Source organism: Canis lupus, chromosome 18 (assembly GCF_048164855.1).
Source record: "Canis lupus baileyi chromosome 18, mCanLup2.hap1, whole genome shotgun sequence".
NCBI lineage: Eukaryota > Metazoa > Chordata > Mammalia > Carnivora > Canidae > Canis > Canis lupus.
Window position 1 is genome coordinate 61,285,918 of NC_132855.1, and position 144,179 is coordinate 61,430,096.

The window sequence follows — 144,179 nt, forward strand, 5'->3', positions numbered from 1 at the left end:
TTTACCACGTCCTGCAAAACTCACTCAACCCTCTTCCACTGTGGGTGGGACTGCGGGCTAGTGTAGCCGCCCTGGACAGTGTGGAGGCTCCTCAGGAAGTTACAAATAGAGCCGCCCTGCGACCAGCAGGTGAAAGGCCTGGAGCTCACTCCGAAGATACAGATGCAGTGAGACTCGGGACACCTGCACCCCAATTTCCACTGCAGCCGGGTAAACAATAGCCACACTGTGGGAGGAGCCTTGGTGCCCTCGGGCAGATGATGGATAAAGAGGACGGGAGATAGATGATGGTCATAGAGAGAGGAATGGTACTCAGCTATCAAAGAGAAGGAAATCTTGCCATTTGCAATGATGTGGATAGAACTAGAGAAATCATGTTAAGTGAAATAAATCAGTCGGGAAAGAGAATGACCGTGTGGTGTCATTCATAGGTGGAATTAAAGAAGCAAAGCAGATAACAACTTTAAAGGGAAGGAAAAACAAATATGATAAAAACAGATGCAGGAAATACAGACTCTTAATGATAGGAAACAAACTGAGGGCCGCTGGAGGTTGGGGATAACAGGGGACCAGCATGAAGGAGGGCACATGATGTCATGAGCACTGCTGTTATCTCCAACTGGTGAATCCCTGAATTCTTCCTCTGAAAGTATAATACACTATACATTAATTAATTGGGTTTAAATTAAATTAAGTTAAAAAATCATTTGTATCAGAGCACATTTCCTTCTAGACTCTCAGTTTTGCTCATTCAGCTTATACCGGGACCACCCACCGTGGGTCCTGTTTGTCTAAATAGGCTCCATGCCTCATCCATGGCCCAGCCCAGGGCTAGAACTCATGACCCCTGAGATCAGGACCGGAGGTGAGGTCAGGAGTCGGATGCTTAACCAACAGAGCCAGCTGGGGGCCCGAGAACCACACTGCTTTATCCTGTGTCTCTGTGACATCATTTGAAATAGGAAAGTGCTGCGTTCTGCTCTCTCCTGCTTCTCCAATACTGATTTGCTGTCCGGGGTCATTTGTGGGGGCAGATGGATGTTATGGGTTTTTTTTTTACTATTTCGAAGATCTGCCACCATGATTTTGATAGGAGTGACATTGAATCTGAGGTTGGATTCAGGAACTGCGGACATTTTCACAAGATGAGGCTCTCACCCAACGAGCCCAGGATGGCCTCCCAGAGCCTGGTATGGCTCAGTGCAGAAGTCTTGTGCTCCTTTGGTTCAGTCTCATTATTAATTCTCCTTGATGCTCCTGAGAAGGGAGTCACAACTTCATTTTTTTCCTGACTGCTCATTGTCGGGACACAGCAAGGCTACTCTGCTCTAGGGTCAGTTTGTGTCCGTGACTTTACTGAACTCACTCCTTAGTTCTAACAGGTTTTGGTAGAGGCTCTCGGGTTTCCTTCTTCTAGCACCGCATCTTCAGCATATAGGGACAGTGTACGTCCCCCTTCCAGGTGTGGAACCTTTGCTGTTTACAGTTTAATGACCTAGAAAGCTCCACAATAGAATCAAAACTGAGCCCAGGACAAGGACAGGAAGGCCCTATTAGAATGAGAACAGAACTCAATGCCCTTGAAGGTCCCATATAAAATGTAAACAGAAGTTGAGGAATTGCTCCAGCCCTTCTGGAGGTCCCCAAGACCAGCCCTTAAAACTAAGCAAAAACCCACATCGGGGTCCAAGTCCCTGCTCCACTCTGTCGGGTATACTAGGACACTATCTTGATCTTGTAAATAAACCCTCATGTGTTTGCATTCGTGTCGGCTTCTCAGTGATTTCTCGAATTCGCAATCTTGGGCACAACAGACTGAGATAAAAAACAAAACCAAAAGAAACTCGGATGAGGGCAGAGTGAAAGCAGGATTCTGAGAGAAGCAGCAGAGACCCGGGGGCTTGGCGGCTCTTCTGTGGTGGGCCTGCAGACTGGGGGGCGGGATGCTCAGCCCCAGAGCTAGAGGACCCAGCGTCCCCACCCGCATCCCTCCCATTAGCACGGAGTCTCAGGGAGCAGCACAGTGCCACCCGCTGGAGGCCGAGGCGCTGAAGCCCACCCCACCTCTGACCCCACAGGTGCATCTCCCAGGCAGATGTGCACCTGACAATCAGCGCCATGGGCCATTCCCAGACCACGCACAGACCACTTGCTGCCACCAAGTTGTTGGACCGCAGAGGCTGCAGAGCTTCAGCTCTGCCTGGAAAGTAGGGTCTAGCTTCCTTTGTACTTTGTGCTTTATTTTCATGTATTTTCTTTGATTCTAGTTTATAAATTGCCTTATTTTAAATTTTATGTATGTACCTTATATATTTCTTATGTTTAGTTTCATGGTACTTTAATTGTGTTTCTTATTTTGGGATTTAGAATCTTTTAACAAGCAGGCCAAAATAATCTGGTGTTCTTTTAGGAGGGCAAATTTATTGTTTTTCTTGGTTTTTCTTTTTCTTCCTTCTTTTTTTTTTTTTGGAAAAAATAATGAGATGGAGAAATTCACCTTCATAAAATAACATGAGGTAGTACTCACAGCCAGGAAGTTCATCCATTCACATATATGATGTCTAAATACAGTTTAAAACAATGATTATAAAGACAGCAGCTGGGCCGGAAAAAGAGCACAGAAGAAAACTGGAGAATCCCTTCCTGTAGAAATAAAACAACTAAAATCTAGTCAAGCCAAAGTTAAAAATGCTATAACTGAGATGCAGTCCCAAGTGGAAGCCTTAAAAACAAGGAAGGTTATGGACCACAGAGGCAGACATAGGGAACTCAGCCACTTATTAAAGCAATAACATTCATATCATAGGAGACTCAGAAGATGAAGAGAGAGAAAAGGTGGGCCTTGATCAGCCATTATAAATGGCAAATACCCACCATTTGCTTCAACGTGGATGTAACTGGAAGGCATTATGCTGAGTGAAGTAACTCAATCAGAGAAGGACAAACATTGTATGTTCTCATTCACTTGGGGAATATAAATAATAGTGAGAGGGAATATAAGGGAAGGGAGAAGGAATGTGTGGGAAATATCAGAAAGGGAGACAGAACATAAAGACTCCTAACTCTGGGAAACGAACTAGGGGTGATGGTAGGGGAGGAGGGCTGGGGTGGGGGTGAATGTGTGATGGGCACTGAGGGGGGCACTTGATGGGATGAGCACTGGGTGTTATTCTGTATGTGGGCAAATTGAACACACACAAAAAAATAAATTTATTATTAAGAAAAAAAAAAGAAGGAAGAAAAAGTGGCACCTGGGTGGCTCAGTCAGTTAAGCTTCTGACTTAGGCTCAGATCATGATCCAGGTCCCAAGGAAGACTCCCTATTCAGCAGGGAACCTGCTTCTCCTTCTTCCTCTGCCCCTCTCGCTCATGGTTTTTCTCTCCTCTCTCTCTCAATTAATTAAATAGCGTCTTTGAAAAAGACACAAACCCAGAATGAAGAGAAATCTCCCATGTAGAAGAATTTCAAACAATTTGTGCAGACATTCCACCCTCAAGTTCATGAGCATACCTTCCCACTCTTATGGGTGCAATACACATAGTAACTTCCTTCTATAAAATATATTATGAAAAACCTTAAAAATAATGATAATATAATATTAAGAATAATAATAACAATAACAATAAAGAATCACTTTACTATGGAGAAAGCTGACAAACACTACATCAGCAAGATGATCAGATGGATACCAAGACTGATAAATTATGTTGATAGTATCTATCCTTTATATGATAATAATAAAAAATCAGTATATCTCTGTATATAATCCACAAAAACAGTTCAATCATGAGATAACAGACATGTCCCACTGAGGGAAATTTTACAAAATACTCTACTTCTCAAAGCATTCCAGTTCAAAGACAACAAGGAAAGACTGAAAGACTGTCACAATCCAGAGGAGCCTAAGAAAACATGAGGACAAATGGAGTGTGATATGAGGAATGGTAACTAAGCAAAAACTAAGGAAATCTGAATAAAGCATTGTCCTTGGTTAATGCAAATATTTTAATATTGATTCATTAGCTAATATTTGAACCATACTAATATATCAATAATTGGAAAAATTGAGTGCAAGTGAATGAGAATTCTCTTACTATCTTCTCAATTTCCCTATAAATCTTTGTTTTTATTCCAATAAACAAGATTTATTTTGAAAATTGAGTTAAATAAATCAGGCTCCAAGTGTGAAGACATTTCAAGAATAGTTGAAGTAACTTTTGCCTTATTCTTAGAGAGTTCCTTCATTGGGAACAAAGTAAAAATTTTATATCAGAAGGAAAGAAAAACACTTATGAACACGTACAATGCATTCTCAACCTGAAAAGCAGGAAAGGATAATAAATAGCAAAAATCAGATTAAAAAACTTCTATTATAATAGACACCAATTTGCAAGTGCATTTAAAATTAGCAAGGCATAACATTTATCTCCTTGACATTTGTCTTCCAAAGAGTTCACAGTGTTTCAGTGTCAGTTGAAACAGGGGAAGACAAAAAAAAAAAAAAAAAAGAAACAGGGGAAGAATTTCAGGGAAGAATCCTTCACATAATAATAGGACCATTGGTAATAATGTCTCTCAGTTATTTCCAAATCCATAAAGATGCATTTTCTGATGAGTGACTGAGCTGTGAAGAAATAGTTGAGAAAGCCTCATCCCTCTGAATTACTAGTGTCAGAATATATTAACAATACTACTACGGATAGTACATTATCCATATTAAAAGTCAATACGTCTCAGATTGGAATCTGAGCAATCAGATGGGCAGAGAAAAAATGCTTTGACTTGCTCCTCATCTTTTAAAGGCAAAGGAGAACTTTTCTATGTACAAAGTCAGTTGTCAAGATAGCCTTAGGGAATAAGAGTCTGCAGCATCAAATCACGCTGCATAGCCGATACGCCGATCTCCAGGTCTTCCTGATCGCAAATCCCGGGGCTTGTCCCCCAACACAGGCTGCCACGTTGAGGTCATTTGCAATTGCTCTCTTAGGAGCTCTGGGGAGGGCGGCAGGAGCTAGAGAGTATGGGACGGGACGTGGGGAGGCCGAGAACATTACGGCCATTCCACTTTAAGTTCAGCATTTGCACACAGCCAGCAATCCCAGGCCCCTGTGAAGAAGAGCTGAAATTTACATTACTTCAGATACAGGAAAAAAAAAAAATTTACAGCTTAATGTCCAGAATGCCCCAGAATAGAATAAAAACTGAGCCGAATCCAAGGGCTGGAAGCCCCTATTAGAATGAGAAGAGTGCTCAATGCCCTTGAAGGCCCCATATCAAAAAGTGAACAGAACTTGAGGAATTGCTCCAGCCCTTCTGGAGGTCCCCAAGACCAGGCCCTTAAAACTAAGTTAAAACCGTCCTCGGTGTCAACAACTCTCATTTGTTTGCATCAGTGTCGGCTCCTTAGTGGTTTTTCGGATTCGCCATCTTGTGCACAACACCCCCATGTCCCCTTCCCACCTGGACTGACCTCCTGTCCCCTCCCACCCAGGCTGAACCTCAGTCACCTCCCCGCCCACAACAGCTGGGCACAGGCCCTCACACAGGTCCATGGGCATGCTGGGCACTCCCGCCGTCCCCAACTTCCCAGGGGAAGGAAGGAGGATTCCGCAGGACACAATCCCATGGTGGCCCCTGGGCTCCCTGCCCAGGATGGCACCTGGTGACATGTCAGGGTCTGAGTCCCTGACGCTGGCTCCTCCTCCATGGTATTCACACAGGAAATGAAATAAGAGGCCCTGGTCTCCTCCAGGGACATCAAGCAGGTGGACCTGGACATCAACATGACGTTCAGCAGTCACATCATGTTTTGGGACTACTACGGGGTAGGGTGAGGCTGAGGTGCCAGGGGGAATGGGACCCGGGGGAGGACTGGTGGCTTCTGGGAAGGGAACATGGGGCTTCTGAGGCCGGGGGAAGAACAGCAGCCAACAAAACACAGCGGCATGGTAGGGTGCTGGGGATGACCTCCATGTCTCTACCCCTGGTGTCTCCGGGATGAGGAGGCCACTAGGATGGGGCCTCCAGGGCTTGCCATGTGAGCTGATCCCCAAAGGGGTGACGGACGGCACCCTGAAAACCAGGTGCCTGGGTGGGGGCCATGGGGGCATTAAGGGGACCTGGGGGCAGGTTGCATGGCTGTGACTGGAGGAGGACACACATTGATCCGATGAGGGTCTGAAGGGTCAGAGTGACACCCACCCTCGGTACTTTATATATTTCTAAATTCTATGCATTTAATTTGAGACAACTTGCAATTTGTAAACATACATAGTATGATGACCCCCAGATAATGCGCCCAGTCCAGCCAGGGCCCTGAACTGACCACACGGGGCCCCTGAGGCAGGTGTCACAATAAACCTAAGACAGTGGTCGCCTTTATCTGTAGATGTCTTGGTGTGCATCTTAGAGAAAGGGGATGCCCTGTGTCTGCAGGCCCCCCACGCCATCCCCTTCATTCCCCACCCACACACTATCCCCCTACATCATTATCCCTCATGGCATCCCCCCTACACCATCCCCCTCAAACCCACACACCCCCACACAAACCCCACCCACACTATACCCCAACACCATCCCCCATACACCATCCCCCTCAATAAACCACCATTATACCCCTGCCCACACACCATCCACTCACACACCATCGCCCCTCAGCAAGGACCCGGTGCAGCTGCCCCCTGTGGGACATGGTCAGCCTCCCCATGGTTCTCTGGACAGCCTGCTACCATCAGAAGCCCGGTGTCCCATAGTGTATCCAGGGGTTGCAGGGAGGAGGAAAGACAGGGAGCCCCCGACAGGGTGGGTGCAGGTGCATGGAGCAGAGGAAGCACTGTGCCCTGCCTCCTCCTACTCTTCCTCCTGGAGGGCGGCACAACCTGCACAGGACACCAGCCCCTAACCCAGAGGGACCTGGGCTGACTTGGTCCTAGGCTCTTTGGGGGCTGGGTTGATTTGAGCCCACAACAGTCCCAACTCAAAGACTAATGGAATCAGGCCCCCATGGCCCTGGCCAGCCCTGGATTCTGGCCCTGGGCTGAGTGAGCCCTCTCAGAGCTGGATGTGGCCTCCTGGGCCCTGGGCGTGCCCCACAGATCCAGGTCGCTGATCTAGGGCAGCCCTGGGGATCCCAGGACCCACCAGTGTGGGGAGAGGAAGGGTAAGCCGGTGGGGCCCACCCACACCCACACCAGGAGGCAGACTCCTCCAGGTGCTCCAGCCCCAGAGAGCCTGAAGCCGGGGTCCTGATGCCCTGCAGGGACCCAGAGCAGGAGGCCATGACCGACAGATCCAGGTCAGCTCTGCTATCCTCAGAACCGTCAATCAGGGTGAAACCTCAGGACACTTGCCCCCACCCGGAGTCCACACATTCTCCCAGGTGGGGGACTCCAGCACCCGCCCCCCCACCCCGTGTGATTCTTGCCCCCCCTTAAAGGACAGAAAGGTCTCCTTCCCCAGGGGAAGGCACGAACTCATGGCTCTGAGCCTTTGCTGTAGAAAGCCAATAAAGTGTTGTGGTGTGAAAATTCAGAGCCAACCCATTTCTGTGTCTCCCAGAACTATGTGCACGGGGCATGGAGAGACCCCCAGAAAGGAGGAGGGAGCAACACCTAGGCGCTAACCAGCCCCTGCAAGGGCACCTCCAGGCACACACAGCTGACCTCCCCATGTGCCTTCTAGGGGAGGCCGTACCCACTGCTGTACATGGGAATGTGGCTGAGCCGGAACTTCCAGCTCTGCTGACCTTCCAGCTGAAAGTTCCTGCATGAGTGAGCCCCATCATGGCAACAGAGCCCAGCTAGCTGCCCAGCGCCAGCACCAGAAATGATGTTCTGCCAACAGTTTCGGGGTTTTGGGTGACCCAGCCAGAGGCTCTGATGGCTGCATGGGATAGCTGCATGTGATAGACACACACGCAGCTCAAAACCACAAAAGTCGGAATCCCCCCAATGTTGTCAAACAGCAGCCAGATGGTTACATACACTACAATGTTGTCCCCAATAGGATATTTGGAAAACGCTATAAGTCATGACTGCAGAGGTGTTGGAGGTACGGAGATGTCTTTGCTGTGTTCCAGAAAGGAGGACAGAGGGGCAGGAAGCATCCTCCGGAGGCGGGGGGCCCTCCTAGGAAAGGAAACCAGGTCCCTATGAAGGCTACAGAGGGTGAAATCTTTCCTCCTCTCTTTCAGCTTCTGCTTTTTCAACCTAAATGCCATTTTCCTCAATCATAATAGCAAAAATTTATTTTATGTTTTTAAATTTCTTTTTATTGGAGTCCAATTTGTATTAATTCTTTCTTCAGCAAGGGTGTCATACAGGAGAGAAGGAGGGAGAAAGATTTTCCCAGACAGGCAACATATAAAGGAGTTCATGACCAATTAACCAGTCCAGTACGGAATTTTAAGATGGACTCTTCTAGTGGGGGAAAAAAAGAGACCAAAAGCAACAAAGACGAGAAAGGCCCAGAGAACGTCACCAGAAACACCAACTCTTCCGGTAACACAAATGCACAAAGTTCATATCTTTGAATAATCACTCTGAATGCTGATAGACTAAATGCTCCAATAAAAAGATATATGGTATCAGAGGGGCTTAAAAAACAGGATCCGGGATGTCTGGGTGGCTCAGGGGTTGAGCCTCTGTCTTTGAATCAGGGTGTGATCCTGGAGTCTTGGAACGAGTCCCATATTGGGCTCCTGGTGGGGAGCCTGTTTCTCTCTCTGCCTAATTTTCTGCCTCTCTCTCTCTCTCTCTCTCTCTCGCTCTCTCTCACACTATCATAAATAAAATTATTATTAAAAAAACAACATCCATCTGTACGCTGACTACAAGATGCTCACCTTAGACCTATAGACACCAACAGATTGAAAGTCAGGGGATAGAAAATAATCTATGATGCTAATGGATATCAAAAGAAAGCTGGAGGACCCATACTTATATCAGACAAATGAGATTTGAAACCAAACCCTGGGGGACACCTGGTGGCTCAGTGGTTGAGCATCTGCTTTCGGCTCAGGTGTGATTCTGGGATCCAAGGATCAAGTCCCACATCAGCCTCCCTTTGGGGAGCCTGCCTCTCACTCTATGTTCCTTCCTCTGCTTCTCTGTGTAATTCTCATGAATAAATAAATAAATATTTTAAATTTCAAAAAAGAAAGAACAAATACTGTAAAAGAGATGAAGAAGGGCATTATTTCATAATTAAAAAGACTCTCTATCATGATCAAACAACAAAATATTTATGCTGCCAACATGGGAGTACCTAAATATAGAAACAACTGTTGGTGGGAATGTGAACTGGTGTAGCCACTCTGGAAAACTCTGTGGAGGTTCCTCAATGAGATAAAAATAGAATGGCACAACGACCCAGAAATTGCACTGTTGGGGATTTACCGCAAATATTCACATGCAATGAAACGCCGGGACACCGGCACCTCGATGTTTATATTAGGAATGTCCACAATAACCAAGCTGTGGAAGTAGCCTCGGTGTCCATTGAAAATTGAATGGATAAAGAAGATGTGGTTTATGTATACAATGGAATATTACTCAGCCATTAGAAAAGACAGATACCCACCATTTAATTCAACATGGATGGAACTGGAAGGTATTATGCTGAGTGAAGTAAGTCAATCGGAAAAGGACAAACAGTGTATGTTCTCATTCATTTGGGGAATATAAATAATAGTGAAAGGCAATATAAGGCAATGGAGAAGAATTGTGTAGGAAATATCAGAAAGGGAGACAGAACATAAAGACTCCTACTCTGAGAAATGAACTAGGGGTGCTAGAAGGGGAGGAGGGCGGGAAGTGGGGGTGAATGGGTGATGGGCACTGAGGGGGACACTTGATGGGATGAGCACTGGGTGTTATTCGGTATGTTGGTCAATTCAACACCAATAAAAAAAATTTATTTAAAACAAAGATCCAACAACTAAATATTTATGCTGCCAACATGGGAGTACCTAAATAATAAAAACCAATTAACAACAAACGTACAGGAACTCACTGATAATAATACAATGACAGGGGATTTTAACACCCACTTATTGTAATGGACCGATCGTCTATGCAGAAAATCAACAGGGGAACAATAGCCTTGACACACTGGACCACAGGGACTCAACACATATAGTCTGAATATTTTTTCCTAAAGCAGAATACACATTCCTTTCAAGTGCACATGGGACATTCTCCAGAACAGATCATATCATGGCCCACAAATCAGCCCTCAACAGGTACAAGAAGGTTGATATCACACTCTGTATATTTTCGGACCACGACGCTATAAGACTTGAAGCCAAAAGTAAGAAAAAAAATTGGACAGACCAAAAATACGTGGAGATTATGAACATCCTACTAGAGAATGAATGGATCAACCAGGAAATTAAAGAGGAAATTTAAAACAAATGAAAATGTAAACATGTTTCTCCAAAACTCTGGGATTTAGCAAAGGCAGTCCTAACTGGGAAGTACAAAGCAATACAGGCCTACCTCAAGAAACAAGAAGTCTCCAAAACACAACCTAACCCTATACCTAAAGGAGCTGGTAAAGGAATAGCAAACAAAGCCTAAAGCCTACAGGGAAGGGAAAAAATAAAGATGAGAGCAGAAATAAACAATACAGAAACAACAAAACAGTAGAATGGAATAACGAATCTAAGAGCTGGTTATTCAAAATAATTAATAAAATGGATCAAACCATAGCCAGCCTTATCAATGAGAAAAGAGAAAAGACCTAAATAAATAAAATCACAAATGAGATAAGAGAGATCTCAATCAACAGCAGAAAAATTAGACAATTATAAGGGAATACTATGAAATTATATGCAAACAAATTGGGAGACCTGGAAGAAATGGACAAATCCCTTGAAATGTGCAAATGAGCAAAACTGAAATAGGAAGAAATAGGAAATGTGAACAGACCCATAACTAGCAAAGGAATTGCTAGCTAGGAATTGCACCTAGTCACCTAGGTGCCTCAGTGGTTGAGCATCTTCTTTGGCTCAGGTCATGTTCCCAGAGTCCTAGGGGATCACATCACACATCAGGCTCCCTGCATGGAGCCTCATTTTCCCTCTACATATACCTCTGCCTCTCTGTGTTTCTCATGAATAGATAAATAAAATCTTTAAAAAAGAAAAAAGATAAAAAGATGAGAAAGGACCCAAATAAAATCACAAATGAGAAAAGAGAAATATCAACCAACACTACAGAAAAACAAACGATTATAAGAGAACATTAAGAAAAATTATATGCCAGCAACCTAGAATCTGGAAGAAATAGATCAATTCCTGGAAATATATAACATAGCAAAAATGAAAAAGGAAGAAATAAGAAACTTGAACCGACATATAACCAGCAGAGAAATTGAATTAGCAATCAAGAATCTCCCAACAGGAGACACTTAGATCAATAGAACAGAATGGAAAGCCGAAACAAGATACAAACCTGTAACTCTATGATCCATTAATCGACAACGAGGCAGGAAGGAATATCCAAAGGCACAAAGACAGTCTCTTCAAGAAACCCTAACCCTGACCCCAGGATAAGAACAAATGGTGTTGGGAAAACCAGGCAGCCACATGCAGAAGAATGAAACTGGACCACTTTCTTACACCATATATATAAAAAATGAATTCAAAATGGATGAAAGACCTAAATGTGAGACCTGAAACCATACAAAGAAGAAAAGATAGGCAGCAACGTCTTTGACATTGGCCATTGGATCTTCTTTCTAGATATGCCTGTGAGGTGAGGGAAACAAAGCAAAAATACTATTGGGACTTCATCAAATTGAAAAGCTTCTGCAAAGTGAAGGAAACAAACAAAGCTAAAAGGCAACATACAGGAGGAGGGGCAAAAATGGCGGAAGTGTAGAGTCTCCAAATCACCTGTCCCCACCAAATTACCTAGATAACCTTCAAATCATCCTGAAAATCTACGAATTTGGCCTGAGATTTAAACAGAGCCCAGATCGAATGCTACAGTGAGAAAAGTTCGTGATTCTATCAAGGTAGGAAGACGGAAAAAAGAAATAAAGAAACTAAAGGCATCCAAGTATGAAGGGCCCTGAGAGGAGCCCGGCTAAGGCCGGGGTGAGTGTCCACAGGACAGAAGAGCTCTGTCCTGGGAGAAGGAGGAGCTGCACCAATCTTCCAGGGCGGAATGGCACCTTCAAGGAGTCAGAGAAGAACCCCAGGAGGGCGGGGATGCTATAGGGCTCCCTGGGACACTAACAGAGACCTGCACTCCCAGGAGAGTGCACCGAGCTCCCTAAGGGCTGCAGGGCACATGCATTGACCAGGGAGTAGCACTGAGGGGCTCCGGTGGTGGCTCTGCGTGTAGGAGTTTGAGCGGCCCCGGGAGCACCTTGGCGGTGGCGCCACCTGCAAAGGAAGAGGCGCCGTGTGGAGGGGGCTGCCCAGCTCCAGGAGGAACTCGGAGGGGCTCGGGCGGTGGCTCTGCAGTGAGGCAGCTGTATGGCCAGGAGCGAGAATCCAACAGCGCAGGCCCCGGAGCACAGGGCGCCAGGACACAACCCAGGATTTGGCCTCTGCTGGGACAGGCAGAGGCACGGAGGGCCCAGGATAGCAAGGACGCTCCTGCTCAGAGCTGAGCAGATCAGCGGCCCTGCCCAAGAGCCTCCAGGCCCTGCAGATGGACTGCTCCTGAGTTACTGCGGGGGCTGAATAGAGGTTTCCAGAGCTGACCGCTGCCACTGGGGTTGTTCCTCCTGGGGCCTCACGGGGTAAACTAACTGCACTGAGCCCTGCACCAGGCAGGGGACAGAGCAGCTCCCCCACGTGCTAACACCTGAAAATCAGCACAACAGGACCCTCCCCCAGAAGACCAGCTAGACGGACAAGTCCAAGGGAGGTCAAGGGACTTAAAGTATACAGAATCAGAAGATACTCCCCCATGTTTTTTTTTTTATTTCTGATTGCTTCCCCCACCCTCTTTCTCCACTTTCTTTCTTTTCTTTCTCTTTTTTCCTTCTTTATTCATTTATTCTTTTTCCTTTTTCTCTTTTCTTTCCTTCTTTCTCTCCTCTCTTTTTCTCCTTTTCCCAATTCAATTTGTTTTTGGCCACTCTGCACTCAGCAAAATGACTAGAAGGAAAACCTCACCTCAAAAGAAAGAATCAGAAACAGTCGTCTCTCCCACAGAGTTACAAAATCTGGATTACAATTCAATGTCAGAAAGCAAATTCAGAAACACTATAATACAGCTACTGGTGGCTCTAGAAAAAAGCATAAAGGACTCAAGAGACTTCATGACTGCAGAATTTAGATCCAATCAGGCCGAAATTAAAAATCAATTGAATGATATGCAATCCAAACTGGAAGTCTAAAGGACGAGGGATAACGAGGTGGAAGAACGAGTGAGTGACATAGAAGACAAGTTGATGGCAAAGAAGGAAACAGGAAAAAAGAGACAGACAATTAAAAGACAAGGAAGACAGATTAAGGGAATTAAACGACAGCCTGAGGAAGAAAAACCTACGTGTAATTGGGGTTCCCGAAGGTGCCAAAATGGACAGAGGGCCAGAATATGTATTTGAACAAATCCTAGCTGAAAACATTCCTAATCTGGGAAGGCAAACAGGCATTCAGATCCAGGAAATAGAGAGATCCCCCCCTAAAATCAATAAAAACCGTCCAACACCTCGACATTTAATAGTGAAGCTTGCAAATTCCAAAGATAAAGAGAAGATCCTTAAAGCAGCAAGAGACAAGAAAATCCTGACCTTTATGGGGAGGAGCATTAGGGTAACAGCAGACCTCTCCACAGTGACCTGGCAGTCCAGAAAGGGCTGGCAGGATTATTCAGGGTCCTCCATGAGATGAACATGCAACCAAGAATACTTTATCCAGCAAGGCTCTCATTCAAAATGGAAGGAGAGATAAAGAGCTTCCAAGAAGGGCAGGAACTGAAAGAATATTTGACCTCCAAACCAGCTCTGCAAGAAATTTTAAGGGGGACTCTTAAAATTCCCCTTTAAGAAGTTCAGTGGAACAATCCACAAAACAAGAGCTGAAAAGATATCATGATGACACTAAACTCATATCTGTCGATAGTAACACTGAACGTGAACAGGCTTAATGACCCCATCAAAAGGCGCAGGGTTTCAGACTGGATAAAAAAGCAGGACCCATCTATTTGCTGTCTACAAGAGACTCATATTAGACAGAAGGACACCTACAACCTGAAAATGAAATGTTGGAGAAAAATTTACCATTCAAAGGGTCCTCAAAAGAGAACAGGGGTAGCCATTCTTATATCAGATAAACTAAAATTTACCCCGAGGACTGTAGTGAGAGATGAAGAGGAACACTAAATAATACTTAAGGGATCTATCCAACAAGAGGACTTTACAATCCTCAATATATGCCCAGAATGTAGGAGCTGCCAAATATTTAAACCAATTAATAACCAAAGTGAAGAAATACGTAGATAATAATACACTTATACTTGGTGACTTCAATCTAGCTCTTTCTACCCTCGATAGGTCTCTAAGGACAACATTTCCTAAGAAAGAAGAGCTTTAAATGATACACTGGACCAGATGGATTTCATAGAAATCTACAGAACTTTACATCCAGACTCAACTGAATACACATTCTTCTCAAGTGCACATGGAACTTTCTCCAGAATAGACCACATACTGGGTCACAAATAAGGTCTGAACCAATACCAAGGGATTGGGATAGTCCCCTGCATATTCTCAGACCATAATGCATTGAAATTAGAACTAAATCACAACAAGAAGTTTGGAAGGACCTCAAACATGTGGAGGTGAAGGATCATCCTGTTAAAAGACGAAAGGGTCAACCAGGAAATGAAGGAAGAATTAAAAAGATACATGGAAACTAATGAGAATGAACATACAACCGTTCAAAATCTTTGGATGCAGCAAAAGCGGTCCTAAGGGGGAAATACATCACAATACAAGAATCCATTCAGAAACAGGAAACTACTCAAATACAAAAGCTAACCTTACACATAAAGGGGCTAGAGGAAGAAAAAGCAGATAGATCTTACACCCAACAGAAGAAGAGAGTTAATTAAAATTCGAGCTGAACTCAAGGAAATCGAGACCAGAAGAACTGTGGAACAGATCAACGGAACGAGTAGTTTGTTCTTTGAATGAATTAAGAAGATAGATAAACCATTAGCCAACCTTATTAAAAAGAAGAGAGAGAAGACTCAAATTAATAAAATCATGAATGAGAAAGGAGAGGTCACTACCAACACCAAGGAGATACAAACTATTTTAAAAACATTATGAACAGCCATACGCCAATAAATTAGGCAATCTAGAAGAAATGGACGCATTCCTGGAAAGCCACAAACTACCAAAACTGGAACAGGAAGAAATAGAAAACCTGAACAGGCCAATAACCAAGGAGGAAATTGAAGCAGTCATCCAAAACCTCTCAAGACACAAAAGTCCAGGGCCAGATGGCTTCCCAGGGGAATTCTATCAAACGTCTAAAGAAGAAACCATACCTATCCTACTAAAGCTGTTTGGAAAGATAGAAAGAGATGGAGTCCTTCCAAATTCGTTCTATGAAGCCAGCATCACCTTAATTCTAAAACCAGACAAAGACCCCACCAAAAAGAATTATAGATCAATAGCCCTGATGAACATGGATGCAAAAATTCTCAACAAGATACTAGCCAATAGGATCCAACAATAAATTAAGAAAATTATTCACCATGACCTAGTAGGATTTATCCCCGGGACACAAGGCTGGTTCAACACTCGTAAAACAATCAATGTGATTCATCACATAAGCAAGAGAAAAACCAAGAACAATGTGATCATCTCATTAGATACAGAGAAAGCATTTGAGAAAATAGAGCATCCATTCCTGGTCAAAACACTTCAGAGCATAGGGATAGAGGGAACATTCCTCAACATCTTAAAAGCCATCTATGAAAAGCCCACTACAAATATCATTCTCAATGGGGCAGCACTGGGAGCCTTTCCCCTAAGATCAGGAACAAGACAGGGATGTCCACTCTCACCACTGCTATTCAACGTAGTACTGGAAGTCCTGCCTCAGCAATCAGACAACAAAAAGAAATAAAGGCATTCAAATTGGCAAAGAAGAAGTTAAACTCTCCCTCTTCACCGATGACATGATACTCTACATAGAAAACCCAAAAGCCTCCACCCCAAGGTTGCTAGAACTCATACAGCAATTTAGTAGCATTCAAGGATACAAAATCAATGCCTGGAAATCAATGGCATTTCTATACACTAACAATGAGACTGAAGAAAGAGAAATTAAGGAGTCAATCTCATTTAAAATTGCACCCAAAAGCATAAGATACCTGGGAATAAACCTAACGATGGAGTTAAAGGATCTATACCCTAAAAACTATAGAACACTTCTGAAAGAAATTGAGGAAGACACAAAGAGATGGAAAAATATTCCATACTCATGGATTGGCAGAATTAACATTGTGAAAATGTCAATTTTACCAAGGCAATGTTCACCTTTAATGCAAACCCTATCAAAATACCATGGACTTTCTTCAGAGAGTTAGAACTAATTATTTTAATATTTGTGTGTAATCAGGATCCCTGGGTGGCGCAGCCATTTGGCACTTGCTTTTAGCCCAGGGCACGATCATGGAGACCCGGGATAGAATCCCATGTCAGGCTCCCAGTGCATGGAGCCTGCTTCTCCCTCTCACTGTGTCTCTGCCTCTCTCTCTCTCTCTCTCTGTGTGACTATCATAATAAAAAAAAGACTTGTGTAGAATCAGAAAAGACCCTGAATAGCGAGGCGAATTTTAAAAAAGACAGCCATATCTGGGGCTTCACAATGCCAGATTTCAGGGTGTACGACAAAGCTGTGGTTCAAGACAGTGTGGTACTGGCACAAAAACAGACAAATGGATCAATGGAACAGAAGAGAGAACCCAGAAGTGTACCCTGAACTTTATGGTCAACTAATATTCAATAAAGGTGGAAAGACTATCGATTGGAAGAAAGACAGTCTCTTCAATAAATGGTGCTGGAAAAATGGATATACACATGCAGAAGAATGAAACTAGACCACTCTCTTTCACCATACACAAAGATAATCGCAAAATGGATGAAAGATCTAAATGTGAGACAAGAGTCCATCAAAATCCTAGAGGAGAACACAGGCAACATGTTTTTTGAACTTGGCCACAGTAACTTCTTGGAGATACATCCACAAAGGCAAAAGAAACAAAAGCAAAAATGAACTATTGTGATTTCATCAAGATAAGAAGCTTTTGCATAGCAAAGGATACAGTCAACAAAACTAAAAGACAACCTAAAGAATGGAGAAGATATTTGCAAATGACGTATCAGATAAAGGGCTAGTTTCAAAGATCGATAAAGAACTTCTTAAAATCAACAACAAAGAGACAAAGAATCCAATCATGAAATGGGCAAAAGACATGAGAAATCTCACAGAGGAAGACATTGCCATGGCCAACATGAACATGAAAAAGTGCTCTGCATCACTTGCCATTAGGGAAATACATATCGAAACCACAATGAGAACCACCTCACACCACTGAATGGGGATAATTAACAAGGCAAGAAAAAACAAATCTTGGAGAGGATGCGCAGAAAAGGGAAGACTCTTACACTTTTGGTTGGAATGGGAACTGGTGCAACCACTCTGGAAAACTGTGTGGAGGTTCCTCAAAGAGTTAAAAATAGACCTGCCCTACGACCCAGCAATTGCACTGTTGGGGATTTACCTCAAAGATTCAGATGCACTGAAACGCGGGGACACCTGCACCCTGATGTTTATAGCAGCAATGTCCACAATAGCCAAAATGTGGAAGGAGGCTTGGAGTCCTTTGAAAGATGAATGGATAAGGAACATGTGGTTTATGTATACAATGGAATATTACTGAGCCATTAGAAACGACAAATACCCACCATTTGCTTCAACGTGGATGGAACTGGAAGGTATTACGCTGAGAGATGTAAGTCAATCAGAGAAGGACAAACATATGTTCTCATTCAATTGGTTAATATAAATAATAGTGAAAGGGAATATAAGGGAATGGAGAAGAAATGTGTGGGAAATATCAGAAAGGGAGACAGAACATAAAGACTCCTAACTCTTAGAAAGAAACAAGGGATGCTGGAAGGGGAGGTGGGCAGGGGGTGCGGGTGAGTGGGTGATGGGCACTGAGGGGGGCACTTGCCTAGATGAGCATGGGTGTTACTCTGCTTGTTGGTAAATTGAACACCAATAAAAAATAATTAAAAAAAAAAAGTCCAAACAACTAAATATTTATGCTGCCAACATAGGAGTACCGAAATATAGAAACCAATTAACAACAAACGTAAAGGAACTCACTGATAATAATACAATGACAGGGGATTTTAACACCCATATATGGCAATGGACCGATCGTCTATGCAGAAAATCAACAGGGGAACAAGAGCCTTGACAGACTGGACCAGAGGGACTCAAAGATATAGTCTCAACATTTCATCCTAAAGCAGAATACACATTCCTTTCAAGTGCACATGGGACATTCTCCAGAACAGATCATATCATGGCCCACAAATCAGCCCTCAACAGGTACAACAGGTACAAGAAGGTTCGTATCACATCATATACATTTTTGGACAATGAGGCTATGAAACTCAAAGTCGACAGTAAGAACAAATTTGGACAGACCAAAAATACGTGGAGATTATGAACATCCTACTAGAGAATGAATGGAGCAACCAGGAAATTAAAGAGGAAATTTAAAACAAATGAAAATGAAAACATGTTTCTCCAAACCTCTGGGATGTAGCAAAGGCAGTCCTAAGAGGGAAGTACATAGCAATACAGGCCTACCTCAAGAAACAAGAAGTCTCCAATACACAACCTAACCCTACACCTAAAGGAGCTGGTAAAGGAATAGCAAACAAAGCCTAAAGCCTACAGAAGAAGGGAAAAAATAAAGATGAGAGCAGAAATAAACAATACAGAAACAACAAAACAGTAGAATGGAATAGCGAAACTAAGAGCTGGTTCTTCAAAATAATTAATAAAATGGATCAAGCCCTAGCCAGCCTTATCAACGAGAAAAGAGAAAACCTAAATAAATAAAATCACAAGTGAGAGAAGAGAGATCACAATCAACACCAGAAAAATAAGACAATTATAAGCGAATACTATGCAAGATTATACGCTAACAAACTGGGAGAACTGGAAGAAATGGACAAATCCCTAGAAATGTGCAAACGAGCAAAACTGAAATAGGAAGAAATAGAAAATATAAACAGACCCATAACTAGCAAAGGAATTGAATCAGCAAGGCACCTGGGTGCCTCAGTGGTTCAGTTTGTGCTTTGGCTCAGGTCCTGATCCCGGGGTCCTGGGGAATCAAGTCACACATTAGGCTCCCCGCATGGAGCCTCATTTTCCCTCTGCCTATACCTCTGCCTCTCTGTGTCTCTCATGAATATATAAATAAAATCTTTAAAAAAGACAAAAAGACAAAAAGATGAGAAAGGACCCAAATAAAATCACAAATGAGAAAAGAGAAATAACAACCAACACTAGAGAAATAGAAATGATAATAAGAGAATATGATGAAAAATTATATGCCAACAACTGAGAACCTGGAAGAAATAGATCAATTCCTAGAAATATATAACATAGCAAAAATGAAAAAGGAAGAAACAAGAAACTTGAACAGACAGATAACCAGCAGAGAAACTGAATCAGCAATAAGGGATCTCCCAACAGGAGATGCTTAGATCGATAGAACAGAATGGAAAGCCAAAAAAAGATAAAAACATGTAACTCTATGATCCATTAATGGACAACAAGGCAGGAAGGAATATCCAATGGCACAAAGACAGTCTCTTCAAGAAACCATAAACCTGACCCCAGGATAAGAACAAATGGTGTTGGGAAAACCAGGCAGCCACATGCCCAAGAAGGAAACTGGACCACTTTCTTACACCATCTATATAAAAAATGAATTCAAAATGGATGAAAGACCTAAATGTGAGACCTGAAACCATACAAAGTAGAAAAGATAGGCAGCAACGTCGTTGACATTGGCCATTGGATCATCTTTCTAGATATGCCTCTGAGGTGAGGGAAACAAAAGCAAAAATACTATTGGGACTTCATCAAATTGAAAAGCTTCTGCAAAGTGAAAGAAACAACCAAAGCTAAAAGGTAACATACAGGAGGAGGGGCAAGATGGCGGAAGAGAAGTGTCCCCAAGTCACCTGTCCCCACCAAATTACCTAGATAACCTTCAAATCATCCTGAAAATCTAGGAATTCAGCCTGAGATTTAAACATATACCAGCTGGAATGCTACAGTGAGAAAAGTTTGTGCTTCTATGAAGGTAGGAAGATGGGAAAAAGAAATAAACAAAAGGCATCTAAGGGGGAGAGGCCACCGAGGAGCCGGGCTAAGGCCAGGGCAAGTGTCCCCCGGTCAGGAGAGCTCTGTCCCAGAGAATCAGGAGCTGCACCAATCTTCCAGGGTGGAATGGCGCTCGCAACAATTCAGAGCAGGACCCCAGGAGGGTGGGGAACCCTTGGGGTCCATGGAACACTAACAGACACCTGCACTCCCAGGAGAGTGCACCGAGCTCCCTAAGGGCTGCAGGGCACATGCATTGACCCAGGAGCAGCTCTGAGGGGCTCGGGTGGCGGCTCTGTGAGGAGGGGGCTGTGGGTCCCTGGAAGGAGCTAGGTGGCAGCATCTAGGGCAAAGGAAGAGGCTCTGTGTGGAGGGGGCTGCGCGGCTCCTGGAGCAGCTCAGAGGGGTTGGGGCGGCGGCTCTGTGGAGAGGTGGCTGCACGGCGGGGAGCGAGAATCCAACAGCGCTGGCCCCAGAGCACAGGGCGCCGAGACACAGCCCAGGATTCGGCCTCCCCCGGTACAGGCAGAGGCCCGGAGGGCCCAGGACAGCAAGGACGCTCCTGCCAAGAGCTCAGCAGACCAGCAGCCCCACCCCGGAGCCTCCAGGCCCTGCAGATGGATTTCTCCGGAGTTACTGCAGGGCTGAATACCGGTTTTCAGACCTGGCCACTGCCACTGGGGTCGTTCCTCCTTGGGCTTCACGGGGTAAACAACCTCCACTGAGCGCTTCACCAGGCAGGGGGAGAGGAGCTCCCCCAAGGGCTAACACCTGAAAATCAGCACAACAGGCCCCTCCCCCAGAAGACCAGCTAGACGTACAACTTCCAGGGGAAGTCAAGGGACTTAAAGTATACAGAATCAGAAGATACTCCCCCACGTTTTTTTTTTATTTCTGATTGCTTCCCCCACCCTTTTTCTCCCCTTTTCTTTCTATAATTTCTCCTTTTATTCTTTTTAGCTTTTTTTCTTCCTTTTTACTTTTTTCTTTTTCTCTTCTCTTTCCTTCTTTCTCTCCTCTCTTTTTTTCTTAAGCCCAACAACTTGTTTTTGGCCACTGTGCACCGAGCAAAATGACTAGAAGGAAATGCTCACCTCAAAAGAAAGAAACAGTCCTCTCTCCTAAGAGTTACAAAATCTGGATTACAATTCAATGTCAGAAAACCAATTCAGAAGCACTATTATACAGCTACTGGTGGCTCTAGGAAAAAGCATAAAGGACTCAAGAGACTTCAGGACTGCAGAATTTTGATCCAATCAGGCCGAAATTAAAAATCAATTGAATGAGATGCAATCCAAACTAGAAGTCCTAATGACGAGGGATAAGGAGGTGGAAGAACGAGTGAGTGACATAGAAGACAAGTTGATGGCAAAGAGAGAAACTGAGGAAAAAAGAGACAGACAATTAAAAGACCAGGAAGTCAGATTAAGGGAAATAAACGACAGCCTGAGGAAGAAAAACCTATGTGTAAATGGGTTTCCTGAGGGCGCTGAAAGGGACAGCGGGCCGGAATGTGTATTTGAACAAATCATACCTGAAAACTTTCCTAATCTTGGAAGGGAAACAGGCATTCAGATCCAGGAAATAGAGAGATCCCCCCCTAAAATCAATAAAAACCATCCAACACCTCGACATTTAATAGTGAAGCTTGCAAAATCCAAGGATAAAGAGAAGATCCTTAAAGCAGCAAGAGACAAGAAAATCCTGAACTTTATGGGGAGGAGCATTAGGGTATCAGGAGATGTCTCCAAAGCGACCTGGCAGGGCAGAAAGGGCTGGCAGGATATATTCAGGGTCCTCCATGAGAAGAACATGCAACCAATAATACTTTATCCAGCAAGGCTCTCATTCAAAATGGAAGGAGAGATAAAGAGCTTCCAAAAGGGCAGGAACTGAAAGAATATGTGACCTCCAAACCAGCTCTGCAAGAAATTTTAAGGGGGACTCTTAAAATTCTCCTTTAAGAAGAAGCTCAGTGGAACAATCCACAAAAACAAGAGCTGAAAAGATATCATGATGACACTAAACTCATATCTGTCGATAGTAACTCGAAACGTGAATGGGCTTAATGACCCCTTCAAAGGCGCAGGGTTTCAGACTGGATAAAAAAGTAGGACCCAACTATTTGCTGTCTACAAGAGACTCATATTAGACAGAAGGACACCTACAATCTGAAATTAATGTGTTGGAGAACCATTTACCATTCAAATGGTCCTCAAAAGAGAGCAGGGTTAGCCATCCTTATATCAGGTAAACTAAAATTTACCCCGAAGACTGTAGTGAGGGATCAAGATGGACACTAAATCATACTTAAGGATCTATCCAACAAGAGGACCTACCAATCCTCAATATATACGCCCCGATGTGGGACTGCCAAATATTTAAACCAAATAATAATGAAAGTGAAGAAATATTTAGATAATTATTATCTTATACTTGGTGACTTCAATCTAGGTCTTTCTACCCTCAATACGTCTTCTAAGCACAACATCTCCAAAGAAACGAGATCTTTAAATGATACACTGGAGCAAATAGATTTCACAGATATCTACAGAACTTTACATCCAAACTGAATTGAATAAACATTCTTCTCAAGTGCACATGGAACTTTCTCCAGAATAGACCACATCCTGGGTCACAAATCGCATCTGAACCGATACCAAAAGATTCAGATCGTCCCCTGCATATTCTCAGACCATAATGCCTTAAAATTAGAACTAAATCACAACAAGAAGTTTGGAAGGACTTCACACACTGGAGGTTAAGTACCATCCTGCTTAAAGATGAAAGGGTCAACCAGGAAATTGAGGAAGAATTAAAAAGATTCATGGAAACTAATGAGAATGAAGACACAAACGTTCAAAATCTTTGGCATGCAGCAAAAGCAGTCCTAAGGAGGAAATACATCACAAAACAAGCATCCATTCAAAAACTGGAAAGAACTCAAATACAAAATCTCACCTTACTCATAAAGGAGCTAGAGAAAAAAACAGCAGCTAGATCCTACACCCAACAGAATAAGAGAGTTAATGAAAATTTGAGCAGACCTCAAGGAAATCGAGACCAGAAGAAATGTGGAACAGATCAACAAAACCAGGAGTTGGTACTTTGAAAGAATTAATAACATACATAAACCATTAGCCAGTCTTATTAAAAAGAATAGAGAGAAGACTCAAATTAATAAAATCATGAATGAGAAAGGAGAGATCACTACCAACACCAAGGAAATACAATCGATTTTAAAAACATATTATAAACAGCCATACGCCAATAAATTAGGCAATCTAGAAGAAATGGACGCATTCCTGGAAAGCCCCAAACAACAAAAACTGGAACAGGAAGAAATAGAAAACCTAAACAGGCCAATACCCAGGAAGGAAATTGAAGCAGTCATCAAAAACCTCCCAAGACACAAAAGTCCAGGGCCAGATGGCTTCCCAGGGGTATTCTATCAAATGTTTAAAGAAGAAACCATACCTATCCTACTAAAGCTGTTTGGAAAGATAGAAAGAGATGGAGTCCTTCCAAATTCGTTCTATGAAGCCAGCATCACCTTAATTCCAAAACCAGACAAAGACCCCACCAAAAAGGAGAATTACAGACCAATAGCCCTGATGAACATGGATGCAAAAATTCTCGACAAGATCCTAGCCAATAGGATCCAACAATAAATTAAGAAAATTATTCACCATGACCTAGTAGGATTTATCCCCGGGACACAAGGCTGGCTCAACACTCATAAACAATCAATGTGATTCATCATATCAGCAAGAGAAAAACCAAGAACCATATGATCATCTCATTAGATGCAGAGAAAGCATGTGACAAAATAGAGCATCCATTCCTGATCAAAACACTTCAGAGCGTAGGGTAGAGGGAACAATCCTCGACATCTTAAAAGCCATCTAGGAAAAGCCCACTACAAATATCATTCTCAATGGGGCAGCACTGGGAGCCTTTCCCCTAAGATCAGGAACAAGACAGGGATGTCCACTCTCACCACTGCTATTCAACGTAGTATTGGAAGTCGTAGCCTCAGCAATCAGACAACAAAAGGACATTAAAGGCATTCAAATTGGCAAAGAAGTCAAACTCTCCCTCTTCGCCGATGACATGATACTCTACCTAGAAAACCCGAAGCCCTCCCCCGCAAGATTGCTATAACTCATAGCAATTTGGTAGCTTTGCAGGATACAAAAATCACTGCCCAGAAATCAATGGCATTTCTATACACTAACAATGAGACTGAAGAAAGAGAAATTAAGGAGTCAATCTCATTTACAATTGCACCCAAACCATAAGATACCTAGGAATATACCTAACCAAGGAGGTAAATGATCTATACCCTAAAAACTATAGAAAACTTCTGAAAGAAATTGAGGAAGACACAAAGAGATGGAAAAATATTCCATGCTCATGGATTGGCAGAATTAATATTGTGAAAATATCAATGTTACCCAGGCAATTTACACGTTTAATGCAATCTCTATCAAAATACCATGGACTTTCTTCAGAGAGTTAGAACAAATTATTTTAAGATTTCTGTGGAATCAGAAAGGACCCTGAATATTCAGTGGGATTTTATTTTATTTTTTTAAGATTTATTTATTTATGATAGACATAGAGAGAGAGAGGCAGAGACACAGGAGGAGGGAGAAACAGGCTCCATGCAGGAGCCTGATGTGGGACTCGATCCCAGGTCTCCAGGATCACGCCCTGGGCTGCAGGCAGCACTAAACTGCTGCGCCACTGGGGCTGCCCAGTCAGTGGGTTTTTAAAAAAGAAAACTATATCTGGGGGCATCACAATGCCACATTTCAGGATGTACTACAAAGCTGTGGTCATCAAGACAGTGTGGTACTGGCACAAAAACACACATAGATCAATGGAACAGAATAGAGAACCCAGAAGTGGACCTTGAACTTTATGGTTAACTAATATTCGATAAAGGAGGAAAGACTATCCGTTGGAAGAAAGACAGTCTCTTCAATAGATGGTGCTTAGAAAATTGGACTTCCACCTTCAGAAGAATGAAACTAGACCACTCTCTTTCACCATAAACAAAGATAAACTCAAAATGGATGAAAGATCTAAATGTGAGACAAGTGTCCATCAAAATCCTAGAGGAGAACACAGGCAACACCCGGTTTGAACTTGGCCACAGCAAGTTTATGCAAGGTACATCCATGAAGGCAAAAGAAACAAAAGCAAAAATGAACTATTGTGACTTCATCAAGATAAGAAACTTTTGCACAGCAAAGGATACAGTCACCAAAACTAAAAACAACCTTCAGCATGGGAGAAGATATATGCAAAAGACGTATCAGATAAAGGGCTAGTTTCCAAGATCAATAAAGAACTTCTTAAAATCAACACCAAAGAGACAAACAATCCAATCATGAAATGGGCAAAAGACATGAAGAGAAATCTCACAGAGGAAGACATTGACATGGCCAAAATGCACATGAAAAAATGCTCTGCATCACTTGCCATTAGGGAAATACAAATCAAAACCACAATGAGATAGCACCTCACACCAGTGAGAATGGAGAAAATTAACAAGGCAGGAAACCGCAAATGTTGGAGAGGATGCGGAGAAAAGGGAACCCTCTTACACTGTTGGTGGGAATGTGATCTGGTGCAACCACTCTGGAAAACTGTGTGGAGGTTCCTCAAAGAGTTAAAAATAGACCTGCCCTACGACCCAAAAATTGCAGTGTTGGGGATTTATCCCAAATATTCAGATGCAATGAAACGCGGGGACACCTGCACCCCGATGTTTATAGCAGAATGTCCACAATAGCCAAACTGCGGATGGAGCCATGGTGTCCATTGAAAGATGAATGGATAAAGAAGATGTGGTTTATGTATACAATGGAATATTACTCAGCCATTAGAAACGACAAATACCCACCATTTGCTTCAAAGTGGATGGAACTGGAGGGTAGTATGCTGAGTGCAGTAAGTCAATCAGAGAAGGACAAACTGTATGTTCTCATTAATTTGGGGAATATAAATAATAGTGAAAGGGAATATAAGGGAATGGAGAAGAAACGTGTAGGAAATATCAGAAAGGGAGACAGATCATAAAGACTCCTACCTCTGGGAAATGAACTAGGGGTGCTGGAAAGGGAGGAGGGCGGGGGGTGGGGGTGAATGGGTGATGGACACTGAGGGGGACACTTGACGGGATGAGCACTGGGTGTTATTCTGTATGTTGGTCAATTGAACACCAATAAAAAATAAATTTGGGATCCCTGGGTGGCGCAGCGGTTTGGTGCCTGCCTTTGGCCCAGGGCACAATCCTGGAGACCCGGGATCGAGTCCCACATCGGGCTCTCAGTGCATGGAGCCCGCTTCTCCCTCTCCCTCTGTCTGTGCCTCTGCCTCTCTCTCTCTCTCTCTCTCTCTCTCACTGTGTGCCTATCATAAGTAAATAAAAATAAATAAAAATAAAAAAATTTATTTAAAAAAAAGACCAAACAACTAAATATTTATGCTGCCAACATGGGAGTACCTAAATATACAAACCAATTAACAACAAACGTACAGGAACACACTGATAATAATACAATGATAGGGATTTTTAACACCCACTTATGTCATGGACCGATTGTCTATGCAGAAAATCAACAGGGGAACAACAGCCTTGACACACTGGACCACAGGGACTCAACAGATATAGTCTGAACATTTCTTCCTAAAGCAGAATACACATTCCTTTCAAGTGCACATGGGACATTCTCCAGAACAGATCATATCATGGCCCACAAATCAGCCCTCAACAGGTACAACAGGTACAAGAAGGTTGGTATCACACCATATACATTTTTGGACAATGAGGCTATGAAACTCAAAGTCGACAGTAAGAACAAATTTGGACAGACCAAAAATACGTGGAGATTATGAACATCCTACTAGAGAATGAATGGAGCAACCAGGAATTTAAAGAGGAAATTTAAAACAAATGAAATTGAAAACATGTTTCTCCAAACCTCTGGGATGTAGCAAAGGCAGTCCTAAGAGGGAAGTACATAGCAATACAGGCCTACCTCAAGAAACAAGAAGTCTCCAATACACAACCTAACCCTACACCTAAAGGAGCTGGTAAAGGAATAGCAAACAAAGCCTACAGAAGAAGGGAAAAAATAAAGATGAGAGCAGAAATAAACAATACAGAAACAACAAAACAGTAGAATGGAATAACGAAACTAAGAGCTGGTTCTTCAAAATAATTAATAAAATGGATCAAGCCCTAGCCAGCCTTATCAACGAGAAAAGAGAAATGACATAAATAAATAAAATCACAAATGAGAGAAGAGAGATCTCAATCAACACCAGAAAAATAAGACAATTATAAGGGAATACTATGCAAGATTATACGCTAACAAACTGGGAGAACTGGAAGAAATGGACAAATCCCTAGAAATGTGCAAACGAGCAAAACTGAAATAGGAAGAAATAGAAAATATGAACAGAACCATAACTAGGAAAGAAATTGAATCAGCAAGGCTACTGGGTGCCTCAGTGGTTGAGCATGTGCTTTGGCTCAGGTCATGATCCCGGGGTCCTGGGGGAGCACGTCCCACATCAGGCTCCCTGCATGGAGCCTCATTTATCCCTGCCTATACCTCTGCCTCTCTGTGTCTCTCATGAATACATAAAGGTGAAGCCACTGTGGAAAACAGTCTGGAGGGTCCTCGAGAAGTTAAAAATAGGGGATCCCTGGGTGGCACAGCCGTTTGGCACCTCCCTTTGGCCCAGGGCGTGATTCTGGAGACCCGGGATCGAATCCAACATCGGACACCCAATACATGTAGCCTGCATCTCCCTCTGCCTGTATCTCTGCCTCTCTCTCTGTGACTATCACAAAAAAACTTAAAAAAAAAGAAGTTAAAAATAGAGCTACCCTACGATACCAAAATTGAACAGCTAGGTATTTACCCTGAGGATACAAAAGTAGTTTAGTAGATTTGAAGATGAACACACAGCCTAGTGTTGGTAGCAGCATTATCAACAACAGCGAAACTGTGTATACATCCCAGATGTCCATCGACAGATGAATGGGCAGAGACGATGTGGTAAATATACACACTGCGACATCACTCGGTCATCAGAAGGGATGAAAGGAAGCCATTTACAATGACGTGGGAGAAGTGGAAGGGACCTATGCTAAATGAACTCAGTCAGTCAGAGAAAGACAGATACCAAATACCATACAATTGCATTCACATGTGAATTTTAAGAAACCAAACAAACTGGCAAAGGGGCCAAGGGAGGGATGAGAGATGCAAACCAAGAAACACATTTTAACCACAGTGAATAAACTAATAAATACCAGAGGAAGGAGGGGAGATGGGGAATCAGGGGATGGGGATAGTGGAGGTCACCTCTGACCAGAACCAGGCATTGGATTCAAGGGTTGAATCACTATGTGTAAACCTGAAACTACATCATACTGTGTTTATAAAGAGGAATTCAAATAAATCTTTAAAATAATAATTGGGAGTATAGAGGAAACATGTGCACACAAGAGATAAAGTCAGAAAGGCAACTGAAAATCCAAACAGAGTCTTTAGAGCCACAAATCCCCTCCTTAGCTCAGCTCAGGAGAATCCTGCCATGCCTATTCTCACCCCAGCAGAAGCATGGATTTTGATTCTCTGGGGAGACCACTGACTTGGTGGAGTCAGGCTATCTTTGAACCCAAAACCTAAATAGAGTGCATAAAACTAAACTGCCCAAGATGCTAGGAGTCCCAGTGCAGGCACATGCCAAGGCACAAACTCTAACCATACACAGACATAAGCCTAACCGTCCACTTAAGTCTAATGTTAACATAACCCTTCAACAAGAACTATCACTAATCAAAAACCAAACCCAAACCCCAAGACCGAAACACATTCACTGAACCTCCCTGCCAACCCTCACCCTAACTCCTAAACCTATTCTAAACCCTTAACCCTGACCCTTATCTTAAATCTAACCCTAACCCTAACCTCTAACCCTAACCTTATCTTAATGTACTCAAATCCTATTCCTAACCTTAACCTGTACCCTAACCCTAACCCTCTAATACTAATCCTATCTCATATCCCAAAGTGTACCCTAAACCTATCCTAAAAGTAATCCCTAACCCACTGCCTAACCCTCTCTTACCCTTTTCCAAAACCGTGCCCTGACCCTGACCTAACCCTAACCATAACCCCTAATCAAACACTAACCCTAACCCTAGCCCTAACCCCTATCCTAAAACTAACCCTCGCCCTAACCCTAAACCTAGCCCTAACTTTAACTCTAAACCCTAAACCTAACCCCTAACCCTAACTCACACCCTAACCCCTAACCCCAACTGCAAACCTAGCCTAAACCTAACTCTAACCATAACCCAAACCCCAACTCGTAACCTCCTGCCCTAATCCCTAAAGTCTAAACCCTAACCCTAACTCTAACTCCTGTCCCTAATCCAAACCCCGATCCTAACTCCTAACAACTGAACCTTACCCTTATCCCTCACCCTAACCTTTAATCCATAACCATAAGCATAATCACTAACCCCTAACATCTAACCTAAGACTAACCACCAACTGCCTCCCCTCCCCTGTCTTACCATTCATTCTACCCATTCACTTACCCAGGGTTCTGAGGAGTCCCTTCTGACATGGACATGGCCCCCAACGGCGCCTCCAGAGTCCTCCAGGGGGTCCTGAGGAAGCCGGGCTCCTGTGAGTGGGGACGTGGCCCCACGTGTTCCTGAGTCATAGTCAGCGGGTCCTGAGGACCCGGGTCTCCTGTCAACCTGGATTATGCCTCACATACTCTGGAAGCCTCACAGCAGGTTCTCAGGATGCTGGAGGCTCTTGTCAGCCTGGACACGGACCCACGTCCCCCAGAAAACTCACAGTGGGTCCTGAGGAGGCTGTGGGTTCCTGTCAGCCTAGACGCAGCCTCATGTGTCCCGAAGCCAAAGTGCAGGTCCTGAGGAGGACATGGCCCCACATTTTCCTCAGCCTCACCGTAAGACTTGAGGAGCTTGGGAGCTCCTGTCAGCACGGACGTGGCCCCAAATCATCCCGATCCTTCACAGTGTGTCCTGAGGAGGCTGGAGACTCCTGTCAGTGTGGATTCAGCATCCACATCTTCCTTAGGCCTCACCACAGGCTCTGACAAGGCTGGGGTCTTCTTTCTGCATGGACGCATCCCCATATTTCCTGAAGACTACACTGGGTGTCCTGAGGACATCAGCGTCTGTTGTGTGGACGTGGCCCCACGTCCTCCCAAAGCGACACCGCAGGTTCTGAATGGCTGGGGCTCCTGTCACTTTAGATGCTGCCCCCAGCTTCCAGAAGCCTCAACTTATGTCCTGAGGAGCCAGTTAGCTCCTGCCAGAGTGGACACAGCGCCACATCTTTCAGAAGCCTCCAGGCATGTCCTCAGGTGGCCCAGGGGCTCCTGTCAGCGTGGATGCAGGCCCACATCTTACTGAAGCCTCCCTGCGGGTCCTGAGGCAGCCCAGGGGCTCCTGTCAGGGTGGGTGCGGGCCCACAATTTCCTGAAGCCTCCCCGCAGGGCCGGAAGCGGCCCAGGGTCTCTTGTCAGGGTGGATGTTGTCTCACATCTTCCTGAAGCCTCACCGTGTGTCCTGAAGAGACTGAGGCTCCTGTCATCATGAACGCTGCCCAATATCCCCCTGAAGACTCTGCGTAGTTTCTGAGGAGGCTGTGGCTCATCCACGTGGATGTGTCCCCACGTCTTCCTCAGGCCTCCCCAGCACAGGCTGGCTCCTGTTAGTGCAGGCAAAGGAGGCCTACTGTGCATGCGTGCCCCCTGGGCGGTGCCTGGGCTCGGGCACCCACTGCGGGATGCTCAGTCGCTACAGGAGGCTGTGCAGGAGGCAGCGTGCCCGTCTCTGGGCCAACCTCTGCCTCCTTCCAGGCTCTAGCTGTGGCCTGTTATCTTCAGAAACATCTGCCTGAAAAAGAGCCCAACACCCGGCTTCCCCAAAAATACTTAAGGAGAAAGAATTGGAGCCCAAAGGACGCGAAATGAAATGTGGACCAGACTTTTACCACGTCCTGTAAAACTCACTCAACCCTCTTCCACTGTGGGCGGGACCGTGGGCTGCTGCAGGCACCCTGGAAACAGTGTGGAGGCTCCTCAGGAAGTTGCAAATAGAGCCGCCCTGCGACCAGCAGGTGTACGGCCTGGAGCTCACTCCGAAGATACAGATGCAGTGAGACGTGGGACAACTGCACCCCAATGTCCACAGCAGCGGGGTCCACGTTGCCACACTGTGGGAGGAGCCTCGGTGCCCTGTGGCAGATGAGGGATAAAGAGGATGGGAGATAGATGATGGTCATAGAAAGAGGAATGGTACTCAGCTATCAAAGAGAAGGAAATCTTGCCATTTGCAATGTCATGCATAGAACTAGAGGGATCATCCTAAGTGAAATAGGTCATTCGGAAAACAGAATGACCCTGTGGTGTCATTCATAGGTGGAATTAAAGAAGCAAAGCAGAACATCTGTGAAGGGAAGGAAAAACAAATAAGATGAACACAGATGCAGGAAATACAGACTCTTAATTATAGGAAACAAACTGAGTGTTGCTGCAGGGGAGGGGACGGGGGAGGGGATAACAGGGGACCAGCATGAAGGAGGGCACGTGATGTCACGAGCACTGCGGTTATCTCCAACTGGTGAATCCCTGAATTCTTCCTCTGAAAGTATAATACACTATATGTTAATTAATTTGGTTTAGATTAAATTAATTTTAAAAAATCAGTTGTATCAGAGCACGTTTCCTTCTGGACACTCTTTTCTGCTCCTTCAGCTTATGCTGGGACCAACCCTCGTGGGTCTGGTTTGCTTAAGTAGGTGTCAGGCCTCATCCATGGACCAGCCCAAGGTTAGAACTCACGACCCCGTGATCAGGACCGGAGGTGAGGTCAGGAGCCGAATGCTTAACTTACAGAGCCAGGTGGGATCCCGAGGACAACACTGCTTTATCCTGTGTCTCTGTGACATCGTTTGAAATAGGAAAGTGCTGCGTCGCGCTCTGTCCTGCTTCTCCAATACTGATTTGCTGTCCGGGGTCATTTGTGGGGGCGGATGGATGTCACAGGGTTTTTTTTTTTCCTATTTATAGGATCTGCCACCATGATTTGACAGGAATGACATTGAAATTGAGGGTGGCTTCAGGAACTGCGGACATTTTCACAAGATGAGGCTCCCAACCCAAGAGCCCAGGACGGCCTCCCAGAGCCTGGAATGGCTCAGTGCACAAGTCTTGTGCTCCTTTGGTTCAGTCTCATTATTTATTCTCTGTGATGCTCCTGAGAAGGGAGTCATGTCCGTCATTTCCTTCCTGAGTGCTCATTGTCAGGACACAGCAAGCCCAACAGTAGAATAAATACTGAGCCCAGGCCAAGGGCAGGAAGGCCCTATTAGAACAGCTCTCAATGCCCTTGAAGACCCCATATCAAAATGTAAACAGAACTTTAGTAATTGATCCACCCTTCGGGAGTTCCCCGAGACCAGCTCTTAAAACTAAGCTAAAACCCACCTGGGGGTCCAAGTCCCTGCTCCACTGTGTCGGGTATACTTGGACACAAGCTCGAGCTTGTAAATAAACCCTCGTGTGTTTGCATCAGTGTCAGCTTCTGATGGTTTCTCGGATTCGCAATCTTGGGCTCAACAGTCTGAGATAAAAAACAAAAACAAAAACAAGAGAAGCTCGGACACAAGTCGAGTGAATGCAGGGTTCTGAGAAAAGAGGCGGAGACCCGGGGGCTTGGGGGCTCTTCTGTGGAGGCCCCAGCAGACTGGGGGGCGGGATGCTCAGCCCCAGAGCCAGAGGACCCAGCGTCCCCACCCGCATCCCACCCATCAGGGCCGGGTCTCAGGGAGCAGCACAGCACTGCCCGCTGGAGCCCAGAGACGCTGATGCCCACCACGCCTCTGCCCCCGCAGGTGCAACTCCCAGGGAGATGTGCACCTGACAATCAACACCACGGCCCATCCGCACACCCACACAGACCATTCGCTGCCACTAAGTTGTCGGACCACAGAGGCTGCAGAGCTTCAGCTCTGCCTGGAAAGTAGGGTCTAGATTCCTTTGTACTTTGTGCTCTATTTTCAATCATTTTCTTTGACTTTTTTTATTAATTGCCTTATTTTAATTTTTATGTATGTACCTTAGATATTTCTAATTTTTACTTTCATGGTACTTCATTGTGTTTTTTTTTTATTTTTTTCAATTTATTTATCATAGTCACAAACAGAGAGAAAAAGAGAGAGAGAGAGAGAGAGGCAGAGACACAGGCAGAGGGAGAAGCAGGCTCCATGCACTGGGAGCCCGACGTGGGATTCGATCCAGAGTCTACAGGATCATGCCCTGGGCCAAAGGCAGGCGATAAACCGCTGCGCGACCCACGGACCACCTTAATTGTTTCTATTTTGGGATTTAGAATCTTTTAACAAGCAGGCCAAAATAATCTATTGGTTTTTTTGTGGGGGGGAGGGAAGTTGTTATTGTTTTTCTTGTTTTTTCTTTTTCTTCCTTCTTTCTTTTCTGGAAGAAATAATGAGATGGAGAAATTCACCTCCATAAAATAACATGAGGTTCTACTCACAGCCAGGAAGTTCATCAATACACATATATGATGTCTAACTACAGTTTAAAACAATGATTATAAAGATAGCATCTGGGCTAGAAAAAGAGCACAGAAGAAAACTAGAGAATCCCTTACTGTAGAAGTAAAACAACTAAAATCTAGTCAGGCCAATGTTACAAATGCTATAACTGAGATGCAGTTCCAAGTGGAAGCCTTAAAAACAAGAAAGGTTCTGGACCACAGACACAGAAGTAGGGAAGTCAGTCACTTATTAAAACAGTAACATTCATACCATAGGAGACTCAGAAGATGAAGAGAGAGAAGAGGTGGGCCTTGCTCAGACATTAGAAACGACAAATAACCACCATTTGCTTCAACGTGGATGTAACTGGAAGGTATTATGCTGAGTGAAGTAAGTCAATCAGAGAAGGACAAACATTGTATGTTCTCATTCATTTGGGGAATATAGATAATAGTGAAAGGGAATATAAGGGAATGGAGAAGAAATGTGTGGGAAATATCAGAAAGGGAGACAGAACGTAAAGACTCCTAACTCTGGGAAACAAACTAAGGGTGATGGAAGGGGAGGAGGGCGGGCGGTGGGGGTGAATGTGTGATGGGCACTGAGGGGGGCACTTGACGGGATGAGCACTGGGTGTTTTTCTGTAGGTTGGCAAATTGAACACCAATTCAAGAATAAAATTATTATAAAAAACAAGAAAGAAGAAAGAAAGAAAGAAAGAAAGAAAGAAAGAAAGAAAGAAAGAAAGAAAGAAAGAGTGGCACCTGTGTGGCTCAGTTAGTTAAGCTTCTGCATTAAACTCAGATCATGATCCAGGTCACAAGGCAGGCTCCCTGTTCAGAAAGGAACATGCTTTTCCCTCTCCCTCTGCCCCTCTCACTCATGCTTTTTCTCTCCTCTCTCTCTCAAATAAATAAAAAACATCTTTGCAGAAGAAACAAACCCACAAGGAAGAGAAATCTCCCATGTAGAAGAATTTTAAACAATTTGTGCAGACATTGCACCGTCAAGTTCATGAGCATAGCTTCCCACTCTTAAGTGTGGAATACACATAGTAACTTCCTTCTACAAAATATAATATGAAAAAGTTAAAATAATATTGATAATATAATAATAATAATAAAAATAATAATTAATAATAATAATAAAGAATCAGTTTACTGTGGAGAAAGCTGACAAAGACTACCACAGCAAGGTGACGAGATCGATACCAAGACTGCTAAATCATGTTAGTATCTATCCCTTATATGATATAATAAAAATGGCAGTATATCTCTGTATATAATCCACAAAACAGTTCAATTATGAGATAAATGACAGACATGTCCCAACTGAGGGAAAGTTTACAAAATACTCTACTTCTCAAAGTGTTCCAGTGCAACAACAAGGAAAGGCTGAAAGACTGTCACAATCTAGAGGAGCCTAAGAAAACAGGAGGACAAATGGAATGTGATATGAGGGATGGTAACTTGGCAAAAACTAAGGAAATCTGAATAAACTATGGTCTTTGGTTAATGCGACTATTTTAAATTTGATTCCTTAGCTAATATTTGTACCGTAGTAATATAAGATATCAATAATTGGAGAAATTGAGAGCAAGTGCATGTGAATGCACTGTAGTATCTTCTCAATTTCTCTATAAATCTTTGTTTCTTTCCTAATTAATAAGATTTATTATGAAAATCGACTTAAATGAATCAGGCTCCAAGTGTGAAGACATTTTAAGAATCGTTGAATTAACTTTTGCCTTATTCTTAAAGAGTTCCTTTGATGGAAACAAAGTAAGAATTTTAGATCAGAAGGAAAGAAAGACACTTATGAACACGTATAATGCCTCCTCAACCTGAAAAGCAGGAACAGATAATAAATAGCAAAAATAAGATAAAAATACTTCTAGTATAATAGACACCATATTGCAAGTGCATTTAAAATTATCAATGCATAACATTTATTTCCTTGACATTTGTCTTCAAAAGAGTTCACAGTGTTTCAGTGTCAGTTGAAACAGGGGAAGAATCTCAGGGAAGAATCCTTCACAAAATAATCGGACCATTGGTAATAATGACTCTCAGTTCTTTCCAAATCGATAAAGATGCATTTCCTGAGGAGTGACTGAGCTGTGAAGAAAGAGATGAGAAACCCTCATCCCTCTGAATTACTTGTGTCAGAATATTTTAACCATAGTACTACGGATAGTAAATTATCCTTATTAACAGGAAATATGTCTCAGATTGGAATCTGAGCAATTAGATGGCCAGAGTAAAAACACTTTGACTCGCTCTTCATCTTTTAAAGATAAAGGAGAGCTTTTCTATATACAAACTCAGTTGTCTAGATAGCCTTAGGGAATAAGAGTCTGCAGCATGGAATCCCGCTGCACAGCTGGGACGCCCACGAGCCAGGTCTTCCTGATCCCAAATCCCTGGGCCTGTCCCCCAACACACGCTGCCAAGCTGACGTCATTTGCTCTCTTAGGAGCTCCGGGGAAGGGGGAAAGAGCTAGATAGGATGGGATGGAATGCAAAGAGGCCGAGAAAATGAAGGCCTTTCTACTTTAAGTTCAGTGTTCGTACAAGTCCAGCCATCCCAGGCCCCTGTGAAGAAGAGCTGAAATTTACATTATTTCAGTTACAGGAAAAAAACAAAGTTTACAGCTTAATGTCTTTGAAAGCCCCACAACAGAATGAAACCGAGCCCATGCCAAGGGTTGGAAGTGCCTATTAGAATGAGAGCAGAGCTTAATACCCTTGAAGGCCCCATATCAAAATGTAAACAGAACTTGAGGAATTGCTCCAGCCCTTTTGGAGGACCCCGAGACAAGTCCTTAAAACTAAGTTAAAACCCACCTCGGGGTCCAAGTCCCTGCTCCGCTGTGTTGGGTGTACTTGGTCGCAACCTTGAGTTTGGAAATCAACCCTTGTGTGTTTGCATTGGTGTCAGTTCCTTAGTGGTTTCTCGGATTCGCAATCTTCACACAACACCCCATGTCCCCTCCCACCTTGACTGAAACCCTATCCCCTCCCACCCAGGGTGAAACTCAGTCACCTCCCTGCCTACAACAGCTGGGCACAGGCCGTCACACAGGTCCCACGGGCACGGTGGGCACTCCCGCCTTCCCTGGCCTCCCAGAGGAAGGAAAGAGGTTTCGGCCGGACACACTACCATGTTGGCCCCATGGCTCCCTGCCCAGCATGGCACCTTGTGACAGGTCGGGTCTCTGTTCCTGACGCCTGCTCCTCCTCCCCGGTTTTCCCACAGGAAATGAAGCAGGATGCCCTGGTCTCCTCCAGGGACATCACGCAGGTAGACCTGGACGTTATCAGGAAGTTCAGCAACCACATCATGTTTTAGGACTGCTAGGCGGACGGGTGAGGCTGCTGGGCCAGGGGGCTTCCGGGCCTCGGAGGCTTTTGGGTAAGGTAAACGGGGCCTCTGAGGCCAGGGGGAGCAATAGCAGCCAACAACACATGGCTCCATGGTAGGGTGATGGGGATGACCACACCACCCCCCCGGGGCCTCAGGGATGAGGAAGCCACAAGGATGGGGCCTCCAGAGGTTCCCATGGGAGCTGAACACCAAAGGGGAGAGGGACGGCCCCCTGAGAAGCAGGGGATGGGGTGGCAGACATGGGGGGTAGGAACCGGACCTGGGGGCCGTGCGGCATGTCCGCGGCTGGAGCAGGACACACATTGATCCCATGAGGGTCAGACGGTTCAGAGTGACACCCACTCTCAGTGTTTTATATATTTCTAAATTCTGTGCATTTAATTTGAGACAATTTGCAATTTGAAAACATACATATTATGATGACCCCCAGATAATGCCCCTGGTACAGCCAGGGCCTTGCACTCACCACATGGGTCCACAGGGGCAGGTGTTACAACAAACCCCAGAATGGGGTCACCTTTATTTGTAGACGTCTCTGTGTACATCTTAGAGAAAGAGGATGCCCTTTGTCTGCCGGCCCCCCACGCCATCCCCCCATTCCCCAGACCCACACCATCCCCCTACCTCATCATCCCCCATGGCATCGCCCCTACCCCATCCCCCTCAAACACACACAGCCTCACACAATACCCAACCACAGTATACCCCAACATCCCCCCTACACCATTCCCCACATTCCACTACCATCATACCCATGCCCCCACACCATCCACCACCACACCATCGGCCCCGAGCAAGGACCCAATCTAGCTACCCCCTGTGGGACATGATCAGCCTCCCCGGGGTTCTCTGGATACTCTGCTCCCATCAGAATCCCGGGTGTCCCATAGAGTACCCAGGGGTTGCAGGGAGGAGGGACGGCAGGGAGCCCCTGACAGTGTGTGAACAGGTGAGTGAATCAGAGGAACCACTGTGCCCTGCCTCCACCCACTGTCACTCCTAGAGGGCAGGACACCCTGCACAGGACACCAGGCCCTAAACCAGAGGTACCTGGGCTGATTGGGCCCAGGCTCTGTGGGGGCTGGGTTGACTTGAGCCCCCACCAGTCTCAACACAAAGACTAATGGAATCAGGTCCCCATGGCCCTGGCCAGCCCTGGATTCTGGCCCCAGGCTGAGCAAGCCCTCTCACAGCTGGATGTGGCCTGCAGGGCCCTGGGCGTGCCCCACAGATCCAGGTCGCTGATCTAGGGAAGCCCTGGGGATCCTGGGACACCCCAGTGTGGGGAGAGGAGGGGCAAGCTGGTGGGCCCCACCCACACCCACACCAGGAGGCAGGCTCCTCCAAGTGCTGGGGCCCAAAGAGGCTCCAAGGCCGGGATCCAGCTGCCCTTCAGGGACCCGGCACAGGAGCCCATGAGTTGCAGGTTCAGGTCAGCTCTGATGTCCTCAGTACCATCACTCAGGCTGAAACCTCAGGACACACGCCCCCACCCGGAGTCCACACATGCTCCCAGCTGGGGGACTCCAGCACCTGCCCCCCACCCTGTGTGATTCTTGCCCTCCCCTTAAAGGACAGAAAGGTCTCCCTCCCCAAGGGAAGACACACAACCACGGCTCTGAGCCCGCTGCTGTAGAAAGTCAATAAAGTGTTGTGGTGCGAAAATGCACAGCCAGCCCGTTTCTGTGTCTCCCAGAACTCTGTGCACGGAGCGTGTAGAGACCCCCAGAGAGAGGAGGGGGCACCACCTTGGCCCCAACAAGCCCGTGCAGGGGCGCCACCAGGCACACACAGCTGAAGTCCCCACGTGCCTTCTAGGAGTGGCCAGACTCACTGCCGGACATGGGAATGTGGCCGAGCTGGAACTTCAAGCTCAGCTGACCCTCCAGCTGAAAGTCACTGCACAAGCGAGCCCCGGCACTGCCAGGAGAGCCCAGCTAACTGCCCAGAGACAGGACCAGAAATGATTTTGTGCCAACCATTTCGGGGTTTTTTGGTGACCCAGCCAGAGGATCCGATTGCTGCACAGGAGCTGCATGTGATAGAGACACACACACCTCAAAAGCAACAAAAGTCAGAATCCCCCCAATGTTGTCAGACAGTAGCCAGATGGTTACATACACAACGCTGTGGTCCCCAATAGGATACATGGAAAACGCTATAAACCACGACTGTAGAGGTGCTGGAGCTGTGCCTGCTGTGTTCCAACAAGGAGGGCACAGGGGCAGGAAGCATCATCCTGAGGGGGGGCCACTCCTAGGAAAGGAAACCAGGTCCCTGTGAAGGCTACGGAGGGTGAAATCCATCCTCCTCTCTTTCTGCTTCTGGTTTTCATCCTAAATACATTTTCCTCAATTATATTAGCAGAATTTACTTTATGTTTTTAAATTTCTTTTTATTGCCATCCAATTTGTATGAATTATTTCTTCAGCAAGGGTGTCATTCAGGAGAGATAAAGATTTTCCCAGACAGGCAACATATAAAGGAGTTCATGACCACTTAACCAGTCCAGTAAGGAATTTTAAGAGGGACTCTTCTAGTGGGGGAAAAAAGAGACCAAAAGCAACAAATACTAGAAAGTACCAGAGAACGTCACCAGAAATACCAACTCTTCCGGTAACACAGAGGCACAAAGTTCATATCTTTGAATAGTCACTCTGAATGATGATGGACTAAATGCTCCAATAAAAAGATATAGGGTGGGATCCCTGGGTGGCACAGCGGTTTGGCGCCTGCCATTGGCCCAGGGCGTGATCCTGGAGACCCTGGATTGAGTCCCACATCGGGCTCCTGGTGCATGGAGCCTGCTTCTCCTTCTGCCTGTGTCTCTGCCTCTCTGTCTCCCTCTGTGTGACTATCATGAATAAATAAATAAATAAATCTTTAAAAAAAAGATATAGGGTATGGAGTAGTTAAGAATCAGGATCCGGGATGCCTGGGTGGCTCAGGGGTTGAGCCTCTGCCTTTAACTCAGGGTGTGATCCTGGAGTCTGGGATTGAGTCCCATATTGGGCTCCTGGTGGGGAGCCTGCTTCTTTCTCTGCATAATTTTCTGCCTCTCTCTCTCTGTCTCTCTGATAAATAAAATTATTATTAAAAAAACAACATCCATCTGTACGCTGACTACAAGATGCTCACCTTAGACCTATAGACACCAACAGATTGAAAGTCAGGGGATGGAAAATCATCTATCACGCTAATGGATATCAAAAGAAAGGTGGAGGACCCATACTTATATCAGACAAACGAGATTTGAAACCAAACCCTGGGGGACACGTGTTGGCTCAGTGTTTGAGCATCTGCCTTCGGCTCAGGGTGTGATCCTGGGATCCAGGATCAAGTTGTCATCGGCCTCCCTTAGGGGAGTCTGCCTCTCACTCTGCTATGTTTCTTCCTCTGCTCCTCTGTGTATCTCTCACGAATAAATAAATAAAATATTTAAATTTCTAAAAAGAAAGAACAAATAGTGTAAGAAGAGACGAAGAAGGGCATTATTTCATAATTAAAAAGACTCTCTATCAAGATCAAACAACTAAATATTTATGCTGCCAACATGGCAGTACCTAAATATAGAAAACAATTAACAACAAACGTACAGGAACTCAATGATAATAATACAATGAAAGGGGATTTTTACACCCACTTATTTCAATGGACCAATCGTCTACGCAGAAAATCAACAGGGGAACAATAGCCTTGACAAACTGGACCACAGGGACTCAACAGATATAGTCTGAACATTTCATCCTAAAGCAGAATACACACTCCTTTCAAGTGCACATGGGACATTCTCCAGAACAGATCATATCATGGCCCACAAATCAGCCCTCAACAGGTACAACAGGTACAAGAAGGTTGATATCACATCATGTACATTTTCAGAACACGACGCTATGAAACTTGAAGTCGACAGTTAGAAAAAAAATTGGACAGACCAAAAATACGTGGAGATTATGAACATCCTACTAGAGAATGAATGGAGCAACCAGGAAATTAACAAGGAAATTTAAAACAAATGAAAATGAAAACATGTTTCTCCAAACCTCTGGGATGTAGCAAAGGTGGAGGGGCAAGATGGCGGAAGTGTAGGGTCCCCAAATCACCTGTCCCCACGAAATTACCTAGATAACAATCAAATCATCCTGAAAATCTATGAATTCAGCCTGAGATTTAAACAGAGACCAGTTTGAATGCTACAGTGGAAAAGTTCGTGATTCTATAAAGGTAGGAAGACGGGAAAAAGAAATAAAGAAACAAAAGGCATCCAAGGGTGAGGGGCCCTGTGAGGAGCCTGGCTATGGCCGGGGCGAGTGCTCACAGGGCAGAAGAGCTCTGTCCTGGGAGAAGGAGGAGCTTCACCAATCTTCCAGGGCAGAATGGCCCCTTCAAGGAGTCAGAGCAGGACCCCAGGAAGGCGGGGATGCCCTAGGGCACCCTGGGACACTAATAGAAACATGCACTCCCAGGAGAGTGCAGCGAGCTCCCTAAGGGCTGCAGGGCACATCCATTGACTGGGGAGCAGCTCTGAGGGGCTCAAGTGGTGGCTCTGCACAGAGGTGTTTGCAAGGCCCAGGAGCAGCTTGGCAGCGGTGCCTCCTGCAACGGAAGAGGCTCCATTCAGAGTGGGATGTGGAGCTCTGGGAGCAACTTGGAGGAGCTCAGGCGGTGGCTCCACAGTGAGGTGGCTGTACAGCCGGGAGCGAGAATCCAACAGTGCAGGCCCCGGAGCACAGGGCACCGGGAAACAGCCCAGGATTCGGTCTCCCCCAGGACAGGCAGAGGCCCAGAGGGCCTAGGACACCAAGGACGTTCCTGTCCAGAGCTGAGCAGATCAGCGGCCCAGCCCCAGAGCCTCCAGGGCCTGCAGATGGACTGCTCCTGTGTTACTGCAGGGGCTGAATACAGGATTCCAGAGCTGGTCGCTGACACTGGGGTTGTTCCTCCTGGGGCCTCACGGGGTAAACTACCCCCACCGAGCCCTGCACCAGGCAGGGGACAGAGCAGCTCCCCCACGTGCTAACTCCTGAAAATCAGCACAACAGGCCCCTACCCCAGAAGACCGGCTAGACAGACAAGTTCCAGGGGAAGTCAAGGAACTTAAAGTATACAGAATCAGAAGATAACCCCCATGTTGTTTTTATTTATGATTGCTTCGCCCTCCACTTCCCCCCTTTCTTTCTTTTTCTTTCTCTTTTTATTCTCTTTTTTCCTTCTTTCTTCCTTTATTCTTTTTCGTTTTTCTCTTTTCTTTCCTTCCTTCTCTCCTCTCTTTTTCTCCTTTTCCCAATACAATTTGTTTTCGCCACTCATCACTCAGCAAAATGACTCGAAGGAAAACCTCACCTCAAAAGAAAGAATCAGAAACAGTCGTCTCTCCCACAGACTTACAAAATCTGGATTACAATTCAATGTCAGAAAGCAAATTCAGAAGCACTATTATACAGCTACTGGTGGCTCTAGGAAAAAGCATAAAGGACTCAAGAGACTTCAGGACTGCAGAATTTAGATCCAATCAGGCCGAAATTAAAAATCAATTGAATGAGATGCAATCCAAACTAGAAGTCCTAATGACGAGGGATAACGAGTTGGAAGAACGAATGAGTGACATAGAACACAAGTTAATGGCAAAGAGAGAAACTGAGGAAAAAAGAGACAGACAATTAAAAGACAAGGAAGACAGATTAAGGGAAATAAACGACAGTCTGAGGAAGAAAACCCTACGTGGAATTGGGGTTACCGAGGGTGCCAAAATGGACAGAGGGCCAGAATATGTATTTGAACAAATCATAGCTGAAAACTTTCCTAATCTGGGAAGGGAAACAGGCATTCAGATCCAGGAAATAGAGAGATCCCCTCTAAAATCAATAAAAACTGTCCAACACCTCGACATTTAATCGTGAAGCTTGCAAATTCCAAAGATAAAGAGAAGATCTTTAAACAGCAAGAGACAAGAAAATCCTGACCTTTATGGGGAGGAGCATTAGGGTAACAGCAGACCTCTCCACAGTGACCTGGCAGCCCAGAAAGGGCTGGCGGGATATATTCAGGGTCCTCCATGAGAAGAACATGCAACCAAGAATACTTTATCCAGCAAGGCTCTCATTCAAAATGGAAGGAGAGATAAAGAGCTTCCAAGACAGGCAGGAACTGAAAGAATATGTGACCTCCAAACCAGCTCTGCAAGAAATTTTATGGGGGACTCTTAAAATTCCCCTTTAAGAAGAAGTTCAGTGGAACAATCCACAAAACAAGAGCTGAAAAGATATCATGATGACACTAAACTCATATCTGTCGATAGTAACTCTGAACGTGAACAGGCTTAATGACCCCATCAAAAGGCGTAGGGTTTCAGACTGGATAAAAAAGCAGGACCCATCTATTTGCTGTCTACAAGAGACTCATATTAGACAGAAGGACACCTACAACCTGAAAATGAAATGTTGGAGAAAAATTTACCATTCAAAGGGTCCTCAAAAGAGAGCTGGGGTAGCCATTCTTATACCAGATAATCTAAAATTTACCCCGAAGACTGTAGTGAAAGATGAAGAGGGACACTAAATCATACTTAAACGATCTATCCAATAAGAGGACTTAACAATCCTCAATATAAATGCCCCGAATGTGGGAGCTGCCAAATATTTAAACCAATTAATAGCCAAAGCGAAGAAATACTTAGATAATAATACACTTGCTTACTTCAATCTAGCTCTTTTTTTAAAAGATTTTATTTCTTCATGATAGACACAGAGAGAGAGAGAGGCAGAGACACAGGCAGAGGGAGAAGCAGGCTCCACGCAAGGAGCCCGATGTGGGACTCGACCCTGGGACTCCAGGATCACACCCTGGGTTGAAGGCAGGCGCTAAACCGCTGAGCCACCCAGGGATCCCCTCAATCTAGCTCTTTCTACCCTCGATAGGTCTTCTAAGCAAAACATCTCCAAAGAAACGATACCTTTAAATCATACACTGGACCAGATGGATTTCACAGAAATCTACAGAACTTTACATCCAAACTCAACTGAATACACATTCTTCTCAAGTGCACATGGAACTTTCTCCAGAATCGACCACATACTGGGTCACAAATCGGGTCTGAACCGATACCAAATGATTGGGATTGTCCCCTGCATATTCTCAGACCATAATGCCTTGAAATTAGAACTAAGGTATCCCTGGGTGGGCGCAGCAGTTTGCCGCCTGTCTTTGGCCCAGGGCGCGATCCTGGAGACCCGGGATTGAATCCCACGTCGGGCTCCCAGTGCATGGAGTCTGCTTCCACTCTGCCTATGTCTCTGCCCCCCCCCCCATCTCTCTCTCTCAGTGTGGCTATCATAAATAAATTAAAAAAAGAAAAAAAAAAAGAAAAAAACACACCTTTACTACAATCAAGCAATTGCACTGTTGGGGATTTACCCAAAGATTCAGATGCAATGAAATGCCGGGTCACCTGCACCCCGATGTTTATAGCAGGAATGTCCACAATGGCCAAACTGTGGAAGGAGCCTGGTGTCCATTAAACATGAATGGATAAAGAAGATGTGGTTTATGTATACAATGGAATATTAATCAGCCATTAGAAAAGACAAATACCCACCATTTGCTTCAATGTGGATAGAACTGGAGGGTATTATGCTGAGTGCAGTAAGTCAATCGAAGAAGGACAAACAGTGTATGTTCTCATTCATTTGGGGAATATAAATAATAGTGAAAGGGAATATAAGGGAATGGAGAAGAAACGTGTGGGAAATATCAGAAAGGGAGACAGAACATAAAGACTCCTAACTCTGGGAAATGAACTAGGGGTGCTGGGAGGGGAGGAGGGCGGGAAGAGAGGGTGAATGGCTGATGGCCACTGAGTGGGACACTTGACGGGATGAGCACTGGGTGTTATTCTGTATGTTGGTCAATTAAACACCAATAAAAAATAAATTTATTTTAAAAAAAAAGTTCCAACAAATAAATATTTATGCTGCCAACATGGGAGTACCTAAATATACAAACCAATTAACAACAAACATACAGGAACTCACTGATAATAATACAATGACAGGGGATGTTAACACCCACTTACGTCAATGGACCAATCATCTATGCATTAAATCAACAGGGGAACAATAGCCTTGACACACTGGACCATAGGGACTCAACACATATAGTCTGAACATTTCAACCTAAAGTAGAATACACACTCCTTTCAAGTGCACATGGGACATTCTCCAGAACAGATCATATCATGGGCCACAAATCAGCCCTCAACAGGTACAACAGGTAGAAGAAGGTTGATATCACACCCTGTACATTTTCGACCACGACGCTATGAAACTCGAAGTCAACAGTTAGAAAAAATTTGGACAGACCAAAAATACTTGAAGATTATGAACATCCTACTAGAGAATGAATGGAGCAACCAGGAAATTAAAGAGGAAATTTAAAACAAATTAAAATGAAAACATGTTTCTCCAAACTTCTAGGATGTAGAAAAGGCAGTCCTAAGGGGGAAGTAGAATAGCAATACAGGCCTACCTCAAGAAACAAGAAGTCTCCAATACACTACCTAACACTACACCTAAAGAGTCTGGAAAAGGAATAGCAAAAAAAGCCTAAAGACTACAGAAGAAGGGGAAAAAAAGGTGAGAGCAGAAATAAACAATTCAGAAACAACACAGCAGTAGAATGGAATAATGAAACAAAGAGATGGTTCTTCAAAATAATTAAGAAAATGGATCAAGCCCTAGCCAGACTTATCAACGAGAAAAGAGAAAAGACTTAATAAATAAAATCACAAATGAGAGAAGAGATCACAATCAACACCAGAAAAATTAGACAATTATAAGGGAATACTATGAATGATTATACGCTAACAAACTGGGGGACCTGGAAGAAATGGACAAATCCCTAGAAATGTGCTAATGAGCAAAACTGAAATGGGAAGAAATAGAAAATGTGAGCAGACCATAATTTGCAAAGGAATTGAATCAGCAAGGTACCTTGGTGTATCAGGGGTTGAGCATCTGCTTTGGCTCAGATCATGATCCCGGGGTCATGGGGAATCATGTCCAACATCAGGGCCAGCTGGAGCCTCATTTTCCCTCTGCCTTTACCTCTGCCTTTCTGTGTCTCACATGAATACATAAATAAAATATTTAAAAAAGAAAAAATATAAAAACTGAGAAAGGACCCAAAAAATCACAAATGGGAAAAGAGAAATAACAACCAACACTAGAGAAATACAAACGATTATAAGAGAACATTATGAAAAATCATATGCCAGCAACCTCGAACCTGGAAGAAATAGATCAATTCCTAGAAATATATAACATAGCAAAAATGAAAAAGAAGAAATAAAAAACTTGAACAGGCAGATAACCAGCAAAGAAATTGAATCATCAATCAAGAATCTCCCAACAGGAGATGCTTAGATCAATAGAACAGAATGGAAAGCCGAAACAAGATACAAACCTGTAACTCTATGATGCATTAGTCGACCACAAGGCAGGAAGGAATATCCAATGGCACAAAGACAGTCTCTTCAACAAACCCTAACACTGACCCCAGGATAAGAACAAATGGTGTTGGGAAAACCAGGCAGCCAAATGCAGAAGAATGAAACTGGACCACTTTCTTACACCATATATATAAAAAATAAATTCAAAATGGATGAAAGACCTAAATGTGAGACCTGAAACCATACAAAGAAGAAAAGATAGGCAGCAACTTCTTTGACATTGGCCATTGGATCTTCTTTCCAGATATGCATCTGAGGCGAGCGAAACAAAAGCAAAAATCCTATTGGGAGTTCATCAAATTGAAAAGCTTCTGCAAAGTGAAGGAAACAAGCAATGCTAAAATGCAAAATACAAAATGAGAGGAGATATTTGTAAACAACACATCCAATAAACAGTTAGTATGCAAAATACATAAAGCAAATATAAATCTCAGCATCCTAAATACAAATTATCCAACTACAGATGGGCAGAAGAGATGAATGGACTTTGTCTCTGACAAGACATCCAGTTGGCCACCAGACACACTGAGAGACACTCAGCGTCACCCATCATCAGGGAAATGCAAACCACAATGAGATGTCACCTGACAGCCGTCAGAATGGCTAAAATTAACAGCACAAGAAACAACAGGTGTTGGTGAGGCTATGCAGAAGAGGGAGCCCTGTTACACTCCTGGTGTGCATGCGAACAGGTGCAGCCACTGTGAAAAACAGTGTGGAGGGTCCTCGACAAGTTAAAAGTCGGGGATCCCTGGGTGTCACAGTTGTTTGGCACCTGCCTTTGGCCCATGCACAATCCTGGACACCCAGGTTCGAATCGCACATCGGACTCCTGGTGCATGGAGCCAGCTTCTCCCTCTGCCTGCGTCTCTGCCTCTCTCTCTGTGACGATCATAAATAAAAATAAAATAAAAAGAAATTAAAAATAGAGCTACCCTACGATTCCAAAATTGCACAGCTAGGTATTTACCACGAGGATACAAAAGTAGTTTAGTAGATTGGAAGAGGGACACGCAGCCCAGTGTTTCTAGCAGTGTTATCAACAAAAGCCAATCAGTGGATACAGCCCAGATGTCCATCGACAGAAGAATGGGCAGAGACGATGTGCTAAATATACACACTGTGACATTACTGGGTCATCAGAAGGAATGAAATGAAGCCATTTAAAATGACGTGGGAGAAGTGGAAAGGACTTATGCCAAATGAACTCAGTCAGTCAGAGAAAGACAGATACCAAATACCATACAATGGCATTCACATGTGAATTTTAAAAAAACAAACAAACTGGCAAAAGGGCAGAGGGGGGATGAGAGAAGCAAACCAAGATACACACTCTTAACCACAGAGAATAAGCTAATCAACACCAAAGGAAGGTGGTGGAATGGGGAATCAGGGGATGGGGATACTGGAGGGCACCTGTGACCAGTACCAGGCGTTGCATCCAAGGATTGAATCACTATGTGGTAAATCTGAAACCATATCATACTGTGTTTACAAACAGGAATTCAAGTAAAACTTTAAAATAATAATTGGTAGGATTGATGAAACATGTGCACACAAGAGATAAAATCAGAAAGGCAACTTAAAATCCAAATAGAGTATTTAGAGGCACAAATCCCCTCCTTAGCTCAGCTCGGGAGAAGCCTGCCATGTCTATTCTGACCCCAGCAGAAGGCTGGATTTTGATTCTCTGGGGAGGCCACTGACTTGGTGGAGTCAGGCTATCTTTGAACCCAAAACCTAAATAGAGTGCATAAAACTAAACTGCCCAAGATACTAGGAGTCCCAGGGCAGGCACAGGCCAAGACCCAAACTCTAACCATACACAGACATAACCCTAACCCTACACTTAATCCTAATGTTAACCTAACCCTTAAACAAGAACTATCACTAATTAAAAACCAAACACAAACCCCAAGACCGAAACACATTCACTGAATGTTCCTGCCAACCCTCACCCTAACCCTTAAACCTATCCTAAACCCTTAAGCCTGACCCCTACCTTAAATCTAACCCTAAGCCTACCCTCTAACCGTAACCTTAACTTAATGTACTCAAATCCTATTCCTAACCTTACCCAGTACGCTAACCCTAACACTCTAATACTAATCCTATCTCATAACCCAAACTGTACCCTAACCTGTACCCTAAACCTAACCCCTTTCCCACTCCCTAACCGTATCTCTTACCCTTTTCCAAATCCATACCCTGACCATGACCTGACCCTAAACCTAACCCCTAACCAAACACTAACCCTAACCCTAGCCCTAATCCCTATCCTAACCCTAACCCTAACCCTCGCCCTAACCCTAAACCTAGCCCTTCTTTAACTCTAACCCCTAACCCTTAACCCTAACCCTAACTCACACCCTAACCCCTAACCTTAAATGCAAACCTAAGCCCAACCCTAACTCTAACCATAACCCTAACCCCAACTCCAAACCTCCTGCCCTAATCCCTAGAGCCTAAACCCTAACCCTAACTCTAAATCCTGTCCCTAACCCTAACCCCTATCCTAACTCTTAACTACTGACCCTTACACTTATGCCTCACCTAACCTCTAATCCGTAACCATAAGCATAATCATAACTCCTAACATCTAACCTAAGCCTAACCACCAACTGCCTCCCCTCCCCTGACCCTACCATTTATTCTACCCATTCACTTACCCTATGGTTGTGAGTAGTCCCTTCTGATGTGGACGTGGCCCCCAGTGGCGCCTCCAGAGTCCTCCACGGGGTCCTGAATAATCCAGGCTCATGTGAGTGCGGACGTGGCCCCACATGTTCCTGAGTCATAGTCAGCAGGTCCTGAGGACGCTGATTCTCCTATCACTGTGGACTATGCCTCACATCCTCTGGAACCCTCACAGCAGGTCCTCAGGAGGCCGGGGCTCCTGTCAGCCTGGGCATGGCCCCACGTCCCCCAGAAAACTCACCGCGAATCCTGAGGAGGCTGTAGGCTCCTGTCAGCATAGACGCATCCCCATACCTTCCGAAGCCAAAGTGCAGGTGCTGAGGAGGATGGGGGTCCTGTCACCGTGAATGGGGTACCTAGCTTCCAGAAGCCTCAACTTATATCCTGAGGGGGCTGGGAGCTCCTGCCAGAGTGGAAGCGGTGCCACATCTTCCTGAAGTGTCCCCGTGGGTCTTGGGGCGGCTCAGGGGCTCCTGTCAGCGTAGATGCGGGCCCACAATTTCCTGAAGCCTCCCCACGGGACCTGAGGTGGCCCAGGGCTCCTGGCAGTGTGGGTGCGGGCCCATATCTTCCTGAACTTCAAGGCTGGTCCTAAGGAGACCAGGGCTCCTGTCAGTGTGAAACGCGGCCCAATTTCCCCCTGAGACTTCCCGCAGGTCCTGAGGAGGCTGGGATTCATCAGCGTGGATGCGTCCCCATGTCCTCCTCAGGCCTCCCCAGCACAGGCTGGCTCCTGTTAGTGAAGGCAGAGGAGGACTACTGCGCATGCGCACCCCTGGGTGGGGCCTGGGCTCGGGTGCCCCCTGCGGGACACTCAGGTGCTGCAGGAGGCCATGCAGGAGGAGTTGGGTGCTGCAGAGGCCACACCTGCCTCAACCAGGCTCCAGCTGTGGCCTGTTAGCATCGGAAACATCTCACTGAAACGGAGCCCAACACCCGGTTTCCCCAGAAATACTTAAGGACAAGGAATTGGAGCCCACAGGACACAAAATGAAATGTTGACCAGACTTTTACCACATCCTGCAAAACTCACTCAACCCTCTTCCACTGTGGGTGGGACTGCGGGCTAGTGCAGCCGCCCTGGACAGTGTGGAGGCTCCTCAGGATGTTACAAATAGAGCCGCCCTGCGACCAGCAGGTGTATGGCCTGGAGCTCACTCCGAAGATACAGATGCAGTGAGACGTCGGACAACTGCACCCAATGTCCACAGCAGCCGGGTCCACAGTAGCCACACTGTGGGAGGAGTCTTGGTGCCCTCAGGCAGATGATGGATAAAGAGGATGTGAGATAGATGATGGTCATAGAGAGAGGAATGGTACTCAGCTATCAAAGAGAAGGAAATCTTGCCATTTGCAATGACATGGATAGAACTAGAGGGATCATGTTAAGTGAAATAAATCAGTCGGGAAAGAGAATGACCGTGTGGTGTCATTCATAGGTGGAATTAAAGAAGCAAAGCAGATAACAACTGTAAAGGGAAGGAAAAACAAATATGATAAAAACAGATGCAGGAAATACAGACTCTTAATGAAAGGAAACAAACTGAGGGCCGCTGGAGTTTGGGGATAACAGGGGAGGTGTTGTCACGTGCACTGCTGTTATCTCCAACTGGTGAATCCCTGAATTCTTCCTCTGAAAGTATAACACACTATACATTAATTAATTGGGTTTAAATTAATTTAAGTTAAAAAATCATTTGTATCAGGGCACATTTCCTTCTAGACTCTCAGTTTTGCTCATTCAGCTTATACCGGGACCACCCACCATGGGTCTGGTTTGTTGAAATAGGCGCCATGCCTCGTCCATGGCCCAGCCCAGGGCTAGAACTCATAACCCCTGAGATCAGGACCGGAGGTGAGGTCAGGAGTCGGATGCTTAACCAACGGAGCCAGCTGGGGGCCCGAGAACTACACTGCTTTATCCTGTGTCTGTGTGACATCATTTGAAATAGGAAAGTGCTGCGTCCCGCTCTCTCAGGCTTCTCCAATACTGATTTGCTGTCCGGGGTCATTTGTGGGGGCGGATGGATGTTATGGGTTTTTTTTTCCTATTTATAGGATCTGCCACCATGATTTTGATAGGAATGACATTGAATCTGAGGGTGGATTCAGGAATTGCGGACATTTTCACAAGATGAGGCTCCCACCCCACGAGCCCAGGACGGCCTCCCAGAGCCTGGTATGGCTCAGTGCACAAGTCTTGTGCTCCTTTGGTTCAGTCTCATTATTAATTGAGAATGGTGAAGGGAGTCATATCCTTCATTTCCTTCCTGAGTGCTCATTTTCGGGACACAGCAAGGCTACTCTGTTCTGTAGGGTCAGTTTGTGTCCCGTGACTTTACTGAACGCACTCCTTAGTTCTAACAGGTTTTGGTGGAGGCTCTCGGGTTTCCTGCTTCTAGTACCGCATCTTCAGCATATAGGGAGAGTGTGACGTCCCCCTTCCAGGTGTGGAACCTTTGCTGTTTACAGTTTAATGTCCTAGAAAGCCCCACAATTGAATCAAAACTGAGCCCAGGACAAGGACAGGAAGGCCCTATTAGAATGAGAACAGAGCTCAATGCCCTTGAAGGCCCCATATCAAAATGTAAACAGAACTTGAGGAATTGCTCTAGCCCTTCTGTAGGTCCCCGAGACTAGCCCTTAAAACTAAGCAAAAACCCACCTTGGGGTCCAAGTCCCTGCTCTGCTGTGTCGGGTATACTTGGACACAAGCTCGATCTTGTAAATTAACCCTCGTGTGTTTGCATTCATGTTGACTTCTCGGTGGTTTCTCATATTCGCAATCTTGGGCACAACAGTCTGATATAAAAAAACAAAACCAAAAGAAACTTGGACGAGGGCAGAGTGAAAGCAGGGTTCTAAGAGAAGCGGCAGAGACCCAGGGGCTTCGTGGCTCTTCTGTGGTGGGCCTGCAGACTGGGGGGCAGGATGCTCAGCCCCAGAGCAAGAGGACCCAGCGTCCCCACCCGCATCCCTCCCATCAGCGCTGAGTCTCAGGGATCAGCACAGTGCGACCCGCTGGAGGCCGAGGCGCTAAAGCCCACCCTACCTCTGACCCCGCAGGTGCATATCTCAGGCAGATGTGCACCTGACAATCAGCGCCATGGCCCATTCCCAGACCCCATACAGACCACTCGCTGCCACCAAGCTTTTGGACCACAGAGGCTGCAGAGCTTCAGCTCTGCCTGGAAAGTAGGGTCTAGCTTCCTTTGTACTTTGTGCTTTATTTTCATGTATTTTCTTTGATTCTATATTATAAATTGCCTTATTTTAATTTTTATGTATGTACCTTATATGTTTCTTATTTTTAGTTTCATGGTACTTTAATTGTGTGTCTTATTTTGGGATTTGGAATCTTTTAACAAGCAGGCCAAATAATCTGGTGTTCTTTTAGGAGGGCAGTTTTTATTGTTTTTCTTGGTTTTTCTTTTTATTCCTTCATTCTTTTTTGGAAAAAAATAATGAGATGGAGAAATTCACCTTCATAAAATAACATGAGGTAGTACTCAAAGCCACGAAGTTCATCCATTCACATATATGATGTCTAAATACAGTTTAAAACAATGATTATAAAGATAGCAGCTGGGCTGGAAAAAGAGCACAGAAGAAAACTAGACAATCCCTTCCTGTAGAAATAAAAGAACTAAAATCTAGTCAAGCCAACATTAAAAATGCTATAACTGAGATGCAGTCCCAAGTGGAAGCCTTAAAAACAAGGAAGGTTATGGACCACAGAGGCAGACTTGGGAACTCAGCCACTTATTAAAGCAATAACATTCATATCATAGTAGACTCAGAAGATGAAGAGAGAGAAAAGGTGGGCCTTGCTCAGCCATTATAAATGACAAATACCCACCATTTGCTTCAAGGTTGATGTAACTGTACGGTATTATGCTGAGTGAAGTAACTCAATCAGAGAAGGACAAACATTGTATGTTCTCATTCACTTGGGGAATATAAATAATAGTGAAAGGGAATATAAGGGAAGGGAGAAGGAATGTGTGGGAAATATCAGAAAGGGAGACAGAACATAAAGACTCCTAACTCGGGATCCCTGGGTGACGCAGCGGTTTGGCGCCTGCCTTTGGCCCAGGGCGCGATCCTGGAGACCCGGGATCAAATCCCACGTTGGGCTCCCGGTGCATGGAGCCTGCTTCTCCCTCTCCCTGGTCTCTGCCTCATTCTCTCTCTCTCTCTCTCTGTGACTATCACAAATAAATAAAAATAAAAAAAAATACTCCTAACTCTGGGAAACAAACTAGGGGTGATGGTAGGGGAGGAGGGCTGGGGTGGGGGTGAATGTGTGATGGGCACTGAGGGGGGCACTTGACGGGATGAGCACTGGGTGTTATTCTGTATGTGGGAAAATTGAACACACACACAAAAATAAATTTGTTATTAAGAAAAAAAAAGAAGGAAGAAAAAGTGGCACCTAGGTGGCTCAGTCAGTTAAGCTTCTGACTTAGGCTCAGATCATGATCCAGGTCCAAGGAAGGCTCCCTGTTCAGCAGGGAACCTACTTCTCCCTCTCCCTCTGCCCGTCTTGCTCATGGTTTTTCTCTCCTCCCTCTCTCAATTAATTAAATAACGTCTTTGAAAAAGACACAAACAAACCCGAATGAAGAGAAATCACCCATGTAGAAGAATTTCAAACAATTTGTGCAGACATTCCACCCTCAAGTTCATGAGCATAGCTTCCCACTCTTATGTGTGCAATACACATAGTAACTTCCATCTACAAAATATATTATGAGAAACTTAAAAAAATAATGATAATGTAATAGTAATAATAATAATAATAATAAGAAGAAGAAGAAGAACAATAAAGAATCACTTTACTACGGAGAAAGCTGACAAACACTACATCAGCAAAATGATCAGATCGATACCAAGACTGATAAATTATGTTGATAGTATCTATCCTTTATATGATATAATGAAAATGGCAGTATATCTCTGTATATAATCCACAAAAACAGTTCAATCATGAGATAAACAACAGACATGTCCCAACTGAGAGAAATTTTACAAATTACTCTACTTCTCAAAGCGTTCCAGTTAAACGACAACAAGGAAAGGCTGAAAGACTGTCACAATCCAGAGGAGCCTAAGGAAACAGGAGGACAAATGGAGTGTGATATGAGGAATGGTAACTCAGCAAAAACTATGGAAATCTGAATAAAGTATTGTCCCTGGTTAATGCAAATATTTTAATATTGATTCATTAGCTAATATTTGAACTGTACCAATATAAGATATCCATAATTGGAAATATTGAGTGCGAGTGCATGAGAATTCTCTTAGTATCTTCTCAATTTCCCTACAAATCTTTGGTTTTTTTCTAATAAATAAGATTTATTTTGAAAATTGACTTAAATAAATCAGGTTTAAATGTGAAGACATTTCAAGAATAGTTAACTTTTGCCTTATTCTTAAAGAGTTCCTTCGTTAGGAACAAAGTAAAAATTTTATATCAGAAGGAAAGAAAAACACTTATGAACACGTACAATGCTTCCTCAACCTGAAAAGCAGGAAAGCATAATGAATAGCAAAAATCACTAAAAATACTTCTATTATAATAGACACCATATTGCAAGTGCATTTAAAATTAGCAAGGCATAACATTTATCTCCTTGACATTTGTCTTCCAAAGAGTTCACAGTGTTTCAGTGTAGTTGAAACAGGGGAAGAATCTCAGGGAAGAATCCTTCACATAATAATAGGACCATTGGTAATAATGTCTCTCAGTTATTTCCAAATCCATAAAGATGCATTTTCTGATAAGTGACTGAGCTGCGAAGAAATAGTTGAGAAAGACTCATCCCTCTGAATTACTAGTGTCAAAATATTTTAACAATACTACCACGGATAGTACATTATCCATATTAACAGTCAATACATCTCAGATTGGAGTCTGAGCAATCAGATGTGCAGAGAAAAAACGCTTTGATTGCTCCTCATCTTTTAAAGGCAAAGGAGAACTTTTCTATGTACAAAGTCAGTTGTCAAGATAGCCTTAGGGAATAAGAGTCTGCAGCATCAAATCACGCTGCATAGCCGAGACGCCCGATCTCCAGGTATTCCTGATCCCAAATACCTGGGTTTGTCCCCCAACACAGGCTGCCACGCTAAGGTCATTTGCAATTGCTCTCTTAGGAGCTCTGGGGAGGGCGGCAGGAGCTAGAAAGTATGGGACGGGATGTGGGGAGGCCGAGAACATTACGGCCATTCCACTTTAAGTTCAGCATTTGCACACAGCCAGCAATCCCAGGCCCCTGTGAAGAAGAGCTGAAATTTACATTACTTCAGTTACAGGAAAAAAACAAAAATTTACAGCTTAATGTCCTAGAATGCCCCAGAATAGAATAAAAACTGAGCCGAAGCCAAGGGCTGGAAGCCCCTATTAGAATAAGAGAGCTCAATGCCCTTTAAGGCCCCATATCAAAATATGAACAGAACTTGAGGAATTGCTCCAGCCCTTCTGGAGGTCCCCGAGACCAGCCCTTAAAACTAGGCTAAAACCGTCCTCGGGGTCCAAATCCCTGCTCCACTCTGTGGGGTATACTTGGACCCATGCTCGAGTTTGTAAAACAACCCTCGTTTGTTTGCATCAGTGTCGGCTCCTTAGTGGTTTCTCAGATTCGCCATCTTGTGCACAACACCCCCATGTCCCCTTCCCACCTGGACTGACCTCCTGTCCCCTCCCACCCAGGCTGACCCTCAGTCACTTCCCCGCCCACCACAGCTGGGCACAGGCCCTCACACAGGTCCATGGGCACGCTGGGCACTCCCGCCTCCCAGGGGAAGGAAGGAGGATTCAGCAGGACACACTCCCATGGTGGCCCCTGGGCTCCCTGCCCAGGGTGGCACCTGGTGACATGTCGGGGTCTGAGTCCCTGATGCTGGCTCCTCCTCCCTGGTATTCCCACAGGAAATGAAGTAAGAGGCCCTGGTCTCGTCCAGGGACATCAAGCAGGTGGACATGGACATCAACATGACGTTCAGCAGTCACATAATGTTTTGGGACTACTACCGGGTAGTATGAGGCTGAGGTGCCAGGGGGGATTGGGACCTGGGGGAGGACTGGTGACTTCTGAGTTGGGAACATGGGGCTTTGAGGCCGGGAGAAGAACAGCAGCCAACAAAACACGGCAGCATGAAAGGGTGTTGGGGATGACCTCTGTGCCCCCACACCCAGTGTCTCAGGGATGAGGAGGTCACTAGGATGGGGCCTCCAGGGCTTGCCATGTGAGCTGATCCCCAAAGGGGTGATGGACGGCACCCTGAAAACCAGGTGCCTGGGTGGGGGCCATGGGGGGCATTAAGGGGACCTGGGGGCAGGTTGCATGGCTGTGACTGGAGGAGGACACACATCGATCCGATGAGGGTCGGAAGGGTCAGAGTGACACCCACCCACAGTGCTTTATATATTTTGAAATTCTATGCATTTAATTTGAGACAATTTGCAATTTGTAAAAATACATAGTATGATGACCCCCAGATAATGCGCCCAGTCCAGCCAGGGCCCTGCACTGACCACCCGGGACCCCTGGGGCAGGTGTCACAATAAACCCCAGACTGTGGTCGCCTTTATCTGTAGATGTCTTGGTGTGCATCTTAAAGAAAGGGGATGCCCTGTGTCCGCAGGCCCTCCACACCATTCCCCTCATTCCCTAACCATACACTATCCCCCTACATCATTATCCCTCATGGCATCCCCCCTACACCATCCCCCTCAAACCCACACACCCCCACACAAACCCCACCCACACTATACCCCAACACCATCCCCCATACACCATCCCCCTCAATCCACCACCATCATACCCCTGCCCACACACCATCCACTCACACACCATCACCCCCCAGCAAGGACCCAGTGCAGGTGCACCCTGTGGGACATGTTCAGCCTCCCCGTGGTTCTCTGGACAGCCTGCTACCATCAGAAGCCCAGTGTCCCATAGAGTGTCCAGGGGTTTCAGGGAGGAGGAAAGACAGGGAGCCCCCGACAGGGTGGGTGCAGGTAGGTGGAGCAGAGGAAGCACTGTGCCCTGCCTCCTCCCACTCTTCCTCCAGGAGGGCGGCACAACCTGCACAGGACACCAGCCCCTAACCCAGAGGGACCTGGGCTGACTTGGGCCCAGGCTCTTGGGGGTTGGGTTGATTTGAGTCCCCACCAGTCCCAACTCAAGGACTAATGGAATCAGGCCCCATGGCCCTGGCCAGCCCTGGATTCTGGTCCCGGGCTGAGCAAGACCTCTCACAGCTGGATGTGGCCTCCTGGGCCCTGGGCGTGCCCCACAGATCCAGGTCGCTGATCTAGGGCAGCCCTGGGGATCCCGGGACACACCAGTGTGGGGATTGGAGGGGTAAGCCGGTGGGCCACACCCGCACCCACACCAGGAGGCAGGCTCCTCCAGGTGCTCCAGCCCCAGAGATCCCAGACCGGGGTCTAGCTGCCCTGCGGGGACCCAGAGCAGGAGGCCATGAGCTGCAGGTCCAGGTCAGCTCTGCTGTCCTCAGAACCGTCAATCAGGCTGAAACCTCAGGACACTCACCCCCACCCGGAGTCCACACATGCTCCCAGGTGGGGGACTCCAGAACCCGCCCTCCCACCCCATGTGATTCTTGCCCCCCCTTAAAGGACAGAAAGGTCTCCTTCCCCAGGGGAAGGCACGAACTCATGGCTCTGAGCCCTTTGCTGTAGAAACTCAATAAAGTGTTGTGGTGTGAAAATGCAGAGCCAGCCCATTTCTGTGTCTCTCAGAACTATGTGCTTGGGGCATGGAGAGACCCCCAGAGAGGAGGAGGGGGCACCGCCTAGGCCCCAACCAGCCCCTGCAGGGGCGCCACCAGGCACACACAGCTGATGTCCCCACATGCCTTCCAGTGCAGCCAGACCCCCTGCTGGACATGGGAATGTGGCCGAGCCAAAACTTCCAGCTCAGCTGATCCTCCAGCTGAAAGTTCCTGCATGAGTGAGCCCCGGCGTGGGCAGGAGAGCCTAGCTAGCCGCCCATGGCCAGCACCAGAAATGATGTTCTGCCAACCATTTCGGGGTTTTGCGTGACCCAGCCAGAGGATCTGATAGCTGCATGGGATAGCTGCATGTGATAGACACACACGCATCTCAAAACCAACAAAAGTCGGAATCCTCCCAATGTTGTCAAACAGGAGCCAGATGGTTACATACACTACACTGTGGTCTCCAATAGGATATTTGGAAAAATGCTATAAGCCATGACTGCAGAGGTGTTGGACACATGGAATGTGTTTGCTGTGTTCCAACAGGGAGGGCAGAGGGGCAGGAAGCATCCTCCGGAGTGGGGGGGGGGCCCTCCTAGGAAAGGACACCAGGTCCTTGTGAAGGCTACGGAGGGTGAAATCTCCTCCTCTCTTTCTGCTTCTGGTTTTCATCCTAAATGCCATTTTCCTCAATCATATTAGCAAGAATTTATTTTATGTTTTTAAATTTCTTTTTATTGGAGTCCAATTTGTATGAATTCTTTCTTCAGCAAGGGTGTCATACAGGAGAGGCGTGAGAAAGATTTTCCCAGACAGGCAACATATAAAGGAGTTCATGACCACTTAACCAATCCAGTAAGGAATTTTAAGAGGGACTCTTCTAGTGGGGGAAAAAAAGAGACCAAAAGCAACAAAGACGAGAAAGGCCCAGAGAACGTCACCAGAAACACCAACTCTTCCAGTAACACAAATGCACAAAGTTCATATCTTTGAATAATCACTCTGAATGCTGATAGACTAAATGCTCCAATAAAAAGATATAGGGTATCAGAGTGGCTTAAAAAACAGGATCCGGGATGTCTGGGTGGCTCAGGGGTTGAGCCTCTGCCTTTGACTCAGGGTGTGATCCTGAAGTCTTGGATCGAGTCCCATATTGGGCTCCTGGTGGGGAGCCTGTTTCTCTCTCTGCATAATTTTCTGCCCCCCTCTCTCTCTCACTCTCGCTCTCTCTCACACTATCATAAATAAAATTATTATTAAAAAAAACAACATCCATCTGTACGCTGCCTACAAGATGCTCACCTTAGACCTATAGACACCAACAGATTGAAAGTCAGAGGATGGAAAATCACCTATGACGCTAATGGATATCAAAAGAAAGATGGAGGACCCATACTTATATCAGACAAATTAGATTTGAAAACACACCCTCGGGGACACCTGGTGGCTCAGTGGTTGAGCATCTGCCTTCAGCTCAGGATGTGATTCTGGGATCCCAGGATCGAGTCCCACATCATCCTCCCTTTGGGGAGCCTGCCTCTCACTCTGCTATGTTCCTTCCTCTGCTTCTCTGTGCAATTCTCATGAATAAATAAATAAATATTTTAAATTTCAAAAAAGAAAGAACAAATACTGTAAGAAGAGATGAAGAAGGGCATTATTTCATAATTAAAAAGACTCTCTATCATGATCAAACAACTAAATATTTATGCTGCTAACATGGGAGTACCTAAATATAGAAACCACTGTTGGTGGGAATGTGAACTGATGCAGCCACTCTGGAAATCTCTGTGGAGGTTCCTCAATGAGATAAAAATAGACCTGCACAATGACCCAGAAATTGCACAGTTGGGGATTACCGCAAAGATTCAGATGCAATGAAACGCTGGGACAACTGCACCCCGATGTTTATATTAGGAATGTCCACAATAGCCAAACTGTGGAAGGAGCCTCGATGTCCATCGAAAGTTGAATGGATAAAGAAGATGTGGTTTATGTATACAATGGAATATTACTCAGCCATTAGAAATGGACTGCTCCCGAGTTACTGCGTGGGCTGAATACAGGTTTCCAGAGCTGGCCGTTGCCACTGGGGTTGTTCCTCCTGGGGCCTCATGGGATAAACTAACTGCACTGAGCCCTGCACCAGGCAGGGGACAGAGCAGCTCCCCCAAGTGCTAACACCTGTAAATCCGCACAACAGGCCCTTCCCCTGGAAGACCAGCTAGATGGACAAGTTCCAGGGGAAGTCAAGGAACTTAAAGTATACAGAATCAGAAGATACCCCCCATGTTTTTTTTATTTATGATTGCTTCCCCCACCCTTTTTCCCCATTTTCTTTTTTTCTTTCTTTTTTTATTCTCTTTTTTCCTTCTTTCTTCCTTTATTCTTTGCCTTTTTCTCTTTTCTTTCCTTCTTTCTCTCCTCTCTTTTTCTCCTTTTCCCAATTCAATTTGTTTTTGGCCACTCGGCACTCAGGAAAATGACTAGAAGGAAAACCTAACCTCAAAATAAAGAATCAGAAACAGTCGTCTCTCCCACAGAGTTACAAAATCTGGATTACAATTCAATGTCAGAAAGCAAATTCAGAAGCACTATTATACAGCTACTGGTGGCTCTAGAAAAAAGCATAAAGGACTCAAGAGACTTCATGACTGCAGAATTTTGATCCAATCAGGCCGAAATTAAAAATCAATTGAATGAGATGCAATCCAAACTGGAAGTCCTAACGATGAGGGATAACGAGGTGGAAGAATGAATGAGTGACATAGAACACAAGTTGATGGCAAAGAGAGAAACTGAGGAAAAAAGAGACAGACAATTAAATGACCAGGAAGACAGATTAAGGGAAATAAACGATAGCCTGAGGAAGAAAAACCTACGTGTAATTGGGATTCCCAAGGGCGCCAAAATGGACAGAGGACCAGAATAAGTATTTGAACAAATAATAGCTGAAAACATTCCTAATCTGGGAAGGGAAACAGGCATTCAGATGCAGGAAATAGAGAGATCCTCCCCTTAAATCAATAATAACCATCCAACACCTCGACATATAATAGGGAAGCTTGCAAATTCCAAAGATAAAGAGAAGATCTTTAAACAGCAAGAGACAAGAAAATCCTGACCTTTATGGGGAGGAGAATTAGGGTAACAGCAGACCTCTCCATAGCAACCTGGCAGCCCAGAAAGGGCTGGCAGGATATATTCAGGGTCCTCAATGAGAATAACATGCAACCGAGAATACTTTATCCAGCAAGGCTCTCATTCAAAATGGAACGAGAGATAAAGAGCTTCCAAGACAGGCAGGAACTGAAAGAATATGTGACCTCCAAACCAACTCTGCAAGAAATTTTAAGGAGGACTCTTAAAATTCCCCTTTAAGAAGAAGTTCAGTGGAACAATCCACAAAAACAAGGACTGAATAGATATCATGAAGACGCTACACTCATATCTGTCCATAGTAACTCTGAACGTGAATGGGCTTAATGACCCCATCAAAAGGCGCAGGGTTTCAGACTGGATAAAAAAGCAGGACCCATCTATTTGCTGTCTACAAGAGACTCATATTAGACAGAAGGACACCTACAACCTGAAAATAAAATGTTGGAGAACTATTTACCATTCAAAAGGTCCTCAAAAGAAAGCAGGGGTAGCCATCCTTATATCAGAAAAACTAAAATTCACCCCGAAGACTGTAGTGAGAAATGAAGAGGGACACTAAATCATACTTAAGGGATCTATCCCACAAGAAGACTTAACAATCCTCAACATATGCCCCGAATGTGGGAGCTGCCAAATATTTAAACCAATTAATAACCATAGTGAAGAAATACTTAGATAATAATACACTTATACTTGGTGACTTCAATCTAGCTCTTTCTACCCTCGATAGGTCTCTAAGCACAACATCTCCAAAGAAAAAAAGAGCTTTAAATGATACACTGGACCAGATGGATTTCACAGAAATCTACAGAACTTTACATCCAAACTCAACTGAATACACATTCTTCTCAGGTGCACATGGAACTTTCTCCAGAATAGACCACATACTGGGTCACAAATAGGGCCTGAACCGATAACAAGGGATTGGGATCATCCCCTGCATATTCTCAGACCATAATGCCTTGAAATTAGAACTAAATCACAACAAGAAGTTTGGAAGGACCTCAAACACATGGAGGTGAAGGACCATCCTTCTAAAAGATGAAAGGGTCAACCAGGAAATTAAGGAAGAATTAAAAGCTTTCATGGAAACTAATGAGAATGAACATACAACCGTTCAAAATCTTTGGGATGCAGCAAAAGCAGTCCTAAGGGGGATATACATCGCAATAAAAGCATCCATTCAAAAACTGGAAGTAACTCAAATAAAAAAGCTAACCTTACACATAGAGGAGCTAGAAAAAAACAGCAGATATATCCTACACCCAACAGAAGAAGAGATTAATTAAAATTCGAGCATGGGATCCCTGGGTGGTGCAGCGGTTTAGCGCCTGCTTTGGCCCGGGACGTGATCCTGGAGACCCGGGATCGAATCCCACGTCGGGCTCCCGGTGCATGGAGCCTGCTTCTCCCTCTGCCTATGTCTCTGCTTCTCTCTCTCTCTGTGACTATAATAAATAAATAAATAAATAAATAAATAAATAAATAAATAAATCGAGCAGAACTCAAGGAAATCGAGACCAGAAGAAATGTGGAACAGATCAACAGAACCAGGAGTTGGTTCTTTGAACAAATTAATAAGATAGGTAAACCATTAGCCAACCAGATTTAAAAGAAGATAGAGAAGACTCAAATTAATAAAATCATGAATGAGAAAGGAGAGATCACTACCAACACCAAGGAAATACAAACAATTTTAAAAACATATTATGAACAGCTATACGCCAATAAATTAGGCAATCTAGAGGAAATGGGCGCAATCCTAGATAGCCACAAACTACCAACTGGAACAGGATGAAATAGAAAACCTAAACAGGCCAATAACCAGGGAGGAAATTGAAGCAGTCATCCAAAACCTCCCAAGACACAAAAGTCCAGGGCCAGATGGCTTCCCAGGGGAATTCTATCAAACGTTTAAGGAAGAAACCATACCTATCCTACTAAAGCTGTTTGGAAAGATAGAAAGAGATGGAGTACTTCCAAATTCTTTCTATGAGGCCAGCATCACCTTAATTCCAAAACCAGACAAAGACCCCACCAAAAAGGAGAATACAGACCAATATCCCTGATGAACATGGATGTAAAAATTCTCAACAAGATACTAGCCAATAGGATCCAACAGTACATTAAGAAAATTATTCACCATGACAAAGTAGGATTTATCCCCGGGACACAAGGCTGGTTCAACACTCGTCAAACAATCAATGGGATTCATCGTATCAGCAAAGAAAAACCAAGAACCATATGATCCTCTCATTAGATGCAGAAAAAGCATTTGACAAAATAGAGCATCCATTGCTGATCAAAACACTTCAGAGTGTAGGGATAGAGGGAACATTCCTCGACATCATAAAGGCCATCTACGCAAAACCCACAGCAAATATCATTCTCAATGTGGAAGCACTGGGAGCATTTCCACTAAGATCAGGAACAAGACAGGGATGTCCACTCTCACCACTGCTATTCAACATAGTACTGGAAGTCTGAGCCTCAGCAATAAGACAACAAAAATAAATAAAGGCATTCAAATTGGCAAAGAAGAAGTCAAACTCTCCCTCTTCACCGATGACATGATACTCTAACTAGAAAACCCAATAATCTCCCCCCAAGATTGCTAGAACTCATACAGCAATTTGGTAGCGTGGCAGGATACAAAATTAATGCCCAGAAATCAATGGCATTTCTATACACTAACAATGAGACTGAAGAAAGAGAAATTGAGGAGGCAATCTCATTTACAATTGCACCCAAAAGCATAAGATACCTAGGAATAAACCTAACAAAGGAGGTAAAGGATCTCAACCATAAACATTATAGAATGCCTCTGAAAGAAATTGAGGAAGATACAAAGAGATGGAAAAATATTCCATTCTCATGGATTGGCAGAATTAATATTGTGAAAAAGTCAATGTTACCCAGGGCAATGTACACGTTTAATACAATCCCTATAAAAATACCATGGAATTTCTTCAGGGAGTTAGAACAAACTATTTTAATATTTGTGTGGAATCAGGAAAGACCCCGAATAGCCAGGGGAATTTTAAAAAAGAAAACCATATCTGGGGGCATCACAATGCCAGATTTCAGGTTGTACTACAAAGCTGTGGTCATCAAGACAGTGTGGTACTGGCACAAAAACAGACTCATAGATCAATGGAACAGAATAGAGAACCCAGAAGTGGACCCTGAACTTTATGGTCAACTGATATTCAATAAAGTAGGAAAGACTAATCATTGGAAGAAAGACAGTCTCTACGATATATGGTACTGGGAAAATGGACATCCACACTCAGAAGAATGAAACTAGACCACTCTCTTTCACCATACACAAAGATAAACTCAAAATGGATGAAACATCTAAATGTGAGACAAGAATCCATCAAAATCCAAGAGAACTCAGGCAACACCCTTTTTGAACTCGTCCACAGTAAATTCTTGCAAGGTACATCCATGAAGGCAAAAGAAACAAAAGCAAAAATGAACTATTGTGACTTCTTCAAGATAAGAAGCTTTTGCACAGCCAAGGGTACAGTCAACAAAACTAAAAGACAACCTACAGAATGGGAAAAGATGTTTGCAAAAGACGTATCAGATAAAGGGCTAGTTTCCAAGATCTATAAAGAACTTCTTAAACTCAACACCAAAGAAACAAACAATCCAATCATGAAATGGGCAAAAGACATGGATAGAAATTTCACAGACAAAGACATAGATATTGCCAACATGCACATGAGAAAATGCTCTGCATCACTTGCCTCAGGGAAATACAAATCAAAACTACAATGAGATACCACCTCACACCAGTGAGCATGGGGAAAATTAACAAGGCAGGAAACCACAAATTTTGGAGAGGATGCGGAGAAAAGGGAACCGTCATACACTGTTGGTCGGAATATGAACTGGTGCAGCCACTCTGGAAAACTGTGTGGAAGTTCCTCAAAGAGTTAAAAATAGACCTGCCTTACGACCCAGCAATTGCACTCTTGGGGATTTACCCAAAATATTCAGATGCAATGAAATGCCGGGACATGTGCACCCCGATGTGTTTAACAGGAATGTCCACAATAGCGAAACTGTGGACGGAGCCATGGTGTCCATCGAAAGATGAATGGATAAAGAAGATATGGTTTATGTATACAATGGAATATTACTGAGCCATTAGAAACGACAAATACCCGCCATTTGCCTCGACGTGGATGGAACTGGAGGGTATTATGCTGAGTGAAGTAAGTCAATTGAAGAAGGACAAACATATGTTCTCATTCAATTGGTTAATATAAATAATAGTGAAAGGGAATATAAGGGAATGGAGAAGAAATGTGTGGGAAATATGAGAAAGGGAGACAGAACATAAAGACTCCTAACTCGGGGATCCCTGGGTGGCTTAGCAGTTTAGCCCCTGCCTTTGGCCCAGGGCGCGATCCTGGAGTCCTAGCATCGAGTCCCACATCGGGCTCCCGGCATGGAGCCTACTTCTCCTTCCTCCTGTGTCTCTGCCTCTCTCTCTCTCTCTCTATGTCTATCATAAATAAATAAATATTTAAAAAAAAAGACTCCTAACTCTGAGAAAGGAACTAGGGATGCTTTAAGGGGAGGAGGGCGGTGGGTGAAGGTGAATGGGTGAAGGGCAGTGAGGGGCGCCCTTGCCGGGATGAGCACTGGGTGTTATTCTGTTTGTTGGTAGATTAAACACCAATAAAAAATAAATTCATTTAAAAAAATGTTCAAACAACTAAATATTTATGCTGATACATGGGAGTACCTAAATATAGAAACCAATTAACAACAAACATACAGGAACTCACATAATAATACAATAATACAATGACAGGGGATTTTAACACCGACTTATGGCAATGGACCGATCGTCTATGCAGAAAATCAACAGGGGAACAATAACATTGACACACTGGACCACAGGGACTCAACAGATATAGTCTGAACATTTCTTCCTAAAGCAGAATACACATTCCTTTCAAGTGCATATGGGACATTCTCCAGAACAGATCATATCATGTCCCACAAATCAGCCCTTAACAGGTACAAAAGGTACAAGAAGGTTGATATCACACCCTTTACATATTTGGACCATGACGCTATGAAACTGGAAGTCGACAGTAAGAAACAAAATTGGACAGACCAAAAATACGTGGAGATTATGAACATCCTACTAGAGAACGAATAGAGTAACCAGGAAATTAAAGAGGAAATTTAAAACAAAAAAAAATGAAAATATGTTTCTCCAAACCTCTGGGATGTTGCAAAGGCAGTCCTAAGAGGGAAGTACATAGCAATACAGGCCTATCTCAAGCAACAAGAAGTCTCCAATTCGCAACCTAACCCTACACCCAAAGAGGCTGGAAAAGGAATAGCAAACAAAGCCTAAAGCCTACAGAAAAAGGGAAAAAATAAAGATGAGAGCAGAAATAAACAATGCAGAAAAAACAAAACAGTAGAATGGAATAACGAAACTAAGAGCTGGTTCTCCAAAATAATTAAGAAAATGGATCAAGCCCTAGCCAGTCTTATCAATGAGAAAAGAGAAAACCTAAATAAATAAAATCACAAATGAGAGAAGAGAGATAACAATTAACACCAGAAAAATAAGACAATTATAAGGGAATACTATGAAAGATTATACGCTAACAAACTGGGAGACCTGGAAGAAAAGGACAAATCCCTAGAAATGTGCAAACGAGCACATGTGCAAAACTGAAATAGGAAGAAATGGAAAATATGAACAGACCCATAACTAGCAAAAAAATTGAATCAGCAAGGCACCTGGGTCCATCTGCTTTGGCTCAAGTCATGATCCCAGGGTCCTGGGGGATCACGTCCCACATCAGGCTCCCCGTATGGAGCCTCATTTTCCCTCTGCCTATAACTCTGCCCCTCTCTGTCTCTCATGAATAAATAAGTAAAGGTGCAGCCACTGTGGAACAGTCTGGAGGGTCCTCGAGAAGTTAAAAATAGGGGATCCTTGGGTGGCACAGCGGTTTGGCGCCTGCCTTTGGCCCAGGTCGTGATCCTGGAGACCCGGGATCGAATCCCACGTCGTGCTCCCGGTGCTTGGAGCCTGCTTCTCCCTCTGCCTGTGTCTCTGCCTCTCTCTCTGTGACTATCATAAAAAAATTTTTTTAAAAAGTTAAAAATAGAGCTACCCTATGATTCCAAAATTGCACAGCTAGGTACTTACCCTGAGGATACAAAAGTAGTTGAGTAGATTCGAAGAGGAACACGCAGCCCAGTGTTGGTAGCAGCATTGTCAAAAACAGCGAAACTGTATAGAGCCCAGATGTCCATCGACAGAAGAATGGGCAGAGACGATGTGGTAAATATACACACTGCGACATCACTCGGTCATCAGAAGGGATGAAAGGAAGCCATTTACAATGACGTGGGAGAAGTGGAAGGGACTTATGCTAAATAAACTCAGTCAGAGGAAGACATATACCAAATACCATACAATTGCATTCACATGTGAATTTTAAGAAACCAAACAAACTGGCAAAGGGGCAGAGGGGGGATGAGAGAAGCAAACAAAAAAACACACTCTTAACCACAGAGAATAAACTAATAGATACCAGAGGAAGGTGGGGGGGATGGGGAATCAGGGGATGGGCATAGTGGAGGTCACCTCTGACGAGAACCAGGCATTGTATTCAAGGGTTGAATCACTATGTGGTAAACCTGATACTATATCATACTGTGTTTACAAAGAGGACTTCAAGTAAAAGTTTAAAATAATAATTGGTAGTATTGATGAAACATGTGTGCACAAGAGATAAAATCATAAAAGCAACTGAAAATCCAGAGTCTTTAGAGCCACAAATCCCCTCCTTAGCTCACCTCAGGAGAAGCCTGCCATGCCTATTCTCACCCCAGCAGAAGCATGGATTTTGACTCTCTGTGGAGGCTGCTGACTTAGTGGAGTCAAGCTATCTTTGAACCCAAAATCTAAATAGAGTGCATAAAACTAAACTGCCCAAGATGCTAGGAATCCCAGTGCAGGCACATGCCAAGACACAAACTCTAACCATACAGAGACATAACCCTAACCCTCCACTTAAGCCTAATGGTAACCTAACCCTTAAACAAGAATTATCACTAATCAAAAACCAAACACAAACCCCAAGACCGAAACACATTCACTGAACCTTCCTGCCAACCCTTACCCTAACTCCTAAACCTATTCTAAACCCTTAACCCTGACCCTTACCTTAAATCTAACCCTAACCCTAACCTCTAACCCTAACCTTATCTTAATGTACTCAAATCCTATTCCTAACCTTAACCTGTACCCTAACCGTAACCCTCTAATACTAATCCTATCTCATACCCCAAACTGTACCCTAACATGTACCCTAAAACTAATCCCTAACCCACTGCCTAACCCTCTCTTACCCTTTTCCAAAACCATACCCTGACCCTGACCTGACCCTAACCCTAACCCTAGCCCTAACCCCTATCCTAAACCTAACCCTCGCCCTAACCCTAAACCTAGCCCTAACTTTAACTCTTCCCCCTAACCCTAACGACTAACCCAAACTCACACCCCAACCCCTAACCCTAAAGGCAAACCTATCCCAACCCTAACTCTAACCATAACCCAAACCCTAATTCCTAACCTCCTGCCCTAATTTCTAAAGTCTAAACCCTAAACCTAACTCTAACTCCTGTCCCTAACCCAAACCCCCTTCCTAACTCCTAACCACTGACCCTTACCCTTAACCCTCACCCTAACCTCTAATCCATAACCATAAGCTTAATCACTAACCCCTAACATCTAACCTAAGCCTAACCACCAACCACCTCCCCTCCCCTGACCCTACCATTCATTCTACCCATTCACTTACCCTATGGTTCTGAGGAGTCCCTTCTGACATGGACGTGGCCCCAACGGTGCCTCCAGTGTCCTCCAGGGGGTCTTGAGGAAGCCGGGCTCCTGTGAGTGCGCACGTGGCCCCATGTGTTCCAGAGTCATAGTCAGCAGGTCCTGAGTACGCCGGGTCTCCTGTCACCGTGGAGTATGCCTCACATCCTCTGGAAGCCTCACAGCAGGTTCTCAGGAGGCCGGGGGCTCCTCTCAGCCTGGACATGGCCCCACGTCCCCCAGAAAACTCACCGCGGGTCCTGAGGAGGCTGTGGGTTCCTGTCAGCCTAGACGCAGCCCCATGTGTCCCGAAGCCAAAGTGCAGGTCCTGAGGAGGACGGGGGTCCTCTCAGTCTTGACGTGGCCCCATATTTTCCTCAGCCTCACCATAAGACCCGAGGAGGCTGGGGGCTCCTGTCAGCATGGATGGGGCCCCAAATCATCCCAATCCTTCACAGTGTGTCCTGAGGTGGCTGGAGACTCCTGTCAGTGTGGATTCGGCATCCACATCTTTCTTAGGCCTCACCGCAGACTCTGACAAGGCTGGGGTCTTCTGTCCGCATGGACGCATCCCCATATGACCCGAAGTCTACACCAGGGGTCCTGAGGACATCAGCGTCCAGTTGTGTGGACGTGGCCCCACATCCTCCCGAAGCGTCACCGCTTGTTCTGAGGTGGCCGGGCTCCGGTCACTGTGGATGCAGCCCCCAGCTTCCAGAAGACTCAACTTATGTCCTGAGGGGCCCGTTAGCTCCTGCCAGAGTGGACGCTGCGCCACATTTTTCAGAAGCCTCCCCGCGTGTCCTGAGGCAGCCCAGGGGCTCCTGTCAACGTGGATGCGGGCCCACATCTTACTAAAGCCTCCCCGCGGGGCCTGCAGCAGCCCAGGGGCTCCTGTCAGGGTGGGTGAGGGCCAACAATTTCCTGAAGCCTCACTGTGTATTCTGAGGAGACCAGGGCTCCTGTCAGTGTGAACGTTGCCCAATATCCCCCTGAAGGCTCCACGCAGGTTCTGAAGAGGCTGTGGCTCATCAGCGTGGATGTGTCCCCACGTCTTCCTCAGGCCTCCCCAGGAAAGGCTGGCTCCTGTTAGTGCAGGCAGAGGAGGCCTACTGCGCATGCATACACCCTGGGCGGTGCCTGGGCTCAGGCACCCCCTGTGGGATGCTCAGACGCCGCAGGAGGCTGCAGGAGGCAGCATGCCAGTCCGGGTCCCACCTCTGCCTCCTTCCAGGCTCCAGCTGTGCCCTGTTACCTTCAGAAACGTCTGATTCAAAAGGAGCCCAACACCCGGTTTCCTCAAAAATACTTAAGGAGAAGGAATTGGAGCCCAAAGACGCGAAATGAAATGTGGACCAGACTTTTACCACGTCCTGTAAAACTCACTCAACCCTCTTCCACTGTGGGCGGGACCGCGGGCTGCTGCAGCAGCCTTGGAAACAGTGTGGAGGCTCCTCAGCAAGTTACAAATAGAGTCGCCCTGCGACCAGCAGGTGTACGGCCTGGAGCTCACTCTGAAGATACAGATGCAGTGAGATATGGGACAACTGCACCCCAATGTCCACAGCAGCCGGGTCCACAGTAGCCACACTGTGGGAGGAGCCTTGGTGCCCTGTGGCAGATGATGGATAAAGAGGATGGGAGATAGATGGTGGTCATAGAGAGAGGAATGGTACTCAGCTATCAAAGAGCAGGAAATCTTGCCATTTGCAATGACGTGGGTAGAACTAGAGGGATCATCTTAAGTGAAATAGGTCAGTGGGAAAAGAGAATGACCATGTGGTGTCATTCATAGGTGGAATTAAAGAAGCAAAGCAGATGAACATCTGTGAAGGGAAGGAAAAACAAATAAGATGAACACAGATGCAGGGAATACCGATCTTAACGATAAGAAACGAACTGAGTGTCGCTGCAGGGGAGGGGATGGTGGAGGGAATAACAGGGGACTGGCATGAAGGAGAGCATGTGATGTCACGAGCAATGCGGTTATCTCCAACTGGTGAATCCCTGAATTCTTCCTCTGAAAGTATAATACACTATACATTAATTAATTGGGTTTAAATTAAGTTAAAAAATCAGTTGTATCAGAGCACGTTTCCTTCTAGACTCTCTGTTCTGCTCCTTCAACTTATGCTGGGACCAACCCTCATGGGTCTGGTTTGTTTAAGTAGGCATCAGGCCTCATCCATGGACCAGCCCAGGGCTGGAACTCACAACCCCGAGATCAGGACCGGAGGTGAGGTCAGGAGTCGGAGGCTTAACCGACAGAGCCAGGCGGGGTCCCGAGGACAACACTGCTTTATCCTGTCTCTGTGACATCATTTGAAATAGGAAAGTGCTGCGTCCTGCTCTGTCCTGCTTCTCCAATACTGATTTGCTGTCCAGGGTCATTTGTGGGGGCAGATGGATGTTATGGGGTTTTTTTCCTATTTATAGGATCTGCCACCATGACTTGACAGGAATGACATTGAAATTGAGGGTGGCTTCAGGAACTGCGGACATTTTCACAAGATGAGGCTCCCAACCCATGAGCCCAGGACAGCCTCCCAGAGCCTGGTATGGCTAAGTGCACAAGTCTTGTGCTCCTTTGGTTCAGTCTCATTATTTATTCTCTGTGATGCTCCTGAGAAGGGAGTCACATCCGTCATTTCCTTCCTGAGTGCTCATTGTCAGGACACAGCAAGCCCCACAATAGAATAAAAACTGAGCCCAGGCCAAGGGCAGGAAGCCCCTATTAGAACAGATCTCAATGCCTTTGAAGGCCCCATATCAAAATGTAAACAGAACTTGAGGTATTGCTCCAGCCCTTCGGGAGTACCCCGAGACCAGCCCTTAAAACTAAGGTAAAACCCAACTCGGGGTCCCAGTCCCTGCTCTGCTGTGTCAGGTTTACTTGGACACAAGCTCAAGCTTGTAAATAAACTCTCATGTGTTGCATTGGTGTCGGCTTCTCAGTGGTTTCTCGGATTCGCAATCTTGGGCACAACAATCTGAGATAAAAAAACAAAACCAAAAGAAGCTCGGACACAGGTAGAGTAAACGCAGGGTTTTGAGAGAAGCGGCGGAGACCCAGGGGCTTGGCAGCTCTTCTCTGGAGGCCCCAGCCGACTGGGGCGCGGGATGCTCTGCCCCAGAGCCAGAGGACCCAGAGACCCCACCTGCATCCCGCCCATCAGGGCCGGGTCTCAGGAGCAGCACAGAGCCACCCGCTGAGCCCAGATGTGCTGATGCCCACCCGCCTCTGACCCCCACAGGTGCATCTCCCAGGCAGATGTGCACCTGACAATCAGCGCCACGGCCCATCCCCAGATCCCACACAGAGCATTTGCTGCCACCAAGTTATTGGACCACAGAGCCTGCAGAGCTTTAGCTCTGCCTGGAAAGTAGGGTCTAGATTCCTTGTACTTTGTGCTCCTTTTTCATTTATTTTCTTTGATTCTTTTTTATTAATTGCCTTATTTTAATTTTTATGTATGTACCTTTTATATATTTTATTTTTATTTTCATAGTACTTTAATTGTGTTTATTCTTTTTAATTTTTTTTCAATTTATATATGATAGTCACAAACAGAGAGAAAGAGAGAGAGAGAGAGGCAGAGACACAGGCAGAGGGAGAAGTAGGCTCCATGCACTGGGAGCCCGATGTGGGATTCGATCCAGAGTCTATAGGATAGTGCCCTGGGCCAAAGGCAGGCACTAAACCGCTGCGCCACCCAGGGATCACTTTAATTGTTTCTATTTTGGGATTTAGAATCTTTTAACAAGCAGGCCAAAATAATCGGTTGTTTTTTTTTGTTTTGTTTTTGTTTTTATTTTTGTTTTGGGAGGGCACCTGTTATTGTTTTTCTTGGTTTTTCTTTTTCTTCCTTCTTTCTTTTCTGGAAAATATAATGAGATGGAGAAATTCACCTGCATAAAATAAAATGAGGTCTACTCACATCCAGGAAGTTCATCAATACACATATATGATGTCTAACTACAGTTTAAAACAATGATTATAAAAATAGCAGCTGGGCTGGAAAAAGAGCACAGAAGAAAACTAGAGAAACCTTTACTGTAGAAATAAAAGAACTAAAATCTAGTCAGGCCATCGTTAAAAATGCTATAACTGAGATGCAGTCCCAAGAGGAAGCCTTAAAAACAAGAAAGGTTATGGACCACAGAGACAGACGTAGGGAAGTCAGCCACTTATTAAAACAATAACATTCATACCATAGGAGACTCAGATGAAGAGAGAGAGAAGGTCACCTTGCTGAGACATTAGAAACGACAAATACCCACCATTTGCTTCAACGTGAATGGAACTGGAAGGTATTAAGCTGAGTGAAGTAAGTCAATCGGAGAAGGACAAATATTGTATGTTCTCATTCATTTGGGGAATATAGATAGTAGTGAGGGAATATAAGGGAAGGGAGAAGAAATGTGTGGGAAATATCAGAAAGGGAGACAGAACATAAAGACTCCTAACTCAGGGAAATGAACTAGGGGTGATGGAAGGGGAGGAGGGCGGGCGGTGGGGGTGAATGTGTGATGGGCACTGAGGGGGGCACTTGACAGGATGAGCTCTGGGTGTTATTCTGTATGTTGGGAAATTGAACACCAATAAAAAAATAAAATTATTATTAAAAGAAAAGAAAGAAAGAAAGAAAGAAAGAAAGAAAGAAAGAAAGAAAGAAAGAAAGAAAGAAAGAAAAAAGAAAGAAAGGAAGGAAGGAAGGAAGGAAGGAAGGAAGGAAGGAAGGAAGGAAGGAAGAAAGAAAGAAGAGTGGCACCTGTGTGGCTCAGTTAGTTAAGCTTCTGCCTTAGGCTCAGATCATGATCCAGGTCCCAAGGCACGCTCCCTGTTTTGCAGGAAACCTGCTTCTCCCTCTACCTCTGCCCCTCTCGATCATGGTTTTTATTTCCTCTCTCTCTCAAATAAATAAAAAAAATCTTTGAAAAAGAAACAAACAAACCCAGAATGAAGAGAAATCTCCCATGTAGAAGAATTTCAAACAATTTGTGCAGACATTCCACCGTCAAGTTCATGAGCATACCTTCACACTCATATGTGCGGAATACACATAGTAACTTCCTTCTACAGAATATAATATGAAAAAGTCAAAGTAATATTGATAATATAATAATAATAACATAATTAATAATAATAATAAAGAATCAGTTTACTACGGAGAAAGCTGACAAACATTACCTCAGCAAGATGATCAGATCGATACCAAGACTGATAAATCATGTTGATAGTATCTATCCTTTATATGATATAATGAAAATGGCAGTATATCTCTGTATATAATCCACAAAAACAGTTCAATCATGAGATAAATGAAAGACATGTCCCAACTGAGGGAAATTTTACAAAATACTCTACTTCTCAAAGTGTTCCAGTTCAAGAACAACAAGGAAAGGCTGAAAGACTGTCACAATCCAGAGGAGCCTAAGAAAACAGGAAGACAAATGGAATGTGATATGAGGGATGGTAACTTAGCAAAAACTAAGGAAATCTGAATAAAGTATGGTCTTTGGTTAATGTGACTATTTTAATATTGATTCATTAGCTAATATTTGAACCATACTAATATATCAATAATTGGAGAAATTGAGAGCAAGTGCTTGTGAATGCACTGTACTATCTTCTCAATTTCCCTATAAATCTTTGTTTTTTTCCTAATAAATAAGATTTATTTTTAAAATTGACTTAAATGAATCAGGATCCAAGTGTGAAGACATTTTAAGAATAGTTGAATTAACTTTTGCCTTATTCTTAAAGAGTTCCTTTGATGGAAACAAAGTAAGAATTTTAGATCAGAAGGAAAGAAAAACACTTATGAACACGTATAATGCCTCCTCAACCTGAAAAGCAGGAAAGGATAATAAATAGCAAAAATCAGAAAAAATACTTGTATTATAATAGACACCATATTGCAAGTGCATTTAAAATTAGCAATGCATAACATTTATTTCCTTGACATTTGTCTTCAAAAGAGTTCACAGTGTTTCAGTGTCAGTTGAAACAGGGGAAGAATCTCAGGGAAGAATCCTTTACATAATAATAGGACCATTGGTAATAATGTCTCTCAGTTCTTTCCAAATCAATAAAGATGCATTTCCTGATAAGTGACTGAAATGTGAAGAAAGAGATGAGAAACCCTCATCCCTCTGAACTACTTGTGTCAGAATATTTTAACCATAGTACTACGGATAGTAGTAAATTATCCTTATTAACAGGAAATACGTCTAAGATTGGAATCTGAGCAATCAGATGTACAGAGAAAAAACGCTTTGATTCGCTCCTCATATTTTAAAGACAAAGGAGAGGTTTTCTATGTACAAAGTTAGTTGTCAAGATGGCCTTAGGGAATAAGAGTCTGCAGCTTCGAATCCCGCTGCACAGCTGGGACACCCACGCTCCAGGTCTTCCTGATCCCCATCACTGGGCCTGTCCCCCAACACAGGATGCCACGTGAGGTCATTTGCAATTGCTCTCTTAGGAGCTCTTGGGAAGGGGGAAGGAGCTAGATAGGATGGGAAAGGACGCATGGAGGCCGAGAAAATTAAGGCCATTCCAATTTAAATTCAGCATTCGCACACGCCCAGACATCCCAGGCCCCTGTGAAGAAGAGCTGCAATTTACATTGCTTCAGTTACAGGAAAAAAACAAAAGTTTACAGCTTAATGTCCTAGAAAGCCCCACATAAGAATCAAATCTGAGCCCAGGCCAAGGGCAGGAAGCCCCTATTAGAATGAGAACAGAGCTCAATGCCCTTGAAGGCCCCATATCAAAATTTAAACATAACTTGAGGAATTGCACCATCCCTTCTGGAGGTCCCCGAGACCAGACCTTAAAACTAAGCTAAAACCCTCCTCGGGGTCCAAGTCACTGTTCCTCTGTGTCGGGTATACTTGGATAGAAGCTCGAGCTTGTAAATAAACCCTCGTGTGTTTGCATCAGTGTCGGCTTCTAGGTGGTTTCTCAGATTCGCAATCTTGGGCACAACAGTCTGAGAAAAAAAAAACAAAACCAAAAGAAGCTCGGATGCATGTAGAGTGAATGCAGGGTTCTGAGAGAAGCGGCGGAGATCGGGTACTGGGGGTCTCTTCTCTGGAGGCCCATGCAGACTGGGGAGCGGGATACTCAGCCCCAGAGCCACAGGACCCAGATTCCCCACCCACGGCCCGCCCATCAGGGCCAGGTCTGAGGGAGCAGCACTGCGCTGCCCACTGGAGGCCAGAGGCGCTGACGCCCACCCTGCCTCTGACCCCCGCAGGTACATATCCCAGGCAGATGTGCACCTGACAATCAGCGCCACATCCCATCCCCAGACCCTGCACAGACCACTCGCTGCCACCAAGTTGTCAGACCACAGAGGCTGCAGAGCTTCAGCTCTGACTGGAAAGTAGGGTCTAGATTCCTTTGTACTTTGTGCCCTATTTTCATTCATTTTCTTTGATTCTTTTTTATTAATTGCCTTATTTTAATTTTTATGTATGTACCTTAGATATTTCTAATTTTTACTTCCATGGTACTTTAACAGGAAAAGAAAATAGGAGGTACAGGAGGAAAGATGACAAACACTACCTCAGCAAGATGATCAGATCGATACCAAGACTGATAAATCATGTTGATAGTATCTATCCTTTTATGATATAATAAAAATGGCAGTATATCTCTGTATATAATCCACAAAAACAGTTCAATCATGTGATAAAAAGACATGTCCCAACTGAGGGAAATTTTACAAAATACTCTACTTCTCAAAGTGTTCCAGTTCAACAACAAGGAAAGGCTGAAAGACATAATGCAGAGAGCCTAAGAAAACATGAGTGGTATGGAGTGTGATATGAGGGATGGTAACTTAGCAAAACCTAAGGAAATGTGAATAATGTATGGTCTTTGGTTACTGCATATATTTTAATATTGATTCATTAGCTAATATTCATACCGTCATGATATAAGATATCAATAATTGGAGAAATTGAGAGCAAGTGCATGTGAATTCTCTGTACTTTCTTCTCAATTTCCCTGTAAATCTTTGTTTGCTTTCTAATAAATAAGATTTATTGTGAAAATTGACTTAAATGAATTAGGCTCCAAGGGGGAAGACATTTTAACAATAGTTGAATTAACTTTTGCCTTATTCTTAAAGAGTTCCTTCGATGGGAACAAAGTAAGAATTTCAAATCAGAAGGAAAGAAAAACACTTATGAACACGTATAATGCCTCCTCAACCTGAAAAGCAGGAAAGGATAATAAATGCAAAAATCAGAAAAAATACTTGTATTATAATAGACACCATATTGCAAGTACATTTAAAATTAGCAAGGCATAACATTTATTTCCTTGACATTTGTCTTCCAAAGAGTTCACAGTGTTTCAGTGTCAGTTGAAATAGGGGAAGAATCTCAGGGAAGAATCCTTCACATAATAATAGGACCATTGGTAATAATGTCTCTCAGTTCTTTCCAAATCCATAAAGATGCATTTCCTTTTTTTTTAATTTTTATTTATTCATGATAGTCACAGAGAGAGAGAGAGAGAGAGAGAGAGAAAGAGGCAGAGATACAGGCAGAGGGAGAAGCAGGCTCCAAGCACCGGGAGCCCGACGTGGGATTTGATCCCGGGTCTCCAGGATCGCGTCCTGGGCCAAAGGCAGGCGCTAAACCGCTGCACCACCCAGGGATCCCATATAAAGATGCATTTCCTGATGAGTGACTGAGCTGTGAAGAAAGAGATGAGAAACCCTCATCCCTCTGAATTACTTGTGTCAGAATATTTTAACCATAGTACCACGGATAGTAAATTATCCTTATTAACAAGAAATACATCTCATATTGGAATCTGAGCAATCAGATGGGCAGAGAAAAAACACTTTTACTCACTCTTCATCTTTTAAAGATAAAGGACAGCTTTTCTATGTTCAAAGTCAGATTTCAATATAGCCTTAGGGAATAAAAGTCCGCAGCATGGAATCCCGCTGCACAGCTGGGATGCCCGCGACCCTGGTCTTCCTGATCCCAAATCCCTGGGCCTGTCCCTCAACACCCGATGCCATGCTGAGGTCATTTGCAATTGCTCTCTTAGGAGCTCCTGAGAAGGGAGAAGGAGCTAGATAGGATGGGACAGGATGCAAGGAGGCCCAGAACATTATGGCCATTCCAATTTAAATTCAGCATTAGCACACGCCCAGACATCCCAGGCCCCTGTGAAGAAGAACTGAAATTTACATTATTTCAGTTACAGGAAAAAAACAAAAGTTTACAGCTTAATGTCTTAGAAAGCCCCACAATAGAATAAAAACTGAGCCCAAGCCCCTATTACAATGAGAAGAGAGCGCAATGCTCTTGAAAGCCCCATATCAAAATGTAAACAGAACTTGAGGAATTGTTCCAGCCCTACTGGAGGTCCCCGAGACCAGCCCTTGAAACTAAGCTAAAACCGTCCTCGGGGTCCAAATCCCTGCTCCACTCTGTGGGGTATACTTGGACCCATGCTCAAGTTTGTAATACAACCCTCGTGTGTTTGCATTGGTGTCGGCTCCTTAGTGGTTTCTCAGATTCGCAATCTTGTGCACAACACTCCCATGTCCCCTCCCCACCTGGACTGACCCCTTGTCCCCTCCCACTCAGGCTGACCCCCAGTCACTTCCCCGCTCACAACAGCTAGGCACAGGCCCTTACACAGGTCCCACGGGCACGGTGGACACTCCTGCCATCCCCAGCCTCCCAGGGAAAGGACAGAGTTTTCGGCAGGACACACTCCCATGGTGGGTCCAGGGCTCCCTGCCCAGGACAGACAGGTCGGGATCTGTATCCCTGATGCCAGCTCCTCCTCCCCGGTTTTCCCGCAGGAAATGAAGGAGGAGGCCCTGGTCTCCTCCAGGGACATCACGCTGGGGGACCTGGACGTCACCAGGATGTTCAGCTGTCACGTCATGTTTTGAGACTACTACGGGGTAGGGTGATGCTGAGAGGCCAGGGGGTATTGGGTCCCGGGGAGGACCAGGGGCATCTGGTTAGGGAACACGGGGTTTCGGAGGGACATACTGTGCCCTGCCTCCACCCACTGTCCCTCCTGGAGGGCGGGACACCCTGCACAGGACACCAGCCCCTAACCCAGAGGTACCTGGGCTGATTGGCCCACGCTCTGTGGGTGCTGGGTTGATTTGAGCCCCTACCAGTCCCAACACAAAGACTAATGGAATCAGGCCCCCATGGCCCTGGCCAGCCCTGGATTCTGGCCCCGGGCTGAGCGAGCCCTCTCACAGCTGGATGTGACCTACTGGGCCCTGGGAATGCATGACAGATCCAGGTCGCTGATCTAGGGCAGCCCTGGGTATCCCGGGACACCGCAGTGAGGGGACAGGAGGGGTAAGCCTGTGGGCCCCACCAGGACCCACACCAGGATGCAGGCTCCTCCAGGTGCTGGGGCCCCAGAGGGCCCAAGGCTGCTGTCCTCAGTACCGTCACTCAGGCTGAAACCTCAGGACACACGCCCCCACCCGGAGTCCAAACATGCTCCCAGGTGGGGGACTCCAGCACCCGCCTCCCACCCCGGGTGATTCATGCCCCCCCTTAAAGGACAGAAAGGTCTCCCTCCCCAGGGGAAGGCACGCAACCACCGCTCTGAGCCCGTTTGCTGTAGAAAGTCAATAAAGTGTTGTGGTGCGAAAATGCACAGCCAGCCATCCCGTTTCTGTGTCTCCCAGAACTCTGTGCACAGGGAGTGGAGAGACCCCCAGAGAGGAGGAGGGGGCACTACCTAGGCGCCAACTAGCCCCTGCAGGGGCGCCACCAGGCACACACAGCTGACGGCTCCCCGTGCCTTCCAGGGGTGGCCAGACCCACTGCTGGACATGGGAATGTGGCTGAGCCGGAACTTCAAGCTCAGCTGACCCACCAACCGAAAGTCACTGCATGAGTGAGCCCTGGCGCTGCCAGGAGAGCCCAGCTAACCGCCCGGCGCCAGCACCAGAAATGATGTTCTGCCAACCATTTCGGGGTTTTTTGGTGACCCAGCCAGAGGATCCGATAGCTGCATGTGATAGCTGCATGTGATAGACACACACACACCACAAAACCAAGAAAAGTTGGAATCCCCCCAATGTTGTCAAACAGCAGCCGATGGTTACATACACAACGCTGTGGTCCCCAATAGGATAGATGGAAAATGCTATAAGCCACGACTGCAGAGGTGTTGGAGGCATGGAGCTGTGCCTGCTGTGTTCCAACAAGGAGGGCAGAGGGGCAGGAAGCATCCTCCGGAAGGGGGGCTCCTCCCAGGAAAGGACACCAGGTCCCTGTGAACTCTACGGAGGGTGAAATCTGTCTCTCTTTCTGCTTCTGGTTTTCCTCCTAAATGCCATTTTTCTCAATCATATTAGCAAGAATTTATTTTATGTTTTTAAATTTCTTTTTATTGCAGTCCAATTTGCATGAATATTTTCTTCAGCAAGGGTATCATTCAGGAGAGATAAAGATTTTCCCAGACAGGCAACATATAAAGGAGTTCATGACCAATTAACCAGTCCAGTAAGGAATTTTAAGAGGGACTCTTCTAGTGGGGGAAAAAAAGAGAACAAAAGCAACAAAGACTAGAAAGGCCCAGAGAACGTCACCAGAAACACCAACTCTTCCGTTAACACAAAGGCACAAAGTTCATATCTTTGAATAGTCACTCTGAATGCTGATAGCCTAAATGCTCCAATCAAAAGATATAGGGGATCACAGTAGCTTAAAAAACAGGATCCAGGGCGCCTGGGTGGCTCAGGGGTTGAGCCTCTGCCTTTGACTTAGGGTGTGATCCTGGAGTCTGGGATCAAGTCCCATATTGGGCTCCTGGTGGGGAGCCTGCTTCTCTCTCTGCATAATTTTCTGTCTCTCTCTCTCTCTGATAAATAAAATTATTATTAAAAAAACAACATGCATCTGTACGCTGCCTACAAGATGCTCACCTTAAACCTATAGACAGAAACAGATTGAAAGTCAGGGGATGGATAATCATCTATCACACTAATGGATATCAAAAGAAAGGTGGAGGACCCATACTTATATCAGACAAACGAGATTTGAAACCAAATCCTGGGGGACATCTGGTGGCTCAGTGGTTGAGCATCTGCCTTCGGCTCAGGGTGTGATCCTGGGATCCCAGGATCGTGTCCCACATCGGCCTCCCTTTGGGGAGCCTGTCTCTCACTCTGCTATGTTTCTTCCTCTGCTCCTCTGTGTATCTCTCATGAATACATAAATAAAATATTTAAATTTCAAACAAGAAAGAAGAAATACTATAAGAAGAGATGAAGAAGGGTATTATTTCCTAATTTAAAAACCTCTCTATCAAGATCAAACAACTAAATATTTATGCTGCCAACAAGGGAGTACCTAAATATAGAAACCAATTAACAACAAACATAGAGGAACTCACTGAAAATAATACAATGACAGGGGATTTTAACACCCACTTATGGCAATGGACCGATCGTCTATGCAGAAATAAATAGGGGAAAAATAGCCTTGACACACTGGACCACAGGGACTCAACAGATATAGTCTGAACATTTCATCCGAAAGCAGAATACACATTCCTTTCAAGTGCACATGGGACATTCTCCAGAACAGATCATATCATGGCCCACAAATCAGCCCTCAACAGGTACAACAGGTACAAGAAAATTGATATCACACGCTGTACATTTTCAGAACACTACGCTATGAAACTCGAAGTTGACAGTAAGAAAAAAAATTGGACAGACCAAAAATAAGTGGAGATTATCAACATCCTACTAGAGAATGAATGGAGCAACCAGGAAATTAAAGAGGAAATTTAAAAGAAATGAAAATGAAAACATTTTTCTCCAAACCTCTGGGATGTAGCAAAGGCAGTCCCATGGGAAGTATATAGCAATATAGGCCTACCTCAAGAAACAAGAAGTCTCCAATACACAACCTAACCCTACACCTAAAGGAGCTGTAAAAGGAATAGGAAACAAAGCCTAAAGCCTACAGAAGAAGGGAAAAAATAAAGATGAGAGCAGAAATAAACAATACAGAAACAACAAAACAGTAGAATGGAATAACGAAACTAAGAGCTGTTTCTTCAAAATAATTAATAAAATGGATCAAGCCCTAGCCAGCCTTATCAATGAGAAAAGAGAAATGACATAAATAAATAAAATCACAAATGAGAGAAGAGAGATCACAATAAACACCAGAAAAATAAGACAATGATAAGGGATTACTATGAAATTATACACTAACAAACTGGGAGACCTGGAATAAATGGACAAATCCCTAGAAATGTGCAAACGAGCAAATCTGAAATAGGAAGAAATAGAAAATATGAACAGACCCATGAGTAGCAAAGAAATTGAATCAGCAAGACACCTGGGTGTCTCACTGGTTGAGCATCTGCTTTAGCTCAGGTCATGATCCCGGGGTCCTGGGGGATCAAGTCCCACATCAGGCTTCCCGCATGGAGCCTCATTTTCCCTCTGCCTATACCTCTGCCTCTCTGTGTCTCTCATGAATACATGAATAAAGGTGCAGCCACTGTGGAAAACCGTTTGGAGGGTACTCGAGAAGTTAAAAATAGAGGATCCCTGGGTGGCGCAGTGGTTTGGCACCTGCCTTTGCCCAGGGCATGATCCTTGAGACCCGGGATCTAATACCACGTCGGGATCCCGGTGCATGGAGCCTGCTTCTCCCTCTGCCTGTGTCTCTGCCTCTCTGTGACTATCATAAAAAAATTTTAAAAAAAGAAGTTAAAAATAGAGCTACCCTACGATTCCAAAATTGCAAAGCGAGGTCTTTACCCCGAGGATACAAAAGTAGTTTAGTAGATTCAAAGAGGAACACACAGCCCAGTGTTGGTAGCAGCATTATCAACAACAGCGAAACCGTGTATAGAGCCCGGATGTCCATCGACAGAAGAATGGGCAGAGACGATGTGGTAAATATACACCCTGCAACATCACTGGGTCATCAGAAGGGATGAAATGAAGCCATTTACAATGACGTGGGAGAATTGGAAGGGACTTATGCTAAATGAACTCAGTCAGAGAAAGACAGACCAAATACCATACAATTGCATTCACATGTGAATTTTAAGAAACCAAAGAAACTGGCAAAGGGGCGAAGGGGGGGATGAGAGATGCAAACCAAGAACACACTCTTAACACAGAGAATAAACTAATAAATACCAGAGGAAGGTGGAGGGGATGGGGAATCAGGGGATGGGGATAGTGGAGGTCAACTCTGACCAGTAGCAGGCGTTGTATTCAAGGGTTGAATCACTATGTGGTAAACCAGAAACTATATCATACTGTGTTTACAAACAGGAATTCAAGTAAAACTTTAAAATAATAATTGGTAGTATAGAGGAAACATGTGCTCACAAGAGATAAAATCAGAAAGGCAACTGAAAATCCAAACAAAGAGTCTTTATAGCCACAAATCCCCTCCTTAGCTGAGCTCAGGAGAATGCTGCCATGCCTATTCTCACCCCAGAAAAGCCTGGATTTTGATTCTCTGGGGAGGCTACTGACTTGGTGGAGTCAGGCTATCTTCGAAACCAAAACCTAAATAGAGTGCATAAAACTAAACTGCCAAAGATGCTAGGAGTCCCAGTGCAGGCACATGCCAAGACACAAACTCTAACCATACACAGACATAACCCTAACCCTACACTTAAGCCTAATGTTAACCTAACCCTTAAACAAGAAATATCACTAATCAAAAACCAAACACAAACCCCAAGACCGAAACACATTCACTGAACCTTCCTGCCAACCCTCACCCTAACTCCTAAACCTATTCTAAACCATTAACCCTGACCCTTACCTTAAATCTAACCCTAACCTCTAACCATAACCTTAACTTAATGTACTCACATCCTATTCCTAACCTTAACCTGTACCCTAACCCTAACTCTAAAGCTAAAACCCACCTCTGGGTCCAAGTCCCTGCTCCACTGTGTCGGGCATACATGGACACAAGCTCGAGCTTGTAAATAAACCCTCGTGTGTTTGCATCAGTGTCATCTTCTCGGTGGTTTCTCAGATTCGCAATCTTGGGCACAACAGTCTGAGATAAAAAACAAAACCAAAAGAAGCTCGGACGCAGGTAGAGTGAACGCAGGGTTCTGAGAGAAGCGGCGGAGACCCGGGGGCTTGGGAGCTCTTCTGTGGAGGCCCCAGCAGACTGGGGGGCAGGATGCTCAGCCCCAGAGCCAGAGGACCCAGAGACCCCACCCACATCCCGCCCATCAGGGCCGGGTCTCAGGGAGCAGCACAGCGCCACCCGCTGGAGGCCAGACGCGCTGACGACCACCCAGTCTCTGACCCCCACAAGTGCAACTCCCAGGCAGATGTGCACCTGACAATCAGCGCCAAGGCCCATCCCCAGACCCCACACATATGATTCCCTGCCACCAAGTTGTCAAAACAGAGAGGCTGCAGAGCTTCAGCTCTGCCTCGAAAGTAGAGTCTAGATTCCTTTGTAGTTTGTGCTCTTTTTTCATTTATTTTCTTTGATTCTATTTTATTAATTGCCTTATTTTAACTTTTATGTATGTACCTTATATATTTCTTATTTTTACTTTCATGGTACTTTAATTGTGTTTCATATTTTGGGATTTAGAATCTTTTAATGAGCAGGCCAAAATAATCTGATTTTTATTTTGGGGGGGGAGGACAGTTGTTATTGTTTTTCTTGGTTTTTCTTTTTCTTCCTTCTTTCTTTTCTGGAAAAAATAATGAGATGGAGTAGTTCAACTCCATAAAATAACAGAGGTAGTACTCACAGCCAGCAAGTTCATCAATACACATATATGATGTCTAACTACAGTTCAGAACAATGATTATAAAGATAGCAGCTGGGCTGGAAATAGAGCACAGAAGAAAACTAGAGAATCCCTTCCTGTAGAAATAAAACAACTAAAATCTAGTCAGGCCAATGTTAAAAATGCTATAACTCTGATGCAGTCCCAAGTGGAAGCCTTAAAAACAAGAAACGTTATGGAGCATTGAGGCAGACATAGGGAACTCAGCCACTTATTAAAACAATAACATTCATATCATAGGAGACTCAGAAGATGAAGAGAGAGAAAAGGTGGGCCTTGCTCAGCCATTAGAAACGACAAATACCCACCATTTGCTTCAACGTGGATGGAACTGGAAGGTATTATACTGAGTGACGTAAGTCAATCAGAGAAGGACAAACATTGTATGTTCTCATTCATTTGGTTAATATAGATAATAGTAAAGGGAATATAAGGGAAGGGAGAAGAAATGAGTGGGAAATATCAGAAAGGGAGACAGAACATAAACTCCTAACTCTGGGAAAAGAACTAGGGGTGATTGAAGGGGAAGTGGCCGGTGGGTTGGGGTGAATGGGTGATGGGCACTGAGGGGGGCACTTGACGGGATGAACAATGGGTGTTATTCTGTATGCTGGCAAATAGAACACTAAGAAAAAGTAAATTTATTATTAAAAAAAAAGAAAGAAACAAAGTGTGGCACCTGGGTTGCTCAGTCATTTAAGCTTCTGTCTTAGGCTGGTATCATGATCCAGGTCCCAAGGCAGGCTCCCTGTTCAGCTGGGAACCTGCTTCTCCCTCTCCCTCTGTCCCGCTCCCTCATGCTTTTTCTCTCCTCTCTTTCTCATATAAATAAATAACATCTTTGATAAAAAAACAATCAAACAAACCTACAGGGAAGAGAAATCTCCCATGTAGAAGAATTTCAAACAATTTGTGCAGACATTCCACCGTGAAGTTCATGAGCATAGATACCCACTCTTATGTGTGCAATACACATAGTAACTTCCTTCTACAAAATATATTATGAAAAACTTAAAATAATAATGATAATATAATAATAATAATAATAATAATAATAATAGAATCAGTTTACTACGGAGAAAGCTGACAAACCCTACTTCAGCAAGATGACCAGAACGATGCCAAGACTGATAAATCATGTAGATAGTATCTATCCTTTATATGATATAATGAAAATGGCAGTATATCTCTGTATATAAGCCACAAAAACAGTTCAATCATGAGATAAACAACAGACATGTCCCAACTGAGGGAAATTTTACAAAATACTCTACTTCTCAAAGTGTTCCAGTTCAACAAAAACAAGGAAAGGCTGAAAGACTGTCACAATCCAGAGGAGCCTAAGAAAACAGGAGGACAAATGGAATGTCATATGAGGGGTGGTGACTTAGCAAAAACTAAGGAAATCTGAATAAAGTATGGTCTTTGGTTATTGCGAATATTTTAATATTGATTCATTAGCTAATATTTGTACCGTACTGATATAAGATATCAATAATTGGAGAAATTGAGTGCAAGTGCATGAGAATTCTCTGTACTAGTTTCTCAATTTCCCTATAAATCTTTGTTTTTTTTCCTAATAAATAAGATTTATTTTGAAAATTGACTAAAATGAATCAGGCTCCAAGTGTGAAGACATTTTAAGAATCATTGAGTTAACTTTTGCCTTATTCTTAAAAAGTTCCTTCGATGGGAACAAAGAATTTTATATCAGAAGGAAAGAAAAACATTTATGAACACGTATAATGCCTCCTCAACCTGAAAAGGAGGAACGCATAATAAATAGCAAAAATCAGATAAAAATAATTCTAGTATAATAGACACCATATTGCTAGTGCATTTAAAATTAGCAATGCATAACATTTATTTCCTTGACATTTGTCTTCCAAAGAGTTCACAGTGTTTCAGTGTCAGTTGAAACAGGGGAAGAATCTCAGGGAAGAATCCTTCACATAATAATAGGACCACTGGTAATAATGTCTCTCAGTTCTTTCCAAATCCATAAAGATGCATTTCCTGATGAGTGACTGAGCTGTGAAGAAAGAGAAGACATTCCCTCATCCCTCTGATTTACTTGTGTCAGAATATTTTAACCATAGTACTACGGATAGTAAATTATCCTTATTAACAGGAAATACGTCTCAGATTGGAATCTGAGCAATCAGAAGTGCAGAGAAAAAACACTTTGACTCGCTCTTCATCATATAAAGAGAAAGGACAGCTTTTCTATGTACAAAGTCAGTTGTCAAGATAGCCTCAGGGAGTAAGAGTCTGCAGCATCGAATCCCGCTGCACAGCTGGGATGCCCAGGAGCCAGGTCTTCCTGATTCCAAATCCCTGGGCCTGTCCCCCAACACACGCTGCCAGGCTGAGGTCATTTGCAATTGCTCTCTTAGGAGCTCCGGGGAAGGGTGAAGGAGCTAGATAGGATGGGAATGGATGCAAGGAGGCCGAGAAAATGAAGGCCTTTCCGCTTTAAGTTCAGCATTCGAACACATCAAGCCATCCCAGGACCCTGTGAAGAAGAGCTGAAATTTACATTACTTCAGATACAGGAAAAAAACAGAAGTTTATAGCTTATTGCCCTAGAAAGCCCAACAATAGAATAAGAACTGAGCCCATGCCAAGGGCTGGAAGTGCCTATTAGAATGAGAACAGAGCTCAATGCCAATGAAGGCCCCATATCAAAATGTAAACAGAATTTGAGGAACTCTTCCAGCCCTTCTGGAGGTCCGTGAGACAAGCCCTTAAAACTAAGCTAAAACCCAACTCGGGGTCCAGGTCCCTGCTCTGCTGTGTTGGGTTCGGGTGTACTTGAACGCAAGCTCGAGTTTGGAAATCAACCCTCATGTGTTTGCATTGGTGTCAACTCCGTAGTGGTTTCTCAGATTCGCAATCTTGGGCACAACACCCCATGTCCCCTCCCACCTGGGCTGAACCCCTCTGCCGTCCCACCCAGGCTGACCCTCAGCCACCTCCCCGCCTACAACAGCTGGGGACAGGCCCTCACACAGTTACACGGGCACAGTGGGCACTCCCACCATCCCCAGCCTCCCAGAGGAAGGAAGGAGGATTCTGCAGGACACACTCCCACGGTTGCTCTAGGGCTCCCTGCCCTGCACATCAGCTCGTGACAGGTCAGGGTCTGTATCCCTAATGCCTGCTCCTCCTCCCCGGTTTTCCCACAGGAAATGAAGGAGGAGGCCCTGGTTTCCTCCTAGGACAACACGCAGGTAGACCTGGACTTCAACAGGACATTCAGCAGTCACATCATGTTTTGGTACTACTATAGGGTAGGGTGAGGCTGAGGGGCCAGGGGGGATCGGGCTCCGGGAGAGGACCAGGGGCTTCTGGGTCGGGAACACAAGGCTTCCGAGGCCGGGAAAAGAACAGCAGCCAGCAACACACAGCTGCACGGTAAGGTGCTGGGGATGAACCCCGTGCCCACTCCCCTGGGGGCTCAGGGATGAGGAGGCCACTAGGATGGGGCCTCCAGGGGTTGCCATGTGAGCTGAACCCCAAAGGTGTGAGGGACGGCCCTCTGAAAAGCAGGGGGCGGGGTTGTGGGCCATGGGGGACAGTAAGGGGACCTGGGGGCTGGGTGTATGGCTGTGACTGGAGGAGGACACACATCGATCCGATGAGGGTCGGACGGGTCAGGGTGACACCTCCCCTCGGTGCTTTATATATTTCTAAATTCTATGCATTTCATTTGAGACAATTTGCAATTTGTAAACATACATAGTATGATGACCCGAGATATTGCCCCCAGTCCAGCCAGGGTCCTGCACTGACCACACGGGGCCCCAGGGGCAGGTGTCACAGCAAACCCCAGACTGGGGTCGCCTTAATTGGTAGACGTCTCCCAATGCATCTTAGAGAAAGGGTTTGCCGTGTGTCTGCAAGCCCCCCACCCCATCCCCCCATTTCCCAGAAACACATCATCCCCCTACATCATCATCCCCCATGGCATCGCCCCTACACCATCCCCTTCACACACACAAAACCCCACACAATCCCCACCCACACTATACCTCAACACTATCCTCCCTACACCATCCCCCAACTCCACCACCGTCATACCCATGCCTCACACCATCCACCCTCACACCATCAGCCCTGAGCAAGGACCCGGTGCAGCTGCCCCCTGTGGGACATGCTCAGCCTCCCCGGGGTTCTCTGGATACCCTGCTCCCATCAGAAGCCCGGGTGTCCCATAGAGTACCCAGGGGTTGCAGGGAGGAGGGAAGACAGGGATACCATGACAGGGTGTGCTCAGGTGAGTGGTGCAGAGGACCCACTGTGCCCTGCCTCCGCCCACTGTCCCTCCTGGAGTGCGGCACACCCTGCCCAGGACACCAGCCCCTAACCTAAAGGGACCTGGGCTGACTGGGCACCAGGCTCTGGGGAGCTGGGTTGATTTGAGCCCCAACCAGGCCCAACACAAAGACTAATGGGATCCAGCCCCCCATGGCCGTGGCCAGCCCTGGATTCTGGCCCCGGGCTGAGCGAGCCTTCTCACAGTTGAATGTGGCCTCCTGGGCACTGGACATGCCCCACAGATCCAGGTCACTGACCTAGGGCAGACTGGGGGATCCTGGGACACCCCAGGGTGGGGAAAGCAGGGTTAGGCTGGTGGGCCCCACCCACACCCACACCAGGAGGCAGGCTCCTACAGGTGTTGGGGCCCAGCTGTCCTACAGGGACCCAGCACAGGAGACCATGAGCTGCAGTTCCAGGTCAGCTCTGCTGTCCTCAGAACCGTCACTCAGGCTGAAACCTCAGGACACACGCCCCCAACCAGAGTCCACACATGCTCCCAGGTGGGGGACTCCAGCACTCGCCCCCCCACCCCGTGTGATTCTTGCTCTCCCCTAAAGACAAAAAGGTCTACTTCCCCAGGGGAAGGCACGCACCCTCTGCTCTGAGCCCATTTGCTGTACAAATTCAATAAAGTGTTGTGGTGGGAAAATGCACAGCCATCCCGTTTCTGTGTCTCCAGAACTCTGTGTATAGGGCGTGGAGAGACCCCCAGAGAGGATTAGGGGGCACCACCGAGGCCCCAACCAGCCCATGCAGGGGTGCCGCTAGGCACACACAGCTGACGTCCCCACGGGCCATCCAGTGGTGGCCGGACGCCACGGTCAGGCCTCACAGACTTTACTGGGACTCAGCCTGTGCCTTGTCGGCCAGAATGGGCAGGACAGAGTGACAGCCAGGGAGCCTCAGGTCACCAGGGTCTGTGCAAAGTGACCTCAGAGGTCACCTCCCTCTGTCCAGGGGGCCGGGCCTGGCCGGGTTCCAGGGCACTTCCTCCCCTCCCCGCATCCCTGTGCCTGGGTGCCTTGGGCACAGAGGGCTTGCGGGGCGGTCAGCGTGGCCATGGAAGTGATATCAGGACAGCAGGCCCTTGTGTTGTGCCCAAGATTTCGAATCCGAGAAACCACCAAGGAGCCGACACCGATGAAACTCCCGAGGGTCTCTTTACAAGCTGGAGCTTGGTCCAAGTGCACCAGAAACATTGGAGCAGGGACTTGGACCCCGAGACTAAGGGACGAGGCAGCTTTATAGGGGCCAGTGGACCATGGGATACGCAGAAAGTTGCACAGTCATGTCGGTCCACATGTAGGTGGCCGATTGAATTACACCTTACCCTATAGTATCCACTTGAGCTGGTCTATTACTTTGGTCAGAATTGGTGCATGATTTTGGTGGGCACAAAGCAGGGTTACATTGTTATGAGCTGATTTCCAATTAGGGTGTGCCCAGCAGCCTGACTAGGGTGGGGCAGCGCCTTAAGCCATAAATAGGTCATTTGGGGGTAATAGGGGAGGTGGCGGGTGTAGCACAAAATGGAATGAGTCCTGCTCTGTTTGTCCAGGGGTAGGGGATTTTTATTAAATTTCCAGGGTCCCACACTTGCAGCTCATGCACCTGGGCCACCCTCACCAGGTGGACTCAGCGTGCACACCCTGTGGTACTGGATCTCTCACACCAACGTGTGGAGGGCACCCTCCTTGCCCGAGTGAGTAGGGGGTGGGTGAGCATGGGGCTCGGCCTGAAGGCCAGTCAGGACAGGGGACCGACAACCCCAGCCCCATCCCCACCCTGACTCCTACATACAGGCAGCCCCATGGCTCCCCGCCATGGGCAGCCGGCTCCTCAGGAGCTCCCCCCAAGGGTGGCCCGAATGTCTGGCTCCCTGCTGGAGAGGCATTGGGGAGAAGAGAAGCAGCCAGCGCTTGGCAGGACCCACTGCCAGACATGGGAATGTGGCCGAGCCAGATCTTCCTGCTCAGCTGACCCTCCAGCGGAAAGTCACTGCATGAGCAAGCACCAGGGTGGACAAGAGAGCCCAGCTAGCCACCTAGCGCCAGCACTAGAAATGAGGTTTTGCCAACCATTTCGGGGTTTTGGGTTACCCAGCCATAGGATCCAATAGCTGCACGTGATAGCTGCATGTGATAGAGACACACACACCCCAAAACCAACAAGTCGTAATCCCCCCAATGTTGTCAAACAGCAGCCGGATGGTTACATACAAGACGCTGTGATCCCCAATAGGATACATGGAAGACGTTATAAACCATGACTGCAGACGTGCTGGAGGCACGGAGATGTGCCTGCTGGGTTCCAACAAGGAGCACAGATGGTAAGGAAGCATCCTACGGACAGGGGGGATCTCCTAGGAAAGGACACCAGGTCCCTGTGAAGGCTACAGAGGGTGAAATCTCTCCTCTTCTCTTTCTGCTTCTGGTTTTCCTCCTACATGCCATTTTCCTCAATCATATTAGAAAGAATTTATGTTTTTAAATTTATTTTTATTGGAGTCCAATTTGTATGAATTCTTTCTTCAGCAAGGGTGTCATTCAGGAGAGAAGGAGAGAGAAAGATTTTCCTAGACAGGGAACATATAAAGGAGTTCATGACCACTTAACCAGTCCAGAAAGGAATTTTAAGAGGGACTCTGCTAGGGGGGAAAAAAGAGACCAAAAGAAACAAAGACTAGAAAGAACCAGAGAACGTCACCAGAAACACCAACTCTTCTGGAAACACAAAGGCACAAAGTTCATATCTTTGAATAATCACTCTGAATGCTGATAGACTAAATGCTCCAATCAAAAGATAAAGGGTATCATAGGGGCTTAAAAAACAGGATCCAGGATGCCTGGGTAGCTCAGGGGTTGAGCCTCTGCCTTTGACTCAGGTTGTGATCCTGGAGTCTGGGATCGAGTCCCATATTCTGTTCCTGGTGTGGAGTCTGCTTCTCTCTCTGCCTAATTTTCTGCCTCTCTCTCTCTCTCTCTCTCTCTCATAAATAAAATCATTATTAAAAAAAACAAGATCCATCTGTATGCTGCCTACAAGATGCTCACATTTATAGACACCAGGAGGTTGAAAGTCAGGGGATGGAAAATCATCTATCACGCTAATGGATATCAAAAGAAAGCTGGAGGACCCATACTTATATCAGACAAATGAGATTTGAAACCAAACCCTGGGGGACACCTGGTGGCTCAGTGGTTGAGCATCTGCCTTCGGCTCAGGGTTATCCTGGGATCCCAGGATCGAGTCCCTCATCGGCCTCCCTTTGCGGAGTCTGCTTTTCCCTCTGCCTATGTTTTGCCTCTGCTTCAATGTGTATCTCTCATGAATACATAAATAAAATATTTAAATTTCAAAAAAGAAAGAATAAATAGTATAAGAAGAGAAGGGCATTATTTCATAATTAAAAAGACTTTCTATCAAGATCAAACAACTAAATATTTATGCTGCCAACATGGGAGTACCTAAATATAGAAACCAATTAACAACAAACGTACAGGAACTCACTGATAATAATACAGTGACAGGGGATTTTAACATCCACTTATGGCAATGGAGCAATCGTCTATACAGAAAATCAACAGAGGAACAATAGCCTCGACACACTGGACCACAGGGACTCAACAGATATAGTCTGAACATTTCAACCTAAAGCAGAATACACATTCCTTTCATTTTTTATTATTTATGATAGTGATAGAGAGAGAGTGAGAGAGGGGCAGAGACATTGGCAGAGGGAGAAGCAGGCTCCATTCACCAGGAGGCCAATGTGGGATTTGATCCCGGGTCTCCAGGATCGCGACATGGGCCAAAGGCAGGCGCTAAACTGCTGCACTACCCAGGGATCCCTACACATTCCTTTCAAATGCACATGGGACATTCTACAGAACAGATCATATCATGGCCCACAAATCAGCCCTCAACAGGTACAACAGGTACAAGAAGGTTGATATCACACCCTGTACATTTTTGGACCACGATGTTATGAAACTTGAATTCGACATTAAGAAAAAAAAATTGGACAGACCAAAAATACGTGGAGATTATGAACATCCTACTAGAGAATGAATGGAGCAACCAAGAAATTAAATAGGAAATTTAAAACAAATGTAAATGAAAACATGTCTCTCAAAACCTCTGGGATGTAGCAAAGGCAGTCCTAAGAGGGAAGTACATAGCAATACAGGCCTACCTCAAGAAACAAGAAGTCTCCAATACACAACCTAACCCTATACCTAAAGGAGCTGGAAAAAGAATAGCAAACATAGCCTGAAGCCTACAGAAGAAGGGAAAAAAATAAAGATGAGAGCAGAAATAAACAATGCAGAAACACAAATCAGTAGAATGGAATAACGAAACTAAGAGCTGGTTCTTCAAAATAATTAATAAAATAGACAAAGCCCTAGCCAGCCTTATCAACGAGAAAAGAGAAAAGACCTATATAAATAAAGTCACAAATGAGAGAAGAGAGATCGCAATCAACACCAAAAAAATAAGACAATTTTAAGGGAATACCATGAAAGATTATACGCTAACAAACTGGGAGACCAGGAAGAATTGGAAAGATCCCTAGAAATGTGCAAACAATAAAAACTGAAATAGGAAGAAATAGAAATGTGAACAGACCCATAACTAGCAAAGGAATTGAATCAGCAAGGCACCTGGGTGCTGCAGTGGTTGAGCATCTGCTTTGGCTCAGGTCACGATCCCAGGATCCTGGGGCATCAAGTCCCACATCAGGCTCCCCACATGGAGCCTCATTTTCCCTCTGCCTATACCTCTGCCTCTCTGCGTCTTGCATGAATTGAATACATAAATAAAATCTTTAAAAAAGGAAAAGATATAAAGATGAGAAAGGACCCAAATAAAATCACAAATGAGGAAAGAGAAATAACAACCAACACTAGAAATACAAACGTTTAAAAGAGAACATTATGAAAAATTATATGCCAGCAACCCCGAACCTGGAAGAGATAGATCAATTCCTAAAAATATATAACATAGCAAAAATGAAAAAGGAAGAAATAAGGAACTTGAACACACAGATAACCAGCAGAGAAATTGAATCAGCAATCAAGAATCTCCCAACAGGAGACACTTATATCAATAGAATAGAATGGAAAGCCAAAACAAGATACAAACCTGTAACTCTATGGTCCATTAATCGACAACAAGGCAGGAAGGAATATCCAATGGCACAGAGACAGTCTCTTCAACAAACCCTAAACCTGACCCCAGGATAAGAACAAATGGTGTTGGGAAAACCAGGCAGCCACATGCAGAAGAATGAAACTGGACCACTTTCTTACACCATATATATAAAAAATAAATTCAAAATAGATGAAAGACCTAAATGTGAGACCTGAAACCATACAAAGAAGAAAAGATAGGCAGCAACGTCTTTGACATTGGCCATTGGATCTTCTTTCCAGATATGCATCTGAGGCGAGCGAAACAAAAGCAAAAATCCTATTGGGAGTTCATCAAATTGAAAAGCTTCTGCAAAGTGAAGGAAACAAGCAATGCTAAAATGCAAAATACAAAATGAGAGGAGATATTTGTAAACAACACATCCAATAAAGAGTTAGTATGCAAAATACGTAAAGCAAATATAAATCTCAGCATCCTAAACACAAATTATCCAACTGCAGATGGGCAGAAGACATGAATGGACTTTGTCTCTGTCAAGACATCCAGATGGCCACCAGACACACGGACAGACACTCAGCGTCACGCATCATCAGCGAAATGCAAACCAAAACCACAATGAGATGTCACCTGACAGCCGACAGAATGGCTAAAATTAACACAAGAAACAACAGGTGTTGGTGAGGCTATGGAGAAGGGGGAGCCCCCTTACACTCCTCGTGGTCATGTGAACAGGTGCAGCTACTGTGGAAAACAGTGTGTTGTGTCCTCAAGAAGTTAAAAGTAGAAGTACCCTATGATTCCAAATTTGCACAGCTAGGTATTTATCTCGAGGATATAAAAGTAGTCTCTTAGATTCAAAGAGGGACACATAGCCTAGTGTTTGTAGCGGCGTTATCAACAATAGCCAAACTGTGGTTACAGCCAAGATGTGCATTGACACATGAATGGGCAGAGACGATGTGGTAAATATACACACTGCGACATCACTTGGTCATCACAAGGGATGAAATGAAGCCATTTACAATGACGTGGGAGAATTGTAAAGGACTTATGCTCAAGGAACTCAGTCAGTCAGAGAAAGACAGATACCAAATACCACACAATTGCATTCACATGTGAATTTTAAGAAACCAAACAAACTGGCAAGGGGATCGATGTGGTGGGATGAGAGAAGCAAACCAAGAAACTCACTCTTAACCACAGAGAATAAACTAATAGATACCAGAGGAAGGTGGGGGGGATGGGGAATCAGGGGATGGGGATAGTGGAGGGCACCTGTGACCAGTACCAGGCGTTGCATCCAAGGGTTGAATCACTATGTGGTAAACCAGAAGCTATATCATACTGTGTTTACAAACAGGAATTCAATAAAAGTTTAAAATAATAATTGTTAGTATTGATGAAACATGTGTGCACAAGAGATAAAATCAGAAAGGCAACTGAAAATCCAAATAAAGAGTATTTAGAGCCACAAATTCCCTCCTTAGCTCAGCTTGGGAGAAGCCTGCCATGTCTTTTCTGATCCCAGCAGAAACCTGGAGTTTCATTCTCTGGGGAGGCCACTGGCTGTTGGAACCAAGCTATCTTTGAACCCAAAACCTAAATAGAGTGCATAAAACTAAACTGCCCAAGATACTAGGAGTCCCAGTGCAGGCACAGGCCAAGACCCAAACTCTAACCATACACAGACATATCCCTAACCCTACATTTAAGCCTAATGTTAACCTAAACCTTAAACAAGACCTATCACTAATCAAAAACCAAACACAAACCCCAAGACCGAACACATTCACTGAACCTACCTGCCAAGCCTCACCCTAACTCCTAAACCTATTCTTAGGTTTCCTTAACCCTGACCCCTACCTTAAATCTAACCCTAACCCTAAACTCTAACCCTAACCTTAACTTAATGTATTCAAATCCTATTCTTAACCTTATCCTGTACCCTAACCCTAACCCTCTAATACTAATCCTATCTCATACCCCAAACTGTACCCTAACCCGTACCCTAAAACTAACCCCTAACCCACTGCCTAACCCTATCCCTTATCCTTTTCCAAAACCGTACACTGACCCTACCCTGACCCTGACCTGACCATTACCCCTAACCAAACACTAACCCTAATCCTAACCCCTAACCTAACCTTACCACTCACCCTAACTCTAAACTTAGCACTAACTTTAACCCTAACCCCTAACCCTAACAACTAACCCTAACTCACTCCCTAACCCCTAACCGCAAACCTAATCACAACCCTAACACTAACCATAACCCTAACCCCAAATCCTAACATCCTGCCCTAATCCCTAAGCCTAAACCCTAACCCTAACTCTAAATCCTGTCCCTAACACTAACCCTAACCCCTTTCCCTAATCCCTAACCCCCATCCAACTCCTAACCAGTCACATTTACCCTTATCCCTCACGCTATCCTCTAATCCGTAACCATAAGCATAATCACTAAACCCTAACATCTAACCTAACTTAACCACCAACTGCCTCACCTCCCCTGACCCTACCATTCATTCTGCACATTCACTTACCCTGTGGTTCTGAGTAGTCCTTTCTGATGTGGACGTGGCCCACAATGGCGCCTCCAGAGTCCTCCAGGGAGTCCTGCGGAAGCCAGGATCCTGTGAGTGTCGACATGGCCCCACGTGTTCCTGAGTCATAGTCAGCGGGTCCTGAGGACGCCGGGTCTCCTGGCACTGTGGACTATGCCTCACATCCTCTGGAAGTCTCACAGCAGGTCCTCAGGAGGCCGAGGGCTCCTGTAAGCCTGGACATGGCCCCATGGCCCCCAGAAAACTCACCGCGGGTCCTGAGGGGGCTGTGGGCTCCTGTGAACATTGACACAGCCCCATATATCCTGAAGCCAAAGGGCAGGTACTGAGGAGGCCGGAGACTCCTGTCAGTGTGGATTTGGCACCCACATCTTTCTTACGCCTCACCACAGGCCCTGACAAGCCTGGGGTCTCTGTCTGCATGGAAGCATCCCCATATTTCCCGAAGTCTACACCGGGGGTTCTGAGGACGTCAGTGTCCTGTTGTGTGGGCATGGCCCCATGTCCTCCCATACCGTCACTGCGGGTTCTGAGGGGGCCAGGACTCCTGACACCGTGGATTCAGCCCCCACCTCCCAGAAGCCTCAACTTATGTCCTGAGCGGCCTGGGAGCTCCTGCCAGAGTGGACGCAGCACCACAGCTTCCTGAAGCCTCCCTGCAGGTCCTGAAGCGACCCAGGTATTCCTGTCAGGGTTGATGCGGGCCCACATCTTCCTGAAGCCTCACCGCAGGTCCTGAGGAGACCGGGGCTCATCAGTGTGGATGCGTCCCCATGTCCTCCTCAGGCCTCCCCAGCACATGTGGGCTCCTGTTAGTGCAGGTGGGCGAGGCCTACTGAGCCTTCGCGGCCCTTTGGGCCAGGCCTGGTCTCGGGCGCCTCCTGCGGGACACTCAGGCACTGCAGGAGGCCATGCAGGAGGCAGCGCCCCTGTACACGGGGCCACACCTGCCTCCTTCCAGGCTCCAGCTGAGGCCTATGAGCTTTGGAAAAGACTCACTGAAACAGAGCCCAATACCTGGCTTCCCCAGAAAGACTTAAGGACAATGATTAGAGCCCACAGGACACAAAAAGAAATGTTTATCAGACTTTAACAACGCCCTGCAAAACTCACTCAACCCTCTTCCTCTGGGCGGGACCGCAGGCTGGTGCAGCCACCCTGGAAACAGTGTGGAGGCTCCTCAGGAAGTTACAAACGCCCTGGGACCAGCAGGTGCACAGCCTTAGCTCACCCCGAAGATACAGATGCATGAGACTCGGGGACACCTGCACCCCAATGTCCACAGCAGCCGGGTCCATAGTAGCCACACTGTGGGAGGAACCTCGGTGCCCTCAGGCAGATGAGGGATAAAGAGGATGGAAGATAGATGATGGTCATAGATGATAGATAGTTAGATGATAGGAATGGTACTCAGCTATCAAAGAGAAGAAAATATTGCCATTTGCAATGACGTGGATAGAACTAGAGGGATCATGTTAAGTGAAATAAGTCAGTCAGGAAAGAAAATTACCGTATGGTTGCATTCATAGGTGAAATTAAAGAAGCAAAGCAGATGGGCATCTGTGAAGGGAAGGAAAAACAAATAAGATGAAAACAGAGATGGAGGGAAAAAAGACTCAATCACAGGAAACAAACTGAGGGTCGCTGGAGGGGAGGGGAGTGGAGGGACAGGGTAACTGGTAGAGGGGCATGAAGGAGGGCACGTGATGTCATGAGCCCTGGTGTTATCTCCAACTGTTGAATCCCTAAATTCTACCTCTGAAAGTATAATACACTATACTGTTAATTAATTGGGTTTAAATTAAATTAAGTTTAAAAAATCAGTTGACGGTATCGGAGTGCATTTTCTTCCAGGCTCTCTATTCTGCTCCTTCATCTAATGCCAGAACCACACCCCTGTGACTTTGGTTTGTTTAAGTAGGCTCCATGCCTCGTCCACAGTTCAGCACAGGGCTAGAATTCATGACCCCGAGATCAAGACCAAGGGTGAAGTCAGGAGTCGGATGCTTAACCAATGGAGCCAGCCGGGACCCGAGAACCACACTGCTTTATCCTGTGTCTCTGTGACATTGTTTGAAATAGGAAAGTGGAGGGAGGGGCAAGATGGCGGAAGAATAGGGTCCCCAAATCACCTGTCCCCACCAAATTACCTAGATAATCTTCATCATCCTGAAAATCTATGAATTAGGCCTGAGATTTAAAGTAGACCAGCTGGAATGCTACAGTGAGAAGAGTTCACACTTCTATCAAGGTAGAAAGAGGGGGAAAAAGAAATAAAGAAACAAAAGGCATCCAAGGGGGAGGGGCCCCACGAGGTGCCAGGCTAAGGCCGGGGCGAGTGCCCCCAGGACAGGAAAGCTCTGTCCCGGAGAAGCAGGAGCTTCACCAATCTTCCTGGGTGGAAAGGCACCCGCAGGGAGTTGGAGCAGGATGCCAGGATAGTGGGTATGCCCTCGGACTCCCTGGAACACTAACAGACACCTGTGCACCCAGGAGACTGCACCATACCCCGCGGCTGAGCTCCCTAAAAGACTGCAGGGCCCACGGCTGAACCTGGAGCAGCTCAGAGGGGCTCGGGCGGCGGCTCCGCATGGAGGGGGCTGCGAGGCCAGGAGCAGCTCGGAGGGGGCTCTGGCAGAGGAAGAGAATCCCTGCGGAGAGGGCAAAGGGGATCTGGGACCAGCTCAGAGGGGCTCGGGCGGCGGCACCGCAGAGGCGGCTGTGTGGCTGGGAGGGGGAATCCAACAGCGCAGGCACTGGAGCACAGGGCGCCAGGACACAGCCGAGGATCTGGCCTCCCCCTGGGACAGGCAGAGCCCGGGAAGACCCACAACAGCTAGGACGCTTCTGCCCATAACTGAGCAGATCAGCGTCCCCGCCTTGGCACCTCCAGGCCCTGCAGAGGGAGAGCTCCATAGTTACTGTGGGAGCTGAATCCAGGGCTCCAGAGCTGCCGGTGTCACTGGGATGGTTCCTCCTGGGGCCTCACGGGTTAAACAACCCCCACTGAGCCCTGCATCAGGCAGAGGGCAGAGCAGCTCCCCCAAGAGCTAACACCTGAAAATCAGCACAACAGGCCCCTCCGCCAGAAGACGAGCTAGACGGTCAAGTTCCAGGGGAAGTCAATGGACTTAAAGTATACAGAATCAGAAGATACTCCCCCATGGTTTTTTCTTTTCTTTTCTTTTTTCTTTTCTTTTCTCTTCTCTTCTTTTCTTTTCTTTTCTTTTTTCATTTCTTCTTTCTTTTTGATTTGTTTGCATCCCCCACCCTTTATTCCTTTCTTTTTCTTTCTCTTTTTCTTCTCTTTTTTCTTTTTTTCTTCCTTTTCTCTTATTCTCTTTTCTTTCCTTCTTTCTCTCTCTTTTTCTCCTTTTCCGAATACATTTTTTTTTGGCCACTCTACACTGAGCAAAATGAATAGAAGGAAAACCTCACCTCAAAAGAAAGAAACAGTCCTCTCTCCTAAGAGTTACAAAATCTGGATTACAATTCAATGTCAGAAGGCCAATTCAGAAGCACTTATACAGCTACTGGTGGCTCTAGAAAAAAGCATAAAGGACTCAAAAGACTTCATGACTTCAGAATTTAAATCCAATCAGGACGAAATTGAAAATAAATTGAATGAGATGCAATCCAAACTAGAAGTCCTAACGATGAGGGTTAATGAGGTGGAAGAACGAGTGAGTGACATAGAAGACAAGTTGATGGCAAAGAGGGAAACTGAGGAAAAAAGAGACAGACAATTAAAAGACCAGGAAGACAGATTAAGGGAAATAAACGACAGCCTGAGGAAGAAAAACCTACTTGTAATTGGTGTTCCTGAGGGCACCGAAAGGGACAGGGGGCCAGAATATGTATTTGAACAAATCCTAGCTGAAAACATTCCTAATCTGGGAAGGGAAACAGGCATTCAGATCCAGGAAATAGAGAGATCCCCCCCCCTAAAATTAATAAAAACCGTCCAACACCTCAACATTTAATAGTAAAGCTTGCAAATTCCAAAGATAAAGAGAAGATCCTTAAAGCAGCAAGAGACAAGAAATCCCTGACCTTTATGGGGAGGAGCATTAGGGTAACAGCGGACCACTCCATAGAGAACTGGCAGTCCAGAAAGGGCTGGCAGGATATACTCAGGTCCTCAATGAGAAGAACATGCAACCAAGAATACTTTGCCCAGCAAGGCTCTCATTCAAAATGGAAGGAGAGATAAAGAGCTTCCAAGACTGGCAGGAACTGAAAGAATATGTGACCTCCAAACCTGCTCTGCAGGGAATTTTAAGGGGGACTCTTAAAATTCCCCTTTAAGAAGAAGTTCAGTGGAACAATCCACAAAAACAAGGACTGAATAGACATCATGATGACACTAAACTCATATCTGCGATTAGTAACTCTGAATGTGAACAGGCTTAATGACCACATCAAAAGGCGCAGGGTTTCAGACTGGATAAAAAAGCAGGACCAATCTATTTGCTGTCTACAAAAGACTCATTTTAGACAGAAGGACACCTACAGCCTGAAAATAAAAGGTTGGAGAACCATTTACCATTCAAATGGTCCTCAAAAGAAAGCAGGGTAGCCATCCTTATATCAGATAAACTAAAATTTACCCCGAAGAGTGTAGTGAGAGATGAAGACTGACACTACATCATACTTAAAGGATCTATCAAACAAGAGGACATAAAAATCCTCTACATATATGCCCCGAATGTGGGAGCTCCCAAATATTTAAATCAATTAATAACCAAAGTGAAGAAATACTTAGATAATAATACACTTATACTTGGTGACTTCAGTCTAGCCTTTTCTATACTCGATAGGTCTTCTAAGCACAACATCTCCATAGAAATGAGAGCTTTAAATGATACACTGGACCCGATGGATTTCACAGAAATCTACAGAACTTTACATCCAAACTCAACTGAATACACATTCTTTTCAATTTCAAGTGCACATGGAACTTTCTCCAGAATAGACCACATACTTGGTCACAAATCGAGTCTGAACTGATACCAAAAGATTGGGATCGTCTCCTGCATATTCTCAGACCATAATGCCTTGAAATTAAAACTAAATCATAACAAGAAGTTTGGAAGGACCACAAACACGTGGAGGTGAAGGACCATCCTGCTAAAGATGAAAGGATCATAGGAAATTAAGGAAGGATTAAAAAGATTCATGGAAACTAATGAGCATGAAGATACAACTGTTCAAAATCTTTGGAATGCAGCAAAAGCATTCCTAAGAGGGAAATACATCACAATACAAGCATCCATTCAAAAACTGGAAAGAACTCAAATGCAAAAGCTAACCTTACACATAAAGAGGCTAGAGAAAAAAAAAGCAGATAGATCCTACACCCAACAAAAGAAGAGAGTTAATTAAAATTCGAGCAGAACTCAAGGAAATCGAGACCTGAAGAAATGTGGAACAGATAGACAGAACCAGGAGTTGGTTCTTTGAAAGAATTAATAAGATACCTAAACCATTAGCCAGCCTTATTAAAAAGAAGAGAGTGAAGACTCAAATTAATAAAATCATGAATGAGAAAGGAGAGATCACTACCAACACCAAGGAAATACAAACGATTTTAAAAACATATTATGAACAGCTATACGCCAATAAATTAGGCAATCTAGAAAAAATGAAGGCTTTCCTGGAAAGCCAGAAACTACCAAAACTGGAACAGGAAGAAATAGAAAACCTGAACAGACCAATAACCAGGGAGGAAATTGAAGCAGTCATCAAAAACCTCCCAAGACACAAAAGTCCAGGGCCAGATGGCTTCCCAGGGGAATTCTATCAAACTTTTAAAGAAGAAACCATACCTAACCTACTAAAGCTGTTTGGAAAGATAGAAAGAGATGGAGTACTTCCAAATTCGTTCTATGAGGCCAGAATCACCTTAATTCCAAAACCAGACAAAGACCCCACCAAAAAGGAGAATACAGACCAATATCCCTGATGAACATGGATGCAAAAATTCTCAACAAGATACTATCCAATAGGATCCAACAATACATTAAGAAAATTATTCACCATGACAAAGTAGGATTTATCCCCGAGACACAAGGCTGGTTCAACACTCGTAAAACAATCGATGTGATGCATCATATCAGCAAGAGAAAAACCAAGAACCATATGATCCTCTCATTAGATGCAGAGAAAGAATTTGACAAAATAGAGCATCCATTCCTGATCAAAACACTTCAGAGCGTAGGGATAGAGGGAACATTCCTCGAAATCTTAAAAGCCATCTACGAAAAGCCCACAGCAAATATCATTCTCAGTGGGGCAGCACTGGGAGCATTTCCCCTAAGATCAGGAACAAGACAGGGATGTCGACTCTCACCACTGCTATTCAACATAGTACTGAAAGTCCTAGCCTCAGCAATCAGACAACAAAAAGACATTAAAGGCACTCAAATTGGCAAAGAAGGAGTCAAACTCTCCCTCTTCACCGATGACATGATACTCTACCTAGAAAACCCAAAACCCTCCCCCCACAAGATTGCTACATCTCATACAGCAATTTCGTAGCATGGCAGGATACAAAATCAATGCCCAGAAATCAATGGCATTTCTATACACTAACAATGAGACTGAAGAAAGAGAAATTGAGGAGGCAATCTCATTTACAATTGTACCCAAAAGCATAAGATAGCTAGGAAAAAACCTAACCAAGGAGGTAAAGGATTTCAATCATAAACACTATAGAATGCTTCTGAAAGAAACTGAGGAAGACACAAAGAGATGGAAAAATATACCATGCTCATGGATTGGCAGAATTAATACTGTGAAAAAGTCAATGTTACCCAGGGCAATGTACATGTTTAATGCAATCCCTATCAAAATACCATGGACTTTCTTCAGAGAGTTAGAACAAACTATTTTAATATTTGTGTGGAATCAGGAAAGACCCCGAATAGCCAGGGGAATTTTAAAAAAGAAAACCATATCTGGGGGGAACACAATGCCAGATTTCAGGTTGTACCACAAAGCTGTGGTCATCAAAACAGTGTGGTACTGGCACAAAAACAGACTCATAGATCAATGGAACAGAATAGAGAAGCAGAAGTGGACCCTGAACTTCATGGTCAACTGATATTCGATAAAGGAGGAAAGACTATCCATTGGAAGAAAGACAGTCTGTACAATATATGGTGCAGGGAAAATGGACATCAACAGTCAGAAGAATGAAACTAGACCACTCTCTTTCACCATACACAAAGATAAACTCAAAATGGATGAAACATCTAAATGTGAGACAAGAGTCCATCAAAATCCTAGAGGAGAACACAGGCAATACCCTTTTTGAACTCAGCCACAGTGACTTCTTGCAAGATACATCCACGAAGGCAAAAGAAACAAAAGTAAAAATGAACTATTGGGACTTCATCAAGATAAGAAGCTTTTGCACAGCAAAGGATACAGTCAACAGAAGTAAAAGACAACCTAAAGAATGGAGAAGATATATGCAAAAGTCGTATCAGATAAAGGGCTAGTTTCCAAGATCTATAAAGAACGTTTTAAACTCAAACCCAAGAAACAAACAACCCAGTCATGAAATGGGCAAAAGACATGAAGAGAAATCTCACAGAGGAAGACATTCACATGGCCAACATGCACACGAAAACATGCTCTGCATCACTTGCCATCAGGGAAATACAAATCAAAACCACAATGAGATACCACTTCACACCAGTGAGCATGGGGAAAATTAACAAAGCAGGAAACCACAAATGTTGGAGAGGATGTGGAGAAAAGGGAAGACTCTTACACTGTTGGTGGGAATGTGATCTGGTGCAGCCACTCTGGAAAACTGAGTGGAGGTTCCTCAAAGAGATAAAAATTGACTTGCCCGACGACCCAGCAATTGCACCTTTAGGGATTTACCCCAAAGACTCAGATGCAAGGAAACGACGGGACTCCGGCACCCCGATGTTTATAGCAGAATGTCCACAATAGCTAAACTGTGGAAGGAGCCTTGGTGTCCATTGAAAGATGAATGTGTAAAGAAGATGAGGTTTATGTATAAAGTGGAATATTATTTAGGCATTAGAAACGACAAATACCCACCATTTGCTTCAAAGTGGATGAAACTGGAGGGCATTATGCTGAGTAAAGTAAGTCAATCGGAGAAGTACAAACAGTGTATGTTCTCATTCATTTGGAGAATATAAATAATAGTGAAAGGGAATATAAGGGAATGGAGAAGAAACGTGTGGGAAATATCAGAAAGGGAGACAGAACATAAATACTCCTAACTCTGAGAAAGGAACTAGAGATGCTTTAAGGGGAGGAGAGTGGGGGTTGCGGGTGAATGGGTGAATGGCACTGAGGGGGGCCCTTGCCGGGATGAGCACTGGGTGTTATTCTGTTTGTTGGTAAATTGAACACCATAAAAAATAAATTTATTTTAAAAAAAAGTTCAAACAACTAAAAATTTATGCTGCCAACATGGGAGTATCTAAATATAGAAACCAATTAACAACAAACGTACAGAAAGTCATTGATAATAATACAATGACAGGGGATTTTAACACCCACTTATGGCAATGGACCGAACGTCTATAAAGAAAATCAACAAGGGAAAAATAGCCTTGACACACTGGACCACAGGGACTCAAGAGATATAGTCTGAACATTTCAACCTAAAGCAAAATACACATTCCTTTCAGGTGTACATGTGACATTCTCCAGAACAGATCATATCATGGCCCACAATTCAGCCCTCAACAGGTACAACAGGTACAAGAAAGTTGATATCACACCCTGTACATTTTTGGACCACGACACTATGAAACTCGAAGTTGACAGTAAGAAAAAATTTGGACAGATCAAAAATACGTGGAGATTATGAACATCCTACTAGAGAATGAATGGAGCAACCAGGAAATTAAAGAGGAAATTTAAAACAAATGAAAATGAAAACATGTTTCTTCAAACCTCTGGGATGTAGCAAAGGCAGTCCTTAGAGGGAAGTACATAGCAATACAGGCCTACCTCAAGAAAGAAGAAGTCTCCAATACACAGCCTAACCCTACACCTTAAGTAGCTGGAAAAGGAATAGCAAACAAAGCCTAAAGCCTATAGAAGAGGGGGAAAATAAAGATGAGAGGAGAAATAAATAATACAGAAACAACAAAGCAGTAGAATGGAATAACGAAACAAAGAGATGGTTCATCAAAATAATTAAGAAAATGGATCAAGCCTTAGCCAGCCTTATCAACGAGAAAAAAGACCTAAATAAATAAAATCACAAATGAGAGAAGAGAGATCACAATCAACACCAGAAAAATAAGGCAATTATAAGGGAATACCATGAAAGATTATACGCTAACATACTGGGAGACCTGGAAGAAATGGACAAATCCCCAGAAATGTGCAAATGAGCAAAACTGAAATAGGAAGAAACAGAAAATGTGAACAGACCCATAACTAGCAAAGGAATTTAATCAGCAGGGCACCTGGGTGCCTCATGGTTGAGCATGTGCTTTGGCTCAGGTCATGATCCCGGGGTCCTGGGGAATCAAGTCCCACATCAGGCTCCCCACATGGAGCCTCATTTTCCCTCTGCCTATACGTCTGCCTCTCTGTCTCTCTCATGAATCCATAAATAAATCTTTAAAAAATGCAAAAATATAAAAAGATGAGAAAGGACCCAAATAAAATCACAAATGAGAAAAGAGATATAACAACACTAGAGAAATACAAACGATTATAAGAGAACCTTATGAAAAATTATATGCCAGCAACCTCGAACCTGGAAGAAATAGATCAATTCCTAGAAAGATATAACATGGCAAAAATGAAAATGTAAGAAATAAGAAATTTGAACACACAGATAACCAGCAAAGAAATTGAATCAGCAATCAAGGATCTCCCAACAGGAGACGCTTAGATCAATAGAACAGAATGGAAAGCTGAAACAAGATACAAACCTGTAACTCTATGATCCATTAATCGACAATGAGGCAGGAAGGAATATCCAAAGCACAAAGACAGTCTCTTCAAGAAACCCTAACCCTGACCCCAGGATAAGAAAAAATGGTGTTGGGAAAACCAGGCAGCCACATGCAGAAGAATGAAACTGGACCACTTTCTTACACCATCTATATAAAAAATGAATTCAAAATGGATGAAAGACCTAAATGTGAGACCTGAAACCATACAAAGAAGAAAAGATAGGCAGCAACGTCTTTGACATTTGCCACTGGATCTTCTTTCTAGATATGCCTCTGAGGTGAGGGAAACAAAAGCAAAAATACTATTGGGACTTCATCAAATTGAAAAGCTTCTGCAAAGTGAAGGAAACAACGAAACCTAAAAGGCAACATACAAAATGAGAGGAGATATTTGTAAACAACACATCCAATAAAGATTTAGTATCCAAAATACATAAAGGAAATATAAATCTCAGCATCCTAAACACAAATTATCCAACTGCAGATGGGCAGAAGACATGAATGGACTTTGTCTCTGAGAAGACATCCACATGGCCATGAGACACACAGAAAGACACTCAGCGTCACCCATCAGCAGGGAAATGCAAACCAAAACCACAATGAGATGTCACCTGACAGCCATCAGAATGGCTAAAATTAAGAACAGAAGAAACAACAGGTGTCATTGAGGCTATGGAGAAGAGGGAGGCCCCTTACACTCCTGGTGGGCAGGCGAACAGGTGCAGCCACTGTGGAAAACACTGCAGAGGGTCCTCAAGAAGTTGAAAATAGGGGATCCCGGGGGGCTCATCAGTTTGGCACCTGCCTTTGGCCCATGTCGCGATCCTGGAGACCCGGGATCGAATCCCACGTCGGACTCACAGTGCATGGAGCCTGCTTCTCCCTCTGCCTGTGTCTCTGCCTCTCTCTCTGTGACTATCACAAAAAAATTAAAAAAAAAGAAGTTAAAAATAGAGCTACACTACGATTCCAAAATTGCACAGCTAGGTATTTACCCCAAGGATACAGAAGTTGTTTAGTAGATTCGAAGAGGGACATGCAGCCCAGTGTTTGTAGCAGCATTATCACCAAGAGCCAAACTGTGGATACAGCCCAGATGTCCATTGACAGATGAATGGGCAGAGACGATGTGGTAAATATACCCACTGCGACATCACTCGTTCATCAGAAGGGATGAAGTGAAGCCATTTACAATGACGTGGGAGAAGTGGAAAGGACTTATGCTCAATGAACTCAGTCAGAGGAAGACATATACCAAATACCACACAATTGCATTCACATGTGAATTTTAAGAAACCAAACAAACTGGCAAAGGGGCAGAGGGGGGATGAGAGAAGCAAATAAAAAAACACACTATTAACCCCAGAGAATAAACTAATAAATACCAGAGGAAGGTGAGGGGATGGGGAATCAGGGGATGGGGATAGTGGAGGACACCTGTGCCCAGTACCAGGCGTTGTATCCAAGGGTTGAATTACTATGTGGTAAACCAGAAACTATATCATACTGTGTTTACAAACAGGAATTCAAGTAAAACTTTAAAATAATAATTGGTAGTATTGATGAAACATGTGTGCACAAGAGATAAAATCAGAAAGGCAACTTAAAATCCAAATAAAGAGTCTTTAGAGTCACAAATCCCCTCCTTAGCTCAGCTTGGGAGAAGCCTGCCATGTATATTCTGACCCCAGCAGAAGCCTGGATTTTGATTCTCTGGGGAGGCCACTGACTTGGTGGAGTCAGGCTATCTTTGAAACCAAAACCTAAATAGAGTGCATAAAACTAAACTGTCCAAGATACTAGGAGTCCCAGTGCAGGCACATGCCAAGACCCAAACTCTAACCATACACAGATATAACCCTAACACTACACTTAAGCCTAATGTTAGCCTAAACCTTAACAAGACCTATCACTAATCGAAAACCAAACACAAACCGCAAGACCGAAACACATTCACTGAACCTTCCTGCCAAACCTCACCCTAAGTCCTAAACTTATTCTAAACCCTTAACCCTGACCGCTACCTGAAATCTAACCCTAACCCTAACCTCTAAACCTAAACTTAACTTAATGTACTCAAATCCTATTCCTGACCTTAACCTGTACCCTAACCCTTACGCTCTAATACTAATCCTATCTCATACCCCAAACTGTACCCTAACCCGTACCCTAAAACTAACCCGTAACCCACTCCCTAAATGTATCTCTTACCCTCTTCCAAAACCATACCCTGACCCTGACCTGTCCCTAACCCTAACCCCTAACCAAACAATGACCCTAACCCTAGTCCTAACCCCTATCCTAACCCTAACCCTCGCCCTAATTCTAAACCTAGCCCTAACTATAACCCTAACCCCTCACCCTAAACCCTAACTCACACCCTAACCCCTAACCCTAACTGCAAACCTAAGCCCAACCCTAACTCTAACCATAACCCTAACCTCAACTCCTAACCTCCTACCCTAATCCCTAGAGCCTAAACCCTAACCCTAACATTAAATCCTGTCCTAACTTACCCTAACCCCATCCTAACTCTTAACTACTGACCATTACCCTTATGCCTCACCTAACCTCTAATCCGTAACCATAAGCATAATCACTAACATCTAACATATAACCTAAGGCTAACCACCAATTGCCTCTCCTCCCCTAACCTTACCATTCATTCTACCCTTTCACTTAACATGTGGTTCTGAGGAGTCCCTTCTGATGTAGACATGGCCCCCAACGGCTCCTCCAGAGTCCTCCAGGGGGTCCAAGCAAGCCGGGCTCCTGTGAGTGTGGACATGGCCCAACGTGTTCCTGAGTCATAGTCAGCGGGTCCTGAGGACGCCAGGTCTCCTGTCACTGTGGACTATGTCTCACATCCTCTAAAGCCTCACAGCAGGTCCTCAGGAAGCTGGGGGCTCCTTTCAGCCTGGACATGGCCCCATGGCCCCCAGAAAACTCACCGTGGGTCCTGAGAGGGCTGTGGGCTCCTGTCAGCAGAGATGCAGCCCCATATGTCCTGAAGCCAAAGTGCTGGTCCTGAGGAGGACGGGGTTCCTGTCAGGGTTGACATGACCCCTCATTTTCCTCAAACCTCACAATAAGACCTGAGGAGGCTGGGGGCTCCTGTCAGCATGGATGTGGCCCATAATCTTCCCAAACCTTCACAGTGGGTTCTGAGGAGGCCGGAGATATGTCAGTGTGGATGCGGCACCCACATTTTTCTTAGGCCTCACCACAGGCCCTGACAAGGCTGGGGTCTTCTGTCCGCATGGATGCATCCACATTTTTCCCCAAGTCTACACTGGGGGTCATGAGGAAGTCAGCGTCCTGTTCTGTCCATGTGGCCCCAAGTCCTCCCGAAGCATCACCGAGGGTTCTGAGGAGGCCGGGGCTCCTGTAACCATGAATGCGGCCCCCAGCTTCCAGAAGCCTCAACTTATGTCCTGAGGGGCCCGGGAGCTCCTGGAAGAGTGGACGTGGCACCACATCTTCCTGAAGCCTCCCTGCAGGTCCTGAAGCGGCTCAGGGGCTACTGTCAGTGTGGATATGGACCCACATCTTCCTAAAGCCTCCCTGCGGGTCCTGAGGTGGCTCAGGACTCCTGTCAGTGTGGATGTGGACCCACATCTTCCTGAAGACTCCCCGCGGGTCCTGAGGCAGCCCAGGGCTCCTGTCAGGGTGGATGCGGGCCCACATCTTCCTAAAGCCTCACCGCGGGTCCTGAGGAGACCGGGGTTCCTGTCAGCATGAACGCGACCCAATTTCCCCCTGAAGACTCCCCGCGGGTCCTGTGAATGCTTCAGCTCATCAGCGTAGATGCGTCCCCACATCCCCCTCAGGCCTCCCCAGCACAGGCTGGCTCCTGTTAGTGCAGGCAGAGGAGGCCTACTGCACACACCTGCCCATGGGAGGGGCCTGGGCTCGGGCGCCCCCTGCGGGACACTCGGGCACTGCAGGAGGCTGTGCAGGAGGCCGCAGGTGCTCCATGGGCCCCACATGCCTCCTTTCAGGCTCCAGCTGGGGCCTGTTAGCTTCAGAAACATCTCACTGAAAAGGAGCCCAACACCCGACTTCCCCAGAAATACTTAAGGACAAGGAATTGGAGCCCACAGGACACGAAATGAAATGTGGACCAGAATTTTACCACATCCTGCAAATCTCACTCAACCCTCTTCCACTGTGTGTGGGACCGTGGGTTGGTGCAGCCGCCCTGGAAACAGTGTGGAGGCTCCTCAGGAAGTTACAAATAGAGCCACCCTGCCACCAGCAGGTGAACGGCCTGGAGCTCACTCCGAAGATACAGATGCAGTGAGTCTTGGGACAACTGCACCCCAATGTCCACAGCAGCCGGGTCCACAGTAGCCACACTGTGGGAGGAGCCTCGGTGCCCTCTGCCAGATGATGGATAAAGAGGATGGGAGATAGATGATGGTCATACAGAGAGGAATGGAACTCAGCTATCAAAGAGAAGGAAATCTTGCCATTTGCAATGATGTGGATAGAACTAAAGGGATCATGTTAAGTGAAGTAAGTCACTCGGGAAAGAGAATGACCGTGTGGTGTCATTCATAGGTGGAATTAAAGAAGCAAAGCAGATGAACTACTGTGAAGGGAAGGAGAGACAAGATCAAAACAGATGCAGGAAATACAGACTCTTAACTATAGGAAACAAACTGAGGGTCGCTGGAGGGGTGGGGGCATAACAGGGGAAATAGGAAAGTGCTGCGTCTCACTCTGTCCTGTTTCTCCAATACTGATTTGCTGTCAGGGGTTATTTGTTGAGGAGGATGGATGTTATGGGTTTTTTTTTCCTATTTCTAAGTTCTGCCACCATGATTTTGATAGAAATGACATTGAAACTGAGGGTGGCTTCAGGAACTGCGGACATTTTCACAAGATGAGGCTCCCACCCCACGAGCCCAGGACGGCCTCCCAGAGCCTGGTAAGGCTCAGTGCACAAGTCTTGTGCTCCTTTGGTTCAGTCTCATTATTTATTCTTCTTGACGCTCCTGAGAAGGCCTTCACATCCTTCCTTTCCTTCCTGAGTGCTCATTGTCGGGACACAGCAAGGCTACTCTGCTCTGTAGGGTCAGTTTGTGTCCCGTGACTTAACTGCACTCAATCCTTAGTTCTAACTGGTTTTGGTGGAGGCTCTCGGGTTTCCTATTTCTAGTTCCGCACCTTCAGCATATAGGGACAGTGTGACGTCCCCCTTCCAGGTGTGGAACCTTTGATTTTTACAGCTTAATGACCTTGAAAGCACCATTATTGAATCAAAACTGAGCCCAGGCCAAGGGCAGGAAGCCCCTATTAGAATGAGAACAGAGCTCAATGCCCTTGAAGGCCCCATATCAAAATGTAAACAGAACTTGAGGAATTACTCCAGCCCTTCTGGAGTTCCCCGAGACCAGCCCTTAAAACTAAGCTAAAACCCACCTCGGGGTCCAAGTCTTTGCTCCGCTCTGTCGGGTATACTTGGACGCAAGCTCGAGGTGGTAAATAAACCCTCATGTGTTTGCATCAGTGTTGGCTTCTCGGAGGTTTCTCGGATTCGCAATCTTGGGCACAACAGTCTGAGATAAAAAAAGAAAACCAAAAGAAGCTCCGAGGCAAGTAGAGTGAACGCAGGATTTTGAGAGAAGCGGCAGAGACCCGGGGGCTTGGGGGCTCTGCTGTGGAGGCCCCTGCAGACTGGGGGGCAAGATGCTCAGCCCCAGAGCCAGAGGACCCAGAGACCCCACCTGCATCCCGCCCATCTGGACCGGGTCTCTGGGAGGAGCACAGCGCCACCCGCTGGTGGCCAGACGCGCTGACGCCCACCCCGCCTCAGACCCCGCAGATGCATCTCACAGGCAGATGTGCACCTGACAATCAGAGCCATGGCCAATCCCCAGATCCCGCACAGTCCCTTTGCTGCCACCAAGGTGTTGGACCACAGAGGCTGCAGAGCTTCAGCTCTGCTTGGAAAGTAGGGTCTAGCTTCCTTTGTACTTTGTGCTTTATTTTCATGTATTTTCTTTGATTCTATTTTATAAATTGCCTTATTTTAATTTTTATGTATGTACCTTTTATATTTCTTAGTTTTAGTTTCATGGTACTTTGTGTTTCTTATTTTGGGATTTAGAATCTTTTAACAATCAGGCAAAAATAATCTGGTAGTTTTTTTGGGGAGGGCAGTTGTTATTGTTTTTCTTGGTTTTACTTTTTCTTCTTTCTTTTCTGGAAAAAAATAATGAGATGGAGAAATTCACCTCCATAAAATAATATGAGGGATCCCTGGGTGGCGCAGTGGTTTAGCGCCTGCCTTTGGCCCAGGGCGTGATCCTGGATACCCGGGATCGAATCCCACGTCGGACTCACAGTGCATGGAGCCTGCTTCTCCCTCTGCCTGTGTCTCTGCCTCTCTCTCTCTCTCTCTCTCTCTCTCTCTGTGACTATCATAAATAAATAAAAATTTTAAAAAAATAATATGAGGTAGTACTCACAGCCAGGAAGTCCATCAATACAAATATATGATGTCTAACTACAGTTTAAAACAATGATTATAAAGATAGCATCTGCGCTGGAAAAAGAGCACAGAAGAAAACTAGAGAATCCCTTACTATAGAAATAAAAGAAGTAAAATCTAGTCAGGCCAATGTTAAAAATGCTATAACTGGGGATCCCTGGGTGGCGCAGCGGTTTGGCGCCTGCCTTTGGCCCAGGGCACGATCCTGGAGACCCGGGATCGAATCCCACGTCAGGCTCCCGGTGCATGGAGCCTGCTTCTCCCTCTGCCTATGTCTCTGCCTCTCTCTCTCTATCTCTCTCTCTCTCTGTGACTATCATAAATAAATAAAAATTTAAAAAAATGATTTAAAAATGCTATAACTGAGATGCAGTACCAAGTAGAAGCATTAAAAACAAGGAAGGTTATGGACCACAAAGGCAGATTTCGGAACTCAGCCACTTATTAAAACAATAACATTTATATCATGGGAGACTCCCAAGATGAAGACAGAGGAAAGGTGGGCTTGCTCAGCCATTAGAAATGACAAATAACCACCATTTCCTTCAACGTGGATGGAACTGGAAGGTGTTATGCTGAGTGAAGTAAGTCAATCAGAGAAAGACAAATATTGTATGTTCTCATTCACTTGGGGAATATAGATAATAGTGAAAGGGAATATAAGGGAAGGGAGAAGAAATGTGTGGGAAATATCAGAAAGGGAGACAGAACGTAAAGACTCCTAACTCTGGGAAATGAACTAGGGGTGATTTAAGGGGAGGAGGGCTGGGGTGGGGGTGAATGACGCGATGGGCACTGGTTGTTATTCTGTATGTTGGCAAATAGAACACCAATAAAAAGTAAATTTATTATTAAGTAAAAGAAAGAAAGAAAGAAAGAAAGAAAGAAAGAAAGAAAGAAAGAAAGAAAGAAAGAAAAAGAAAGAATGAAAGAAAGAAAGAAAGAAAGAAAGAAAGAAAGAAAGAAAGAAAGAAAGAAAGAGTAGCAGCTGTGTGGCTCAGTTAGTTAAGCTTCTGCCTTAGGGTCAGATCATGATCCAGGTCCCAAGGAAGGCTCCCTGTTCAGCAGGGAACCTGCTTCTCCCTCGCCCTCTGCCCCTCTAGCACTCCTCTCTCTCTCAAATAAATAAATAGCATCTTTGAAAAAGACACAAACAAACCCAGAGGGAAGAGAAATCTCCCATGTAGAAGATTTTCCAACAATTTGTGCAGACATTCCACCCTCAAGTTCCTGAGCATAGCTTCCCAATCTTATGTGTGGAATACACATAGTAACTTCCTTCTACAAAATATATTATGAAAAACTTAAAATAATAATAATAATATAATAATAATAATAATATAATAATAATAATAATAATAAAAGGATCACTTTACTACGGAGAAACCAACAAACACTACCTCAGCAAGATGATCAGATCGATACCAAGACTGATAACTCATGTTGATAGTATCTAACCTTTATATGATATAATAAAAATGGCAGTATATCTCTGTATATAATCCACAAAAACAGCTCAATCATGAGAAAAACAACAGACATGTCCCAATTGAGGGAAATTTTACAAAATACTCTACTTGTCAAAGTGTTCCAGTTCAACAAGGAAAGGCTGAAAGACTGTCACAATCCAGAGGAGCCTAAGAAAACATGAGGACAAATGGAGTGTGGTATGAGGGATGGTGATTTAGCAAAAACTAAGGAAATCTGAATAAAGTATGCTCTTTGGTTATTGTGAAAATTTTAATATTGATTCATTAGCTAATATTTGTACCATACTGATATAAGATATCAATAATTGGAGAAATTGCGTGCAAATACATGAGAATTCTCTGTACTATCTTCTCAATTTCCCTATAAATCTTTGTTTTCCTTCTAAGAAATAAGATTTAATTTGAAAATTGACTTAAATGAATCAGGCTCCAATGTGAAGAGATTTTAAGAATCGGTGAATTATCTTTTGCCTTATTCTTAAAAAGTTCCTTTGATGGGAACAAAGTAAGAATTTTATATCAGAAGGAAAGAAAAACACTTATGAACACGTATAATGCCTCCTCAACCTGAGCAGTAAAGGATAATAAATAGCAAAAATCAGATAAAAATACTTCTATTATAATAGATACCATATTGCAAGTGCATTTAAAATTAGCAATGTATAACATTTATTTCCTTGACATTTGACTTCCAAAGAGTTCACAGTGTTTCAGTGTCAGTAGAAACAGGGGAAGAATCTCAGGGAAGAATCCTTCACATAATAATAGGACCATTGGTACTAATGTCTCTCAATTATTTCCACATCCATAAAGATGCATTTCCTGATGAGTGACTGAGCTGTGAAGAAAGAGATGAGAAACACTCATCCCTTTGAATTACTTGTGTCTGAATATTTTAACCATAGTATTATGGATAGTAAATTATCCTTATTAACAGGAAATATGTCTCAGAGTGGAATCTGAGCAATCAGATGGGCAGATAAAAAATGCTTTAACTCGCTCCTGCACTTTTAAAGACAAAGGAGAGGTTTTCTATGTACAAAGTCAGTTGTCAAGATAGCCTTAGGGAATAAGAGTCTGCAGCATCGAATTCTGCTGCACAGCCAGGATGCCCGTGCCCCAGTTCTTCCTGATCTCAAATCCCTGGGCCTGTCCCACCACACAGGTAGCCACGCTGAGGTCATTTGCAATTTCTCTCTTAGGAGCTTCAGGGAGGGGGGCATGAGCTAGATAGGACGGGATGGGATGCATGGAGGCCGAGAACATTACAGCCATTCTACTTTAAGTTCAGTATTAGCACACATCCAGCAATCCCAGGCCCCTGTGAAGAAGAGCTGAAATTTGCATTATTTCAGTTACTGTAAAAAAAAAAATTTACAGCTTGTCTTAGAAAGCCCCACAATAGAATAAAAACTGAGCCTAAGCAAAGGGCTGGAAACCCCAATTAGAATGAGAAGAGAGCTCAATGCCCTTGAAGCTCCCACATCAAAATGTAAACAGAACTTGAGGAATTGCTCCAGCCCTTCTGGAGGTCCCTGAGACCAGCCCTTAAAACTAAGCTAAAACCCTCCTGGGGGTCCAAGTCCCTGTTCCACTGTGTGGCCTATACTTGAACCCATGCTCGAGTTTGTAAAACAACCCTCGTGTGTTTGCATCAGTGTCGGCTCCTTAGTGGTTTCTTGGATTCGCCATCTTGGGCACAACACCCCCATGACCCCTCCCCACCTGGACTGACCTCCTGTCCCCTCCCACCCATGCTGACCCTCAGTCACCTCCCCGCCCACAACAGCTGGGCACAGGCCCTCACAAAGTTCCACAGGCACGGTGGGCACTCCCGCCGTCCCCAGCCTCCCAGGGGAAGGAAGGAGATTTTGGCAGGACACACTCCCATGGTGGCCCCAGGGCTCCCTGCCCAGGAGAGCACCTGGTGACAGGTCGGGGTCTGTGTCCCTGACGCCAGTTCCTTCTCCCCAGTTTTCCTGCAGGAAATGAAGGAGGAGGCCCTGGTCTCCTCCAGGGACATCACGCAGGTGGACCTGGACGTCAACAGGACGCTCAGCAGTCACATCATATTTTGGGACTACTAAGGGGTAGGGTGAGGTTGAGGGGCCAAGGGGGATCACGACCCAGTGGAGGACCGGGGGATTCTGGGTAGGAAAAACGGGGCTTCTGAGGCAGGGGACAAAACAGCAGCCAACAACACACCGCTCCATGGTAGGGTGTTGGGGATGACCTCTATGCCCACACCCCCGGGGCCTCGGGGATGAGGAGGCAACTGGGATGGGGCCTCCAGGGCTTGCCATGGGAGCTGAACCTCAAAGGGGAGAGGGGCTGCCCCCTGAGAAGTAGGGGATGGGGTCGGGTACGTGAGGGGCATGAACTGGACCTGGGGGCCAGGCGGCATGACCGCAGCTGGAGCAGGACACACTTCGATCCCATGAGGGTTGGACGGGTCAGAGTGACACCCACTCTCGGTGATTTCTATATTTCTAAATTCTATGCATTTGATTTGAGACAATTAGAAATTTGAAAACACACATAGTATGATGAACTCCAGATAATGCCCCCGGTCCAGCCAGGGCCCTGCACTGTCCACACCCGGCCCCAGGGGCAGGGGTCACAGCAAACCCCAGACTGGAGTCGCCTTTAAGTGTAGATGTCTCCTTGTGCATCTTCGTGGAGAAGATGCCCTGTGTCCGCAGACCCTCCACGATATCTCCCTCATTCCCCACTCCCACTCCATCCCCCTACATCATCATCCCCAATGGCATCCCACCTACACCATCCCCCTCAAACCCACACAGCCCCACACAATCCCCACCCACATTATACCCCAACACCATCTGCCCTACACCATCCACCACCATCATACCCCTGCCCCTACACCTTCAACCCCCACACTTTCGGCCCCCAGCAAGGACCCGGTACAGGTGCCCCCTGTGGGACATGCTCAGCCTCCCCGGGGTTCTCTGGATACCCTGCTCCCATCAGAAGCTCGGGTGTCCCATAGAGTACCCAGGGGTTGCAGGGAGGAGGGAAGACAGGGAGCCCCCGACAGGGTGTGTGCAGGTGAGTGGTGCAGAGGACGCACTGTGCCCTGTCTCCGCCCACTGTCCCTCCTGGAGGGCGGCTTACACTGCACAGGATGCCAGCCCCTAACCCAGGGGGATCTGGGCTGGTCTGGCCCCGGGCTCTGTGAGGGCGGGGGTGATTTGAGCCCCCGCCCCAGTCCCAACAAAAAGACTAATGGGATCCAGCCCCCCATGGCCCTGTCCAGTGCTGGATTCTGGCCCCATTCTGAGCGAACCCTCTCATAGCTGGATGTGGCCTCCTGGGCCCTGGGCATGCCCCACGGATCCAGGTCGCTGACCTAGGGCAGCCCTGGGGATCCCGAGACACCCAAGGTTGGGGAGAGCAGAGGTGGGCCGGTGGGCCCCACCTGCACCCACACCAGGAGGCTGGCTCCTCCAGGTGCTGGGGCCCCAGGGGGCCTGTGGCTGGGGTCCAGCTGCCCTGTGGGGACCCAACTAGGAACCCATGAGCTGCAGGTCAAGGTCAGCTCTGCTGTCCTCAGAGCCATCTCTCAGGCTGAAACCTTAGGACACACGCCCCCACCCGAGGTCCACACGTGCTCCCTGGTGGGAGACTCCAGGACTCGCACCCCACCCATGTGATTCTTGCCCTTCCCTAAAGGACAGACATTCCCTCCACAGGGGAAGGCGCACACCCTCCACTCTGAGCCCGTTTGCTGTAGAATGTCAATAAAGTGTTGTGGTGCGAAAATGCACAGCCAGACCATTTCTGTGTCTCCCAGAACTCTGTGCACGGGGCATGGAGAGACCCACAGAGACCCCGTGTGGAAGAGGGGGCACCACCCAGTCCCCAAACAGCCCCTGCAGGGGCACTGTAAGGCACACACAGCTGACATCCCCACGTGCCTTCCAGGGGCGGCCAGATGCCAGGGTCAGGACCCCACAAACTATACTGGGACTCAGCCTGTGCCCCAAAGGCCAGGAGGTCCTGGGACAGAGTGACAGCCACGGAGCCTCATGTCAGCAGGGTCTCTGTAAAGTAACCTGGGAGGTCTCTGCTCCCTCTGTCAAGGGGGCCGGGGCTGGCTGGTTTCTGGGGTACTTCCTCCCCTCCCCGCATCTCTGTGCCTGTGTGCCTGGGGAACAGCGGGCCTGTGGGGCTGACAGCGTGACCCTAGAAGGGATGTTAGGACAGCAGGCCCTTGTGTTGTGCCCAAGATTGCAAATCCAAGAAACCACCGATGAGCTGTCACCGATGCAAACTCCCGAGGATTTCTTTTTTTTTTTTTAATAACTTTTTTTAAAATTTATTTATGATAGGCACACAGTGAGAGAGAGAGAGGCAGAGACACAGGCAGAGGGAGAAGCAGGCTCCATGCACCGGGAGCCCGATGTGGGATTCGATCCCGGGTCTCCAGGATCGCGCCCTGGGCCAAAGGCAGGCGCCAAACCGCTGCGCCACCCAGGGATCCCAACTCCCGAGGATTTCTTTACAAGCTGGAGCTTGAGTCCAAGTGCACCCAACACAGCGGAGCAGGGATTTGGATCCTGAGACTAAGAGGCGTAGCAGCTTTAAAGGGGCCAGTGGCCCATGGGATACACAGAAAGTTGCACAGTCGTGTTGGTCCACACACAGGTGGCCGATTGAATTACACCTTACCCTATAGTTCCACTTGACCTGGCCTATTACTTTGGTCAGAATCGGCGTGCAGTTTTGGCGGGCACAAAGCAGGGTTACATTGTTATGAGCCGCTTTCCGATTAGGGTGTGCCCAGCGGCTTGACTGGGTTGAGGCAGCACCTTAAGACATAAGCAGGTTATGTGGGGGTCATAGGGGAGGTGACAGTTGTAGCACAAAATGGAATCAGTCCTGCTCTGCTTGTCCAGGTGTAGGGGATTTTTGTTAAATTTCCTGGGTCCCACACTTGCAGCTCATGCACCTGGGCCACCCTCACCAGGTGGACTCAGTGTGCACACCTTGTGGTGCTGGATCTCTCACACCAGCGTGTACAGGGCACCCTCTTCGCCCTAGTGAGTAGGGGCTGGGTGAGCATAGGGCTCGGCATGAAGGCCAGGCAGCACAGGGGACCGAGGAACACCAGCCCCATCACCACCCCTACTCCCACACACAGGCTGCCCCATGGCTCCCTGTAATGGGCACCTGGCGCCTCTGGAGATCCCCCCAGGGCGGCCCCGAGGTCTGGCTCCCTGCTGGAGAGGCATCGGGGAGAAGAGAAGCAGCTGGCGCTCAGCGGGACCCACTGCCGGACATGGGAATGTGGCTGAGCCAGACCTTCCAGCTCAGCTGAGCTTCCAGCGGAAAGTCACTGCACGAGCCAGCCCTGGGTCGGCCAGGAGAGTCCAGCTAGCTGCCCAGCACCAGCACCAGAAATGATGTTCTGCCAACCATTTCGGTGTTTGGGAGACCCAGCCAGAGGATCCGATAGCTGCACGTGATAGCTGCATGTGATAGACACACACACACACACATCGATAACAACAAAAGTCGGAATCCCCCAATGTTGTCAAACAGCAGTCGAATGGTTAGATACATGACGCTATGGTCCCCAGTAGGATACATGGAAGACGCTATAAATCACAACTGCAGAGGTGCTGGAGGCACGGAGATGTGCCTGCTGGGTTCCAACAAGGAGAGCAGAGGGGCAGGAAGCATACTTCAATGGGGGGGCCCCTCTTAGGAAAGGACACCAGGTCCCTGTGAAGGCTACGGATTGAGAAATCTTTCCTCCTTTCAGCTTCTGGATTTCCTCCTCCTTTGTTCTTCCTAATTCTAGTTTACCCTCCACCCTGCATCCAAACCAATGACCAAAGAGGGTTCTTTATGATATCTGGTCCTAAAAGGAGGCTGAGCTCTGGCTACCGGGTTCAGAAACGATCATTTTCTAGGTATATGCTGATCCCCAGAACTCGTGCCTTCATGGCTCTTCTCTCCCTGCATAACGAGGGGAACCACAGGTCTTACAATGAAAGATGCCCACTTCCACTTGGGCGGGACTGCCCTTGTGGAGGACATTATCTGGGCCAAGTAGTGCAAGTGGGGTGATCAAGAATAGGTCGCAGGTGAGACATAAGCAAGCACTTACCTTTGATATCATGCTTTATTTGTTCATCCATTTATTATTTGTTAATATTTTAATTTTATGTCCTGTCTATACCCAACACGGTGTTCAAACTCATAACCCTGAGTTCAAGATACCCCAACCAGGCCAGCCAGGCACCCCAGTGCCATGTTTCATAACTCCTTGCTTCCTTGCCTATCTCTGCATTGAACTGGAACATTGAGTCCTTGACGGGGAGCTTTAGTAACCTCTGAATCCTAGAACGTTCTCACTGTATCCCAATCCTAGATTGACATTTACCATTGAATAGCACTTTAAATAAATAGTCAGTAAGATAACTACTACAGAAAAGGAAATTATCAAATTTTCACGTATGTGGTCCCTGCTCCTTGGGCTCCCAGGGAAGCTATGGTTTCTTTAACATTGATCAAGGTCCAAATGACTCCACCATACCTCAAAGCGTGGGCTCAGTTTCTGCCCTGACACATGCAACACCCCTGCTTCAATTAACATGTATCAATCAATCAAAGGGAGACTAACTGGCTCAGTGTGGTTCGTAAGAACATGGGACTCTTGTTCTTGGGGTAGCATGTTCAAGCCCAATGTTGGCTGTAGAGATTACAGAAAAATAAAATCTTAAAAAAAATCAATCAGTTTATCTTGGGGAGACATAGCCCCGGATCCCACAAGGGCAGGGAGCCAGCTGATGGTTCTACGCACAATATTATATGCAGCAGAGCACAAAATGTGAACTTTCAGAAGTCTCCTAGAGTGGGGTACACACCAGCCTTAAGGTGTTCAGGTGGAGAATTGGGGGGCAGTCCCTGGAACGACAGGGTGGGCTCAGGATCCCAGGGGTCCCAAGGATGGTGGCGTCAACTGTTCCCAGGCACAGGAGCAGGAACCCGGCTGAGAGCAGCGAGGCTCGGGCCAGCTGTCTGCCCTGTGTGGCCATAAGCTGCAAACCCCTGTGCAGTCACAGGGCCCAGTTCCTGTGACAGGCCAGCAAAGGCCAGGAGTGCGAGGACACCCTCCCGGGCAGGAAGAGAACAGGTCTCCACCAGAGCAGCCCCTAAAATTTGGAGTTTTAAACTTCAGTAACTTGTCTGTGTGGAGGCTGATAAAATTGAGGCGGCTCCACTTTAAGTTCACTGTTAGCACAAGTACTGCCATCCCATGCACCTGTGAATAAGAGCTAAAATTTACATTACTTCAGTTACAGGAAAAAAAGAAAAAAACACCTTACAGCTTAAGGTCCCAGAAGCCCCATATTAGAATGAGAACAGAGCTCAATGCCCTTGAAGGCCCCATATCAAAATGTAAACAGAACTTGAGGAATTGCCCCAGCCCTGTGGAGGTCCCCGAGACCAGCCCTTAAAACTAAGCTAAAACCCACTTCGGGGTCAAGTCCATTCTCCCTGTGTCGGGTGTACTTGGACGCAAGCTCGAGTTTGGGAATCAACCATCGTGTGTTTGCATCGGTGTCGGCTCCTTAGTGGTTTCTCAGATTCGCAATCTTGGGCACAACAGTCTGAGATAAAAAACCAAAACCAAAAGAAGCTTGGACGCAGGTAGAGTGAACGCAGGGTTCTGAGAGAAGCGGCGGAGACCCGGGGGCTTGGGAGCTCTTCTGTGGACACAGGTGTCACGGTCACTTTCGCCATGCCTGGCCTCCCAGAGGAAGGAAAGAGTTTTCGGCCGGACACACTCCCATGGTGGCCCCAGGTCTCCCTGCCCAGCATGGCAGCTCGTGACAGGTCGGGGTCTGTATCCCTGACTCGGGCTCCTGCTTCCCAGTTTTCCCACAGGAAATGAAGGAGGAGGCCCTGGTCTCCTCCAGGGACATCACGCAGGTAGACCTGGACGTCAACAGGACGTTCGGCAGCCACACTATGTTTTGGGCCTGCTAGGGGGTCAGGTGAGGCTGCTGGGCCAGGGGCCTTAGGGGCCCCAGGGGAGGCCTGGGGGCTTCTGGGTAGGGAAAACGGGGCTTCTGAAGCCGGGGGGAGCAACAGCAGCCAACAACACACCGCTCCATGGTAGGGTGATGGGGATGACCCACATGCCCCCAACCCCGGGGCCTCTGGGATGAGGAGGCCAATTGGATGGGGCCTCCAGTGGTTGCCATGGGAGCTGAACCCCAAAGGGGGAGGGATGGCACCCTGAGAAGCAGGGGATGGGGTGGGGGACATGGGGGGCAGGAACCAGACCTGGGGGCCAGGCGGCATGGCCGCGGCTGGAGCAGGACACACATCAATCCCATGAGGGTCGGACGGGTCAGAGTGACACCCACTCTCGGTGCTTTATATATTTCTAAATTCTATGCATTTCATTTGAGACAATTTGAAAACATACATAGTATGATGACCCCCAGATAATGCCCCTGGTCCAGCCAGGGCCCTGCACTGACCACACGGTGCCACAGGGGCAGGTGTCACAGGAAACCCCAGACTGGGGTCTCCTTTAAGTGTATACGTCTCCTTGTGCATCTTAGAGGAAGGGGATGCCCTGTGTCCGCAGGCCCCCCCACGCCATCCTGCTCATTCCCCACCCTCACATCATCCCCCTACATCATCATCCCCAATGGCATTCCACATAACACCAACCCCCTCACAGCCACACAGCCCCACACAATCCTAACCCACACTACACCCCAACACCATCCCCATACACCATCCCCCACATTCCACCACCATCATGCCCCTGGTCCCACACCATCTACCCCACACCATCGGCCCCCACAGATGGGGCCTCAGCACAGGGGACTGAGGAACCCCATCCCCGTCCCCACCCCGACCTCCACACACAGGCAGCCTCAGGGCTCCCTGCCATGGCCACCCCGCTCCTCAGGAGCTCCCCCCAGGGCGGCCACAAGGTCTGACACCCTTCTGGAGAGGCATCAGGGAGAAGAGAAGCAGCCGGCACTCGGCAAGACCCACTGCCAGATGTGGGAATGTGGCCGAGCCAGACCTTCCAACTCAGCTGAACCTCAAGCTAAAATTCACTACAGGAGCGAACCCCGGGTCAGCCAGGAGAGCCCAGCTAGCCACCCAGCATCAGCACCAGAATCCCAGCAAGCCCGGTGCAGGTGCCCCTGTGGGACATGCTTAGCCTCCCTGGGGTTCTCTGGATACCCTGCTCCCATCAGAAGACCGGGTGTCCAATAGAGCACACAGGGGTTGCAGGGAGGAGGGAAGGCATGGAGTCCCCAACAGAGTGGGTGCAGGTGGGTGGTGCAAAGGACCCACTGTGCCCTGCCTCTGCCCACTCTCCCTCCTGGAGGGCGAAACACCCTGCACAGGACAACAGCCCCTAACCCAGTGGGACCTGGGCTGCCCTGGCACCAGGATCTGTGGGCCTGGGTTGATTTGGGCCCCCCCCCAGGCCCAACACAAAGACTAATGGGTTCCAGCCCCCCATGGCCCTGGGCAGCCCTGGATTCTGGCCCCACGCTGAGCGAGCCCTCTCACAGCTGGATATGGCCTCCTGGGCCCTGGGCGTGACCCACAGATCAAGGTCGCTGACCTAGGGCAGCCCTGATGATCCCGGTACACCCCAGGGTGGGGAGAGCAAGGGTAAGCCGGTGGGCACCACCCGCACCCACACCAGGAGGTAAGCTCCTCCAGATACTGGGGCCCCAGGGGGCCCGAGGCCGGGCTCCAGCTGCCCTGCGGGAACCCAGCACAGGAGCCCATGAGCTACAGGTCCAGTTCAGCTCTGCTGTCCTCAGAACAGTCTCTCAGGCTGAAACCTCAGGACACATGCCCTCACCCGGAGTCCACACATGCTCCCAGGTGGGGGACTCCAGCACTCGACCCCCAACCCATGTGATTCTTGTCCTCCTGTAAAGGACAGAAAGGTCTCCCTCCCCAGGTGAAGGCACGTACCTACGGCTCTGAGCCCATTTACTGTAGAAAGTCAATAAAGTGTTGTGGTGTGAAAATGCACAGCCAGCCCTTTTCTGTGTCTCCCAGAACTCTGTGCACGGGGCGTGGAGAGACCCACAGAGAGGAGGAGGGGGCATCACCCAGGCCCCAAACAGCCCCTGCAGGGGGCACAGCAAGGCACACACAGCTGACGTCCCCACGTGCCTTCCAGGGGCGGCCAGACGCCAGGGTCAGGAACCCACAGACTATACTGGGACTCAGCCTGTGCCCCATGAGCCAGAATGGGCTAGGACAGAGTGACAGCCAGGGAACCTCAGGTCACCAGGGTCTGTGCAAAGCGACCTGGGAGGTCTGTGCTCCCTCTGTCCAGGAGGCTGTGGCTGGCCCGGTTCTGGGGCACGTACTACCCTCCCCGCATCCCCATGCCAGTGTGCCTGGGGCACAGAGGGCCTGTGGGGTGCTCAGCGTGGCCCTGGAAGGGATGTCAGGACAGCAGGCCCTTGTGTTGTGCCCAAGACTGCGAATCTGAGAAACCACCAAAGAGCTGACACCGGTGGAAACTCCCGAGGATTTCTCTACAAGCTGGAGCTTGGGTACAAGTACACCGGACACAGCGGAGCAGGGACTTGGACCCTGAGACTAAGAGGCATAGCAGATTTATAGGGTCAGTGGACCGTGGGATATGCAGAAATTTGCACAGTCATGTCGGTCTACACGCAGGCGGCTGATTGAATTACACCTTACCCTATAGTATCCACTTGAGCTGGCCTATTACTTTGGTCAGAATCGGTGCGCAGTTTTGGGGGACACAAAGTAGGGTTACATTGTTATGAGCTGATTTCCGATTAGGGTCTGCCCAGCAGCTTGACTTGGGTGGGGCAGCGCCTTAAGCCATAAGCTGGTCATGTGGGCGTCATAGGGGAGGTGGCAGGTGTAGCACAAAATGGAATCAGTCCTGCTCTGCTTGTCCAGGGGTAGGGGATTTTTGTTAAATTTCCTGTGTCCCAACTTGCAGCTCGCACACCTGGGCAACGCTCACCAGGTGGACTCAGCGTGCACACCTTGAGGTGCTGGATCTATCACACCAGCGTGTGGAGGACACACTCCTCACCCTAGTGAGTAGGGGCTGGGTGAGCATGGGGCTCAGCCTGAAAGCCAGGTAGCACAGAGGACTGAGGAACCCCAGCCCCATTACCACCCCGACTTCCACACACTGGCAGCCTCAGGGCTCCCCGCCATGGCCACCCGGCTCCTCAGGAGCTCCCCCCAGGGCGGCCCCGAGGTCTGACACCCTTCTGGAGAGACATCGGGGAGAAGAGAAACAGCTGGCGCTCGGCAAGACCCACTGCCTGACATGGGAATGTGGCCGAGCCAGACCTTCCAACTCAGCTGACCCTCCAGCTGAAATTCACTACAGGAGCGAGCCCTGGGTCAGCCAGGAGAGCCCAGCTAGCCACCCAGCATCAGCACCAGAAATGATGTTGTACCAACCATTTCAGCGTTTGGGTTACCCAGCCAGAGGTTTTGATAGCTGCACGTGATAGCTTCATGTGATAGACACACACACATCCTATAACCAACAAAAGTCAGAATCCCCCCAGTGCTGTCAAACAACAGCTGGATGGTTAAATACATGACACCGAGGTTCCCAATAGGATACCTGAAAGACGCTATAAACCATGACTGCAGAGGTGCTGGAGGCATGGAGATGTGCCTGCTGTGTTCCTAAAAGGAGCACAGAGGGGCAGGAAGCATCCTACGGAGGCGGGGGGGCTCCTAGGAAAGGACACCAGGTCCCTGTGAAGGCTATGGATGGTGAAATCTTTCCTCCTCTCTTTCATCTTCTGCTTTTCCTCCTAAATGCCATTTTCCTCAATCATAATAACAAAATTTATGTTTTTAAATTTCTTTTATAGGAGTCCAATTTGTATGAATTCTTTCTTCAACAAGGCTGTCATTCAGGATAGAGAGAAAGATTTTCCCAGAAAGGCAAAGTATAAAGGAGTTCATGACCGCTAAAAAATTCCAGTAAGGAATTTTAAGAGGGAGTATTCTAGTGGGGGAAAAAAGAGACCAAAAGCAACAAAGACTAGAAAGGACCAGAGAACGTCACCAGAAACACCAACTGTACCGGTAACACAAAGGCACAAAGTTCATATCTTTGAATAAGCACTCTGAATGCTGATACTAAATGCTCCAATCAAAAGATATAGGGTATCAGAGTGCCTTAAAAAACAGGATCCGGGATGCCTGGGTGGCTCAGGGGTTGAGCCTCTGCCTTTGACTCAGGGTGTGATCCCAGAGTCTGGGATCGAGTCCCATATTGGGCTGCTGGTGGGTAGCCTGCTTCACTCTTGGCCTAATTTTCTGCCTCTCTCTCTCTCTCTCTCTCTCTCATGCTCTCAAAAATAAAATTGTTATTAAAAAAACAAGGTCTGTCGGTATGCTGCCTACGAGATGCTCACCTTAGACCTATAGACAACAGCAGATTGAAAGTCAGGGGATGGAAAATCATCTATCACGCTAATGGTTATGAAAAGAAAGCTGGAGGACCAATACTTATATTAGACAAACTAGATTTGAAACCAAACCCTGGGGTTCCCCTGGAGGCTCAGTGGTTGAGCATCTGCCTTTGGTTCAAGGTGTGTTCCTATGATCCCAGGATTGAGTCCCACATCGGCATCCCTTTGGGGAGCCTCTCTCCCTCAGCCTAAGTTTCTGTCTCTGCTTCTCTGTGTATCTCTCATGCATAAATAAATAAAATATTTAATCTCAAAAAAGAAAGAACAAATACTGTAAGAAGTGATGAAGAAGGGCATTATTTCATAGTTAAAAAGACTCTCTATCAGGATCAAACAACTAAACATTTATGCTGCCAACATGGGAGTACCTAAATATGGAAACCAATTACCAACAAATGTACAGGAACTCACTGATAATAATACACTGACAGGGGATTTTAACACCTACCGACTTATGGCAATGGACCGATCGTCTATGCAGAAAATCAACAGGGAAACAATAGCCTTGACACACTGGACCACAGGGACTCAACAGATATAGTCTGAACATTTCTTCCTAAAGCAAAATACACATTCCTTTCAAGTGCACATGGGACATTCTCCAGAACAGGTCATATCATGGGCCACAAATCAGCCCTCAAGAGGTACAACAGGTACAAGAAGGTTGATATCACCCCTTGTACATTTTTGGACCAGGACGCTATGAAACTCGTGGTCGACAGTAAGAAAAAAAATTGGACAGACCAATAATACATGGAGATTATGAACATCCTACTAGAGAATGAATGGAGCAACCAGGAAATAAACGAGGAAATTTAAAACAAATGAAAATGAAAACATGTTTCTCCAAACCTCTGGGATGTAGCAAAGGCAGCCCAAAGAGGGAAGTACATAGCAATACAGGCCTATCTCAGGACACAAGAATTGTCTAATACACAACCTAACCTTACACCTTAATGAGCTGGAAAAGGAATTGGAAACAAAGCCTAAAGCCTACAGAAGAAAGGGAAAAATAAAGATGAGAGCAGAAATAAACAATACAGAAATTTAAAAAAAAAAACAGTACAATGGAATAACGAAACTAAGAGCTGGTTCTTCAAAATAATTAATAGAATGGATCAAGCCCTAGCCAGCCTTATGAATGAGAAAAGAGAAAAGACCTAAATAAATAAAATCACAAATGAGAGAAAAGTGTTCACAATCAACACCAGAAAAATAAGAAAATTATAAGGGCATACTATGAAAGACTATATGCTAACAAACTGGGAGACCTGGAAGAAATGGACAAATCCCTAGAAATGTGCAAACAAGAAAAACTGATACAGGAAAAAATAGAAAATGTGAACAGACCCATAACTAGCAAAGGAATTGAATCAGAAAGGCACCTGGGTGCCTCAGTGGTTGAACATGTGCTTTGGCTCAGGTCATGATCCCGGGGTCCTGGGGAATCAAGTCCCACATAAGGATCCCCGCATGGAGCCTCATTTTCCCTATGCCTATACCTCTGCCTCTCTGTGTCTCTCATGAATACATAAATAAAATCTTTAAAAAAGAAAAAAGATAAAAAGAGAAAGGACCCAAATAAAATCACAAATGAGAAAAGAGAAATAACAACCAACACTAGAGAAATACAAACGATTATAAGAGAATATGATGAAAAATTATATGCCAGCAACCTAGAACCTGGAAGAAATAGATCAATTCCTAGAAATATATAACCTAGCAAAAATGAAAAATGAAGAAATAGGAAATTTGAACAGACAGATAACCAGCAAAGAAATTGAATCAGCAATCAGGGTTCTCCCAGCAGGAGACACTTAGATCAATAGAACAGAATAGAAAGCCAAAACAAGATACAAACATGTATCTATGACCCATAATGGACAAAAAAGCAGGAAGGAATATCCAATGGCACAAAGACAGTCTCTTCAACAAACCCTAACCCTGACCCCAGGATAAGAACAAATGGTGTTGGGAAAACCAGGCAGCCAAATGCAGAATGAAACTGGACCACTTTCTTACACCATATATATCAAAAATAAATTCAAAATGAATGAAAGACCTAAATGTGAGACCTGAAAGTATAAAAAGAAGAAAAGATAGGCAGCAACGTCTTTGACATTGGCTATTGGATCTTCTTTGTAGATATGCCTCTGAGGTGAGGGAAACAAAAGCAAAAATCCTATTGGGACTTCATCAAATTGAAAAGTTTCTGCAAAGTGAATGAAATTACCAAAGCTAAAAGGCAACATACAGGAGGAGGGGCAAGATGGCGGAAGAGTAGGGTCCCAAGTCACCTGTCCCCACCAAATTACCTAGAAAACCGTCACATCATCCTGAAAATCTAGGAATTCAGCCTGAGATTTAAACAGAGAACAGATCGAATGCTACAGTGAGAAAAGTTCAGGCTTCTATCAAGGTAGGAAGACGGGGAAAAAGAAATAAAGAAACAAAAGGCATCCAAGGGGGAAGGGCCCCACGAGGAGCCAGGCTAAGGCCAGGCCAAGTGCCCCCCGGTCAGGTGAGCTCTGTCCCAGAGAAGCAAGTTCTGCACCAAACTTCCTGGGTGGAATGGCGGTTGCAGGGATTCAGAGCAGGACCCCAGGAGGGCGGCAATACCCACGGGCTCCCTGGTACACTAACAGACACCTGCAGTCCCAGGAGAGTGCACCAAGCTCCCTAAGGGCTGCAGGGCACATGCACTGACTTGGGAGCAGCTCAGAGGGTCTCAGGCAGGGCTCTGCGTGGAGGGGGTTGCATGCCCCAGGAGCAGCTTGGCAGCGGTGTCTCTGGCAGAGGAAGGGGCTCCGTGCAGAGGGGGCTGCTTGGCTCTGGGAGCAACTGGGAGGTGCTCAGGCGGCGGCTCCCTGAGGGGGCTGCGCGACCAGGAGCAGCTCAGAGGGGCTGGGTGGCAGCTGTGGGGAGAGAAGGCTGCACAGCCAGGAGTGCGAATCCAACAGCGCAGGCTCCAGAGCACAGGGCGCCAGGACACAGCCCAGGATTTGGCCTCCCCCAGGATAGGCAGAGGCCCAGGGGGCCCAGGACAACAAGGATGTCCCTGCCCAGAGCTGAGCAGATCAGCGGCCCCACCCCAGAGCCTCCAGGCCCTGGAGATGGACTGCTCTGGAGTTACTGTGGGTACTGAATACAGGTTTCCAGAGCTGGCCGCTGACACTGGGGTTGTTCCTCCTAGTGCCTCACAGGGTATACTACCCTCACTGAGCCCTGCACCAGGCAGGGGACAGAGCAGCTCCCCAAGTGCTAACACCTGAAAATCAGTACAACAGACCCCTCCCCTAGAAGACCAGCTAGACGGACAAGTTCCAGAGGAAGTCAAGGGACTTTAAGTATACAAAATCAGAAGATACTCCCCCATGTTTTTTTTATTTCTGATTGCTTCCCCCACCCATTTTCCTCCCTTTCTTTCTATTTCTTTCTCTTTTTATTCCCTTTTTTTCTTTCTTCCTTTATTCTTTTTTCTTTTTCTCTTTTCTTTCCTTCTTTCTCTCCTCTCTTTTTCTCCTTTTCCCAATACAATTTGATTTTGGCCACTGCACTGAGCAAATGACTAGAAGGAAAACCTCACCTCAGAAGAAAGAATCAGAAACAGTCCTCTCTCCCACAGAGTTACAAAATCTGATTTAAAATCCAATGTCAGAAAAAAAAAAAAAAAATCCAATGTCAGAAAGCCAATTCAGAAGCACGATTATACAGCTACTGGTGGCTGCAGAAAAAAAGCATAAAGTACTCAAAAGACTTCATGACTGCAGAATTTAGATCCAATCAGGCCGAAATTAAAAATCAATTGAATGAGATGCAATCCAAACTAGCAGTCCTAAGGATGAGGGTTAACGAGGTGGAAGAACAAGTGAGTGACGTAGAAGACAAGTTGATGGCAAAGAGAGAAACTGAGGTAAAAAGAGACAGACAACTAAAAGACCAGGAAGACAGATTAAGGGAAATAAACGACAGCCTGAGGAAGAAAAACCTACGTGTAATTAGGGTTCCCGAGGGCACCAAAATGGACAGAGGGCCAGAATAGGTATTTGAACAAATCATACCTGAAAACTTTCAAAATATAGGAAGGGAAACAGGCATTCAGATCCAGGAAATAGAGAGATTCCCCGCTAAACTCAATAAAAACCGTCCAACACCTGACATTTAATAGTAAAGCTTGCAAATTCCAAAGATAAAGAGAAGATCCTTAAAGCAGCAAGAGACAAGAAATCCCTGACCTTTATTGGGAGGAGAATTAGGGTAACAGAAGACGTCTCCACAGCGACCTGGCAGCCCAGAAATGGCTGGCAGGATATATTCAGGGTCCTCAATGAGAAGAACATGCAACCAAGAATACTTTATCCAGCAAGGCTCTCATTCAAAATGGAAGGAGAGATAAAGAGCTTCCAAGACAGGCAGGAACTGAAAGAATATGTGACGTCCAAACCAACTCTGCAAGAAATTTTAAGGGGGACTCTTAAAATTCTCCTTTAAGAAGTTCAGTGGAACAATCCACAAAAACAAGGAATGAATAGACATCATGATGACACTAAACTCATATCTGTCCATAGTAACTCTGAACGTGAACGGGCTTAATGACCACATCAAAAGGGGCAGGGTTTCAGACTGGATAAAAAACAGGACCCATCTATTTGCTGTCTACAAGAGACTCATTTTAGACAAAAGGACACCTACAATCTGAAAATTAAATGTTGGAGAACCATTTACCATTCAAATGGTCCTCAAAAGAAAGCAGGGGTAGCCATCCTTATATCAGAAAAACTAAAATTTACCCCAAAGACTGTAGTCAGAGATGAAGAGGGACACTGAATTGTACTTAAGGGATCTATCCAACAATAGGACTTAACAATCCTCAATATATGCCCTGAATGCGGGAACTGCCAAATATTTAAACCAATTAATAACCAAAGTGAAGAAATACTTAGATAATAATTATCTTATACTTGGTGACTTCAATCTAGCTCTTTCTACCCTCGATAGGTCTTCTAAGCACAACATCTCCAAAGAAACGAGAGCTTTAAATGATACACTGGACCAGATGGATTTCACAGATATCTACAGAACTTTACATCCAAACTCAACTGAATGCACATTCTTCTCAAGTGCACATGGAACTTTCTCCAGAATAGACCACATACTGGGTCACAAATAGGGTCTGAACCAATACCAAACGACTGGGATCGTCCCCTGCATATTCTCAGACCATAATGCCTTGGAATTAGAACTAAATCACAACAAGAAGTTTGGAAGGAGCTCAAACACGTGGAAGTGAAGGATCATCCTGCTAAAAGACGAAAGGGTCAACCAGGAAATTAAGTAAGTATTAAAAGATTCATGGAAACTAATGAGAATGAACATACAACCATTCAAAAACTTTGGGATGCAGCAAAAGCAGTCCTAAAGGGGAAATACATCACAATACAAGCATCTATTCAAAAACGGGAAACTACTCAAATACAAAAGCTAACGTTACACATAAAGAGGCTAGAGGAAAAAAAAGCAGATAGATCCTACACCCAACAGAAGAATAGAGTTAATTAAAATTCGAGCAGAACTCAAGGAAATCGAGACCAGAAGAACTCTGGAACAGATCAACAGAACCAGGAGTTGGTTCTTTGAATGAATTAATAAGATAGATAAACCATTAGCCAACCTTATTAAAAAGAAGAGAGAGAATATTCAAATTAATAAAATCATGAATGAGAAAGGATAGGTCACTACCAACACCAAGGAAATACAAACGATTTTAAAAACATATTATGAACAGCCATACACCAATAAATTAGGCAATCTAGAAGAAATGGATGCATTCCTGGAAAGCCAGAAACTACCGAAACTGGGACAGGAAGAAATACACAACCTTAACAGGCCAATAACCAGTGGGAAATTGAAGCAGTCATCCAAAACCTCCCAAGACACAAAAGTCCAGGGCCAGATGGCTTCCCAGGGGAATTTTATCAAACGTTTAAAGAAGAAACCATACCTATCCTACTAAAGCTGTTTGGAAAGATAGAAAGAGATGGAGTACTTCCAAATTCGTTCTATGAGGCCAGCATCACCTTAATTCCAAAACCAGACAAAGACCCCACCAAAAAGGAGAATTACAGACCAGTAGCCCTGATGAACATGGATGCAAAAATTCTCAACAAGATACTAGACAATAGGATCCAAAAGTACATTAAGAAAATTATTCACCATGACCAAGTAGGATTTATCCTCGGAACACAGGTTGGTTCAACACTCGTCAAACAATCAATGTGATTCATCATATCAGCAAGAGACAAACCAAGAACCATATGACCCTCTCATTAGATGCAGAGAAAGCATTTGACAAAATAGAGCATCCATTCCTGATCAAAACACTTCAGAGCATAGGGAGAGATGGAATATTTCTCGTCATCTTAAAAGCAATCTAGGAAAAGCCCACAGCAAGTATCATTCTCAGTGGGGCAGCACTGGAGGCCTTTCCCCTAAGATCAGGAACAAGACAGGGATGTCCACTCACCACTGCTATTCAACATAGTCTGGAAGTCCCAGCCTTAGCAGTCAGACAGCAAAAAGACATTAAAGGCATTCAAATTGGCAAAGAAGTAGTCAAACACTCCCTCTTTGCTGATGACATGATACTCTACCTAGAAAACCCAAAAGCCTCCACCCCAAGATTGCTAGAACTTATACAGCAATTTGGTAGCGTTTCAAGAAAGAAACTCAATGCCCAGAAATCAATGACATATCTATACACTGACAATGAGACTGAGGAAAGAGAAATTAAGGAGTCAATTTCATTTACAATGGCACCAAAAAGTTTAAGATACCTAGGAATAAACCTAACCAAGGAGGTAAAGGATATACCCTAAAAACTATAGAACACTTCTGAAAGAAATTGAGGAAGACACAAAGAGATGGAAAAATATTCCGTGCTCGTGGATTGGCAGAATTAATATTATGAAAATGTCAATGTTACCAAGGACAATGTACACGTTTAATGCAATCCCTATCAAAATACCATGGACTTTCTTCAGAGAGTTAGAACAAATTATTTTTTTTAGATTTGTGTGAAATCAGGAAAGATCCCAAATAGCCAGGGGAATTTTAAAAAGAAAACGATATCTAGAGGCATCACAATGCCAGATTTCGGGCTGTACTACAAAGCTGTGGTCATCAAGACAGTGTGGTACTGGCACAAAAACAGACACATAGATCAATGGAACAGAATAGAGACCTAGAACTTTATGTTCAACTAATATTCGATAAAGGGGGAAAGACTATCCATTGGAAGAAAGACAGTCTCTTCAATAGTTGGTGGTAGGAAAATGGGACATCCACCTTCAGAAGAATGAAACTAGACCACTCTCTTTCACCATAAATAAAGAGAAACTCAAAATGGATGAAAGATCTAAATGTGAGACAAGAGTCCATCAAAATCCTAGAGTAGAACACAGGCAACACCCTTTTTGAACTCGGCCACAGTAAATTCTTGCAAGATTCATCCACGAAGGCAAAGAAACAAAAGCAAAAATGAACTATTGTCACTTCATCAAGATAAGAAACTTTTGCATAGCAAAGAATACAGTCAACAAAACTAAAAGACAACCTACAGAATGGGAGAAGATATTTGCAAAAGACGTATCAGATAAAGGGCTAGTTTACAAGATCTATAAAGAACTTCTTAAACTCAACACCAAAGAAACAAACAATCCAATCATGAAATGGGCAAAATACATGAACAGAAATCTCACAGATGAAGACATAGACATGGCCAACATGCACATGAGAAAATGCTCTGCATCACGTGCCTCAGGGATATAAAAAATCAAAAATACAATGAGATATCACCTCACACCGGTGAGGATGGGGAAAATTAACAAGGCAGGAAACCACAAATGTTGGAGAGGATACGGAGAAAATGGAACACTCTTACACTGTTGGTGGGAATATGAACTGGTACAGCCCCTCGGAAAACTGTGTGGAGGCTCCTCAAAGAGTTAAAAATAGACCTGCCCTACGACCCAGCAATTGCACTGTTGGGGATTTACCACAAAGATTCAGATGCAATGAAATGCTGGGACACCTGCACCCCGATGATTTTAGCAGGAATGTCCACAATAGCGAAACTGCGGATGGAGCCATGGTGTCCATTGAAAGATGAATGGATAAAGAAGATGTGGTTTATGTATACAATGGATAATTACTCAGTCGTTAGAAATGACAAATACCTACCATTTGCTTCAACGTGGATGGAACTGGAGGGTATCATGCTGAGTGAAGTAAGTCAATCGGAGAAAGACAAACGTGTGTTCTCATTCAATTGGTTAATATAAATAATAGTGAAAGGGAATATAAGGGAATGGAGAAGAAATGTGTGGGAAATATCAGAAAGGGAGACAGAATATAAAGACCCCTAACTCTGAGAAAGGAACGAGGGAGCTGGAAGGGGAAGAGGGCAGGGGGTGCGGGTGAATGGGTGACGGGCACTGAGGGGGCACGTGCTGGGATGAGCACTGGGTGTTATTCTGTTTGTTGGTAAATTGAACACCGATAAAAAATAAATTTATTTTAAAAAAAGTTCAAATAACTAAATATTTAGGCTGCCAACATGAGGGTACCTAAATATAGATACCAATTAACAACAAACGTACAGGAACTCACTGATAATAATATAATGACAGGGGATTTTATCACCCACTTATGGCAATGGACCAATCGTCTATGCAGAAAATCAACAGGGGAACAATAGCCTTGACACACTGGACCACAGGGACTCAACAGATATAGTCTGAACATTTCAACCTAAAGCAGAATACACATTCCTTTCAAGTGCACATGGGACATTCTCCAGAACAGATCATATCATGTGCCACAAATCAGCCCTCAACAGGTACAACAGGTACAAGAAGGTTGATATCACACCCTGTACATTTTTGGACCACGACGCTATGAAACTCGAAGCCGACAGTAAGAAAAAAAATTGGATGGGATCCCTGGGTGGCGCAGCGATTTGGCGCCTGCCTTTGGCCCAGGGCGCGATCCTGGAGACCCGGGATCGAATCCCACATCGGGCTCCCAGTGCATGGAGCCTGCTTCTCCCTCTGCCTGTGTCTCTGCCTCTCTCTCTCTCTCTGTGACTATCATGAATAAATAAATAAAATCTTTAAAAAAAAAGAAAAAAAAATGGACAGACCAAAAATACGTGGAGATTATGAACATCCTACTAGAGAATGAATGGAGCAACCAGGAAATAAACGAGGAAATTTAAAACAAATGAAAATGAAAACATGTTTCTCCAAACCTCTGGGATGTAGCAAAGGCAATCCTAAGAGGGAAGTACATAGCAATACAGGCCTACGTCAAGAAAGAAGAAGTCTCCAATACACAACCTAACCCTACACCTAAAGGAGCTGGAAAAGGAATAGCAAACAAAGCCTATAGCCTACAGAAGAAGGGAAAAAATAAAGATGAGAGCAGAAATAAAGAATGCAGAAAAAACAAAGAGTAGAATGGAATAATGAAACTAAGAGCTTGTTCTTCATAATAATTAATAAAATGGATCAAGCCCTAGCCAGCCTTATCAACGAGAAAAGAGAAAACCTAAATAAATAAAATCACAAATGAGAGAAGAGAGATCACAATCAACACCAGGAAAATAAGACAATTATAAGGGAATTCTATGAAAGATTATACGCTAACAAACTGGGAGACCTGGAATAAATGGACAAATCCCTAGAAATGTGCAAATGAGCAAAACTGAAATAGGAAGAAATAGAAAATATGAACAGACCCATAACTAGCAAAGAAATTGAATCAGCAAGGCACCTGTGTGCCTCAGTGGTTGAGCATCTGCTTTGGCTCAAGTCATGATCTCGGGGTCATGGGGGATCACTTCCCACATCAGGCTCCCCGCATGGAGCCTCATTTTCCCTCTGATATAAATCTGCCTCTAGGTGTCTCTCATGAATACATAAATAAAGGTGCAGCCACTGTGCAAAACAGTCTGGAGTGTCCTCGAAGTTAAAAATAGGGGATCCCTGGGTGGCGCAGTGGTTTCGCTCCTGCCTTTGGCCCAGGGCGTGATTCTGGAGACCCGGGATCGAATCCCACGTCGGGATCCCCGTGCATGTAGCCTGCTTCTCCCTCTGCCTGTGTCTCTACCTCTCTCTCTGTGACTATCATAAAAAAAATTAAAAGTTAAAAATAGAGCTACCCTACGATTCCAAAATTGCATAGCTAGGTATTTACCCCGAGGATACAAAAGTAGTTTAGTAGATTCGAAGAGGAACACCCAGCCCAGTGTTGGTAGCAGCTTTATCAACAACAGCGAAACTGTGTATATAGCCCAGATGTCCATCGACAGATGAACGGGCAGAGACAATGTGGTAAATATACACACTGCGACATCACTCGGTCATCAAAGGGATGAAATGAAGCCATTTACAATGACGTGGGAGAAGTGAAAGGGACTTATGCTAAATGAACTCAGTCAGAGAAAGACAGATACAAAATACCATACAATTGCATTCATATGTGAATTTTAAGAAACCAAACAAACTGGCAAAGGGGTGAAGGCGGGGATGAGAGATGCAAACCAAGAAACACACTCTTAACCACAGAGAATAAACTAATAAATACCAGAGGAAGGTGGAGGGGATGGGGAATCCGGGGATGGGGAATCAGGGGATGGGGATAGTGGAGGTCAACTCTGACCAGTACCAGGCGTTGTATTCAAGGGTTGAATCACTATGTGGTAAACCTGAAACTATATCATACTGTGTTTACAAACAGGAATTCAAGTAAAACTTTAAAATAATAATTGGTAGTATAGAGGAAACATGTGCGCAGAAGAGATAAAATCAGAAATGCAACTGAAAATCCAAACAGAGAGCCTTTAGAGCCACAAATGCCCTCCTTTACTCACCTCAGGAGAAGCCTGCCATGTCTATTCTGACCCCAGCAGAAGACTGGATATGGATTCTCTGGGGAGGCCACTGACTTGCTGGAGTCAGGTTATCTTTGAGCCCAAAACCTAAATAGAGTGCATCAAACTAAACTGCCCAAGATGCTAGGAGTCCCAATGCAGGCACATGCCAAGACACAAACTCTAACCATACACAGACATAACCCTTACCCTACACTTAAGCCTTATGTTAACCTAACCCTTAAACAAGAACTATCACTAATCAAAAACCAAACACAAACCCCACGACCAAAACACCTTCACTGAACGTTCCTGCCAACCCTCACCCTAACTCTTAAACCTATTCTAAACCCTTAACCCTGACCCTTACCTTAAATCTAACCCTAACCCTAACCTCTAACAATAACTTTAACTTAATGTACTCAAATCCTATTCCTAACCCCAAATCTGTTCCCTAACCCTGACCCTCTAATACTAATCCTATCTCATACCCCATAATCCTATCTCATACCCTAACCCGTACCCTAAAACTAATCCCTAACCCACTGCCTAACCCTCTCTTACCCTTTTCCAAAACCGTACCCTGACCCTGACCTGACCCTAACCCTAACCCCTACCCAAACACTAAACCTAACCCTCGCCCTAACCCTCAACCTAGCCCTAACTCACACTCTAACCCCTAACCGTAACCCTAACTCACACTCTAACCCCTAACCCTAACTGCAAACCTAAGCCCAACACTAACTCTAACCATAATCCAAACTCCAACTCCTAACCTCCTGCCCTAATCCCTAAAGTCTAAACCCTAACCCTAACTCTAACTCCTGTCCCTAACCCAAACCCCCATCCTAACTCCTAACCACTGACCCTTACCCTTATCCCTCACCCTAACCTCTAATCCGTAACCATAAACATAATCACTAACCCCTAACATCTAACCTAAGCCTAACCACCAAATGCCTCCCCTCCACTAACCCTACCATTCATTCTACCCATTCCATTATTCTATGGTTCTGAGGAGTCCCTTTGATATGGACGTGGCCCCCAAAGGCACGTCCAGATTCCTCCAGGGAGTCCTGAGGAAGCCGGGCTCCTGTGAGTGCGCACGTGGCCCCACGTGTTCTAGAGTCATAGTCAGCAGGTCCTGAGTACGCCAGGTCTCCTGTCACTGTGGAGTATGCCTCACATCCTCTGGAAGCCTCACAGCAGGTTCTCAGGAGGCCGGGGGCTCCTCTCAGCCTGGACATGGCCCCACCTCCCCTGAAAACTCACTGCACTTCCTGAGGAGGCTGTGGGTTCCTGTCAGCCTAGACGCAGCCCCATGTTTCCAGAAGCCAAAGTGCAGGTCCTGAGGAGGACGGGGGTCCTCTCAGTCTTGACGTGGCCCCACATTTTCCTCAGCCTCACCATAAGACCTGAGAAGGCTTGGGGCTCCTGTCAGCATGGACGTGGCCCCAAATCATTCCAATCCTTCACAGTGCATCCTGAGGAGGCCGGAGACTCCTGTCAGTGTGGATTCGGCATCCACATCTTTCTTAGGCCTCACCACAGGCTCTGACAAGGCTGGGGTCTTCTGTCCACATGGACACATCCACATATTTCCCAATGTCTACACCGGGGGTCCTGAGGAAGTCATCGTCCTGTTGTGTCCCTGTGGCCCCAAGTCCTCCCGAAGCATCACCGAGGGTTCTGAGGTGGCCGGGGCTCCTGTAACCATGAATGCCGCCCCCAGCTTCCAGAAGCCTCAACTTATGTCCTGAGAGGCCCAGGAGCTCCTGCCAGAATGGACACGGTGCCACATCTTCCTGAAGCCTCCTCCCAGGTCCTGAGGCGGCTCAGGGGCTCCTGTCAGCGTGGATGAGGACCCATATCTTCCTGAAGCCTTCCCGCAGGTCCTGAGGCTGCTCAGGGGCTCCTGTCAGTGTGGATGCGGGCCCACAATTTCCTGAAGCCTCCACGCAGGTCCTGAGGTGGCTCAGGGCTCCTGTCAGGGTGGATGCGGGCCCACATCTTCCTAAAGCCTCACCGCGGGTCCTGAGGAGACCGGGGCTCCTGTCAGCATGAACGCGGCCCAATTTCCCCCAAAAGACTCCCGCGCGTCCTGAGGAGGCTGCAGCTCATCAGCGTAGATGCGTCCCCACGTCCTCCTCAGGCCTCCCCAGCAGAGGCTGGCTCCTGTTAGTGCAGGCAGAGGAGGCCTACTGCACATGCACACCCCATGGGAGGGGCCTGGTCTCGGGAAGCCCCTGCTGGAAGCTCAGGCACTGCAGGAGGCTTTGCAGGAGGCAGCGGGTGCTCCATGGACCCCACCTGCCTCCTTTCAGGCTCCAAATGGGGCATGTTAGCTTTAGAAACCTCTCACTGAAAAGGAGCCCAGGGCAGCCCCGGTGGCGCAGCGGTTTAGCGCCGCCTGCAGCCCAGGGTGTGATCCTGGAGACCCTGGATCGAGTCCCACGTCAGGCTTTCTGCATGGAGCCTGCTTCTCCCTCTGCCGGTGTCTCTGGCTCTCATTCTCTCTCTGTGTCTCTATGAATAAATAAATAAAATCTTTAAAAAAAAAAAAGAAAAGAAAAGGAGCCCAACAACTGGCTTCCCCAGAAATACTTAAGGACAAGGAATTGCAGCCCACAGGACATGAAATGAAATGTGGACCAGACTTTTACCACGTCCTGGAAATGTCACATACCCTCATCCACTGTGGGCGGGACCGCGGGCTGGTGCAGCAGCCCTGGAAAGTGTGGAGGTCCCTGAGGAAGTTACAAATAAAGCCGCCCTGCGACCAGCAGTTGAAAGGCCTGGAGCTCACTCAGAAGATACAGATGCAGTGAGACTTGGGACACCTGCACCCTAATGTCCACAGCAGCCGTGTCCACATTAGTCACACTGTGGGAGGAGCCTCGGTGTACTCGGGCTGATGATGGATAAAGAGGATGGGAAATAGATGATGGTCATAAAGAGAGGAATGGTACTCAGCTATCAAAGAGAAGGAAATCTTGCCATTTGCAATGATGTGGATAGAACTAAAGGGATCATGTTAAGTGAAATAAGTCAGTCTGGAAAGAGAATGACCGTGTGGTGTCATTCATAGGTGAAATTAAAGAAGCAAAGCAGATGAACTACTGTGAAGGGAAGGAAAAACAAATAAGATGAAAACAGATGTAGGACATACAGACTCTTAATGATAGTAAATAAACTGAGGGTCGCTGGAGGTGGGGGGATAACAGGGGACCAGCATGAAGGAGGGCACGTGATGTCTCGGGTACTGCTGTTATCTCCAACTGGTGAATCCCTGATCTTCCTCTGAAAGTATAATACAATATATGTTAATTAATTGGGTTTAAATTAAATTAAGTTAAAAAATCAGTTGTATCAGAGCCCATTTCCTTCTGGACTCTCTGTTTTGCTCATTCAGCTTATGCCGGGACCACCCCACGTGGGTCTGGATTATCTAAGTAGGCTCCACGCCTCGTCCATAGCCCAGCCCACAGAGAGAACTCACGACCTTGAGATCAGGACCAGAGGTGAGGTCAGGAGTCGGATGCTTAACCGATGGAGCCAGCCGGGGGCTTGAGAACCACACTACTTTATCCTGTGTCTCTGTGATATCGTTTGAAATCAGAAAGTGATGCGTCCCACTCTGTCGTTCTTCTCAAATACTCATTTGCTGTTCGGGGTCATTTGTTGGGGGGAATGGATGTTATGGTTTTTTTTTCTTATTTCTAAGATCTGCCACCATGATTTGATAGGAATGACATTGAAACTGAGGGTTGCTTCAGGAACTGTGGACATTTTCACAAGATGAGGCTCCCACCCTACAAGCCCAGGACAGCCTCCCAGAGCCTGGTATGGCTCAGTGCACATGTCTTGTGCTCCTTTGGTTCAGTCTCATTATTTATTCACCTTGATGCTCCTGAGAAGGGCGTCACGTCCTTCCTTTCCTTCCTGAGTGCTCATTGTCGGGACACAGCAAGGCTACTCTGCTCTGTAGGGTCAGTTTGTGTCCCGTGACTTTACTGAACTCAATCCTTATTTCTAACAGGTTTTGGTGGAGGCTCTCGGGTTTCCTGTTTCTAGTACCGCGTCTTCAGCATATAGGGACAGTGTGACATCCCCCTTCCAGGTGTGGAACCTTTGTTGTTTACAGCTTAATGTCCTAGAAAGCCCCACAATTGATCAAAACTGAGCCCAGGCCAAGAACAGGAAGCCCCTATTAGAATGTGAACAGAGCTCAATGCCCTTGAAGTCCCCATATCAAAATGTAAACAGAACTTGAGGAATTGCTCCAGCCGTTCTGGAGGTCCCCGAGACCAGCCCTTAAAACTAAGCTAAACCCCTCCTCGGGGTCCAATTCCCTGCTCCGCTGTGTCCGATATACTTGGAGAGAAGACTGAGCTTGTAAATAATCCCTCGTGTGTTTGCATCGTAATTGGCTTCTCGGTGGTTTCTCAGATTCGCAATCTTGGGCACAACAGTCTGAGATAAAAAAACAAAACCAAAAGAAGCTCGGACGCGGGTAGAGTGAAAGCAGGGTTCTGAGAGAAGCGGCGGAGACCCGGGGGCTTGGGGGCTCTTCTGTGGAGGGCCTGCAGACAGGGGGAGGAATGCTTAGCCCCAGAGCCAGAGGATCCAGCGTCCCCACCCGCATCCTGCCCATCTGCGCCGAGTCTCAGGGAGCAGCACAGCACTGCCCGATGGAGGCCAGAATGGCTGACGACCACCCCGCCTCTGACCTCACAGGTGAATCTCCCAGGCAGATGTACACCAGGGCCCATCCCCAGTCCTGGCACAGACCACTCGCTGCCACCAAGTTTTTGGACCACAGAGGCTGCAGAGCTTCAGCTCAGCCTGGAATATAGGGTCTAGCTTCCTTTGTACTTTTTGCTTTATTTTCGTTTATTTTCTTTGATGCTATTTTATTAATTGCCTTATTTTATTTTTTATGTATATACCTTATTTATTTCTCATTTTTACTTTCATGGTTCTTTAATTGTGATTCATATCTTGGGATTTAGAATCTTTTAACAAGCAGGCCAAAATAATCAGGTGTTTTTTTTGGAGGGCAGTTGTTATTGATTTTCTTGGTTTTTCTGTTTCTTCCCTCTTTCTTTTCTGGAAAAAGTAATGAGATGGATAAATTCACCTCCATAAAATAACATGAGGTAGTACTCACAGTCAGGAAGTCCATCAATACACATATAGGATGTCTAACTACAGTTTAAAACAATGATTATAAAGATAGCAGCTGGGCTGGAAAAAAAGCACAGAAGAAAACTAGAGAATCCCTTACTGTAGAAATAAAAGAACTAAAAACTAGTCAGGCCAATGTTAAAAATGCTATAACTGAGGTGCAGTCCCAAGGGGAAGCCTTAAAAACAAGGAAATTTATGGACCACAGAGGCAGACTTAGGGAACTCAGCCACTTATTAAAACAATAACATTCATATCATAGGAGACTCAGAAGATGAAGAGAGAGAAAAGGTGGGCCTTGCTCAG

The 144,179-nt window shown here is 45.7% G+C and overlaps 1 long non-coding RNA gene across 4 annotated transcripts; it reads right to left on the minus strand.

Annotated features, from left to right (window-relative positions):
• Positions 1-3,699: 3,699 nt before the first annotated feature.
• Positions 3,700-70,634, minus strand: LOC140609350 (uncharacterized). Of its 4 annotated transcripts, none has more exons than XR_012011232.1 (5): positions 69,389-70,634; positions 67,729-67,812; positions 32,961-33,096; positions 30,031-31,709; positions 3,700-5,120 (listed from the first exon to the last, which is right to left on the minus strand). It is a non-coding gene; the product is annotated as an uncharacterized lncRNA (long non-coding RNA). The 4 variants fall into 4 exon arrangements; XR_012011231.1 differs by lacking the exons at positions 67,729-67,812; positions 69,389-70,634 and adding exons at positions 49,595-49,667; positions 49,864-50,366; XR_012011233.1 differs by lacking the exons at positions 67,729-67,812; positions 69,389-70,634 and adding an exon at positions 49,864-50,366.
• Between the last annotated feature and the right edge of the window lie 73,545 nt (positions 70,635-144,179).